The 144,179-nt window shown below is 37.9% G+C and overlaps 7 protein-coding genes, 2 long non-coding RNA genes and 2 other non-coding genes across 25 annotated transcripts; 7 read left to right on the forward strand and 4 right to left on the reverse strand.

Moving 5' to 3' along the window:
- Positions 1–1,107: 1,107 nt before the first annotated feature.
- On the reverse strand, positions 1,108–3,065 carry LOC103708621 (cytochrome P450 76M5-like). Its single transcript, XM_008793637.6, has 2 exons — positions 1,995–3,065; positions 1,108–1,894 (listed from the first exon to the last, which is right to left on the reverse strand). The coding sequence occupies exons 1-2, from the start codon at positions 2,937–2,939 to the stop codon at positions 1,280–1,282; spliced, it is 1,560 nt and encodes a 519-aa protein (XP_008791859.3). The 5' UTR covers positions 2,940–3,065; the 3' UTR covers positions 1,108–1,279.
- Positions 3,066–9,200: 6,135 nt separating this feature from the next.
- On the reverse strand, positions 9,201–15,969 carry LOC103708620 (glutamate decarboxylase 4-like). The gene is made up of 7 exons (XM_008793636.4): positions 15,241–15,969; positions 14,807–15,011; positions 12,456–12,656; positions 12,158–12,372; positions 10,916–11,169; positions 10,744–10,796; positions 9,201–9,856 (listed from the first exon to the last, which is right to left on the reverse strand). Exons 1-7 carry the CDS (start codon positions 15,324–15,326, stop codon positions 9,380–9,382), a joined length of 1,491 nt encoding a protein of 496 aa, XP_008791858.2. The 5' UTR covers positions 15,327–15,969; the 3' UTR covers positions 9,201–9,379.
- Positions 15,970–20,643: 4,674 nt separating this feature from the next.
- DPB2 (DNA polymerase epsilon subunit B2) lies at positions 20,644–27,433 on the forward strand. The gene is made up of 13 exons (XM_008793635.4): positions 20,644–20,850; positions 20,954–21,131; positions 21,382–21,535; positions 21,702–21,833; positions 22,576–22,653; positions 24,698–24,802; positions 24,917–24,997; positions 25,085–25,215; positions 25,360–25,454; positions 25,784–25,883; positions 26,313–26,427; positions 26,515–26,625; positions 26,727–27,433. Exons 1-13 carry the CDS (start codon positions 20,685–20,687, stop codon positions 26,871–26,873), a joined length of 1,593 nt encoding a protein of 530 aa, XP_008791857.3. The 5' UTR covers positions 20,644–20,684; the 3' UTR covers positions 26,874–27,433.
- Positions 27,434–34,577: 7,144 nt separating this feature from the next.
- SYP112 (syntaxin of plants 112) lies at positions 34,578–39,873 on the reverse strand. 2 transcript variants are annotated; one of them, XM_039129422.2, is made up of 3 exons: positions 36,324–39,873; positions 36,115–36,172; positions 34,578–35,717 (listed from the first exon to the last, which is right to left on the reverse strand). In XM_039129422.2, exon 3 carries the CDS (start codon positions 35,689–35,691, stop codon positions 34,786–34,788), a length of 906 nt encoding a protein of 301 aa, XP_038985350.2. In that variant the 5' UTR covers positions 35,692–35,717; positions 36,115–36,172; positions 36,324–39,873; the 3' UTR covers positions 34,578–34,785. The 2 variants fall into 2 exon arrangements, with proteins under 2 accessions (XP_038985350.2, XP_088577573.1); XM_088721447.1 differs by having other exon boundaries at positions 36,115–39,873.
- Positions 39,874–40,005: 132 nt separating this feature from the next.
- LOC103708617 (Adenine nucleotide alpha hydrolases-like superfamily protein) lies at positions 40,006–41,799 on the reverse strand. Its single transcript, XM_008793633.5, has 4 exons — positions 41,473–41,799; positions 41,269–41,378; positions 40,467–40,585; positions 40,006–40,336 (listed from the first exon to the last, which is right to left on the reverse strand). Exons 1-4 carry the CDS (start codon positions 41,645–41,647, stop codon positions 40,246–40,248), a joined length of 495 nt encoding a protein of 164 aa, XP_008791855.1. The 5' UTR covers positions 41,648–41,799; the 3' UTR covers positions 40,006–40,245.
- Positions 41,800–55,655: 13,856 nt separating this feature from the next.
- LOC103708616 (transcription factor MYB52-like) lies at positions 55,656–57,169 on the forward strand. Of its 2 annotated transcripts, none has more exons than XM_008793631.5 (3): positions 55,656–56,178; positions 56,394–56,783; positions 56,872–57,169. In XM_008793631.5, exons 1-3 carry the CDS (start codon positions 56,064–56,066, stop codon positions 57,036–57,038), a joined length of 672 nt encoding a protein of 223 aa, XP_008791853.1. In that variant the 5' UTR covers positions 55,656–56,063; the 3' UTR covers positions 57,039–57,169. The 2 variants fall into 2 exon arrangements, with proteins under 2 accessions (XP_008791853.1, XP_008791854.1); XM_008793632.5 differs by having other exon boundaries at positions 55,766–56,178; positions 56,875–57,169.
- Positions 57,170–62,596: 5,427 nt separating this feature from the next.
- Positions 62,597–78,860, forward strand: LOC148703327 (uncharacterized). 7 transcript variants are annotated; one of them, XR_015986904.1, is made up of 4 exons: positions 62,597–70,091; positions 73,778–73,891; positions 75,844–75,913; positions 78,563–78,860. It is a non-coding gene; the product is annotated as an uncharacterized LOC148703327 (long non-coding RNA). The 7 variants fall into 7 exon arrangements; XR_015986900.1 differs by having other exon boundaries at positions 73,778–75,913; XR_015986901.1 differs by having other exon boundaries at positions 75,844–78,860.
- A 9,422-nt stretch (positions 78,861–88,282) lies between these two features.
- On the forward strand, positions 88,283–97,412 carry LOC148703328 (uncharacterized). 7 transcript variants are annotated; one of them, XR_015986912.1, is made up of 4 exons: positions 88,283–93,802; positions 94,027–94,120; positions 95,179–95,298; positions 96,486–97,409. It is a non-coding gene; the product is annotated as an uncharacterized LOC148703328 (long non-coding RNA). The 7 variants fall into 7 exon arrangements; XR_015986913.1 differs by having other exon boundaries at positions 94,036–94,120; XR_015986908.1 differs by having other exon boundaries at positions 94,027–95,298; positions 96,486–97,412.
- TRNAV-CAC (transfer RNA valine (anticodon CAC)) lies at positions 95,388–95,461 on the forward strand. The gene has a single exon. It is a non-coding gene; the product is annotated as a tRNA-Val (tRNA).
- Positions 97,413–119,520: 22,108 nt separating the features above from the next.
- On the forward strand, positions 119,521–119,623 carry LOC113462826 (U6 spliceosomal RNA). Its single transcript, XR_003385988.1, has one exon. It is a non-coding gene; the product is annotated as a U6 spliceosomal RNA (small nuclear RNA).
- An 11,451-nt stretch (positions 119,624–131,074) lies between these two features.
- On the forward strand, positions 131,075–142,593 carry LOC103708615 (putative potassium transporter 17). The gene is made up of 8 exons (XM_008793628.5): positions 131,075–131,662; positions 132,859–133,081; positions 139,913–140,155; positions 140,251–140,301; positions 140,389–140,649; positions 140,739–140,791; positions 140,865–141,234; positions 141,506–142,593. Exons 1-8 carry the CDS (start codon positions 131,576–131,578, stop codon positions 142,351–142,353), a joined length of 2,136 nt encoding a protein of 711 aa, XP_008791850.3. The 5' UTR covers positions 131,075–131,575; the 3' UTR covers positions 142,354–142,593.
- Positions 142,594–144,179: the final 1,586 nt, after the last annotated feature.

The raw sequence follows: 144,179 nt of genomic DNA on the forward strand, positions 1-144,179 counted from the left end.
CAATAGTATCACATTTCCATCCTGTGACAGGGCAACCAATAGTATCACATTTCCAGCATGTGATGGGGCAACCAATAGTTTCACATTTCTAACCTGTGTGGGACAAATAGTAGTTTCACATTTTTAGCCGTGATGGGGCAAACAGTAGTTTCACTTTTCTAGTCTATGACGAGGCAAACAGTAGTTTCACATTTTTAGTCTATAACGAGGCAAACAGTAGAAAGAAAGAGAGAAGAAGAAAGAAGAGAAAGAAACCTTCTCTATCCTCTCTTCACGATTGGCCATCTCCTTCTCCCTTTCCCCTCACAAGTCCAAGGGGTGGTGGCCATGGTGGCCCGACACCCCCCCCTGCCCACTCAATGGCGGCCACTGTCCCGGCCAAACTAGCAACCGAATCACAGCAAAAGAACACCAAAAGAATGAAAGAAAAAATCAAAATAGAGAAACCTCTCGTGGCTAAATCCGGCAGCCAACGGCTCTCATCAGGCCGTCAATGGTAGTCCGAGGGTCGGAAAAGAAATGGAGCACAAATTTAGCTAATGGTTTTTTTGGGTGAAACTCTCCTTCATTTGAAAAGTGATTGTATTTGATAATAAATAGGAAAACTTACAACAATAGAATAGGAAGAAAAGTAATTACAAAAATTTTAACAACTCAATTAGAATGTTGGAAAGATTTCTTCTTTGTTTCCAACAACTCTGCATCTTCCTTATTAGTTTCCAACGGCTCTATATCTTCCTTATTAATTTTCAAATCTCTACATCTTCAATAGCATTTGATAGATTGGTAGTTTTCTTTCTTGGAAGGAATTGCATGATTGATGATCAGTTTCCAACAACTCTATATTTTCCTTATTGGTATTCAATAATTCTGCATATGACAAATTGGTGGTTTCCTAACAGCCTCCTCGTGGTTTGATTTGTTTGCTTTTTTTTTTTTTTTTAATTCACTCTTTCCTTCTCTTTGTTTGAGTGCATCTTTTTTGTTTTTTGGTCTTATGTGAACATGGTCTTGCTTCTGCAATAATCTAGATCAAGCTTTTCATAGTGCATATTAGAAAAGAATATTTTGTGTACCTCCGCAGCTCTCTTAATCCATTCGTTCATATTTGTCTTTGCTTATACAATTCTTTTATTAAAAATAAAATAACAGCTACATCAGTGTGCCAATGCTAGGAGGATGGTGATACAGGAGCAAGCAAATTCAACGCTCGTGAATTAAAAGCATTTGCCGTGCAATATAGGGCTTCTGATAGGCCAAATATTATAATCGACTGGACTCACACGACTGGGACGGCCACAGCCCGCAGCAGGCGGGCCATGGCAAGCGTAGCTCCAAACATCTCCGAGAGGTCGACGTCGGCTGCTGCCATCCCTTCGGGCAATCTCCACTCGAACGACCGCAGCAGCGAGGCCAGCAGCAGGTGCACCGTCCGCACCGCCAGCGGCAGCCCGGGACACGCCCGCCGCCCGGACCCGAACGGGATCAGCTCGAAGTCCCGCCCCCGGAAGTCCACCTCCCTCCCCAGAAACCTCTCCGGCGCGAACGCCTCCGGCTCCGCCCACACCTCCTCGTCCCGCCCCATGGCCCACACGTTCACCAGCACCTGGGCCTCCTCCGGCACCGCGTAGCCTCCCAGCTCCACCCCGGCCTCCGCCGCCCGGTGCGGCAGCAGCAGCGGCGCCGGCGGGTGCAGCCTCAAGACCTCCTTCACCACTGCTTGGAGGTAAGGCAACCGGGCAATGTCGGACTCCTCGACTTCTTGACCTGGCAATCTGATCGCTTCCTCCAGTTCTTTACGGACTCTTGCCAGTTTGCTCGGGTTCTTCAGCAGTTCAGCCATGGCCCACTCCGTTGCGATCGAGCTCGTATCCGTCCCAGCAGCAAACAAATCCTAATTAATTACTAAACCACTATCAGCTCCTATAATTTTTTTCTATTTTTCCAATCGATTTCATTTCATATGCATATAAGAAGTGTTGAAGAAGTGATACCGCGAGGAGGGATCTTATAGCCTTCCGGTCGAGCTTGGATTGTGAGTGGAGCTGGAGAAGCGCGCCCAGGAAATCACCACCACGCTCCGCTGCCGCCGCTGTAGGATTGGAACTCAATCTTTGGTCTATTATCTCGTCGAACACCCTGAACAATTTCTTGAGATGGACCTCGATTTGGCGCCGCCGGCCTTGCGGGTCGATGATGCGAAGCACCGGAAAGAAGTCGGAGAGGTTCGGCTTGCCAACCTCCGAGGTGAGGGCCGACACCAAGTCCCTGAACTCCTGGGTGGATTCCGAGTGGAGATCAACCATGTCGAAGGAGAACATAGTGTTGGATATGAGATTGAGGACTGTCCCGAAGAGGGCTCGTCCGACGTCAATCGGACGGCCGGCATGTTCGCGGACGTAGGCGACGAGATCGCGGGCCTTCTGCTGGCGGAGTTCTCGGGTGGCGTCGAGGCTTCGGACGGAGAAGAGGTGAGTGCTGCAGATCGCGCGGAGGTGTTTCCAGGATGGGCTGGCAGGGCCAAATATCATGGACACCTGCTCGTGGCCGAAGACCCGGACGGCGTCGGGAACCCACCGGGCGGAGAGGGGCTGGTCTTTCTTCTGGAGGGCCTCGCGGGCGGCGGCGGGGGATGAGACGACGACGGTGGTGGTGAGGCCGAGCTTGAGGGCCATCACGGGGCCGTGGGTCTTGGCCAGGCGGGCGAGCGAGCGGTGGGGCTGGTCGCCCACCTCCAAGAGGCTGCCCAGAACGGGGAGCCCCCCCGGACCGGGCGGCAGTCTGACGTTGCAGGAAGGTGAATTCTTCTTTGCAGCTTTGGTGAGGAAGTAGAGGAGAACGAGGGTGAGGGAGATCCACAGCAAACTTAGGGGGAGCTCCATTCCCATGAGTTCGGATCTTTGCGATGGGATTTGGCCAACGCCACGCCTCTTCCCCATGCTCTATAAAAAAATATTTTTGTGGCCGGATCAGCCTTCAAGTTAGATGCGGAACTGTGATTTAGATCTTTTCCGACCACCTATATCTTCAGAGGGGCCAACGGCATTGCACATGGGACGACATTATACGCGGCCCATTACTCAAGATTTTTTTTGAAAATTCTACAACTTTCTTTTTGTCTCTCTTGTATTCTCTTCTGTTGTCTGGCTTTTTATACTGTGTTCACACAAGGCATGATTGGCCTATCAATGTACCAAAAAATATATATATTCATATTTCTATTGTCCCAAAAAGCTAGGGTGCATTTAGCTGCAGAAGTTGGGCTCTAAACTAAAAATATAAATGACTAATTTCCACTTTTGTATTTGATTAGGAGAGATTATATTTTTATATTTATTCTAAACCAAAATGAAAATACTTTAAACCTTCAAAACCTAATTCCGGCTCTCATTTTAGTACTCAAATCTCATTTTACCAATTTCGATTCCGAAGCAGAACATATCAAAAAATATTATTTTTTTAATTTTTTAAATTAATTTTGATTTTAATTTCAATTTTGATTTTAGTAACAAACCAAACGCACACTTAAATTTTAAAAATACCACCAAATATTAAACAATTGTGATTGGAAAAGAGTTCTGAAATTTTAACTCATGCTTTCGTCTCAACATTGATATTAAATTATGATCACATGACAACCTAAATAGTTGTCGCTCAGCGAGTCAGCGTTCGCCAAAGCCCTCCCGCACCGGATATCGGTTGAATGAAAAAGTTCCACGTCAATTCAAACAAGATAAAGAATTTTCTACATGCATCGAAGCCGACACCAATTCAATTTTCTTTGATAGGTTTTTGTACAAATAGAGAGGAAACAACTGCAAGTGGACGAATACAGCCATTCTCATTTATTCTACGGATACGGTGGAAATGGTTGCACGTAAAATGAGGGCAGCCATTCCCCCAGATGGGTCCCATCATCTAGAATAGATAAGATCAACCATCTTAATCTAACGGCTGCAAGTGCACGAGACTAGCCATTCCCCCGGTGAATCGAACTTATTCACATTATAAAAATATACATATTTCACATATATTATGGTAATTCATACTTTAATAATTATTTCATCCATAAGAAGAGAATTGGGGTGTGATGTTCGGTGGCGCTGTAAATAAAACAAGAATAGTGACGAAATTTAAGTCATCAAAAGTAAAAATATATATTGACCCAAGATATTTTGTTATAAAATTTACTAATTCTTAATAACGATAAATATTTTAACAATATAGCAAAGGGCATCACAAAAAAATTTCCTCTATATACTGGAAATTGGTGCGAGATATAGTTGAAACAAAAGTAATTTTTGTAATAAAAAAATTACTAAGTCTGGTAGGATGACGAAAGTTAATTTTTATCATCAAAGTTCTACTTTTGTTGACGAAATTTCTTTTGTCATCAAATTTTTTGTCACTGATAATCTCTTTTGTTGTAGTATAATAAGATGTAAAACATTCTTTGTATTTTGAAGCTTTTACTGGATTTGGAGAATTGATGTTCATCATAGAGTTGCTTTGTTTATGTGAAAAATAGCATAGATCAGCTGTCATGTTGTGATATTTTACATCAGAATAATTTTCATATCCCAAATCAATATGATTTATGCCTTTGTTGCCACCAAATCCAAACCGAGATGGAAGAGCAGCTCGATTGACCCTGAGGTCGTCTAGAGGCGAGCGGAGCATGCCAATTGATGTATCGGATGCCAAACTTTTCGTAGGTGGCTATAAAAAGTCCAATTGCTAGGGAGTTTTCGAACTCCTTTGGAAGTGGCTATAAAAAGTCCAATTGCTGGAGAGTTTCCGTCGGAAAATCTCCGATGCCTAAGTCAAAATAACGAGACAATAGTATGGAAGAGAGAGGGTTTCAATGGAGGGTGATTCTATGAGTAATGTTGCATATATTATATGTTACATACCTGAGGTCCTTCGGGCCACCCCTTTATATAGGGGCGCTCACTTTGTCATTACCTCACCTTACATAGCGTGAAATAATGGCTAGGTAATGGTCGATAGTACGATCGCGGCGTGGAAACTAGTGTACATGGGCGATAGGTAAGCTGGTGGGGTGTAGGCCGTGGTGCTACCATGACTATGGGCTATTAGAGTTGTTGGTTGTTAGAATTTTCAATCCTTGTTGGCACGTATTGATTGTTCTCCTCGTCCGATGGCTCCTCCTCGATTGGGATCAAAATTTTCACCTCACTTGGTTGGCTGCTTGGCTGGGACCGAAGTTGTTCTCCTCAGTTTATGCCCTAGGTCAATGAAGCAGATCTAGCCCGAAGTTGAGGTGTCAAACATTTTCTCCATTACTTGCTCTCCACTTTTAAGGCTGAACTGTTTTTTGGTTCGGGTGAAGGAAGTCAAGTCGTCACTTCGATCGAAGGTGAGACTTCTGTTACGGGCAATAAATGTGTTGATCATTATTGCTAGAATTTTCTTGAGGCATCATTACTGCAGCAATCCTAACGAATCGCCGCATCATGTCCTGAGCCGTATGTGGCTTGATCTATTTGAGTAGTCGAGTCGGCGCTGTGAAAAGGATCGTCTACGCCTCTATATAAGGATGGTCCCGCCTTTCAACTTACACTTCTTCATCTGTTGTTTCGCCCGGGTGCACCAGCGTCCAGGCCTTCGATTGGTGCTCCGATGAATCTCCGTTTCCCTAGCATCGGCATCCTTTGTGCTCCTCTAATTTTCGGTGGGTTTCTGCTCCTTAGCTGCTCGACCCTTCTCCTTGTCTTCTTCTTCATCTTTTCCTTTATCTTTTTCTTTATTTCTCCCACCATAAGCGGCAGTGAGGTTAACACTTTGGAGGGGGGTCGGTTGCCGAACCATTCTCCCCAGGCTTGGCAGTCGTCACCTTCAGCTGAGTCTGAGGTCAAATCAGGCTCGGGTTGCATGGCATCGATCCTCATTTGTAGATTGCAGTAAGAATAGCATTTCTAATACATTTCACGACTTAGCAATAGTTTTTAATCACTAGCCATGAGTCCATATGCTAGGTTGCAAATTGACCATATCTAGGTTATTGATAAGGGATGTTACACGTCCGAGATAGCTTAGTCTCTTCATGATCAACATGCATTGCTGTTGGTTTGCTCACCCCCCCTTCCTTTGACTAAAAAGATTGGATACTTTAGGAAAACCATCATCTACTGCTTTGTCCATGATTAATATTGAAACATCGAATGCTCCATAAAAACAGAATGGGGCATGCTTGATTACATCGTATTCTTTTGGTGCTTATGGAGCTAGAGAAGGAAAAGAATGTATGAGGATTTTTCATTAGCTGCTAGCTGAACCCAAAACTAGGATAGAAATAAGGGGACAATTGACGTCTCATGACCTGGATGCATTGTAGGTAATATATATAAGAAAAGTCGCATGGGGAACCTAACTGGTCCAAGCATCAAAGAAATATCTAAACCCCAACCTCTTGATTTGAGTACCGTGATAGCTACTTCCAAGGAGAACATAAAGGAAACCATGGATTTTTTTTCTTTTTTTTTTGGTTGGTACATAAAAGAAGACCATAGATCAAAACTATCAAAGATATGGTTGGGCTAGCAATAATTCCTATTTGCTTCCGACGGCAGGCCACCAAGCACTGGCTGTAGGAATGGGTGGATCCCTCACACCGATGGCACTGCGAAATATTAAATTGACCAGCTAAAAAACATACGACTTTTCTTCCACTGGGAAAACTTGCACAATTTGATTAATGCTGCTGGGCGAGGTGAAGCAACAATCAACTTACAAGAGATATAATCAGAGCAAAACGCGTTCGGTTGCATCTCAATGATCAAAAAAGAGTAATACAATTATGCTAAAAAATAAAGAGGGAATAATTCTTTTCCTACTTACTCCAATAACTATTATCATTTGCTTATGATGACAAACCTTGTAATTCAATGACAGTCTTCCCCGCCCTCACGGATCGTGTCTACGTCTGATCCAATTCGAAAGAATAAGAAATTTTCTCAACCGGCTTATTTTGAATCTCTAAATAAAATTTTAAAAAAAGATGGAAAAATTTTGAAAGTAGGGTTTATACCCTTTTTTTTCTTTCATTAATGATCAATATAAAACTAAGGTACATAGCCTCTATTTATAATGGTAACGTCCATCCTTCTACAAATCCGATTGGATTCATCTCCTAATTCTAATAAGACTCACTTTTCTAAAAGAAACATGACTAGTAAAACTAGACTGGAAAAACTAAAATTTTATAGGAGATAAATTTCAACTTCGATATCAACTTTGTCTTTTGTTGATCCACTCGATTCTTCTCAGATTAGAAGATACATCCTATTAAAATCTTTTCCGAAAAAAAAACTTTCGATTTGATCAACATGTTTCGGAGCTTAAACGATGGAATTTGGGCATGATCACTAGGGGTGTAGCCCCTTTAGGGCGCAACACTATATCGTAGATCTCGAAAAGTTATCCGATCTCAAAAAAAAAAAAAAAAAAAAATCATCTCAATCGGATATCGTATGACCAAGTTATGGCATCCGAAAGTTTGATACACGATATGGCTTTCCGATGTGATACATCTCGCTTCCGGAGCCCTATCCGTAGTAGTTAAAATGATCCATATCGAGTCTAATGATCTTCTTGGATCATAGCTCTCTTTATTTAGTAAATTTAGCTTCTACTAAATTAGAAGTGAAGATGGAAAAATATGTGCTTCCCTACCTTATGGGTAAACTACTTGGTTTTGCTTGGAGATAGTCTCCGGCCTTGTTTTTCTTGGCTAGATAATAGAACTTCGTCTCCGAACATAAGAGATAGATTCGCCACAGGAGTTGCTGGTGCTTATGTTGCAGACGTCCTCAATCGAGATACAATCTCGGTGAGTTGGGCAATCTTCTCCTCAATTGTGTGAGACGTCCCTTTATCTGATCATCCATCGAGATAAAATTAGCAATCATACTTGCTTTTGTCCTTCAATGTAGTTCAAGCACGCTCTCCCATTTGCTTATACGACTCGCACATCTAAACTATAAACTAAAGCTCCCATAGATGGAGAAAACCGAAACTTTAATACCAAATTGATACAATCGGGAAGAAAAAAAGAATTCTCTCAACCCATTCAACTCGAATCTCTCAAAAGAAATTAGAAAATGATGAAAAAATTTCAAAGATAAGAGTTTATGTCCCCTATTATTTTATTGATGATCAACATAAAACCAAGATACGTAGCTTTTGTTTATAATGGTAAGATCTACCCTTACATAATTAGGTTTAGATTTCTCTCATAATTCTAATAGCACTCACTTTTCTAAAATAAACATGACTATTAGAAATAAATTCGAAAAGCTAAAATTTTTCTCTATCACTCTACTCGATTTTTCTTGGATTAAGAGAGATGTTCGATAATCTTTCTCGAAAAAAAAACTTTCGGTTTGACCGATCCATTTTCAAGATCCAAATTATGAAATTTGAACCCGATCGCTTGGGGCGCAGCCTCTCTTGAGAGGCGACGTCACATCGTAAATTTTGAAAAGCTATCCAATTTCTTAGAAAAAGATCATCTTAATCAGATATCGTATGACTAAGTTATAACCTTCGAAAGTTTAGCTCGCGACTCGACTTCCTGATGCGACATATCTTACTCTTAGATCCTATCCATTCCTACCCGTAATAACCAAAAAAATCTACATCGAAGCTGGTGATCATTCTAAATCAATATCTAATGACTTATTATTCTTATATATTAATTTCTATACCCAATCTTTTTGAGCCTTTAGTCAATGAAAGTTTTCATGAGTCCTGTCATGTGTAAGCAGAAACCAAGTCCTAGCCAAGTTCTAAGATTTCTTAATCCTGCTGAATAATATGTATATTCTTTGATTTGTAGTGGAAAAGCTCCCATTATATGCTGAAAAACATGAATGCTAATCCAGCAAAAGTGGAAATGGTGAGAAGTGCTGTTCATATACACAGGTGGTCGTATGACAAGGCTGCGCAAATGGCGTCCATGTCAGGGAAGTGGATGCAAGACGGACATGGATGAATCCAGCATTTATCCACCTTCAATCAAAAGTTAATACTTGCCTCCACAACAGCCCCATAAGGCTAACTACCATGGCCTTACTTCACTACTGTGGATACACACAAGGTCTATTTTGTGATTGGTTTGGAACACAAGCCATTGCAACCATGAAAGATAATGAGGCAGATATTCCCAGACAACATGATAACCCAAGCTCCATAGACTATCATTAATATCTCAAACGTTAACAAAGTACTATTACTAGAAAAAAAAAAGGCCATATTAATCAGAAATCGCCACAGATACCTATTTATAGCCAACCCACATATAGCAATAATAAGCATATTTCAGAGACCGATATCACCCTCATGAGTACCTACCGATTTAGCAAACTCCATTAGTCTTCTTACGCTCAACAAGCCGCCTCCAGTATGTAGTGATCTCCTGCTGTGTCTCCAAAATACTCTTCTTAAGAACAGTACCCTCAGCATTCTTTACAGGTGTTACATGGGCAATGGTGATGGGCTGGCTTGGAACAGCGTCAAGCTCTCCCAGGACCTTCTTGATGTCTGAAATGAGGCGTTCGGCAAGGCTCCTGCTGAAGTCCTCCCTGATCACGACACGAAGGACGGCCACGTGCTCGGCATCATGTGGCATTGTGTATGCAGGGATTATCCATCCAAACTTCCTCATGTTCTCTGCTATCTGAAAGACTGTGTGCTTGCTGCTGTCCTTAAGCGAGAATGCAACAAGAGGAACACCAACTTCCTTCGAGACAATATCAAACCTTCCCATCTTCTCGAGGCCTTCCCTTAGCACTCTTGCATTTTCCATGCAATTTTTCATGATATTCTTGTAGCCCTAACATATAACATGGTACAGATTTAGTGGCTTATTTAAGGAAAAAGAACAGTCTATATAAGAAAAAAGTATGATATAAGAACTATCATGAGTTGACACAGCCATAGGTACACGCGTATAGCCTTGTTCTAAACTAAGCACAAGTAGGTGATATTAGTTCCAGCATATCAATGTTCCAGTCTATATACCCATGCACTGATTGTTCATCGCGGCAGAAGAGAGACAATACGTTGATATAGTAAAAAAAATAAATAATTTTCCAAACGATTAGAACAAATCAATAACTACGCAGCAGCACAGCAGAGTATCTTAACCTTCCATACTCTGCTGCAAATGAGGAAATAATTGTATTTGATTTAGGATCAAGTTTGCTTTCATTTGCAGATCGATCGAAATTTGAACTTGAGAAGGAAATTCAATTTTGCTATTGGCTTATTTGTTCCTTAAAGATATATCAAGATCCTTGACCAAAAGATGCCTTGGAGGGTTACCCCGAGGTTGTAACCAATATACATCTCCCTGCTCCATATCTAACCTTCAGTTCTAGGGGAGGCGTCACAATCTCCAAATAAACCTTCACGAAGAGTTTCATGCCAATTAAGAGGGTCAACTTCAGGTGCAGAGCCGGATGTGGTGAACTGTCTGGAACCTTGATGGATTTTTATTATTTTTTTTAACCTTGATGGGGTAAGGTTCATTGGCTGACAGTTTAATAAATTACTTAGGAAAACTGTGCTTATTAGGGAATTTGTATGACCATTTCTACCAAACATATACACATTGAAACAGAATCCAGACCAGACAATTTACTTTTACCATTGAAACGAAATTAATATCCATAATTACCACATAGTTGGTTAGAGAAATAGTTAAAGTTCTCATGTTACCTCAAAGCCCAAGCGCAAGAACTGGTAGTACTGTGCAATAATCTGACTTGAACCTGCAACAATGAAACAGACTCCGTGAAGTATTTCGTTGAGAAACTAATATGACATAATGCAACATTACATGCATATCCAAATAAGATAGGTGAAAATACAAACACATGATAATATTCACCTTTAGAAAAATTGAGGGTAAAAGTAGGTTGATCTGCCCCAAGATAGTTTATATGGAAAATGAGCTCTTCAGGCAAATCTTCCTTGCTCCTCCAAACAACCCAACCAACTCCAGCATAAACAAGACCATATTTGTGGCCACTAACATTTATGCTCTTTACCAGTGGTAGCCGAAAATCCCACTCCAGCTGTGGATAGAGGAAAGGAGCTATGAATCCGCCACTCGCAGCATCAACATGAATAGGTGTATCCCACCTGCAGGGCATGGTAAATATGATTCCATCTCTCACAAACATTAGTCCTATGAATAAATCATCACTAGATGCAAACAACAGGTATGGTTTTGATCTGAAGTTCAGAAAATTAATTTATTGGGCTATATCCATAAATGGGTAAAAAATACTGTAACTTTCACTTCAATGACAAAAACTTATCATCAAGAGCTAGCATCCTAGAGCAATCTCAAGATGCTCAACCACTCTAGAAATGGATATGGCTGAAATGCCACAGGTGTCGCTGTCTTGAGAGGATCAATCAATTCAAACAGCATCCTTGGTTCACCTAGTTGAGCTGTCAACAACCATTGGCTACTAGGAATACTGACTGGTCATTCGATTGACAAGTAGATATACAAATAACTGTTTTAAAATGCATCCTGCAAGACTGTGCATGCATCCAGAATAAGCAAATGAAGGTCTAGTCACAACACCATGTTGGGCTGCTACATAGTGGGTCGTTTGGTACCCAAAAAGGCCCAAGTGGCAAGCATATGCATTCTGGTCCTATGCTGGTAAAAGGCATATCCTCCTCCTCCCTCTCCCTCTCTCAGATTTGTTTACTGGAAATTTGATCATGCATAAAAAGGGTACTATTTTTTTAGTCAGCATATCATTCTATAGTCTCTCAAACAAGAGTGAAAAGTACATACCCTATTTTTCATATTTTTCTTGTCCAAGTATATACTTTGATTTATTTTATTAAATATTTGATCTATGTTCTGCATATAAACTGTGTATTCAGCTTTTTCATACAATGACCGCTCTTAAAACCTTGACATGAATCAATCCACTGCTTTCACTTAACGACTTTTAGGTCATGCACCACTGATCATTCAAACAGCGGTCTATGAATATATAGGTAGGCAAGCATACCCAGTTCACAGCAAATTATTACATGATTAAGCAATTATTATGGTCCCTTTGACAATAGACTGGTTCTCTGGTATACAAGCAAAATCGCTTACCCTGTTTCCTTGTTCTTCTGTGTAAGCAGCTGGTTCAGTAGTTTAACATCTTCAAACTCTCCAGTGAGAGTAGAACCCAAAATGGCAGCAACACAGATGGTATTCTCATCCACCATCTCCACAGCCTTCACAGGATCCATGATATAAAACCCCTCCCTTAACTTCACCTCCTTCAATTCTACTTCAAAATACCTTGCAAATTTCTCCCAGCAAACCTAAATAAGCATATATGAGAATACAAGATCATGAAAATTTTCAGTGCCATGTTACAATTCTAGTGAACAAAGGTGGATAGTACCTGAACATTTGCACCAGTAACAATGTTTGGCTTGTCATAAGGCTTTCCCTCTGCCTTTCTTTTGTTTTGCCACTTCCTCTTAAATGCCAGTCCTGCCAGCATTATTGCTTCTGAGGATCCCACAGTTGCAACCCCTAGTGCTGTTTCATCATCCCCAACTGGGGCATGAAAAAGATGGGCTATCATATTTACACAGCGGTTCTGCATGAGAAACAAACAGATGGTAAGAAAGCAATCAAATAATGAACAAGTGCACCATAGTGGTTCCCAATTCCTAAAATCATGTTAAATAAATAATCACACAGAAACCAACCTCATAAGATGAACCATATAAGATGGATTACAATATTATTGTTTTCTAGCAATGTAATATAAAAGGAGGATTAGCACTTTGAATTTGTCAAATTTGGGATGATATCTTAAAATGTGTATAGCAACTTGGTCCAGAACAACAATCTATCAATAATTCATGTCTGTACAAAGAATCTATGATGGAAAGAAGGATAGATCAAAAGAAAAAAGTTTGAATCAATAGCTAGCCTATAATTCACATTCTTCACGCTAGATGTAATATAAATATCCTTTCTGCAAAGTTTCTCTTTCATCAAAATCTTCTTAAAAATCAAATTGTTTGGATCTTGGATTACAGGGAAACCACAGACTGTATTGCATCTAAATAAGATGCATAGCAAAATTCTAAAAATCGGATACATGTATTTTTCATTAAATGTATTAGATAACATCTAACCATAGAAGTTGATCGTGCCTATGCAAATTCTTTCAATTTTTGCAGTAAAATTAGGAAAAATAACATGTACTCTTTTATTTCTTGAAAAGATAATATTCCATGATTAGTATCTTATTCAATTCACCATATACCTTTTCTATCACATGTCCATGTTATAGTAAACTATAAAGATATGTGACAAGAAGAAGATAAGAAATTTATCTTGACAATCCCCTGCTGAGCCACTCCTCCATGTTTGGTACATAAACAACTAGTTTAAGCATTTAAAGCCACTAGTAAAATTTCATTGCAATCTCCTTTGCACATTCAAAACATTGTTAGTTAGAATAAGAACAAAATGTCTGGATCGCATATTTAGTTTTAAAATCTCGCAGCAATCATTCCTCGTAAAGATACCATCAACAGTGTGCATTACACTTTTTTCATTAAAATCAGTAATTCGAAAATGTCTCTGACAACCATTTATGCTTTTATATATATTCTTACAATTTGATTCATTGTCCTATAAGAAAATATGAGTGATGAAAAATTAATTTGTACAAATAAGCCAAACCTTAGAAAAAAGAGGAAGCTTTTTAAACCTTTTTGTAGCAGTCTATGGGTGTACTTTAGATGCATCTCCTGTAACAGAGATATATATTCAGATGTTAATTTGGCCTGTCATGTTCAAAGTTCCGGTCTAGAATTTTAAAAATTTCAATTGGTGTACCACATGGCAATTTGAGAAAATATGTTGCGCGGTAGGGGGTTATTCATTTCTGGCTATCATACATTCGATCCACGTGGCATCCTATACAAGGGGTGGCAAACATGATGTGAAGCCTTTGATTCAAACTAGGAGAAGAGGCAGGGAAGAGTTTGAGGAGTCAATAAGGGTGCATATCCCAGAATCCCAAACTTTGGATACCACAATGCCAACCACCTTTCAAATTATACAGGGATAAGACATCCCTATACAGGCTATCCTGTTTATATCATCATTAGGATTTCAAAACCCTCTAATTGAGTATATTGGAGTACCAGAGATAGCAAAATTGATGCTCAAGTGATGAACAAGCTATTGAAAACAAAAAATTGGAGAGCTCATGGTAAAAGCAACTTATGTGCACATTACATGCTTCCAATCCTATTAAAAGCAATTGGAAATCGAGATAACGACAACAGGACAAATAGAAGACGACCTCGAAAGGAGAAACATAAACGGGTTGATAAACCCAAGCATAAGAAGTTAGCTACTGTTTCTTGCAAGAACACATGCACAGGAATTCAAATCTCTCTTCTAATGAATCTGATGGATCTCCCATCCATTTCTAAAGCAAATAGCAAACAATACATCCATAAGAATCACAATTTTGCATAATTATGGAATGGATAATTGCTAACACCACAAAAGAGAAAAAGACCCACAAGACAAAAGACTTGGGATATACAGTTCCAAAATCTAACAACCAAAGAGAACAGAAGCAGTGAGTAATAGCATGTCGGCGTTCATTAGAAACGAATGCTGCCATGACCCAACCTACAGCCGACCTCTACACTACTATCGCTGGAAACACCTCTAAGAATCCCAGCTTATAATTTGATGAGGCGATTTCTTGGTTACCTGGAGCTCGGTGGTGACAGGGTACTCATCCATGTCGACGTAATTCTTGTTGGTGGCAGCCATAATGAGCTTATCGCACTCCGGCTCCATCCACGTCGTGACGAACGATGCCAGGTTCAGCCTCGGGTTCCCATCCAGCATCAGCTCGTCGCTGATGATTTGGTACGCCGCGTCCTTCGGTATCGAATTCTCCGGCATCTTAAACCTATTCCATAAATCACGTTAAGAAAATGAACAAAAAAAAAACGAAGAAAAAGAATCGTAATTGAGGAAATATGGCTCAGATCTGGATTAATATAGCTAATATTACGTTAACAAATCCAAACTCGTTACACATCCGACACAGAGCACTGGATATACCAACAAATTTGCAGCCGGAAATTGCGATCTAAAGAAAAATAAATCAAGTACAGGATTAAAGAGGATGGAATCACCGAGGAAGGGCGGCACAAACGTAACGAGAGGCGAAGGTGTAGTCGACCGAAGCGTCGGGCTCGGATCCTGCCGCGGAGATAACCATGGCTATAGCTCAGAGTTTTTTTCTCTCTCCTTGGTTCTTAGCCTTCTATCCTTTGGAGGCAGGTAGGCGGCGTTATATAGCTTTTTGAGGTTCTTTTTTTATTTTTTTTATTGTTGCCGGGTGTTAGTGTTACGGATGAATATGGACTAAGATCAAGTGCAGCTCGACTAACCCTAAAATTGGCAGAAATCGGCTTGAACCAGCTGATCGAGGTTTAAAAAAGCTGATATTTTTTCGACTGTTCTACAAGAAGTTCGTTTGACAGAGAGTTTTCGACAAAAATCTTTGATACCTCAGTCAGAATAAAAGAGCAACAATATGAAACAGAATATATTTCTCAGTGAGTATGATATTACATTGTGTACTTGAGGTTTTTCGGATCGTTTCTTTCTATAAAAGAGTCGATGCTATTGTTACTTGGGTCGGTGTGGTGTGTATCAGTCGCCAGGCAGTAGCTAGTAATGTGGCTTCGACATGGGCGATGTACAGTATTGACCACACGCCGAATGCAGAACTGCCACTATGGCCAGTTACAGTTACAACTGTTGATTACTAGGATTGTCAGTCCATGACAATTGGCTTTTTAGTTGGAGGCGAAGTTGCTCATTTCTGTCGGTTGTACCGAGATTATTAAGGTATGATTGGATTGTCCAATATTTTTTCTAAGGAGCAAGGAAATAGAGACGGTGAAAACAACCGTAGAAGCTATTCCTTTTTCTACCCGTCGATTTTGATTCAGAGGATCGCGAGAGTAAAAGTAAAAAACGAAAGGAAGACCAAGAGAAGGAAAGAGACCTCGGAACGGAGGCGCGCACGCAGCGGGAAGCGAACGTGGAGTGCAGTGACTCGCCGGTATCGTGCTTCGCCGTTTCCACCGCCATTCTTATGGTTTTCTTATGGGATAACGGAAGCTGATATCCTTCTTGATCTGAGGAAGGCGGTGAGGGTAGGAGAAGAGCTTTCTCTATCGTTTACGGGTCTTTTCCCCCCGCCCCACTCTCTCTCTCTCTTCCCTTCGTTTCTTCAGCGTCAGGACAAGTGGCGTGACGCCGGGTCGCGTACCTGTAAGTGGAAAGTTGCGTTTACGCGTTCCCGGGCAGCGTGGCGAAGTGGTTGCCGTTATGCTCATTCGCGGTGAGGGGAATGCCTCGGAGGTGACCATAAAATGCTGCTGCCGAATGGCGTGACTCGAGGAAGTGATTGAAGAAAGGAAAGAAACGTGGAGACGGGACCAGGAAAGAAGTCCGTCAGAAAATAAAGGTGTCGGCAAGGGGCAAAGGACACCGCCATTTCCAAAAAAAAAAAAAGGAGTGGCTGAAGGGGAGTTCATTTCCGGCTCCACTTCCTTATCCAGTTATCCATGATAAATACTGATGAGATTTTTTTTTTTTTTTTTGATGAAATGGAATGTCCAGGAGGGGAAAAAGAACTTTGATTCTGATCAGAAAAAGCAGGAATAGCAACTAGATAGGATTTCTTTTTTTAGATATCCAACCGATCCTGATGAATCCGTTTAATAAAATGTTAAAGGATTTAGAAAAGATTTAGAAACTAAAATTAATACCCATTAGGATTTGGTATGGATTTGAGCATCAATGGATTTTTCTTTTTGATAGGATGGGTTTAATATTTTGGATAATTTTTTATTAAATTTAGCGCATGATAAAATTTTAAATAGATTTGGATAAGAATTGAATATATATGCAGATAGTGATAGAATTTTATCAACCACTAATAATCTAAGGATAATTTTCCTACTTAGCAGTGGGAATGTTTGCAAGCTGTGGGGATGTCGGCGTGGCCTTTATCTTATTGATTTATTTTAAATTTATTTTTTTTTTTTTTTGGTGGTCCTCTACACCACTTCACTTTGTCCAAAATAAATTGCACCCTTGGATTTATTTATTGATGCTTAGATCGTGTGTGTGTTGGGAAAATGTCCAACAGCCAAACTTTCTACATACGAGGACCAAGAACTCGAGCATATGCATTCAATCCTACGTCAATTATGTACTAAAAAGATTTTGAATACTTGTATAAAATTTAGAAATTAAAAATAATATTTTTTAACTATTTTTTTTAGATGAGATTCTGAATTATTATACTATGTGCAATTATGCATCTACTTATATATTGCACTTATTAATTTGTATGATTCAATTATATATTCATCATTAATTATAATACATCATTTGGATTGGATAGGACTATTGACAAACAAGTTGCTCTTGTTTTTGTTATTGGCTTGAGGATCTTCTTTATATGCCCTTTCCTTTTTTCTTTGTTTCTTGTTTTTAATTTAGAAGAGTGTGGCAAGAAACCAACCAATTGCCAAACTATACTACAAAATGACAAACGAATCATCCCAATATTGTATGAAAAGATAGCCAAACCAACAAAGAAGAGATCCAAAGATATAAGGCTGTCTAGGGTACTGTGCTATGGGTAGCTGTTAATCTAGTTGTTAAACCTTTCTCTCGGGTGATGTACCAAAAACTAATAATAAATTAAAGTAAAAAAATATACTATAAGAGGCAGCATTAGTCAAACTAGAAAATACAGCTTAAAATTTAATATTAGACATGGTTAAATACAATACAAAATAAACATTTAAAATATGTGAACCAAAAATCAAAAAAAACTTTAAGAAAAAGGACTATTTGACCAAATGGATGTAGTCTTATAAAAAACTAACAGTTTTGAATTTATTTATTTTCATGAACTTCATATGCATCTTCTTATATGGATTTTTTTTTTATTCTCTCAAAGAAAAGTAAGTAGGAACCAAGATGAGTTTACATGTATGTGTATTAGCAAGAAAAGAGAGTGCATATAGTAGATTCATTTTTTTTAATTCAAATTCAAGGATAGTGATGTACAAAAGTTAGTATTGATGAGAAATAATTGATAATGAGAGAGAGAGAAAAAAAGGGATATATCCATTAGAGAAAATGATTTTAGTTTACATACAAATCAAGGGAGGAAATTAAGATACACTAAGATTGGTGCAAGTCCTTTATAAACATTGTTGCGAGAAAGCTAGTATAGAAAAGAGAGATAGCTAGAGAAGAGAAAATACACAAGATATAGGGTTTGAGTCAAAAAAACAAACCTATTGAGCTACTAAGTTGTTTCCAAAATTCGATTTGAAGCCTTACTAAGTTATGTTTGGAGTTAAGTTGATCATTACAACAAAAAAAAAAAAAAAAACAAATACTCACACATATAACAAGTTTTCCTTTCAGTTGTCGAAGAATGATCAGTTGATAGTACTTAATCTCTAATCCATCTTGCTCCAGCAGATCCCCATCTCTTGTTAATGGTTTGACTACTTGAGACCAAATTTGGTTATATTTAAAAGAGGAGAAAGGTTAGCTTGTGGCTTAGGTATAGTTTTTTATAATTTTCTATACTATCACATTTTCATGATTCATAGTTAATGATGTTGGCTTTTGGGTGCATCAAATAATTTTAAAAAATGCTTCAGAAAAGATAGAAAAATAACTTATTAAATGCTTGCTTAACACCGGTTACCCAACTCATTATCCTTTTTTTTGGAGTCCAATATCGAGTAGAGTGCAGAGTTTTAATTGGGTTTGTGGTTTTATCTGGATTTAATATATAATTTTTGATTTTGGTAAAGATATAGCCAAAGTGGTGAAACTCGCTGACCAATTACTCCTGCATGGGTCCATCTAAGATCATAGATATGATTGGAAAAAATAGAGGAAGGAAAAAATATTGCCTTCAAGATACTAGTTCAACAAAGGAGGATATCGAAAAAAAATCTAATTAGATAAGATATTCTTGAATCTTGAAACTCAATTCTTAGAGTATACTATGTATATAAATAAAGAACAAAAAATGTTAGTAGATGCCAACAATGTAGAAATAGTGTAATACATGGAACTGCAGTGATGACATAGATCCATTTATCATATTGGAATTTTTCTGTGTGCATAGAGTTGATAACTATCTAGTTCTATTACTTTGATAAATTTGGATTGCTTTAGTTTTGATGAAAACTGATTACATTGATCATGTTTACAGATTTGATCGGACTGAGTTGAACATTTCTTGCTAATTAGTTAGGATGACAATATTGTCTATAAAAATATTAGTCTTTATTTTATGTCACTGGGGTCATTATATAAATTCATAATTTTATTTTCTTACTACTTTAGCATATGGAAATTTTGCAGTGAAGATAATTTATGAAGATTCAAATGCACCATTAGCCAATTTAAGTTGAGGAGGGATTGGTGATATATATCCATCACTCTAAGATGGATGGGCTGTATTTTTCATCCTCTAAAGAAAAATAAAAAAAAAAGGTTGCGTTCATAAGAGAAAAATACGGTATTATCTTTTGAGAACCTTTAATACACATTAGACTATATGTCTTGGGTCTGAACCTAACATTCATGTCACAACCTAGTTAGTTCTTTTTTTGGTGCATTGGATGCTAGCTAGTTAACAATGATAGGCAGCTAGTGATGAGCATGCATGCGGGGGACACGATTTGATGGCAAAGAAGTGATGATTCCTCTTTTATCTCCCCCTTTCTTTTCTGAGAATAATAATGGGTAGCCCAATTTGCATATGGTTCCTTGGATTGGTTCATCCGTTCTTATTTTTGGTCGTAGTTCTTATATCTTATTTTTCTCGATAATTTTATCTATATCTATACTAATTCATATAAAAAAATTTAATTCAATTAAAAATATATTATATACGAAGAAAAAAAAAGAGTTTTTTTTTTTTTTTCTGAACCATTCAGTAAGATCATCAAATATTTTGAATAGTCGGACTACAGTACTTATGAGTAGCTACTCAAAGTCCTGACGGGATGTCGTGCGAGCCACGACACTTATGGTAGCTACACAAAGTCCTGACGAGATGCCCTGCGAGACACCTGGATGGAGTAGTGTCCAGGGAACACTAGGATAGGGTATCTTTAGTATATTTCGAGGTGTCGGGATGGGGTGGGACAGCGACACATGATAACTCTGTCTCAAAGAACTTAAAACTACGAGTGTCAAGGTCAGACTAAGTTGAGTGTGGGCCCAAAGTAACAGGCTTTAAGCAAAGGCCCAAAATATGATCCAGCCTGGGGATATCCACTGGTCCATTTGGGCCTAAAATCACCGCTCGAAAGCTCGACACGTACCACATCACATTACAATCGGCCTTCGTGTGGATCCTGCCGTGTATTGGCCCTTCACCGGCGTTGTGTGCAGCATCTCCCGCAGGCGATCCTCCTACTCCACCTGTTTTTGCCGCCCAAAAAACCTAGCCCTATTTTTATAACCCTCCCCCAGTTTCCCGCCATTTACAGAGCGAGCGAGAGATCGGGAGATGGGGGCGGCGGGAACGCGGAAGAAGGTCCAGCGAAAGTTTAAGCTCCGAGGGTTTACCCTCAAAGTGGAGGCCTTGGAGGAGGCCCTCGCCTTCCTCTCCCGCTTCCCCGACGCTGAGGACGACGCCCTCGACCTCCTCATCGACGAGATCGACAAGGAATCCCGTACCGTTCCCCATTTCCCTTTCTTTCCCTTTTTCTTCTCTGTTCATCTATCTCTCGTTTCTGATCTCCAAATAATCCACTTTTGTTGCATGAAAATGCGCAGTTAAATCGTCGATTTTGGACCGGGAGGCGATCCACCGGGTGGTCAGCCTCCTCCTGGACGCGGATGCCGCCGTGGATCCGAGCTCCACGGTTGCCAGCAACGGGGCGGCACTCCGTGTGATCGATGCATTTGTGGTCCCTAGGTTCCGATACGATCCCATTAAGAAAGTCTTCTACGAGTAAGTGCTCTGAAAGATCTCATCTTTCGGTTATTAGCCACTTTCTCTTTCCCAGATTATATGATTATCAGGGTTCTTCCGAGTTACAGTTTTTTTAATAAAAATTCCATGAGAAGTTCGTAATTGGGTCAAATTTGTGAAAAAATGTTCACAATTTTGGGCTGTTTCGGTATAGATTAATCTTTTAAGAATCACGATTCATGCTTTTCTTTTTCTTTGCAATTTTGGTTATTTTCTTCTAATATTTCAGGCACACGGGAAGGCTGCCTATCCATGGGGAAGCTGGGGACAAAGCTGCCCTATATAGGGATAGGTACCAGTTGCTTCTTCAGAGGCTCTCTCGTGATAAGTATTTCTCCAGACCGGCATTTGATACTGAAATGACAGATTCCAAGAGTTGTGAGGTATCTTGGGAGCCTTTTAAAACACGTCCTTTGTTTTGCCATGATCTACTGATTGAGTTCACCTTTTACTCAATGTTTTGAATTGCATTGTTGGTTTCTTGGATACTTTTGAAGAAGATGCCTAGAGAACTAATTTTTTTTTTTCTGCTGGTTCTTTTGGATGCAGATAACTCCAATCCAATCTTTGATTGGATGCAGTGGAAGGAGATGGATCGTGGGGGTGATATCACAGTTAGAAGAAGGCCATTTCTTCTTGGAAGATCTTACTGCAGCAGTACCAATTGACTTAGCCAATGCAATATCCTTGATGCCTTTTGTTTGCTTCATATTATATGCTTGATGGGCTGATTGTGCTTGGAATGTTTGACTAAATTCTCATATTGCAAGTGATGGTTTAATTTGTGGTCGTGATGATTTTTCGTTTTCTTTGATGATGATATTATTTCAGTGTTATGCTATCCAGTGCATGTTTTAGAAGACATATTACACAATAGGAAATCTTCGTAATTACCTGCTGCTGACACCCTTTATTTATTTATTTGTTTTGTTGCGGGGTGATGGAAATTTTTACATTTGGGTATTTGTTCTCCAAGTATTACTACATTTGGCAACTAGTATTCCAGTTGGAGCATTTTATACCACCTTTCTCTCAAATATGTATAACCAGGATTCTCTCAAACTGCATGGATATGTCACAGCAGAAGTTCACATTGATTTTGAAACTGTAATTTTACCATATTTTTATCTGACAATGTTTCACAGTGTTTAACTCTTGCTAAAATGCAAATTTTTGATCCATTAAAGTCTCATCTTATCTTCAATTATATCATTGTAATGTACAACCTAAGTGATTGGCTGAAAAATATGAAAATAGATATTATACTGTCTAAATTCCATATTTTTTGGGACACCCAAGGTTAAATTATTATATTGGTAATTGAAATGAAGCAGCCTCTTCAAAATCTTAGTTGAGATTATTCTAATGTTTTTCCTCAATAGATGAAGCTACATAACAATTATTTTCCTTAATTATTTAACACAAAATCACCTCAGGATTCTTTGTTGAAAACACCATAATTGTAGCAGAAGGAGAGTTGCTTTCAAATGGCATTTTTCAGGTTCATTGGTTAAATTTCTCACATATTTTATTTGCCCCTCTATGAGTTTTCATGATACACACACACACACACACACACACACACTTTTTTTTATATAATCTACTGCTTTTCTATTTAATGAAGCATACTATAACTTGTTTTTGGACACCTTAGATAAATTTTTGTGACATGCATAAGTTTGTTCCCAAAATTTGAGAATTAATTTGCAGGAGCAAGATATTTGTAATGATGAGCAACAACTGTTTTTATTTTCACCTGTCATAAAGATTTCCTGAGGTCAGATTTACAATGAGCAACTTCCCTTTTTGATAATAGCAATAATGCATGGTGATAATGGATTGTACATATTTCTTCCACATGATATATAATGACTGGATGGATGAGAAATCTGGCTAATGAGAATGTTTCAAGCCACAAATAGGATTGGATGGTGAATCGTTCATCGAGCAAGCTACAAGTAGAGTACCTGAAGTTTCTTGTTGTCAAATAATAATATTTCTAGGTCTCTTCTGAGATTGAGCACAGTGCAGTACTGTAACATACTTTGAACTGGAGGGAATATGGAATTGAACTGATTGAACAAGAAAATAGAGGTAAGCAAGGATTATTTTGTAGGTTAGAAATAAAAATTGTGGGAATGAGTGTGCAACAAATCTGATATTTAGGGAAGATGGTGAGATTTGGTGAATATGTCTTTGATCCTAATTCACCGAGTCTTGTTAGGCTGGAAAGTACGATGTTCTGTAGACTTGGTTGAGAGTAGTTCATGCAAGAGCTAGATAGCCAAAATAGTGTAGCTTCTGTTGCTAAATGGAACTCAAGTGGATAAATATTCCAAAGTTACATGCCTATCTTTATGGTTCAAAATATGATCCACGAAAGCTTGTGAATATCTTACAATCATGTTACATTTGATTTTGATGCTCCGGAAATTGGTGTTTTGTTCATTATTAATGCAGCTTTGGGCTGCTTGATGGGGCACAAATCCTAGAAGGCTTGTCAGTTGGTAGGAAGTCCTACCATACTAGTTGTATGGTCTAGCTCATGCAACTTGAGGGGCAGAGCTCTCCAAGGACCTAAACTTGGAAAGAATCTGGAATCTTGATGAAGGATAAAGAAGGAAAAATTTGATATAAGTTCATTCCTTTCTGAAGTGCAGGTTGCATGCCAAAGAATCCAGTTCAAAACTCAAACAAAATTCTCAACTTTTGGATGGTGTATTACATGAAACTAGTGATTATAAGTAATCACAAAATAAGATTCTGGACAGCTAATTATTGGAAGCCTGACACGTTGTATACGGAGTTACTAGACTGATGGAGATCTCAGAGGTTTTTTCATCATAACCTCACTTGTCAGTGTCCTTTTGCAGTCTAACAAAACTTACCAACCACTAGTCACGGCCTGATAAAAAGACAATTATTTGACTTTCAACTTCCATGGCTTGCCTTTGCCTATGAAAGTATTGTTCCGTTCTCCACAACAGTCTATAGCATAATTCAAATTAGTACATAATGATCAAAAGGTATTGCTTCTCATAATCACAAATTTGGCATTTGGGAGCAATTAGAGCTAAAGATTCAAAAATAAAATAAAAAAAAACAAAAGTTCAGAAGGGATTCATATAATTAGAAAAATAAAAATAACAAAAGTGAAGAAGGTGAGATTAACAATACATTTATGCATAGGTTTACTTGAAATAAGCACAGGAGAGATAAGTATAATGAATAATAGCAAAAAACAACACTGACAGCATAGAGCATTTGTTATTTATAAAGGTTTCTCATATTAGTCATGAACAATCATGTATGAATTGTAAAATTTCTGAATAAATCAAAATTAATTGAGTACTTTTTAAACAACATGCTTAATGGAAAAATGTGGATTGATTTAGCCATGAAAATTGAGAGTAACGAGAGAAGTTTTCAGTAATTTGGAGAATATTGCTACTATGCTTCTACTCTTTCCGGTTTATTCATTTTAAATTATATCTTACATACATAGACAATCTCAACTAAGCTAACTAAATCTGATTGATATGTAGGTCAATACATGTGGGTTTCCACCTCTGGAGGACAGAGAAGTTTCACTGTCACTACTCATGGGACTTGACTTCTTTGGTGGTGGTGTACTGTCAACAGAAGAAACTGTATGCTCTAAAAACCCTTGTTATATCTATTAAAATTAAATATTTTCAATTCAACTAACATAATTTCAAAGCCAAAATTTGCTGATTTTATTTTTTTCCTTCAATATGAAATAGCTCAGACTGTCAGGACTGGAAAAGAAGGCAGTGAACGACATGTTTGTCATCCTCTCTGATGTTTGGCTGGACAATGATGAGGTAACTCACTAGCTCATAAATTTATCCATCACTTTATAATTAACACTTCTTCTCAGAACAATCAGCATTCTTATTTTCGTAGAGAAGACTGTGGAAAAGCTAGCTGTGGTCTTGGATGGTTATGACAGTGTGGAGGTGGTTCCTTCTTTATTTGTCTTAATGGGAAATTTCTGCTCTCACCCCTGTAATCTTGCTTTCCATTCTTTCTCAAGTCTCAGGTGAGGGCTCTTTATAATATTTCTACTGCTATTTTAGCACCAAATTTTTACATCTTAGCAAATTTAATATTTATCAGCACAAGTTGTTGATATTTAATTTTCCATTGGAAAAAAAAAGATGTATAACTAGCCAAAGACATGCAGAATGCAGTTTGGAAAGCTTGGGGAAATGATTGAAGCTCGCCCAAGACTGAAAGAACGAAGCCGATTTTTATTTATTCCAGGTCCTGATGATGCAGGTATTATTAGATTATATGTTTCTTAGTTTTCTGCAAGGTTTCTTTATTCATAGATACTATTGAGCTGGTAGCTCATTTGAGTTGGTTATATTGATCTTATTCCTTCTTTGTTCCAAAATATACGTGATGGTCCAGTTGGCTCTGAAGTATACAATAGTATAATAAGTTAATCAAATACTTGGCCCAAGTTGCATTTTGACTTCAAACAATCTCTACCAAATTAAAACAAATACATTTATTTACTGCTTGTTGTTGCTCTAATACTTTTACGTGCATACAAATGATCCTACTGTGATCCCTCAAGTCCGACATAAGATATACCATTACAGGTCCATCAAAAGTTCTTCCAAGATGTTCATTACCAAAGTATCTAACTGAAGACCTTCAGAAGCACATTCCCAACGCAATTTTCTCTAGCAATCCTTGCAGGTCAGAGTCAAAACTGGATATGCTATTTATTGAGTGTAACAATCTACATTTCTTCTTTGTACGCTGTTCGTATCATTTCAAATTTTAATTGCTTTTGCTTGTGGAGAAGATGTATTCACAAAATGAATTGCTCAGATAGTGACTAGCTAGTCATTTACATTCTTAGTTACTGAATGATTATATATTTGTTTGCACTTACAAGATACCAAACTATTATTGTCATAGATAACATGTTTCAGACTTGCTAAGTCGTAATTCTGAAAAGCTGTTTCCTAATTGAATTGGTAATGGATCTTATATTTGATACATTACTGCACTTGTCATTTTTTGCCAGTCAAACTATCCTTTAGAAACCAGATATGGCCTAGACTTACCAATTGCATTAACTCGTAATACCCTGACTCAAAATTCTGTGTGGTGATTTTCTAGAATAAAATTTTACACCCAAGAAATTGTATTCTTCCGGCAAGATCTACTATACAGAATGCGTCGTTCCTCTCTGATTCCTCCCTCAACAGAAGAAACAAGCGATCCCTTTGAGCATGTGGGTTGATTTTTTTCCCTTTTAAATTTTCCTGACAATCAGAAGTTGAAGAATTTTGACTCAGCTAATTGAATCATTTTGTTGCAGCTTGTGGCCACCATTACTCATCAAAGTCATCTCTGTCCCTTGCCTCTAACTGTGCAGCCTATCATCTGGAACTATGACCACTGCCTCCGGTTATATCCAACACCAGATCTGGTATCATCTCTGCGTATCACAATCTAGTCACAGCCATATAACAAACACAAATTTTGAAGGTTTAATATGGAAAAATGCTCACTTTCCTACTTGAATTGCAGATAGTGTTGGGTGACAGGAGTGAACAAAAGGCCTTCAAGTACACAGGAATAACATGTTTCAACCCAGGTTCCTTCTCCAACGACAGCACCTTTGCAGCATACCGGCCTTGCACCAAGGAGGTTGAGCTGTCTGCCCTTGAAAGTTAGTGCCTTCGAGCATTTTAACTTTATTTTTGTTCAGGAGACAAGGTTGTGACAGAGAGATAACACCCAAGTTCGTCATATTCCAGCGATTAACTTGTTCCGTATAATGAGATTCTTGCTTCATGATTGCTACTGAATAACACCATACGTTCAGTTGGTGATGGCTCACTATTGAGGGTGGAGAGTGCAAGCTATGTTTGGGTGTAGCAAGTGCTGACATTTTCTAAGCAGGTCATGCATGAAACTTCATTGAATGATTCCCTGGAAGAGCACACTGCAGCTATTTCTGTGGCAGAATAACTGTATCTTAGATTTGCAATACTACTATTATACTAACCATCAATACTGTTATATTCTTTTGCTGAATTAAATTCTGATTTTTTTTTTTAACTAAGTTCTGTGAAATCTCTCGGTAGGCATATGATGAATGACAAGTTGTCCCAGAGGATTTTGTGAATGTACAGATAATGGTTTATGCTTTCTTATTATTCAACAGAGAGCTTGATATTGGTGTAAATAATCAACACCTCTTTATAATGAAGAATGGACATTATTTGTTTGGACATCTTTTGAAGGAAGAATCATACTCTATTACCGAGTTGGTGCCCGCAGCTCTGATTTGTATTCATGAGTACTCTCCAATGGAAGAAAAGAGTGAAATGATAAAAAAGTCGCCTGAAGTCATCAGAAAAACTCCAAATTCAGAAAGAGCACTTGAAGTGAGAGAAGTGAAAAAAGACCATCGAAGATCAGTGCACTGGGAGTAGCTGTTTAGATTTATCTACCTTAGAGAATCCCTTGAGGCAACACATAGCATGCATGCAACTTTGTGCAATATGGAGTAAATGAAGAACTCGTTGAATGCATAGTGAAATATAAGAAGCAAAGCCAGACACCTGCTTATTCAAGTGGTAAATGAAATTCAGAAAAAGCTCTATTTTCTAACTGAGCAAGCATGGCGGAAACTAAAGTGATCAGTTAAAAAGAGATATCATGCAATAACTTCATTACATTATTGTAGTAAGTTAAGGTAATTTTGCTTCGGTATGCTGAAACTACATTTAGTGATGACTAAAGCTTTATTTTTCACCATGATCATTGTGATACTTACAAGAGGAAAATCTATAAAAATTACTCCAATAGCATATTCAGAAATGTTGGGCATGCTTTCTAGCTTCTTTTACAATGCCATCTACCTATTAAATTTCTTTTGTGGTATTTTTTCCCAAAATCTTTTCAGCTTCTATGCAAAGGCTCATTTTTTATAAAGCTACATTTCCTAACTCTTTTTACAATATTCCATTCAAAAGTTTTGTTTTCTTTGTTTTCCTGTTTAGCACTTTGTAGAGTATCTAAGTTTCCTTTTCTTGGAGAGTCTTTTTATCTCCTAAAAACATAATTTCCTACTGGTTCAATCGTTTGGGAAATGTAAAATGAGATTGAACCATTAATAAGGAAAGAACCCATTCCTTAGCTTGAGCAACAGAAAAGAAGGTAAGACAAAGGAACTGAAAGATTAGGGTTTATATCCCCTTTTTTACTTTCTTTTGATGTCAAAGTTCATGTTTTTGTAAAGCTAAAGGAGATCCTCATTTTACAGCCACATCTATATATATATGTAAGGAAATTATTATTACAAATGGGATAGATAAAGTCAATGCATGGAGGCTTGTAGTTTTATATTAGAAATTCATGCTTATTTTAGGTGGAGGCTTGTATTATATTTCTATCGAGACATTCTAACATTTAATTCCACATTTAATTACCCTAAAAATGTAATTGCTCCATAGATACTAGAGAGTGTAAATTATTGACCATGGAACCAGCTTATTTCATTAAAAATTTATTTGACATTAGAGATATTCACAAAACAAAAATTTACTTTGGTTGCTCATAACTAGGAAATATGATGAACTCAGGTTTGACAATTCAAAATAAGATGCAATAACACCTGTGGGTAAGTCATTCATCCTTTGCATGAGGCAGTATGAGTTAGTTTGACAGTCATCTATGTTACTGAATGACACCAATCGGCTCATGAAACAGAATGTTGAAATGAAAATGGCAAATACAAGAAACTGACATGCTTGCTGATCTCAATGTGCTTCCTGGACAGAGCATGGATGCATGATAAAAATTCTTCAGTTTTGAGTGTTAACAATAGAGCCAATGCCAGTTACAATGACAGAGTCAATGCCAGCAAAGATAATAGAAATAGTTCAAATGTTTTTTGAATTATCTGATCCTTCGGATGAGGAACTAACTGGGAGCACAACAACCTCTCGTAGATAACAACCTTTTGTATTTTGAATTGTAGCTAACAGTCCATAGTCAATGGTAATTATCTTGTCAACAAATTCTGTAGCAGAAACTTGTATAAATATATGCATCCGCCTGCCTTGCTGGGTGTGGTGAGATTTCTCAATTCCATTGTTCTATCATTTTTTTACTTGGTATCAGAGCAATCAACATGTCTTCCGCATCTTCTTTGACTGTTAGCAACTTTGTGACACTTCGTCTCAAACCAGACAACTACCCTTTATGGAGAGAATAAGTTCTGGCTTTGGCAGAAAGCCAAGACTTACTTGGTTTCCTTACTGGAGACACTCTACCACCTCCAACTCATCTCCCAGCTACTGCTGATAACAATGCAGCATCGCTTCCCAATCCAGAATTTAAGAAATGGAAGACCACCGATCGTCTTCTGCGGGGTTGGATCATCGGCACACTAGGAGAAGAGGCGTTGGGTCATGTCATTGGTGTTGACACCTCACAGGGTGTCTGGATTGCCCTCAAGGAAGCATATGCCCAAGCTTCTCAAGAGAGGCAGTTTCAACTCACTCAACAACTGACGTATATGAAAAAAGACTCAGAAATGTCTCTCAATGACTACCTACGCAAGTTTAAAGGCATCTGTGATAGCCTAGCTGGGATTGGACACCCTGTCGATGACAAAACTAAAGTCTTCTCTCTTCTTACAGGTCTTGGCAATCGCTATGAACCATTCACAACATCAATGCTTAAGCCTCCCATGCCTTCATATGGTGAGGTTGTTCCCCTCCTACAAAGCTATGAAACTCGGATTAATCTTCATAGCCCTGATACTACTCAATTCTCGGCCTTCTTCAATCAAAAAAACAATTCCAAAACTCAGACCAAGACTTTCAAGCCCTCTGGCTCAACATCCTTTTCTTCCCGAGGTAAAGGCTTTATCCCCACAGACACCTCAACCAACAAATCCCAGACTCCAAACACCTCATCCTCTCCCTTCTCCAGAGATAACAATCGGAACAACTCATGTCAAATTTGTGGTAAGAGAGGCCACTCTGCTCTGAGATGTTGGCATCGTTTCAACCATTCCATCCAGCCGGATAATCTCCCTCAAGCATTTGCAGTCAACAGCCTTGGTTCTGATCCTCCAATCGAAGAATGGACTTCTGATATTGGTGGGTCTGCACATATGACAGCACATGCAGGTATTCTTACTAATATACGTCCGTATAATGGTGTTGATAATGTCTTGATTGGTAATGGAGAATTCTTAAGCATTACCCACGTTGGTGATGCAAATATTAGCACTGGTTCTTCTCAGCTCACTCTACATAATGTGCTTCTAGTTCCTAACTTAGAAAGGAGTTTATTATCTATTGGCCAACTCACATCTGATTATCCAGTGAATTGTGAATTCTCTAATCATGATTTTGTGATTAAGGATCGGGTGACACAACAGGTGTTGATGAAGGGAATAAAAAGGGGTAATTTATATTCCATCAACACGTCTCCAGCAGCCTTTTTCTCTACCAGATTCAGAAGGGCTTCAGCAGAGACATGGCATAGGCGACTTGGTCATCCTCAGGCTGTTGTGATAGACAAGCTTCGCCAAATGGGTCTTATTCAGTTTCTTGGCAATAACACAGCTCCATTATGTGAGAGTTGTCAACTAGGAAAAAGTTCTAAGCTTCCATTTTTACCTTCATTGCAAAAGACTACTGTTGCTTTTGAAAAGATTTATATAGATCTATGGGGACCGGCTCCTATTTCCTCTGTTCATTCCTTCAAGTATTATGCAGCTATTGTCGATGATTTTACTAAATTTATATGGTTCATTCCGTTGAAATTTAAATCTGATTTCTTTGAACAATATGTGCTCTTCGAAAAATATGTCATTTGGCAATTTAATGGCTCTATTAAAACCATTCAAACCGATGGTGGTGGAGAGTTTATGAACACTCGGTTTATAACTCATATGCATAATCAAGGAATTATCCATCAAGTTTCTTGCCCTTACACTCCGGAGCAAAATGGAACTGTGGAAAGGAGGCATAGAGTCATTCGAGAATTGGGCATTACCATGCTAATCTATGCCAATATACCCAAGCAGTACTGGGTGGAAGCTTTCTCAACTGCTGTGTTTCTCATCAACCGAAATCCTACTTCTACGCTTCAGTGGGATTGTCCCTTCACTCGGTTATATGGTAAATCACCTGATTACTCATCTTTGCGTGTGTTTGGTTCTCGATGCTATCCATATTTATGGGATACTATGCAGAACAAATTTGATAACAAGTCATTGCCTTGTGTTTTTATGGGTTATAGTGATCGGCATAAAGGTTATAGATGTTTTTATCCTCCTACTGGTCGTACTTACATCTCCAGGCATGTTATATTTGATGAAACAGTGCTTCCTTTCAAGGCTTCTGATGAGCATAAACCAGGATCTCCTGAACCACTAGTCACTACCTTCCAAGAGTGGACTACATCCTCACAATCCTTAAGTGTTTCTTCTGCTCCTGTCGCCATCACAGAATTGGAAGATCCACCTGTACCTGATATTTCTTTACCAACTAACTCTAATGACACTTTAGCACAGCCCACCTCAACCACGGTCTCTCCTTCCCTTGAACCTGAGATATATTCATTCCCTGCACTGCCTCCTTCTCTTATGTCCTCAACTACACAGCTTTCTTCAACAGATACACTTCCCCATAATTCTGTTGAACCTGCCACTACAACTATGTTGGAGATTCCTCAAGCTGCAGCCAATTCTCAGTTAGCATCATCTCATTCCATGATTACTCGTGCCAAAGCTGGAATTCGAAAACCAAATCCAAAATATGCTCTCCTTCATTCCTTTGCTGATATTCCAAAAGAGCCACGTAATCTTAAAAGTGCTCTATCGCATCTAGGGTGGAAATCAGCCATGGTAGAAGAGTTAGACGCCATGTCTTATAACAACACTTGGCAGCTGGTCCCTCGAACTCCTTCCATGAATGTTGTAGGCTCTCGATGGGTATTTAAGGTCAAACTAAATGCAGATGGTACATTGAGTAGGTTGAAAGCAAGACTGGTCGCAAAGGGGTACTTACAGGTTGATGGGGTTGATTTTTCAGAGACCTACTCTCTAGTTATTAAACCAGGCACGATCAGATTAGTCCTGTCAATTGCTATTGTTAAAGGCTGGAATATTCGTCAACTTGACGTCAAGAATGCCTTCTTACATGGTTTTCTCTCCGAAGAAGTTTTCATGGAGCAACCTCCTGGGTTTGAACACATAGATTTTCCTGATCACGTTTGCTTATTACAAAAAGCCATTTATGGGTTGAAACAAGCCCCTCGGGCTTGGTTTAATCGCTTCAGTACCTTCTTAATTGCACTTGGTTTCATTTGCAGCACGGCAGATCCCAGTTTATTTATTCATCATTCAGCTGAAGGTATTCTAGTCCTGCTATTATACGTGGACGATATCATACTCACAGGGTCCTCTCCTTCACTTGTTCAGACCTTTACAAATACCTTACATCAGGAATTTGCTATGAAGGACCTTGGCCCTCTGCATTATTTTTTGGGTATTCAAGTCTCGCCAGTTTCGGATGGCATTCTTCTTCATCAAAGTAAATATGCAGTGGATGTTCTAGAGAGGGATTCTATGCATGAGTGTAAGCCTATTGCTACCCCTATGAGTCAAAAATATCAACCAAACTCAGACTCGTCTCCTTACTCTAATCCTCGACATTATCGGTCTTTAGTGGGAGCTTTACAATATCTGACTTTAACACGTCCAGATTTATCTTATAGTGTTAATTATGTTTTCCAGTTTATGCAGGCCCCAACCGATGTTCATTTTTCTTTGGTTAGACGAATTTTAAGATACGTCAAGCATACAGTACATTATGGCATTCACATTCAAGCATCCAGTTCTCTGAATCTTTATGCCTTCTCGGATGCTGACTGGGCTGGATGCCCTATCACTCGTCGTTCTACGACAGGGTACTGCACTTTCTTGGGATCTAACATCATATCTTGGTGTGCAAAGAAACAAAGCACAGTATCTCGGTCAAGTTCAGAAGCCGAGTACCGTGCTATGGCTCATGCTACTGCTGAAATTACTTGGTTGACCTTTCTGCTCAAGGATTTAGGCATTCCACTTCCACAAGCTCCTGCTCTCTATTGTGACAACTTAAGCTCCTTATTTATGACTGTTAACCCAGTTTTTCATGCAAGGAGCAAGCACATAGAACTTGATTATCATTATGTTCGTGAAAGGGTGGCTTTAGGATTACTTATTACTCAACACATTCCCACTCATATGCAGATTGCAGATATCTTTACCAAGGCTCAATCTCGGGCTGCTTTAGACTTGCTACGCCACAAACTTTGCCTGGTTCCCATGCACAGTTTGAGGGGGGATGTTAATAATAGAGCCAATGCCAGTTACAATGACAGAGTCAATGCCAGCAAAGATAATAGAAATAGTTCAAATGTTTTTTGAATTATCTGATCCTTCGGATGAGGAACTAACTGGGAGCACAACAACCTCTCGTAGATAACAACCTTTTGTATTTTGAATTGTAGCTAACAGTCCATAGTCAATGGTAATTATCTTGTCAACAAATTCTGTAATAGAAACTTGTATAAATATATGCATCCGCCTGCCTTGCTGAGTGTGGTGAGATTTCTCAATTCCATCGTTCTATCATTTTTCTACTTTGAGAGCTTTTAAGGAACCAATCTGAATGATCTTGCTCCCTAGGTACTATTGCCCAATATTCAGCTGGTGTTTTTTTTTTGTTTTAATATAGAATAGATGAAAGAAGGACAATAACCGACTACAACATTAATATGGACATTGTACTCTGCAGAAAATATTTGAGACTGTCACAAAACCAGTGTCTTAAATATGACAAAAAGATGAATGAAATCAGTGCCTGGAACAACATTACCACAAAATACAGGCGTGGATGCTATATAAAACATACCAGCAATGTTTATTGCCCAATTTGCGCTGTGGAGTAATTAAATGTTAGTACGAAGAACCAGAAATAACTGATCCCCACAGTAGGCACTACTGCCATGCAAAGTCGAGAACATAGGTTGGTCAAATAAGCCTATATGCAGTTCCAACACCGGATATAGACTTGGTCTCCAACTCTCCATGGACAACTAAGACAAAAACCAAAACCATTAAAACAGTATCATCTAAACAGCATCCTGTAAGAATTAATGCTGGAGACTTCTTAAACTCAGAATGATTTGCAAAAAAATTCAGAACAGAAAAAGAATAACAAATGCTTCAGATCAAGCTGCCACCAGAGAGGCCTCTATAGCCTCACTTTCCCACAGTGCAAACATATTTTGGCTATGAAAACTGTGAGCTGCGTGACAAAAAGCAATCTTTGTAGAACAACATCAAGCCTGCCTCCAATTCAATTTCCACCAATTGTTCCCCCTGTTATTACAGTTCCTCCAAAAAAGGACCATTTAGAACATGACTAAACCAAAGTAACTACAACCAATTCTCAGAAATTTACCAAAACTCAACCAGAAGATTTAGACACGTATATAAACCTTTACAAGCATCAACAGTAGCACTACTCTCAGTTTCACAAAGAAATACTCCAAGTTTGTCAATGAGTATCTAAAAACCAGTCAAGATAGGAATCAGACAAACGATCAACACAAGCAGCACCAAGGCCCAGACGCAATACGTGCACTTCCTATTCCTCTTCCTCAAAGCATTGGCAGAGATGAGGCTATCAGTTCCACCACCAATGTAGTCTTTGGCACGAACCACATTCTCCTCGATGTCATTTAGCTGCTCCCCCTGCACCTCCACCATAATTGCCATGTCGAGAAAGACTTGATGCAGTTGCATCAAGCTCCTCTGCATGTCGCTCACAGCCTTTTGCCTCTCCATGATCTCCAAGTCCACTTCACCTTTCTTGTCCAATAACCCAACCTGGCTGCCACCTGAGAGCATCTTCTCTATCACCTCCTCTGATGCGGCTTCTCCTGTAGCATTGAAGTACTTCCTCTTCAGGGCTTCTTTGTGCTCGGCGAGTATCCGCTCTCTTAATGACTGAAACCCATTCATCATTTCCCTGAGCTTGGTTCTCAGGCCATTGGCGACCGAAATCCTAGTCCGGTCGACGGGGCTTCCTTCGCTGAAGCGAGCCGATAAGCCACGGTTGGCAATGTTGGATTGGTCGAGAGCTTCGAGCCTCGCTTTGATGATCTTGGCCTTGCGGAGGACGGATACCACGTCGGAGTCCATCCGGTCCCTCAGCCCCCGGAGGACCTTGGCGCTGTGCGCCGACTTGGTCTCTTCGTGCAGGAGCTGCAGGTCGAGCAGGAGGCTGGAGATGTCCTCCATCGCGGATTGGATTGCTCCAATCTCTTCGAAGAAGAGGGAGAGGTTCTCTTCTTCGGCACAGCTGAGCCCTCCCGCCTCGAGGTCGAGGACCGGGTCGGCCTCCAAGTCCTTCAGCGCCTGCTTCTTGAGTTCAACATAACTCATGAAAGACTTCGTCATGAGATCATTCATCTTCGAAACAGCTCTTGATACCCGCCCTGGAGGAATAATCATTCAAAACCGCCATGAAAAGCTGAGCATCATCTCTCAAGAAATGGACGAGCATTGATAATCCAAACGGTAAAATGAATCAGATTGTTGAAAACTTCAATAGAATCATACCCCCCAGATGGATAAATGGATTAAATTACAGGAAAAAAAAATCAGTACCGTCGGAACCTCAGACGGCTAGATTGATAAATTTGGTAAAAGAAAATTCGCCACTAAAATCCAACCAAATGGCCAGGTGAATCAAATTGTTGAAACAATTGAATCAAAAGAAGAAAAAAAATTGAAATGATGAATGGCTTTTTACGGAGCATACCCAAAATCTCCAAATGGCTATAGTGTCTGATTTCGATAGAAGGAAAGATCAGAGGAACTCAAATAGAATACCTGAATCTGACTCCAAATTTGGGAAGAATCGTTCCGGGTAGCCCGTGTCAGCGAGAAACTATCAAGAAAAGAAGGAAAGGTTAAAGAAACCCCGAGAACAGGGATCAAAACTCAACAAGAAATAAGAAAGAGCCATGGAAACAAACCTCACTGAGAATCAAATATAAATAAAAATAACAAGAAAAACGAGGGGAATTTGAGATGATTACCTGAAGAGAGAGAAAGAGAGAGAGAGATGTGTCCTCCCAAAGATCCAAGATTTCAAAGAAACGAGTGGTTTAGGGTTCGGGTTGCGAGGAGGAAACAGAGATAAAAAGGGAAACTTTATAATTTTCCATGCTTTAGAGGGAGAGTTCGAATGGAGAGTAGCGTCCTTTGAACAAGACTGAACGAGAGGGATTTCGAAATCTTTCGGTTACGTTCTCGTTTTGGAATATGGGGAACGAAAAATATAGCCGTTGGCCCCTCGAGTATATGCTTCCTATTCGCCGTGCGATGCGCATAGCGGGCAGGGGAGATCAGGGATGGGCGCGAAGGATTTTGGAATTCTAGCCAATTATCGGCGTTTGGCTGCCGAGTTTCGGATAAGATATTCGCTTCCTTAATCAGGACTAGCCTGGTAACTTGAGTGCTGTTTTTTCTCTAGGTTTATGTCGAGCATTCATGATAAAGTATGGTTCCATCATGGTAAACCAAGTGATGAACCAATTGCCCTCCTGGAAATTAGGTACGTGTTTAGGGGTCATTTTTTAGAACATCTTCCTATTTCCACAGTGTCCAGGTATATGAATACCGTTCTAATTATCACATTTTGCATTAATACTCTTCTAAAATTAACATTGCATGCATATACTCGTAAAACATTTATTTTCTATTCTATCTTTTTTTTAATCTATATTTTTGTATATGTATCCGTACCATCTAACGCAGTTAAAAAATTAACGGTTTCAAATTAAAATGACTAAAATATTCTTAATGGATATATGTGCAAAAAGAAACATTTATAAGACGATCACGATGGAGGACAAAAAAATAATTTTAAAATTTTATTTATTTTTAATTAAAATAAATATAGTTTTTATTAATAGTGTTAGAATAACCGTTATATATGGGGTATTTGTGCAAAAATAATTTTTTATGAGGGTACAAAAATAAATATAAATTTTAAAACGGTATTCATACAAATTTTAAATTTTAGAAGAGTATTCATGCAAAAAATCCAGTTGTATAAAACAATTTGTATGTTTAGTTGCAAAGGTCCGCCATTGAAACCCTCATCTAGGGATTACCTGCATGACAAAGTATAGCTTTTGAGTACAATCATGTAAGGCTTCTTCGTAAATTAGCCTTTATAGTCATGCTAATCTTGAGGACGCTAATTAATTGGTAAAGTCATTGGGGGTTAGTTTTGATTGTATGCATAAGAAAAGGAGACTGACTTCTTACAAGTTGTAGTTTGTTGTAATGGGTACTTGAATAGACTTATGCTTAGATTTTTTCTATTGCTTTTAGTCTTTAGGGAGCATTGTGCTTCCCTTTTGTTTCCTCCTTTTTGCACCTGAATACAGCAAAGATGATGGGATTCCCTCTTGGTTAGTCAGAAAAAGAGCCATGTATCAGCAATTAAAGACAATTAAAACACGAGTGCAGTTTACAGAAGGTAGGAATATCAAGTAGCCCCTAAATCTCATCCTATATTAAATTGTTGGAAATTTGTTTGCACATAAAATCACCTTTAAGAGGTTTAGCCCCTACAAATGTTAAAAAAAAAAAAAAAATGAAATAGGCTAAGATATTCTAAGATTTTGGTTGATACAATAGGTATCAAAATATCAGCTAGTAATATAAAAAAAGATAAATATAAATTTTATGCTTTAATTGTAACTTTTAGTAATAAAAATTAATTAAAGAATAGGAAGATTAAAAATTTTAGCCGATATATTTAGAATATATCCATTGATGTTGCAAGATATATTGGTTTATGTTGTCTAAGTAATTGATAAGGACCAACATAATGCATTTCTTATCTATATGCAAAATATTAATATCTAATGATTAAAGGTCTGGCTACTCTGATAACTATTTCTCTACACCTAGAATCACAACTGTAAGAACTCTTCTTGTCATTGCTTTCATTCATAAACTAATTATTCGTCAAATAGATATCAACTATATAAGACAACATAAAAAGAAAAATATAATACCCTTCGAATATGTTAAGTTATAGAAAAACTTGGTAGATAATTTAAACAAGAATTTATTTAGGAGCAGGAATCCTGGAGTCGGTTGATGGGGCTTAAGCCAACCAGTTGGTCACTAACACTGAATACCCAATATTTATAACCAAAAATCATATGAAAGAGGTTCAATATGGTAGAAACAAAGCTGACTGGGGATTTCCGAGCATATCTTTTAGAGAACAATCTCCTCCCATCATTATGGTGGGTGCTCATATTAGAGACAAGATAAACTAAATATTGAGTTATACTCTTAAAGAGTCCAAGGCAAAGTTTGTAGTGTACACTCATGTGAGAACTATTATAAAAGCTGTGATTAGGAGTTTGGACTAGCCTTGATAAATTTTTATGAAAAATAAAGATATTAAACACAAGACCTTTAATATGTGTTTACCATATAAAGAGCCAATTAATTCGTATTGTGTGTGTTATATATAAAATTTTGAGAGAAAAACCTAGTTCAAGATCTAATCCACTACGACTTCTTTTGATGGATATAATTCATAATACTAAGCAGGGTTCAAGTCTATTGTATAGTATAAGTTGTCTTGTGCTTCTATTATATGATTTTAGTAGCTTTAAAAATTTGAACCTTTTATGAAGAATTGTTAGAAAATTTTAGAATAAATTACAAAAATCTCCTTAAAGTTATATTTATTACATTCACACTCAAAAGTTTGTAAAACCTACATTTACACATAGTTAAATAAATGGTATTAGTGATTTCGTTTACCTCATATAAAAAGTCAAAATTGCCCTGGAGTGATGAGTAAATTACAAAAAAAATCATGAGATTAAAGATAAATTATACTTACATTCAATAGTTTGAAAAATCTATGCTTATTCTCCTGAGGTTTATTTTTATCCAATACTTTAACCCATAACTTAATGGAATATTAACCAAATTGTTAACTTAAATAGGATCTAAATATCATATCAAAACAAATTAGAAAATGATCAAATTAGTCTTAAGTAATATAACATCTATCCAAGGACGAGTCATGAGGCACCTTGGGTTTGGAGCTTGATATTGATGAATCATCAGAAAAAAGCTATATACTAAGAAAAAAGTAGTCTAGATCTCTCAAACAAGTGGATTCCTCTAAAATTTTTTGTTGTAGAAAATTAGTATCAAGAGTTTTGTTGTTTGAGCTCGCCTGTTCATGGTCCAAGCCAGGCCATAGAATCGCAAGTGAAGTACACTCTAAGAAAAAGAGTTCTCACGCACGTACTAATTTGGATCCTTTTGATAATATTGATAATAGGCTGCTAGAGTTATCATAATTCTATATGTAGACATAGAAACTTCATCCACAGCGACAATGTTAAGATGTCATGTCTATGGTATTGGACAAGTAGAACTCGAAATTAGTAAACGATAGATCGGCATCCCCAATTTTCATGATGTGGTGGGTAGAAAAGCGTAAAAAAGAATGCTCGTTGTCAAATATTGGTCGAAAAGTTTATTGTATAGTTATGTTGGTCATTTTAAAAGTTTAATTTTTTGGGTGCAATTTTTAGCAAATTAGCATAATTTCTAAAACAATTTCCAACACAGAGTACTTAAGGGAAAAGGTGTTGGGCCACTCCTCATTCACAAGCAAACATATAAACAAAAAGAAAAGAAAACATTATATCCATCATACACAGTTAATTCATCTTCAATAACAGAGCCAGCCACTTCAATAAGGTGATAAAATAGACATAAAAGGATAACCAAAATGGAACTTACCATAAAGTAACAACTAAACATGCCTAATATATATAAGTCTGATAAACACAAAACATGAACAAGTCAATAAAAGTCACCAATCCATAATATAAAGTACTATTGTTTGGATGACCAAGGTAATATGATTATAGTATTATTCAAGTCTTCTGAGCAAATCCCTTCCTAGGCCTTGGGCATGGGTGTTCCCTTCACAACTGTGACAGGGCAAGTGGCATTGGACACCACATAGCTGCTCACACTTCCAAGCAACAGCCTGCATCCAAGTGCCACTATAACCTTTTAGAATAGATGCTTCTTTTTAATACAAGATAGTCAAATAAAAGAAATGAGTGGTTATTACTCAAAAAAAAAGAAGAAAGAATGAATGGCAAATTAAGATAGACCTTTTAAAGCTTCCTAAGCCCCTGCTTCCAACTACAAGTGAGTCTAGTTTTAGATCCTCCACTGCATCACAGAGCTTCTCCCTTGGATCACCCCAATAAATCTTGGAGACCACTTTCACCTGTTTCCAATCAACAAATGGCATCACCAGTTTCTAAATAAATAAATAAATAAATAAAAAGCATAGACCAAACACATGGATTTAGGAACAATAATTGCATTTCAAGTCTATGATTGACACCGTATTTAGCTAGCAATCAGTCTGTTCGATTATCTGTAACTATGAGTTGCTCGAAAATTTTCGAATGTTCTTTAATTTTATACTCAATTTAATGACTCTGAACCAAGTTTTGTGTTTCTTGATTCTAACTAAATTCACATGGTATTAAAGTTCTACTACTTTTGCTATAAAATAAAATAAAAATGTTTGATCAGCCTGAAATTTCTTCTGTCTATAGCGAATGACTGCTAAGTAGGCACATAGCCTCACCCCTCACATTTTCTGATTGTCTATAAAAGTTTTATAAGCAATAATTTCTTCCAGTCTTGCCATAAACTATTATTTTCTATAGGCATATGTTGGATAAGATATCCACCAAAGGACTATGGTCATCCGAGATGAAACCTACAGTGTTCCGATTTCAGCCCTGATCCAATCTGATGAAATTGTTTGGTTTCATCTTACGCAACCTAATTTTTAAGAGAGTCGGAATGGATCTAAAACTTAAAACCCAATCTGATCCAACCTGACCCATTAGCAGCCAATTCTAAGACAGTAAAAGAAGAAGAGATGCAAGCCATTACCTGCTTAGTCTTGGATGCAGTGTCCAGGATATCCAACACCTCCCTATCCGGATTGATCCCATATTGCTTTGATAAGTTCATCTCTCTGAACTCCTCAAGAGGAATCAAGGCTGCAACAGTTTTAAGATATACGTTAGGAACACCCACAAGAGCTTCCAAGCTTAGAAGCTTAGACTTCGAGCAGAAGAAGTTGATGGCACAGACGTGATCCTGTGTCCTCCCACAGCTTCTTCTGCGCATGATCAGACTTGCCGGACTGCACATGGATCAACACGATGCGATCGCCGCCGTCCACCAAGTTATCGACGGCCCACCGGACCGCCACTTTGCTCGATGCCGAGTAGTCCATGCCGATGCCCACCGTCCGATTTCCTCCCATCCCTTCTCAAAGTCTCCCTCCAAGTTTCTTCTACCTTGGAAACAAATGAAGTATAGAGGTAATTAAGAACACCAAAAGGAATATGCTGCTATATTTTGGGCGTCTTGAGTCTGAAGGCACTGAGGGAATAGGAGACCATCTTGGCTCTTATGTCCACTTTTAACTTATTCCATGTTGGCTTTATTCGATAAGGTCGTCGCAATCCTGGTTAACTATTACAGGTGGGATACCATAACCTTACTCTAGAAGGCGCTACATAATACTGGAAACCGCTGGGGATTGTTGATTGATTACTTTGGATTCTGGTTGGACAAAGACAGGAGTTAAGAAAAACCGCTTTTGTAATGGGGACAAATCTATGGGCTGCTCTGGTTTTCTTGGCGGAAAGAGCATAGAATATGTTACAAGTTGAACCATTCAATGGGTCAACTACTGACTTGGAAGAAGGCTTAGAAGGCTTAAGACTTGATCAATTGGAGTTGTCAAACTTTGTGAAGACTAATGACACACAAAATGCTGAAAGTTATCCATCCAGTCACTGTCCAGTGACTGGTCTTATGTACGAGTTGATGATGATCAGTTGAACAGTACCTAATCTATCTTCTATATATTGTATGTGTTTCATGGTTGTGTGAAGAATTTCTCTTTAGAACCAATGGATGAACTAATGTTTCATTAGGAGGAACAGACATTATTATTATTATTGTAATGATTAAAGGATTAAGAAGGCTCCTTTAAAGTTGCTTTAGAAGGCTTCTTTAAGTAATAAAAGCTGGGCTTTATTTGTTTTCTTATGGAGAACCAGAGGAAGGAGACAACCACTTGGCCTCTGAGAGCCTGGCCTGTCCGGTTCGACCTCTGGCTTGACTTTGGACGGGCCTGGACAAACACTTTTAGCCCGCTGGATTAGACTGGGCTCAAATTGTCTTGGTCGATAATGTTGGGGCTGGGTCAGGCTTGGTCAAACTAGGCTTGGAAGTGGCCCAAGTCACACATGATTCAACCAGTTTGCTGCTGCTGCTGCTGCTGCCGCCGCATAGGGAGTATTAACAGGGAGACAATATGTTGCTGATGTTTATTGGTTAAAAGTTGTTTTACGTAGACACACACACGTGTATCCATTTGTGCTTGACATTTGCTTTAAAAAAAAAATTTACAAAGAAGCTATACCAACCAATCAAATCTTTTACACATTGCGAGTTGCAAACTCTATAGACTGGCTCAAGTCCAATCCCTTTGTGCTAAAAGAAAAGTGAAAATTTAATAATATTTTTTTTTAAAAAAAAGGTTGTATGGGTGGATTGAGAGAGATAGAGAAGACGAGTAATTCAACTATATTCCATACATGGAACGAAAAATCCTTTGAATGGAGAAACACAAAATGGATCTGATTTTTCTCTTCTTTTTTTTTTTTTTTTTTTTTTTTTTTAACATGGAGATGAGATGAAGGGTAATTGAGTGGATGATATATATATATATATATATATATATATATATATATATATATATATATATATATATATATATATATATATATATATATATATAAATATTTAGAATTTAATTCTAGGGATAAAAGGTGGATTTTTTTGTCCTATTTCATGTAAGAAAATTTAAAGAATTTATTAATAGTCCAGATGAAGAAAAAAAAATCTCCAGATTGGTTGAAATGATAAAAACAAATAACAAAAATATAGAAATTACAAATTTACTGCTTATAAAAAATAAACAATGAAATATCTATTAATTCAAATATATATCTTATGAATATGCATATGGGACAAAAAATCTGATAAATTATACTGGAAAACTAAGAAATGATTAACATTTGTAGGTGATTTTTTTTTGGATCTATATAGATCTACGAAAATAGATTTAAAAAGATTGAAAAAAAATAAAATAAATAGAGAAGAATATGACAACTGCCTCAATATTCTAAGAGTCAATAGGAGGCTATGTTATCATAGCAAACTATATAAATTACCTTTAGTAATCTCAATTTATTATTTATGGATCTTTCAAAAACACTTGTATTAGAAGGAAAAGAAGAGTACAAATATTGAATCTTTTGATCTAGATAAGATCTGATAATAATATTTTTTATCTTAACTATATCTTAAATTTAAAATTTTAATAGATACATGGTTTAAGAAGTTAGAATACCGGGCAATTAGTTATTTAATTTATCCTTTCCATTGACATCCCGTTGGATCTGTCCATGCTTTGTTTGCATATAATGGAGAGAAGAGAAAAGAAGGGAAAATGGATGAGAGAAAGTAATAGAAGAGAAGAAAATTGAAAATAACTTTCTCTTGTTTGGATGTAAGAGAGGAAAGCTAAGAAATTTATTTGAACCAATTGGTTTAGTGATGAATGAGTGATAAAAATACTTATTATGAGTATCCGGTATTCTTCTTTGAGTTTCTTCCCTTTTGAAGAGAAAAATTGTAACTTTGGAGGGAACTAACTTCTATATGTTTATCTATTTTTCTCTCCACTTCTCTTATTTTTCTAACTAAACGGAGAAATTTGACTTTTTTACTCATTTTCTTTTCTCTTGTCTCTAGTTTTCTCAATCAAAATAGTAGTGTCATGGAGCATTACTTTATAATACTAACATAAAAATAAAATTAACTTTTGAAGAATTTTAATTAGCTAAAAGTTAATCTTGATCTTTTAGGGTTAAAATGTTAGATATCTTAGAGGCTAGAAAGGTATTGAAGTAATATTATAAAATATTCATTCAAATTCAACAATTGAGTAATTTTTTCGAGTACAGTCCTTATTTTCTAGAATAAGAGTGAAGGCATACACACATCCTATAGGCCTCATGGGAGATGCTAGAGTTTACTTTTGCATGTCCTCTAGAAAAGTCACATCCATCCATACTACAGCTTGATGCATGATCCAAGACTTGTCATTACACTATTATGATGTTATTAAAACAAACAATAACGTACTATTTCAATATATATTGGCCATGACCATTATCATTATCACCATCATCATTGCTTATGATTATTATTATCCAAAGCGTATCGTATGAATATGTTCTTCCATATTTTTTCCTAGCATGATAAATATATCACCCTATTTCAAGTCATTGATTGTACTGTAAATGTTTTCCATCTCCTTTTTTCTTTTTTCTTCATTTTGGCTTGTGTAAAATGTAACTTGAGTTAATTTAATAGGCTTAATCAAGTAGCTCGACAAGTAGGCCAAAACCAACTTGTTTATCTACTTACGTTATGAACTTAGTTTTTCCTTTTCAGCAAAATTTCCAACACTAACTTTATTAAAAATAAGATGGGTACGAAAAAAAACAAAAATAGACAAAAAAAAGGAACATAGGAATAAATAAAACAAGTAAAAAAAGAAAAACAAAGGCAGTCCAATCGGTTCAACAATTTCATGCAATATCATAATGCTAAACTCATATAGTAAGTAGGATAGCTAGCCCTCTCTTTTGTTCATAAAGATGTGAAAACTGTGTGGCAACCATATGCATCATGTGATTTGCATTGTCACTTTATTTTCTACTCCTCATCACTACCTTGGTGCCTCCCCATGTTGTAGCCATGGTGCTTCACATGCACCTCCATGCATTTGTACGTAGTTTCTAATCGATATCTTCATTTGTGTCTCCTTACCATATCCTATACTAGCCTCCTCTAATTGCCTTGCTTTTGTACCGGAACTGCCTCGTGTATTCAAAATTTTAAAAATAAAATACGATATCTGATACTCACACTACATTGTCCCCTATGCACCTAGATTCTACATTGCCCATTCCATTTTCACCTTCATAGTGCACCATCCTAGTGCCTCTTGCATCACGCGTCAAATCGCATTACTTAATTACTCAATTACCTCCATGCTTCTGCATGTACCTCCTCGCGGACATCTCCACTAGTTCCTTCTCATGTACCATGCTTTAGCCTTCTTGAATTGCTTTTTTATCACGTCTCAGCATTTTCACAAATGACTCCTTATTGTACTGACTCATCCATCACTTTATTATTGACTCTGGCATCATCTTATTTTTCCTCCTTTGTTGTATTATCTCCATCACCTTCTCACATGTCTTTAGGATCCGCTCAATTGCTATTCGAGTGAGGTTCTTTAGCTTCAACAACATCTCACGAGCTTGCCTCCTATATTGTTCAACAGTGGTTTCTATTCTATGCTCGGCCTATCACTACTGAGCTTTATTGCTCCGACCACCAGGCATTTCTCTTATTGACATCACTACGAGCCTCCTTATCTTCCTATCCACCTTCAAATATGCCAAGTTCACCACAAACACTCTACCGCCATAACTTCTTTGATTTGATTGAAGAGAAGGAAGAATTCCTTCAACTCAATTAATTCGAATCTCCCAAAGAATTTACAAAAAGATGAAAAAATTGGTGAAACTAGGGTTAACGTTCCTTTTCTTTCTTTGATGATTAATAAATTGAGATGGATAGCCTTTATTTGTACTAATGAGGTATGTTCTTACATAATACGGATTGGATTGTCAAATAGGACTAGTTTTTCCAAAATAAACATAACTAGTGGAAATAAATACAAAAAGCTAAAATCTATCTTGATTTCTATATTAATTTTGCCTTCAGTTGCGGTATCTAATTCTTTCTACATTGGAAGATACATTAGATCAAAATCTTTTTAGAAAAAAATGATTTGCAGCAGTCCATTTTGAGGCCCAAAAGGTGAAATTTCGGCTTGTTCTCTAGCTATGCCTTACCTTTTAGGGATGACGTCATGTTATAAATTTCCAAAAGTTACCCCTTTTATTTTTTTTAAAAAAGATTATTTTAGTTCGACATCGTATGGCCAAATTATGGCCTCTGAATTTTAGCTCATGATTCAACTTCTCGATATGGTGGATTTCGATCTTCGACCCTATCTGGCCCTACCCGTAGTAGCCAAAGTGAGTTGTAATATTGAGTTTGGTGGTTCTCCTAGATCATTCTTCTTGACTTTTGCTACTACCAACTATGTTGTAGCCTTATTTGCCTTCACTGCCTTATTATCGTTGCCAATACAAGGACACATGAAAAAATCTCTCGCAAAAAAAGGGACATAATTAAAAAAAAGAGAGAAAGAGCAGAATGAGAGGGGAGAAGTAGAGAGAGATGAATAGAATGGGAGAAGAAAGGGATAAATGAAGGGAGGGGGTTCCCTGACCATAAAAAAGCTGAGGAAGCCAACTAGAGTCCATGGACCCTCTTTCTAGTCAAGGAAATGGTTATGAACTTGGGCTGACTTGATAAAAAGATAAATATCCTGAAAGAAGTAGATGATTTTGTAACTTCGTTCTTTGATGCATTGAGATGAAAATAAGTGCGTTCAGGTGTATTTGAATTGCTAGACTGCCTTTAAAACACCTCCCACTTTTTATACATTTTCCCATGTCTTTTCCTAGTAAAAGTTACTATTTTTTGCTTTAATTAGTTCTAACTATGGTTTGTGTATTTCTTTGATGCACTTTAACTACTTTTCCCTTTAAATAAAAAAAGAGAAACATTACCTGATTCTTTTTCTTCATAATACCAGTTTTAACCTAAGTTCATGAAAATAATTTTTTGGTTGTAAATTGATCTAGGAGGATCCTCAAACTCAACATGGACTACTTTAGCTATTACAAGTATCCAAGAATATCATCAAACTCGATGTGGAACACTTTGCCCACTACGAGCATCCAGGAGGATCATCAGACTCGATGTGAAACATCTTAGCTAGTACGAGCAGGGCTTGATAGGTCTAGAAGAAATATATGCTATATTAAGAAGCCAAGTTGCATGTAAAGTTTTGGAAGATCATAACTTGATCATACGATGTCTGATTGAGACAATCTTCGTTTTTAAATTGGGTGGCTTTTCTAGATCTACAACTAGAAGTTGAATCAGGTCAAAATTTTATCATTTAAACCCTAAAATAAATTGGTTAAATTAAATTATTTTTTTTTGGGTAAGACTTTGACTGGGTGTAGCTCTTTATTCAAGAAGAATCAAGTAGAACGATAGAAGATAGAGTTGATGTAAAAGTCAAGATCTACTTTCTCAAATATTTTTATTTTTTAAGAATATTTTTAAATTTTAGCTTTTTTAGAATATTTCTATTAGTTACATTTATTTTAGCGTACCTACTTTTATTCGAGTTGGAAGAGAAGTCCTATCAAATGATAGTACCTACAGCAGAAATATGATCAATCTATCCAGGACTGCAGTATTGAGTTTCATATCTCCCTCGAAATCTCCATCGACGATCATGCAGTTTTCATGAAGTACATTAGAGGTCTTCTACGAGAGCATCCAAAAGAAGCTAAAGCTCTTCGAAGTTGAAGAAATCAGCGAAGCTAGCTGAAGGCCATGTGGATTGAGGAGAAAAATCATCCTAGAAAAGATAAAAAAGGAGATAAGTTTAAGAAAGGCAGTAAAAAATCAAGCTAGAAGGGGAAGCAGGGCAAGAAGCAAACCAACACGACTTAGAGAAATTACTATGATCATTGTAACCTCTATGGGTACACCAAGAAGAAGTGTTAGAAACTTCATCTCGAGTTGTGCTAGAAGAGGAAGACGCAGAAGGATGATGATTTCAAAAAGGAAGAAAAGGCAACTCTCAATGCTGATGAAGTTGAGGAGCTGTTCGAACTTGAGGAAGCATACTCCAAATTGAGTCTGATGGCGAGAAAATTCAACTAAAGCAGATCTAGTGGTATGAGAGAAACTCTTCCGCCTGAAGATCTAAGTAAAGCAGAGCATCACTAAAGTTATTGTAGATCTTAGAAGTTATAAGAACCTCATCTCTAAAAAGCTAACTTAGAAGCTGGGATTGTAGATGAAGCCTCATCCACATCTCTACCCTCTTGGTTGGATTCAGAAGGACATCAAATTAAAAATCACCAAGCAGTGTACCTTCAAATTTGCCATAACTAAGAGGTATATTGATGAAGTAACTTGCAAAGTAGTTTCTTTGGGTGTTTGCCAAGTTATCCTTGGGAGCCCGTACCTTTAGGATCGAGATGCAATTTTCTACTAGTGTCTGAAGAAGTATCGTGTTGTAAAAGATGAGAAGGAGTTTATGATCAATGCCTCCAGAACACAAGGTAACATTAACCTTACAGCTACTGCCCAAGCAAAGCGACTTGTTAATGCCTCTAACAAATTTGTGATGATGATACGAGAACCCGATACTACTTATGAGAGGCAAAGCCCTAGTTCCTTGGTTTCATTGACTGATCTCCCGAGATCAAGATTGAGAAGTCGTTATTATCATCATTGACAAGGAAGGACAACATGGAGCATTCCTACCATGAAGTACAGATGCAGGAGCAAGCAAGTGGTTCGATGAGACTTGAGAGCAAAGAAGAGCCAGGCTAAAAACCATCTTTGAGCAAATCCAGGTGGTTTATTCGCGAGATGGAGACGCAGGTATCTCTCAACATTCAGTTTTGATTTAGCGAAAGTTAAATCTCCTAAATTGGGAGGGCTCTGATCTAGGAGAATCCTCAGACTCGACATGGACTATTTTGGCCATTACGAGTATTCAAGGGGATCATCAAACTTGATGTGGAATATTTTGGCCATTACGAGTATCCAAGAAGAACATCAAACTCGATATAGAATATTTTAGCCACTACCACTATCTAGAAGAATCACTAAACTTGATGCAGAACACCTTGGCCACTACGAGTAGGGTTGGACATGATCCAGGAGCAAGATCTGCTACATCGGAAAGTCGAGTCGTATGCAAAACTTCTGGATGTCATTACTTGGTCATACGATGCCCGATTAGGATAATTTTTTTTTGAATTTGGCATCTTTTTGAGATCTATAACTAGAAGGTTTAATCGAGCCAAAATTTCATCGTCTAGGCTCCAAAACTGGTTGGTCAAACTGAAAGTTTCTTTTTAGATATATCTTCTTAAAATTTTTTGTTTTGTCTAGAATATTTCTAAATCTTGGTTTTTTAAAAATATTTCTATTAGTTATATTTAATTTTAGATACCTATTCGAACTAAGAGAGGAGTCCAACCCAAATTATGAAAGGGGGGATCTTGCTAGTATTATAAATAGGGGCTATGTACCTTAGTTTAGGAGGTGTAGATGATCAATGAAAGAAAGGAAGAATTAAGGCCTACTTTTGCAATTCCTTCCATCTTTTTCTAGTTATCTTATGAGAGATTCGAGTTGAGTAGGTTGAAGAAAAACTTTATTCTCCCCGATCAGATTATAAATAATAATCAGTCATATTTATATCATTTATAATTTTCTATATGTCTGACTCCTAATGAATTTGATAATATTGTTTCTCAATAAGTTGGTAGTTCTATTCTTGCTGATTTTACTAAATATGCTATTTTTGACATGAAAGTGATCTTTCTCTTTTCAGTGGCTCTTGATAATGAATTATTTTAGAATTATAATAGGCAAACAATTTGCAAACTGTATTCATCAATCCTTAGAAGGAACAAATGACTAATGAAAACCTGAAGAAATTATATTTCAATATGGGATGAGACAAGAACAAGAAATCTCTTGATCTCAGTGGCTGACTTTTCATAATATTTCCTTTATTAATGATAATATTCTTTCATTACATAGATCTGCTACTATATTTGTTAGACGATGAATATGCTAGTGCTTGAAATTAGGATCAAGTTGATTCCACTGCTAGTTTTGAGGGAAATGCTGATGATTTGTGCATATATTGAAGTGTGCGCATAGTTTATTATATGGTTAAGAATATAAAAGAAAGGAAACCAAAATTTTGTATGTACATTTATATTCATTATGCTTTGTAAATCTGAGTTAAAATCTTAAAAACACTGGTTCAATCTACTATGAAGCTTTCATCTGAATGTAATAATTTAATTTCGATTTACTATCCGCTTTGTTCCATCTGTTAAAAGTAACATAACCAATAGAAATAGTGCAGTTTGCACAATTTTGAGTTTTGAGAATGAAAAATTTTATCTATTTAATTTATACTGATTTAATCTTAATGTGATGGACAGCTCACTTATGCATTCATCCGAGATAGTTCCCAAAAAATAATTTAATAAACATTCTTTGCTACGTTTTTTTGAAGGTCATAGAATTTACATTATCTCCTGCACAAGTCCTAATGGCCCATATATATGTACATGTGAAGGGGTATAATGGGTTGGTAGTAGGATATTTATTTAATTAGAGAGATAGAATATAATAGAGGCTAATATTGCAAGGAATATGGAGGCTGGTGGAAAGGAATAGACAACGAGGAGGAATAACTTGGAATGGAGGAAATAAGAGGGAAGAGCTCTCAACGGAACAAAAACTTAGCTTCTCAAACTTATTGGTTCAGTACATGGGGTGGCCTACTATCTCTAGGCCTCAACACCAACCTATTCAACTCCCAATCAATCGACTTATACTACAGCTTTTCTAGAAATTACATTGGCTTAGTTACTGCCTTATTCCACTGCTAATCTCGAATATTTTGGGTCATTACATGATTTGGGGCGGTGAGAAGCAAATACATGAGAACTCTCACGAACACCCTTTCTTGCTTCTTCCGACCTCCAGTTGATTAGATTGACTAGGGCTGTAGAACTCTAAGTTGGAAAAAGGGCCTTGGAGTGCTAAAACCTTATACAGACTTGAACGCCAATACCTTAAACTCCTACAATTCCTTGACCTTGGGGCCATTCTTTTTTCTAGTGTATCGTTGGTGTCATATTCTTTCAACAAGTTGTGTCGGTTGCTGTGTCAATCTTTATATTTATTCTGACCCAAGCTATCAAAAATGCAATATTCATAGACAACATAAATGCTAGCAAATAGAGTAAGGCCAAATGCAAGAAGGAAACAATTGTAACAGTTGATTTGGATAGTGACATAAGGAAGCAAACTAGATTGTTGAAAAGATCATTGCCTCCTAACCTCAGCATTGGAAAAACTGAAAAGAAATCCCTTTGATTAAAGTGTGAAGAAGAATTGAGAGTGTTCAGGGTCAAAAAGAAATGCAGTTTCACCTAGAAAAGTAGGTTGAATGAAATCTGTTGGACTAATTTTCTTTTGGTAGTCAATTAAGTTTAAACAGACAAAAAGTACTGCTGCAAAAGGTGCACCTTGGAGAAATTTTTAGATAAGCTGAGGTTGCGGTTAGAGTGGGTATTAGGATTAGTTAAGTTTTGTTGCAAATAGTAACTAGCACTTGAAGTGAAGAGTCATAATCTGACTACTGTAACTTAAATATGATTATCCTAGTAATCATGACAACATAATGGTCCAAGGCTTGTCATGAAGGTCCAATTGTCATGTTCCTATTTTGTGGAGACAAATTACATCAAGGAATTTAGAGTTGGTGGGCACCTAAATCAAAATTGACTGAACCATGTTTTCCTTGTTGCAAGCAATCAACTATCTCAAAGCAATGAACTAGCCGGCTATTTTCGACCATCTTTGGCATGAAAGATTTGTCATATCAGGATATGGTAAAATGTAGAATATGGATGGTCACATGATTACGTTTATCTAGCATCATTTGCACAATAGTTATGGCATTTCAAGCATGTTTTGCACAACTTTTTAATCCAAGCACCTACTGAGCTTTTTGTCTTCGTCACCCTTGCACCACTGTCTTTTGCCCAAGACTAAGATGTGTGCTCTCTTGATGATTTTTCTTGGATTGCACGCATTACTGCACAAGTAGTATGATTCATGTTTTTCATTTATTATGTTTGTGAATGGGTATAATAATATTCAGCAATCACTAGCCGTTGCTCATATTGCTCCATTGAGTAGTTTTCAAGAATCCTTGCTTTTAAAGTCTGCTATCAGTCTAATCTGTAGAAGTTGTTTTCCATCAATTCTGATAACGACATATTCGTTCACTCACCATTGTTTCTTGACTTTAATTATGTTCATCAGCACTTTCGGCGAAAGAAGTACACTTTTTTTAAAATCGGTCTTGATGCGTATCTTCGAATGTCCTTAAAAACTGCATTGAAAAACAATCTATTTGTATATTTAAATTGATCGTGGAAGTTGCCTTTGATTTCCAATAAATAGAAGCATAAGTGATGGTTCAATTGTATCCTTGTGCACTGATGATGGATTTGAAAACCTATAACAAGAGCTAGCAATGAAATTATATATGCACTTCCCTAGATGCAATGTTTGAACATTTTCATGTCCTTGATGTGATGATCAATTGGGAGATGTTGTGACTGCTCAACCAGCATAATCATTTATTGTCTTTCCTGTCAAAAAGAATCAACATAAACATTTATTTCAGAAAGAGGATTACCATATCTATCAAGGAAAGTATAGTATGCATTCCAAAGCATGTCTCATTTTCAGATGAGATGCTCACCTCCTTTCTTCTTATGAGGAAGGATACTCCTCTCCTTTTCATGTACCTAATACCAAAAACATATTTTGATACCTTTTTTAAAGAAACACTTTTCTTTTAGTTAGTCTTCCATTTAAATTTCCAGAACCTTAAGGTGTGACAACATTAACCATATCAACCATAGATTGTACAAGAGGACATAGAGTTGGTGCTTTAGTCCTATTATAAATATGTTTAAGTTATTCTAGCAGTTCAGATTTTGTATTCTAATCCAATAATTTGTACTGTAAGGTCACTTGAATTGTTTCACAAATCCAGTGGTCATGTTATGTCTGTTTGAGTTGACCTATTCTAGTTGTTGCCTGTACAAGAGATAGAGGACACTTCTATTCAAGAAATAGGTGAAGGCGAAACATGGTATTATGGGTGCTTGTGGTAGGTAAGTTGGGTGTTTTGATGGAACTAGTTAAAAAAATATTTGCTTTCAACAGTACGGCATAATCTTCCTAGTGATTCAGTTAGGAAGTTAATTGAAGATAACAAGTTCCGCATCCAGAAACCCAAATCCTAAACTTGAAATAGAGGAGGAAACCATCTTTCCGAATGGAACATACAGAAATAAGCTTTGCACTAGAGAGATTGCCCAAAATAGGAAGGAAGAGAATCTTATGTCTCTGGCTTTCATCTCGAAGGGAAGCACTTTACTCAGATTTTTGCCACAAGGCATGTCGATGTGGTGTTTATTATTGTAAATAAGAATGGTCGTGTGTAGATTTTAAGATGATGCTTAGTGTATAAACCGTCCCTCACATCTGATAGTTGGGTTTCATATCCAATGATGTTGATGACCCAAGCATCACAATGCACACTATTCCTAGAAGGGTGGACTAATTACTGTTGTAAGTGCAAACACACGGATTTAATGACTCAGACTTTGATATTTATCTGAAGAAAAGTCATTGTCTATGTATATCATCATTTGTGGCTAAGACAAATATTTCCAATTTAGCTGACGTTGCTTTAGATTATCCAGCTATGAAGCAAAAAGAGCACTGCTCACACATATTTGCCATCAGAACAGAAGGAAGGAAGACTTTCTTTGTTGAAGGAATCTTCAATTTATCTATCAAAAAAAAGTGGGAGATTGATTACTAAAAATCTTTTCTCCTAGCAAGTTTTATCATCCTCAATATAATCCTAGAAGCAAAAGAAAGGGACACGTTAAAAAAATGTGCAGCTAGCAAGAAAAATTCCTTTTGTGAGATAGATTAAAAGCAGTTTTTTTTTTTTTTTTTTTTTTGAGGACAAAAATGGTTTTTGATTTAAAAGCACATATCCAACTTTGTGTTTTCTGTTTCTATTGAAGGTCAAATTAGTTTAGTATCTCAGTGAGGTTTACTTTATAGGGTCCCATTTTTTCATTCACATGGTACCTTTACAAGGGGCACCATGTGTCTTTCCACCAACAAGATTATAACCATGTTATGTTGAAAGTTTCTGAACATTCTTCCATTTGCTTAGTTAATTATATATCTTATCTTGAGATACAAATCAAATAGATAATTTGAGATACAAATCAAATAGATTAATTTGAGATACAAATCATTGACCTTTGCTTAGTTATATATCTTAACTGGATCTAGCAAGCATCCCAATATGAGAACAAAACAGTAATACAATAAGCGCTTGGTTAATTTCCCGCCCCCCTATGAAACCTCTCATCTTCAATATCTAAAAGAATTTTATGACTAAAGCATCCACAAAAAAATTTTCTTTTGTACTCAAATACCACAAGATACGAAAGAAATTAAGAGCCAGGTGGAATGAGAGGAAGGACAATCATAACCTCTACCATGTATGGGGGGTTAGTTCAACTATAAGCCTAGACTTTAGTCCCTGCAGCTACCACGTAACTCAAGATACGTTCTAAAATTAATAAGCACAAACTCTAGTCTAGAACGTCTCTTGAACCATATAGACTGATAAAAGTATTAAAAAATCAGGTATTACCCATGCTTTTTATTGTATATATAGACGCAAAAAGCATATTTTTAATATTATAATAAATAAGTACTCTTTAACTATCCATTTAGTAATATTAATCCAGTCCTAATTTCAGACTAGTTACCTGTAGCGAGAAAAAACCATGACCTTAGGTCTCAAGCGCAAAGTATTATTTTAGAATAAGAAACCACCAAAAACATCGTATCCTAACTTTGACTGGGACCATCGTTAATTACCATCTCCCTCGTGCAATCATAGCCACCAGACTTCTAAGTTTCAAGGGCAATTGTTGGTTTGGTTAGGTCAGGAGACCAACAAAACCAGAAACCCTACAAACATCTGTTGCCCTCTCCTTTTCTAACAATTTTAGAGCTGCGAACTCCATCATATTATATATATAAGCCAGATGTTTGTAGATACATCTTAGCCTTCTATTTGGTGGACGCCAACTGATGACTAGATGGCTTTTGCTGCTTTGCATGGGATCTGATTGATTGTTTAGGAGGTGGCTTGCATACGAGTCTTCGTTTGTGTATAATACTAACAGCTATACTTTTCTCCAGTATATATACTTTCATGTTCGTAGAGGGATGGAAGAAAATGTAAGTTGGTTCCAGGTAGAAGTTTTTAGGTTAGAAACATATGCGAGAGATGTTGAAAGCGGAACAACATTCACTCCACCAAGCAACCTCTCTCTCTCTCTCTTTCTCTCTCCCCCCTCATTTTCCTTAAAATATCATTTGTTAGCCTACATGCACCATCAAGCACTAGTGTGACAATCTTTGAATTCTCTTTAACGAGAAAAGCTCTTTCCTCTTCTTTATCTCTTTATGTTTATCTCTTCACTGTATTCACCTTTGTCTTCTCTTTCTCCACCCAAGACATAGATAACAGACAGAGCTCCATCCGGATCCTCTTGTTAGTATAAATTCCTTTCTACTTGGCTTCTCTCTCTCTCTTGGTTTTGGTCTCGGTTGGAGAGAGTCTATCAAAGTTAGAAGAGAAGCCACCATCAAATAGAGTATTTCTCCTTCCCATATTTGTACTCCTCATCTTTTTGTGATCAGATATGTGCACAAAAGGTCATTGGAGGCCAGCTGAGGATGAGAAGCTGAAGGAATTGGTTGCCCGCTATGGCCCTCATAACTGGAACGCCATCGCCGAAAAGCTTCATGGGAGATCGGGTGCAGTACTGACCTATATTTAGTAGTTTCTTTTTTTCCCTTTGTAAGAAAGATGGTGTATCGATTCCTAAGCGTACAATTCCTTCTTCTTTTATTCCATCACAAAACAAACAAAAGAATCTTCTTTTTTGCTTTGTGTAATGATCTTTTGCTTGGGATATATATATTATTATCATGTATTATCTTTGTAACACGTTGCGTAACGATCAAGACAGGAAAGAGCTGTAGGTTGAGATGGTACAATCAATTGGATCCAAGAATCAACCGGAACCCCTTCACAAAGGAAGAGGAAGAACGTCTTATTGCATGTCACCAAATCCACGGAAACCGATGGGCAGTCATTGCCCGTCTATTCCCTGGGCGGACTGATAACGCGGTGAAGAACCATTGGCACGTCGTCATGGCTCGGAGGCGCAGAGAGCGATCTAGGTTTCATGGCAAGCGAGCACGTCGAAACTTAAATAAAGGGGAGTCATCAAAGCAGAACAGTGAGAAAGAACCCGAACTGAGAAATATGGTTTCCTTCATAGAGAAGTGCAGTGGAAGATATCAGAACCACCTTGTTCTTAACAATCATCATGACCACTATTTTGACATGTATGAAGGTAACAAGATAAAGTAGTCTCGTTTGATTAAATTTTGGAATTAGAACAAAATTTTATTAACTTTGTTAGCGCATGATTATATTGACAGCAGATAGAGATAACTCAATTGAGTTCTATGATTTCCTCCAAGTAAACAGTGAATCTATCAACACCGAAGACACTTTGACAAGAAAGGAGGAACAAGAGGAGGGCAAGGAGCGAGAGAGTGAGGCCAACGTTCAGTTCATTGATTTTTTTGCTGTCGGGTGTTCCTAGAAATGGGTTTTAGGACAGCGAAGTTACATGTTTGGTACCAATAGATGCACTGCGTATATACTCTCACATTATGTACCATGTTACAAATTAATGTAAATGGCATAAAAGATGTCAGAATTTATTCATATAAACTGCTTAATGCTATATATATATATATATATATATATATATATATATATATATATATATATATATATATATATATATATATATATATATATATATATATATATAGGCTAGAGTTTCCATAAGTAAATTAGTATTGGCGACGATACATAGTGATCTTAGCAAACTGTACTTGTAGTCTGCTGATGAAACGGATCATGGGCATATGCGGACCAGTGTAATGTTTTCTCCACCAAGTTTTAGTTATAATGATTGTTTATTTGTGCTGTTATTTCTTTAAACATATTAAGTGGTTGAGCCATATAATAATCACATTGTACCTTATTAAGCATGAAATATTTGTCTTGGATTTATCTAGTAATTTAAATCCTGATATATATGATATAGTAAGACCCAAGTTCTTATTGTAGTTACTCTTTCTCTTGCATGAATAATAGATATCTTTTTTGTTTTAAAGAAGATTAAGCTATAAATATTTAACAAGTTGGTCTGGTCCCGCTGTTGCACCATTCCTACATATAGGAGAAGATTCTGTGTTAGAAACTTTTTTTTTTTTTGATGAAATGCGAGGCGAAACAATCAACTGCGTTACAAACATGCGAGGTGTTTTTCTAGTTTTCTTTTCTTCTCTCTTGAGCAAAGAGGAGTTCTAAAGTTTGGCCAGATAATATTCATTGGATCTCACCATTATTTTCACATGTGCATGATATCTAACCTGAAAGTAGCTAGTTTTATTGCCAATTGGCAATGCATATAGGTACTTGTTAACTGCTTTGCAACAGCCACTCTTTTCTCCAAAAAGTTAAACTACAAGTTTTCCTGACTTGATGCCGATTGTGTTACTTCAAATTTTTTTTGATGTATACGTCCCACTAATTTACCAAATGCCAACATTGGTAGGTACTTGCTAATTTTTTTAATTTTCTTCGTTTCTTCATTTCTTTATTTCTTCTCTTTTCTATTCTGTTTTTCCTCCTTTTTTTTTAATGAAAGATATATACTTGCTTTTTTTTTTTGCATGTTTTTTGTTCTTGTTTCTTTTTCCAGAATTTGGAATTCTTAGTTGCCGGTATGTGAATCTCCTGTCGCAGTAATTTTTTGACATTTGACTACCATAGTTTCAGCCATCTTTCCTACAGAACCAAACATATTTTCTACTTTATTCCATGAGTTTGTGCAGCTTGTAGTCTAAAGCAATGACTTCATGATTTAACTTCTAACCACCCCAGCATAATATATATCTTCTTTTTAGTGAACAACAACCTTTTCTAGTGTCCAAATTTTGACCATCCTTTTAGCTTAGTTGTAATCACATCTCATGTTAATTTGCTTATAAGCGTCGGTAAAGATTGTAAAAAGCACCGGACAAGATGAGTTTTCCTGTAGTGGAACAATCACAAGTCTCCACGTATGTGCATATTTCCAATATATGGCTCATTTGTTAGTCTGAAATTTCCATGATATGATCATCTCATAAGAAATTAACTGCATAATAATTCATAATGTATTGTACTTGTTCTGTTGGGACTATGTGCTAGAATATCCTTAAGTATCTTCCGGACTAATTATTTCGAAAAAGAAGTTCATGCATCCAGAGTTCATCTCTATCGATACCATGTTTTCTGTTAACTACTGCATGAACAAGAGCTAGCCGGGCATGTAGCCTTATGAACTCCATCGGCAAAATAGATCATGAAAGCTACAACGTAATCTACATTGTAAGGCTTCGCGTCGTATTGGATTTATAGAGTGGTGATTAGGTAACTCAGCATAAAAACAATCGGTGAGATCGCGAATTCGGTCGGATATGAATTGAATATGATATGAAAGATTGTGTTCTAAACTAGTAGGTACGCCACATACACAATGATTGCCTTATCGTAATCGTGCATGATATACTGATCAACGAGTCAAAAGGAGTACTATCCCCATCTTGGGGGGGGATTAGATTATTAGATAGTTCAGGACAAAACTTTACAACCTGCATTTCTAGGAAAGGTAAGATATGATGCAAAACACTTCTAAGATTATTATTTTTTGAGGAAAAACTACTAAGATTATTATAAGAGCATAACACTTGTACTTCAAAGACTACGGTAAGAGAATAACTAAAACTATAGTTTCATATTATGTTGTGCATACTACTTTAAGAGAATCGTTGCTATAAATAAACTATTGGTGTACTTAGTCTAGAATATAATTATGAGGACCCATGCGGGTGTGTGTTTAGTCCCACATTAGTTATTCCCTAGATAAATCTTGAGTACTTATATACGATTAAGAAATCCAAAAAAAACTTCTAGTTAGTCATTTTGGGTGAGGTTCTGGGTTGTTACAAATAGTATTAGAGCGGACTTAGCCTATAACCTATGTGGACTATATGAGATACTGCTGCATGAATCCATTGAGGCTGACCACAGGCCAATCGTGGTGCTTGTAATTAGATTTGAATAGATTTGAACCCTTTAGTCTGACGAGAACGTCAGGACTTAAATGGAGAGAGTATGTGAGGACTCGTGCGAACGTGTGTTTAGTCCCACATCGGTTATTCGCGGGGTAGATCTTGGCTACTTATATAGGATTAAGAAATCCAAAAAATATCTTTCAGCTAGCTATTTAATTTGGGTGAGGTTCTGGGTTGTTACAATAATATTATATTTGAGGAAGTAGTTTATCCAGTTATCTTTGCCCTATGGAAGCTATAAATTGGAGTTAGATAATCTGCCATGTCATTTCCTCTAATATGTCTACCTAGAGAAATTAATAAACCAACCTGCAAGCATCATTTTAAATTATTTCAAGCTGAGTTATTATTTAAGGCATATAGACATATTGTATTTGATATATAACAATCCAGGACCTTACAAAAAAAAGCTAGCTATGAAGGTATTTAACCAATATAAAACAATCACAAGTCCACATAGATCCTGACATACCCCTATCTTTTAAGCCCTAGCATTCTCGTTAGGCTAGGGTCCAAACCTATTTAAATCTAATCACAGGTATTATAAATCCAATAACAAACATCACAATTAGTCTATGGTCAACCTAAATGAGCTTGTGTCCTCTAGTCACATGGGCTATGGGTTTGGGCTTCTCCAGTGACATTTACAACAATCTAGGACCACACCCAAAGGGCTAGCCAAAAACGTATTATTTGGGTTGTTTGACCCTACATAAGTACCAAAGATTTACTTAGTGTATTGGCCGATATGGGACTAACCACATCCTTGCATGGATCCTCACATGATATGACTAGGCCTAACCCATTGACATTCCTAAATCAATCTTTCCTTGAATATCGGTGGTTTTGAGAGAATTTTTTCCCCATTTGTATAAGTTGATACATCATTGAAGGTTTAGTTTTTTAGAGGGTTAGGCACCAACTTATATAATTGATTGCTATTAAGAGTTACGTACTAGAGACTTGGGTTCAAGTCTTGCCCTTATCCCAATTTTGGCTGGTCTTTCTCCCATCTTAGTTTTCAAAAAATAGGTATTTGGAGGTCTAGTTAATTAGCCATAATGATAGAATTTTAAAGATGATATGGTGAAAGGGAATTGGCTAAGTAGCTTTATTTGTCTTGTGTTTTTGAATCTTAAAACAATTGGCCATCTAGTTGTGCGAGTCTAGAGTACTTTTAGTAGCAAAATTAGATGAAGGGGTCCAATTGGCTTAAATAGGTCAAGATGAAGCCTGATCCAGCTATTTCGATGAGGGCTTTGTTCGATTGTCATCAGGCAACAGTTGATTACTCCGTGACAGAGGAAAACCCCCCTCATCAAATGCCTTTGCCAATTCATGAAGGGGGAAAGGGCCCTTGTGCTCTGTTGAGCTCCTCTTTAGAGGGGTCCAATAAACTCGAGCAATCCAAGATGGAGCTCGATTCAGCTACTCCAGTGAGGGCTTCGTTTGATCATCCTCAGGCTATAGTTGATATCTCGATGAAAGGGGAGAAACCCTCTCACCAAAGATCATCGCTAGTTTGTGAAGGAGGCAAGGACCCAGTGGGGTGTGGTCCTAGTTCTAGATGGTCCACGGTAGTTAATGTGAGATTCAGCCCCGAATGGGCCATTTTGTGCTGAAGCCGGCAGGCCCATCAGCCTATGGCCGAAGGAGGAATCGAAAAAAAAGGATCACAATCGCGATCCTCTGCTCCTTCTTTCTCGCTCGTTGAGATGATAAGGTCGCGGATTCATGGCTGGTGACGACTCCGCAGACCGTTCGAATGGTTGTCGGTCGTTCAGTCGTGTTTATCCGCCACGAGGATCGCGGGTGGTGCAATGACTGTGAGTCTATCCCCTTTGAAAACTCCCTATAAATTTCCCCCTTCTCTCTCTCCATTTTCTCTATGTACTTTGTTCCGAGACACCTTTTCCTTGTTTTGAGCGCTACCGCTTCTAGCTCGCCGGACTGAGCTATCCTTGACTGAGAACCTCCATCTCCGCCGCTCACTGGTGAGCTTCTTTTCCCCTTGTTCTTTTGTTCCTAGCCAATCTGAGCCCGCTCCTCTGTTTCGAGCCAAGTCCTTGGCATCTCTCTTCTCATCGATCACCGCAGCCGCAGCTGGCTGCTGTCAGCTGGCCATCGATCCCCGCCACCAAGGCTCGGCCACCGTCGGTCCTTCTTCTCTCTTCTCTCTTTCTTCTCTTCTCCCTCTCCTCTCTTCCCTTCAGTTCTATCTTTTTCCTCTTCTTCTAATTCTTTTATTCCCTTTCATTTATGTATTCATTTATTTAGCTATGGAATAGTTCATAAATCATCTTCTCTCTCCTAATTCATGGGCCAGGCATGTTGTTCCAAGATACCCTGTGCCATCAACGGACCAAACCCAGAATTCTGGTTGAACTTGAGTGGAGATTCTTTCTCCTCTTTCTCTTTCTCTCTCTAGACAGGCTCAGGAATCCTAATGTAAGCTTTGCTTTTTTTATTGCTTGAATCCAAGTTAACCTAGTTTAGAGATCCCGAACCACCCTGGTATCCGGGCGGTAGACCAACCCACTATTTCAGCTTCAGCTAGATCTTTTAAATTTTGATCACTAATGGTCCTCACCTGACTAGTTGAACTCTTCTTGATCGAACCGACCTAAATAATCGAGCGTCGTCACTTGACCAATCGGATTTAGGGGCATGAGATCGTTTTCCATATTGTTTAATTTTGACTTTGCTTGGCTTCTAAAATAATGATAAAATTAATAATATTTTAATAATATTAAAACAAGTAAGTAACCTAATGCTTCAAAGTATGTTTTTCGAATTTTTGGTAAAATAATAATTATTCATAATTTGAATATGACATATGTGTTATTGCTACGATAGTAATTATTTTAAATTATGTTATATGTTATGCGTTATGAAATCTAAAAAATGTGACTAAGCAAATTATGAAATTTGTTTTATATGTATGTATTCTCAGCACGACTATTATCTGGCCCCGCTAATAGAGATTATTTGTTGGCCTTGTCGACTTGTAATCTAAGAAATTAGTTTCGACACCGCACCATCGGTGATTAGAATAGTAATATTTGGATACCATACCACTGGTGGTTAATAATAGTAGTGTTTGACACTTTGTGCATTCTGTCCATGCCCCTAGATTACGTAACCATAGCCTGTTGTTAGATTTTTGATATCAGTTTATAAAAATAATAGTATACTTCAAAAAGAGATATATGTATTATATGAGAATTGATTTATTTCTTAGCCAATATCTTGCTCTTTAACTTATTATTTGGCATCTTTAGACCCTACTTTGGGATATTATGTTGCTTACTGGGCTAGTGTAGCTCATTATTATATTTATTCTATTTTTCATATTCAGATGTATGATTGCTCGGGACTTGGAAAGTGCGCTAGTTCTTTTAAAGATACTTTCAGTTATTGAAATTTTAATCAGACTAGTTAGAATATTTTATTTAATTTCTGTTAATAGTTAGCAAATGTTGACTATGTCATTTTGGAATTATTGTAAGAATTATTTGGATAAGTTTTGGATTAAATAAATTTTTAGGAATTACTATTGCTTTGATGTGATCAGCAGCCTTGCCTGCTTGTAGCTGCTTTGAATTTGGAGCATGAGTGAGAAACTGTCGGAGATAAGACCGACAATATAGTGGCTTTGAAGCAGCATTTCTTCGAGCGGTCTCCTTCACTAACGAGGAGCTTGATCGTACAACCAAAAGGTGGAAATCAGCCATTATTGGCAAATTTCTTGGAAGGGGCTTCCCAGTAGTTTCTTCTGAAAGCTATGCAAGAATGAAAATTTGGGCCTATGGGTTAGTAAGTCTTTGTGTTTTTTGTTTCGGTTTGATAACAAACAAAGACATCAATCAAATGCAGAGAAAGAAATGCCTATTTTTAATAAATGAATCATGGTTTGAGTAAAGATATATTATTTTGGTTAAATTTTTGCCTTTTTTATTTTCTTGCTTTGGTGCATTCGTAGAAAATAAGAGGATTTAAAATGATGTTTTTTTTTTTAAGTAATAGTTAGAGACTTAGAGCACTGCTAATGAGAATTACTTGAGTCTTAACATTTAATGACAAACACTTCTTAAGGTTCAAATTTAGAATTTGATCCTGAGTAGAGCATGGGTTCAACTGCTAGCAGCATTCTAGGTTATATGTGTTACTAAATTGAAATTCTAGTAAATTGTTAATTGTTGACCTAGCTCTTAGTAATTGCAAACTAGTTATTGGACAAAGATCTACTTGACCGTTTAGTATTTGGTAACTGAAGATGCAAAATCGTAGATAGCTTACATCAATCTTCAAGTAAAATTCAGGTCGAACTCTCTTAATTGCAAGTTAATCATTTCGGATGGGTCTAGCCAAGTTATTGTATTTGAAAAGCTTTTCAAGATGAAATTGTATGGGACTTTCAACAAAAAACTACATGTCACTTTGTAGTTACAATCTTAAAAATGAAAGAAAAACTAAAAAGATCAAAATAACTAAGATTAGTGTAAGGTGTAATTACAGGCAACTAAACATATCCTTAATACAATGGGTCAAAATTAAAATCAGCCCAAGCTCAAAATCTATGAATTGAAATGGTGGATTTATTAGGGTGTGCAATTTTGATTGGCCTAGCTATTTCTTGGTTATACCTTTTTTACATTAAAAGCAAGTTAAAAGGAAGGAGAAAAAAAAAAGGTTTTTTCTTTTTTTTTTGGTAACCCAAGTTTTTTCTTTTTCACTCTCTAAAATTGTAACAGTTTTTTTTTGGTTAAAAAATTGTAAACAGTTTGAAGTAAGTTAACCGCCGCCTTAAAATCACCGCCCTGTCAGCGTTAATTGAATCTCCCTCTCTCCCACCTATCCACCGCTCCTCCCCACCCCTCGCGATGGCTCCTGGCCGTCCTTCATGCCGCCCCTCATCTGCGACCTCCGCCTTACGGCGTCCACGTCCTCATCGTCACCTTCGGCGCCGTCATGGACCGCTTCCTCGCCAACAACCTTATCACCATGTACTCCAGGTGCGGCTCACTCCCATACACCCGCCGCCTGTTCGACCAAACGCCCCGCCGCTACTCAGTCACCTAGAACTCCCTCCTCTCCACCTACGCCCTCCACGACCGCGCCACGGATGCCCTTCTCCTCTTCCGCCTCATGCTCCGCTCTGCCATGCCCCCAACCCACCTCACCTTCTCGCCCATCCTTAGGGCTCGTTTAGTTTGCGGGAAGCATTTTCCTTCCTAAGAATATGATTTCTGAGAAACAAATTTTCAGGAAGAAGATGCCTATGAAAGTACTTTTGGCATTTTTGATTAACCATAGGAAAGTGACAAATTTCCAAAGTGCTTATGTATGATTAGCCATCCATTTTTCTGAAAAAGTTATGTATAATTTCTATTATGCCCTTAATAAAAATTAGATTTTTAATGCCTCTTTAATACTTCTTTAATGTTGAAGGGTCTTTTTGGAAAAAAGTAAAAATAGAGTGATTTCCGCCTCATGGAAAAATAACTTTCCCATGTTTCTCATGGGAAAGACTTTCCTTTTATGGGAATCATATTCCCATGTGAATACAACTTTCCCATCTCTCTCCTTTGAAAACTCCAACCAAACAAGATGCATCTCATTACTTTTCCGTTGACCACAGTTTCCCTCCTTTTTTTCCCGCGAACCAAACGAGCCCTTAAGCTCTGTTCCAGCTCCTCCGACCTCCTTTCTACTTCCCAGGCCGTCCATTTCTGCTCTCAGATGCGATAATTTTTAGTTCTCCGCTCAATGTGTAGCACAAATTTGGATTTTTTTAGAAGACGAACGTTACCTATTTGATGGAATACCTGAAAGAGATGTTATGCTGTACAACATAATGATTAAGGGGTATGCTCAAATTGATTTGGTCAAAGATGCGTTTTTTATGTTCTTTGAGTTGCACAGGAGTGAAACCCTGCATTCTGATGAGGCCAGTGCCTGTGTCATCGTAATGCGTAAAGAAATGGGTGTGAATGTGCAGCAGGTTTGGGCTGTTGGGATCAAACAATACCTTCTTGATGATAGTTCTGATGTGATAAGTTGGATTAAAACTATGTCTGAACACATCAAGGATGGTGAGAATGACTCTGTTCTGGCTTGCTTTGTGGAGATGAAGAGGTTGGATGCGGGTCAAGGAATGTCACATTTGTAATTGTATTTGGTGCAGTCGCAGGTGCAGAGTGTTGAAGTTGGGCAATAGATCCATGAAATGGCTGTAAAGGAAGGGTTTCGTTTGGATGCCTCTGTATTGAGTAATCTTATCAACATGTACGCAAAGATTGGTGGCATTAATTCTGCTAGGCAAGTGTTTAACGAGATGGAAGTATTGGATTTGGTTTCATGTAATTCGATCATATCCAGCTGTACACAAATATTTGGAGGAAGAATCAATTGTCCTTTTCATCGACTTGTTAAAGCATGGGATAGTTCCTGAACAGTTCACATTGGCAAGCATTCTTCAGGCATGCTTAGGGATCACCAGAGGCTCTTCCTTGCATGAACAATTTCATGGTTTTTGCCCTAGCATCGAGCCTATTTATGGATAGCTTTGTATTGATTGCACTGATTGTAGTCTACCCGAAGAAGGGTAGCTCGGAGGAATCAAAGACTCTTTTTCGTGGAATGGATTGGTTTGAGCTGTTTTCTTTAATGCTCTAACATCTGGATATGTAACAAATAATGACACTTATAAGGCATTAGATCTATTTATGTCAACAATAAGAATTGGTGAGATATCTAACCATTTTACGGCGCTTGCAGTGGCATAGTTGCCTTTGAACAAGGTAAACAAATCCGCTCTCATACAATAAATCTTGGTTTTGATTCAGATTTGTGGGTTAGTATTGGGATATTAGGCATGTATATGCAATGTGGTGATATTAAGGATGTAACTGACACCTTCAATGATATCAGTGAACCTCTTATGTTGCTTAGACTGCCATTATCTTTAGCTTCCTTGTTAAAGCTTGTTCTTGTCTGGCTGCATTGGAGCAAGGAAGGCAAATCCATGCAATTCCATAAAGTTGGAATGTGTGTCAAATGCTTTTGTGGGGATTTCAGTTATGGATTTGTATGCAAGATGCAGAAATTTAGAGGATTCATACAATCTATTCAAGAGGACGGATGTAAAAAATATGGCCTCTTGGAATGCCCAGCACAGAAAACAAACAAAAGCTCTAGAGTCTGGACCTTTTCAAAAAGATGATGTTGGAGGGCATACAACCTGTTAAGATCACCTTTATTGGTGATCTTCGGCCTTTAGCCATTCAGGGTTAATTTCTGAAACTTATGGCTATTTTGACTCTATGCGTACAGATTATGACATTGAGCTTGACATAGAGCACCATTATTGCCTGCTTACATTCTTGGCAGGTGCAGGGCTTCTTCCTGAGGAAGAAAAAGTATTGGCACGATCACTTTTAATCCTTCAGCATCCATTTGTCGGGTATTGCTTGGTGCATGTAGAATTCAGGGAAACATAAAAATTGGACAACATATGGCAACTAGGCTTCTGGATATGGAGCCACTTGACTCTTCAGTATTTGTTCTACTCTTGAATATGTATACTGCTGCCAACCAATGGGATGATGTAGCTAATGCTAGGAAAAGTATGAGGAGCAGTTATATAGAAAAGGGTCCTGGTTATAGTTGGATTGAGGTGCAGAACAGGGTGGACTTGTTTGTTGTAGATAAGTCTCACCCTGAAATTGCTGCTATTTATAATGAACTGGAGGATTTAATGAAAAGGCCTTGCAGATGAGGAATCTGTCCCAGGTACAGATTATGTACTTTTAGATGTTGAAGAAGAGGAAAAGAGTGTTTTGTTTCCTATCATAGTGAGAAACTGGCTATTGCTTATGGCCTTATAAGTACCCTGCCACCAGCTAGAATTCAAGTTGTTAGTAACCTGCGTGTACGTGGATATTGCCATAATGCAATCAAATACATATCTAAGGTTGTTGGACATGAGTCGTTTCCACTTCTTTAAGGATGGAGTGGGTATTTTGGTGATAAGCTATTCTTTCTTGTACAATTCCTTGGACTTTGTTCCATTAGTTCCAAGGTAAATTATTCAATGATAAAGCAGACTGCATATAATATAAACTTGCAATGTTTTGACACGTAGAGTAAAAATTCCTTGTTATTCTCTCTCTCTCTTGGCCTTTCCAATGTGTACAGGTCAGGTAGCAAGTCTATTTGAGAAGTTAGTTGCTTATTCAGGAGGGAAAATGTGATTTCAATCTAGAATGGGACTTTTTATCTGCCTTTCTGTATATATATTGTTTTAAGGTGCACTTTCTAAATTTGGTCGGCAGGATATTCTTTTTACTTCTGATGAGCCATAATAGTCCATGTCATTTGCATTACGAAGTGTAGCTTCTTCTCAGTGGTGTGATTGTATTTTTTCGACTATGGGCTTCCTTTTAGAAAATTTGATCTGTATTGGCAGGGATGGGAGAAATGGTTGTCATGTCAGACATAAGGTTAGCAACTACAACGAGGGAGGACACAGCCAATAGATGAACAACTCTTCCAACACTGGCAAAACAAAAATAAGCATTGGAAATGCTAGAAGCAGGCAGTTAGACCAAGGATTCTGAAAATGATCCAGAATGAGGAAAGGTACAAGGGAATCTAGCAGGCTATCTTGATGAAAGGCAAAATCACATTCTTCTACCCTGCTTAAAAATATCCTAAGCATTTTTCTACTGATGATCTACATGTCAGAAATTGGTAACATATATGTTTGGAAGCATCTATTGGCAGCTAAGTGTTCAAACAGCCACCTGTTTTGGCAATAGATACGCCGGAGAAGCATCTAAGTCCAAAGTCGAAACAGTTGTGCTATGAGAAATATTGGTTCTCTGTTTAAAAAACTTTTAGAATTGCCTCTTAAAGGACTTTTCAGTTAAGGAAAGGTCTCAGATTTTCAAGATTGGCTATATAGTCCAAGTGTACATATGTACAAATCTCATATCTATGCAAACCTTCCTGATGGAGAATTGGAAGAGAGATCATAGTGGTAACATCTTCCAGGATTCAGAACAAAAGCAAGCTGACAACAGTGTTGTATGGTAGGAATCTTGTGTTGTTGTCAAGGATTGCCAAACCAGTACCAGGTGTCGTACTAGTTGACGCCCGGTTTGGTTCGGTACCGATTCGGATTGGACCGCACCAGTCCAAACCGGTCGCCAAAAATGCCACAACGCGCCGCACTGTGATCCGGTTCCGTCCGGTTCGCTCTTGTTCCGGCCAGTTCCTACCCCTATGGGGTTGGAACCATTTGATATGCCTGAACCGATCCAGTCAAAAACCGAGTCGGCTCGGTTCGGCCTGAATCGGACGGTACGGCCCGGTTCGGCATTCCTTGGTTGCTGTTGCTCTGAGAAAATTACCGATAACTGTTGTTTGGATTTGGTTTCAAACAAGTTGGCAGCATAAACACAAGTTAAAAACAGAGCAGTTTGTTTGCTACAGTTGTGCAACCATTGATGACAAGGATCAGGAATATCTCCACTCCTCAAAAGAGAGAATTTTAAATCAGAGGCTCCTACATGTGGACCTCAGCCTGGTCCGAAGCTCACAAGTTATTGCTTCAGGGACAGAAGTCAAAAGAATACCAACAGAGAGGAGCTTATCAAGGATGATACTACAAATATTATTGAGGAAAAGGACCACTTGAATCAGCTTGAATTTAACCAAAATGTTATTGTCATTTATAAGTGGGTGTGGCATCAAATTCTTGCAAGTCATGTTCTAATCCAAAGTTATTGCAGAAAACCTTTAAAAGATATGGTCAAGTTATTAAAATCTCTTCAACCTAACTCTTCTAAAATGTTTAAGAAAGCCCTAAAGAAATAGCGCTTCAGCCTTAACATTTACTGCAGGTGGTGATGTTTTGCTGAATGCATTTGTTTTCCCATTGATTTAATCTATCAATCAATAATCTTGATAATTTGGCTTCTCAAGTCTCTCTATGCTGCAGGAAGGTCATCACTAATTTGTTGGCTGGATGAGCTTTACTAGCTCATTTGGCAATCTTTTTAGATTTAGAACTTGATTATGCAGATATATTAGAATTCCTCATTTCATGTCTCTAAATTTGACTTTTACTTCGTCAAATCTTACAGCATATAGTGCAGCATCTATATATCTTAGCTTCATTCATTTATTCAGTCTTGTGTGCTTTTGGGGAACAATAAATCACTAGAATATGAATGTGCTTCATGTCCTTTTCAAGTAATGGTTTTTTATAATTCTGAAGCATAATATTTGATATTTCCAAAATAAGCAATGGATTGTCAGGGCCTTTTTTAATTTTAAAAAGAATTTTCAGAAATGGTGCAGATAGAAGATTTCTGTTGTCTCCTTATTGCGCAGACAAAAAAAAAGATTGATGAGCCTTCATTTGCCTCTATGATGTCTTCACTAAAGCATTTACTGTAAGTCTCTTGTCTCTTTAGTTCTTTATGTCAAATTACTCTTCTCATAATGTCTTTATTTGGATACTATGAAACTTATTTTGCCTACCTATTAGCACAGGAAACACTTGAATTTTTATGCATGACAAGGTGGTTGTTTACTTCCTAAATTTTTGAATGTTTTGGAAAAGTTTTGACATTTTATCAGTGGAGTTATTCTGCCAACATGAAATTGTCATTCATGCAACAATCAAAATGAGTTTATATCATCACCTTTTGATTTGATTTCAAGATGACATCAGTTGATGTACATGCCTCAAGTTATGAGCTTGATGTTATGTTCTTTCAAGTTGGCCATCAGCTTTGGTGGCCGACTTGCTTTTGGATGTATTGTTTCAAGTGGACAATGTGACCATCTACTTGTGTAAGCAATATCATTTCTTGAGAAAAATCAGTCATTTGGCCCCAAGTATATTTTTCACTCGACATTGAGAATTTAGTGTACTGAAATCATCACAGATTCAGGACCTTATGTTTCCTTTATATTTTCCAAATCGACTTTTTGTCTCTCGGCAATGTGCATCCAATTAAATATTTATTAATTTGCACTCTCCTATTGGACACCGGGAGTTCTATCATCAATTTCTAGTACCCATACCGGTCAGGCACCGATACATTATGGTATCGGTTCAGTACTGTACCAACAGTTGGTATGATTAGACATGCCAGTTTCGAATCGGCACACATTTTTTAAAAAAAATTTGATGTTTAATAATATTTTATGAAACTTTTGATTGATTTAAACATTAATTTGGTGTTTTTTGAGGTGTTTTGATGTTCTTTAATGTGTCATTTCTTTTTTCATGCTTTTTGTTTATAAAATGACCATAATTTCAATGGTGAATGCAATAAAAGTACATAAATCATTATATTCATAAATAAAATCAATACAATATAGAATATAAAGTCAATTTAAATATATACCGACATCTAAAATCTCGTGGAGTGGCAATATCTTTCATAGATGTTGGGATCATCTTCATATGTACGGAGCTCAACCCAATGCCTATCCACATGGCCCCCGCTTCTGTAAGCTTGTCGGGTTGCCCTAAGGTACGCAGGTCAGATAGTTTCTATCCATGCTGTGGGTGACCATGTTGCTCTAGGAGGAATTATTTGTCCAATACTGCACTGTGGAGTGGCTCATCCAATATGTCGGCAGCAAATGACCTGTAAGGTGCTTAGCCCATGAGCATGTATGGAAAGCTACTTATTTTTCAATTTTATTCAAATTTGTGCCTGTCACTATTCATATGATCATACACAAACTTGAATAAAATAGCATGAAATTTTCATGGATAGTAACATTCATACCCCTAAACATACTTCTAATTTTATAGTGATTTTTTGAATTTTATTTTCTTTTTAATTTTTAAATCCAAAAAATATTTTTAATTTAGAAAATTACAGATGAATGAAAATCTAAAATCTTGGTGTCATCATGTAAATCTTCTCTAGATCTACAACATATCATGAAATGACACCAAAATATGAAAATTTAACATGAATTTTTCTTATCTTTTCAAGTTACAGCCAATTTTTGATCTCAAAATAAAAAAAATGCAGAAATGAAGAGAGGGAGAGCCGCATTACCTGATTTTAGCAAAAATCTGGGCTGAAATCTGTGAAAACAGCTAAGATTTGGCTGATTTTTCAGTTTTTCAAAGAAAAAAAAGGGGTTTGGAAGGTGCTAAGCACCCCCAATTATTGAGCGGACGGGCAGGCAGGCGGCGGGGGGCAATTTCCAAGCCCAATTCTCCTCCGATTTGGTACGGTATGGGCCAAAGCGCCCAGTTCAGGATGATTCGGCTGACCATAGTTGACACTTAACCAAAGGAACTTCTAATGTTGTTTTGAAGGGTCGAACTCATGATACATATATGACACATATATATCAAAGATGCAATGGATGAATCCGATAAAAATTTTAGTGTTTTACTCATGTGACTCATTGAATCATATCTGACATAGATTCTTGAAGCTGGACATGAATGTCTAGATAACAATGCTTGCCACACATCCCAAGTGTCTAGGCAGCATTTCCTTCCAATCATTCAGCAAGATCATAAGGGGAATTAAATTCTTCTCTTGTAATTTCTTGTTCATTTCTTTATTTATTGCCATTGGTTGGATAGGATCAGTTAGACAAGCAATTAGATTTTAGTAGAATAACAAGCCTTTCAATTATTTCTGAGACCTCAAAACATAGTGCACCATGTTGTAAACATAGGGGGTCATCAGTCATGTTGGCACCGCACATGCCTAAGTTGTTATTATCCCCTTCCAATCTTCCAGCATGATTGTTAAAGGATTTAAATATTTCTCTTGTAGTTACATATTCATTTCTGCTTTACATTGCTGTTGGTGGGACAAAATTGGTTAGTGCAACAGATGGTAGTCAGACATTGGTGGATTAACTAGCCTTTCAATTATTTTAAAACCTAAAAAGAAGGATAACAATGTCATGGATTATTAATGTTTGTTCTGAAAACTTATTCTTAATTTTCTCGGACATCAAATATTGCTGGCTGGAAGATGCCAGCTTATCAAGCTGGTAAAGCCCTTGGCAGTTGGACCAAGTGGCCTAGGATTGAATCTCGTTATTACTAGGGGGCTAGGGTATTTGGGGGAGGGCTACCCCACATTGTATAGCTTATTATTTATGGGCTCTTCTACCCTTAAAAAAGGGAAAGAATATTGATTTCTTGAATTGATGCTAATGCTTCCTCCAAAAAGCTTCAAAAATAGGGTCGGCGGAATCGTCCCAAATCGGGTGGTTCCGGCCGTTCTGAGCCGTCCCGACTGCTGACCAGCATGGTTCCGGCAACGGAAACGAAATCTATTGCCGAAGGGGGAGAAGGAGAAGGAAATAGAGAACAAGAGAGAGCGAGCAGGGGAGGGAGGGAGAGGGAGAGAAAGGAAGAGAGAGGGAGGTGGAGGCCGGCCAGTGAAGGGCTAGCGGAGGTTGGCGAGTCACGCGGAGGATGCGCTCTGCGGGGGGGAAATAGGGGGCTCCTTTTTTATTTTGCGATTTTTAAATAAATTCGACAAGCGATTTGCTGACTTCACTTAAAAATCACAAAATAAAAAAAGGGCCATACACCTATTTCAAACGAAATAGGGGACCTGCCTTGTTTTCTGGCCGTAGAGGTTTCCTCCACCTCCTGCCCCTTCTCTCTCTCTCTCTCTCTCTCTCTCTTTCTCTCTCTCCCACCTTCTCTATTGTGTTGGTACGAGCCCAACATGGCACGATGCGGGCTCGTACTGACTGATCCCGCTGGGCAACTGGTACGGTGCCCGGTACCGGTTCCACCAACATTGTTCAAAATTTATTCTGTTTTAAGAATTTCTTGTGCTTTTAAATTTCGGATGCTGCCTTTTGCATTCATGTCCCAGCTCATGAAATGAATCCATAGGGAGAACCTTCTCAAAAAGTATTCTAAAACCTTGTTCTTTAAGTTGCAAAGACAAAATGGTATCTTTTGGATTGCCTACAATCATCAGCTAAGAATATGAAAATGTCTTGGAATTAAATCAGTTATTTATCCATGTTTTGAATTCTAAATATGATGAAATTGTTTTTCATTTACTGGAGATAGCATATCAGTGAAATGGAGAGTTAGTCATGATTTCTTTTGGTAATGTAGGTTTGTAGAAGTTTTAGTTAATTGGTGAATTATCTGCTGTAAAATGCAAATTTAGGTCTCCAGCAACACAGGTGTCAAAACAGTCATCAACTTGGTTGACATCCTTTTGTTTTGGTAAGGCTTTTGATTGTTGCATCTATATTGAGCAATTTTTATTTTCTTATCAGCATAATTTTTGTCTATGAAAGTTGTCAGATGTCTTTTCCCTCTTTCTGTAGTTGTCATTTTATGCATCTCAAAGATAAGATTCAAAACTAATTTGGCATTTTGTGCAGAGTTTAAGTTACAGGATACAAATAAGTTTGCACTACTATACTGTTGTTACAGATTTGCAAATTGAAGATAAAATTGTCTTAATTCCTAATTTTTCTCCTTTCAGTAAATTATAACATTGTAGCTGTAGCAGTAACCCTGAGCTATTACCCAAAAAAACAGTAATTATGTGCTAGTAGTTCATGTGCTCAACTTGTGCAATGGTGGCTTTATGGAGTATGGACATCGGTTTGTCAGTAATTTCTTTACAATAAGAAACCACTGTGAAATAAATAGCAATGTTGATGACACGTAGTGACAGATATTTCTATCTAGTACATGACTTTTTTAGTCCTTTAGTGAAAGAAGATGGGAAGATCCCATTAGTTGATTTCATAGAGATGAGGAATGTGAAGGGAGGGCTATCATATGAGGTTGACATGGGAACAAAAGAAGAATCCACAATGAAGAAGAACTTGCATAATAAGGATCATCCCAGAATAAGAGAACAATATGCGAGATAGCAGAAGACACATCAGCAGCAACTAATTGCTCTCTGGAATATATGTAAAAGCCAGAAACTGTTTTGATGTGTTCATAGTGCTCTACTATTGAGTTCCCACTATTTCCATGAACATGTACAGGACAATGGCAATAGTTTCTATCAGTTGTGATGGTGTTCATGATCATGTAATCTTAATGCAACTTTGGGCATTATGTGGGAGATTCAAATGAAGAGAACTTAGAACTGGCATTTGTGGCTAAGTGGCGTAAGAAAGCTAAAATTTTATTTTAACCAAACTAGATGATACTTTTAGGAGAATTGCCAAGTACTGGCCAGTAAATCTATGTTGTGCCAGAGATTCACTATTAAAGCACCCAACTGGCTTGGGTTGGTAATAAATTTTCTTTATTGTTTTGCAGTTGCAATCAACAAAAGAGAGGATTGTGTTTCACTGGGAACTATTAGCTTATAAATTGTGCCTCAGTGATGAACTCTAGTCATGAACCTTCCATTGTGCCTTCTTGATTAGAGTTTTCTTCCATAGCCAACCAAATTTTGAAGGCAAAAATATTGGATGATGGTGATGATGATTGGAAATCAGTTGATGGTATATTTCATTATTTGACCCAAACTGATTAATTTCATTCACTGTCTGGGCCTTTAGAAAGTTGGAGGCCGAAACTTACTAATCTTGGAGTAGGGAAGATGTTGAAGAAAGTCCTGGGAAGGTTTTGGAAGGAATTTGACCATGGATAGAAGCCACTAGTGAGCAAGTCCATATCATCTGCTGTTTCTTCAATGTTAGTGCATAGAGATGCAGAAACTTCTGCCCAAGGGCTTGCCTGCTACTCAAAAGTTTGAGGACATGAATTTTCTCTGCTAACTGGTAAAATAATACATCTCAGATGATATTGGGAATTTTTTGGTGAAGGAACATATTAAGAAAATTATTTAGTATTGCATGAATTCACCATATAAATTTTATATGGAATGGATTCAGTTATTTTGAGTTTTGTTGAATGCTGGATAAACTAAATGTCAGAAATTTCCTACTGTTCATGTGATAATGGTGCAGACAGACTTCTAGTCGCATGAGGCATTGATTCCACTATGTTTTCAACTCATTACCACTTAATTTTGCAGACAAATGATCATTGCTTGACAACTTATGAAAGTTTTGAAGCAATAATTTGGACTGGGATATTCTTATTTTGTATGTTTAAGACATTTCTTCTGTGCTCTATAATTTTTATAACTGTTATTACGTCATGTTAACACAGTTTTTGGGTGTGATGCTTGCATCTGGTAGAACTAGATAAATTGTATACAGGTGAAGCTGCTTGTTTGGACCTCATTGCTTGATCTTGTGTTATATGCTGGTAAGCACATGCAGAGCTTTTAATACTGTTTATAAATATAAATGCTAATTACTGGATATCTTTCCTGGTAAATTTGTAGTGTGCTCTGAATAGTTTGGTCATTTAGGTCGGAAGAAAGGGCTAAGTCCAAACTCTAGCGCCCACTAGTGTCATTAGCCTTTTATTGCATTCTGTGTGGCTCTCCCAGGAGCTGCCTAGTGGTTAATTGATCTTTGTTGAATTTCTTGCATCTTAGACATCTTTGATGTGCAAAGGATATTCTTATTTCTGCAGCATGCTGTTCTTTTCTTTATTATTTCCATCTCTACTGTGCTGTCTTTTCCAATCTTTGATCTGCTGGTTCTGTTATACTCATAATTTTGAGTAGAGGTTTTTGAAAGGAACCAACTTATATTTTGTGGAAAGACATGCGACAGGTTCTAGGGTTGTAGTCGAGGATTTGATTAGGGGACTTTGCACCCAAACCCACTATGAATTTATATACTGAGGTTGCAAAATGCACATCTAAACCATTCTGGTGTGGTTATTAACTTGGAGCTATTAGTTCAATAAGCTGTGGGGTTAGGATCCCATCTTTAAAAGATTTCTTCACTGCAGGTGTACAAAATTCTTGTAGTTTTTCTTCCACTGTGTTCTGAAACCAAGATGATCATTCAGTTTTCATCTTTTCCCTGCATCAATCGTCAAAAGGAAAGCATCTAAAGTGTTTGATATTGATATCACTTGATATTTCTCAAAGAAAAACAAACTATGATCTACAGGTATCCTTGTCCCTTACCCAGACTGTGATCTCACCACGTAGAGCTATGATGGAGCTGATTCATCTTCCTTGCAGCGGATCCCTTAACCAATCGGGACTATCAAGATCAAAGACAATTTTTCTACTTTTGATTTTTCTATCCTAAAATTGGTTTTTTGTCTTCGCACTTAGGTCATCATTAGCTAATTATCTAGGTTTCAACAAGTGCAGTAGGTAAAGTCATCGAAGGTTGGTACCAATGACCTGGGTTCAAGTCCCACCCTCATCCAATTTCATCTGAGTTTCTTCCATCCTAGTTTAACTAATAATAATAAGTAAAAAATAAAAATTATGTGGCTAATTACTCTACTACAAGTCGCCAGAGTCTTTTTTTGGGGAGTTCAAAGAGGTTGCTTTGCAAGGGATTCTCTTATTCATGGACCAGCTTTCATCATATTTCATTGCATCAACTTCCAACACTTTGCGGAACCCAAGTTTGTTTACGTCCAGAAATGAGATTTATCTCCTCTTTTTATCACATCTTAGCAAAGTTATCATATGCCTTTCTATCAAAGAATTGGAAACTAATTTTGGAGCTTGGAGTCCCTAATACAATGTAGTTGTACGAGAGACGTATGTTCCTTTAAGCACCAGGCCGCTATTTGAGCCTGCTTGTGAGGCTGTGGCCCCTATTTGGTTGCAGTGCCTCTAAATTTTCAAACCTCGAGAACAATAATTTGAACCAACCCTGTATTGTTTGGTGTAGCTTTTGGGATAAATAAAAAACTTATTATCATATTTTGGTGATGAATTTTATGCTGTGTAGGATTGGTCTAAGGGTTATTGTAGGTTTTGTTAGATCCTAATTACGGGATTGCAGTAGATCCTTTGTAGCTTCTAAGATCTCCTAGAGTCTTAAAATAAATTAGTAAAAGTAAAATGGAGTTTTTAAGAATTTTTAGAAATTTACCTGGAATATTGGTATAGCACTATTTGATATAGCTATGATTTTGGACTATAAGATTTTGGAAGGATTTCTGTGGAGTAGTTAATCTATTTAACTGTTGATATATAAGGTAAATAACTTTCTACATTTTAAAGTATTTTCTGTTAATTTTCTTAGAGAAAAATATCTTATGCCAAAGAAGTGCAAATAATTAAAATTATAAATTTATTCGCATTTTTCAACTATATGAATTCTATTCTTGAATTTATTTTTGTATATTAAGTATTTGCAAATATCTCAATTCATGATTAGTGCATATTATTTTTTAAATTATCTGCATCGTTTCTATATATTCTTTTGCAGATCCTTTTTGTCTTTATATAAATTGATTCAAGTAGGTAAAATTCTATTTGTTGAAAATCCTTTTGCATATAAGGTGACATGTTTGGAGTGTCATTGTAAATTATGCATATTTTGGAAATATGAATTTGTGGAAGAATTATGTTTCAAAAATGCTTGGAAATATACTAAAAAATGTAAAAAATTGAAAATTAGTGTCCGAAAAAATGATAAATAGTTTGAATTGAATATATGCGTTTCTCATATATTTTGAACCCTACCGGTAGGGGTTATATAGTAGCATTTATGATCGTTCCGGAAACCTATATTATTTTAGCATATTATGTAGGATAAAAATGCAGTATTATGGCCATGTTGTAGGATATGCACAAGGCCCTAGTCTTATAAGCTGTAGAGTTGGGATGAATTCAGATTTGACATCTGTGATCTAATATATGAATGTAACTACAGTTTTGACTATGAAATTTGGATTGCAGACTTTATTATGATAAAATTGTATTATTTGACTATATGGATTTGTTGAGTTAAATTTTCTTGGTACTTGTAATTTGAGTAGATAGTTACTGGGCCATTAAGCTTATTATCCTTGCTTTCCTCTTTTCAGATTCGGGGACTTAAAAGATTAGTAGGATGTTATCTTTTGGGAGTGCAAATAGAGGCAAGGCTACAGCTCAGGTATGGATTAGGTTTAGCTTTGTTAGCTTGTTTATTATATTTACTTCAGACTATGTATAAATATATTAAGTAGTTGAAGTTTAGAGTTGTAAATTTGGTGAATTACTTTGTTTACGGTTTTTGGTAATTTGTATAAATGTATCAAATATTTTATTTTGAGAGTTTAGTTGCTTTAACATTTATCTGTATTAGTTGCTTTAATAAGTTGAAAGCCTTGTATACTTGTAGAGCCAATCCCTGTAAGTATGCGGTGGTTGTCATGTCCTCGAATCCTGGTTTTGGATTCGACGCGTGACACTACTATACAATGGATTGGGGGTGTGACACTAATGATAGGAGATTTTGTCCTTTTTTTCTTGATAAACAAGACACTGATTACATGTAACTATTTATGTTGTTATTTGTAACTATTGATGTGATATGCCAGAGTACAGATTGACCTTTCCTAAAGACTGAACTGACTTGCACAAATTTAATAGGAAAACAGTAAACAAGAGCAAACTAATGTTGTTGTTTGTTCACTATTGATAAATTTGGTGGTGGTTGTTGAGTCTGAATCGTGGAGGACTTATTGCGGTTGTTGTTAAACCGAAAGAAGACAAACATCATCATCATACTGATGTCAACTTTTAAAATGAAGTAGCATCTTATGGCCATCTTGAAGACAGATAATTCCCAGTCAATTTACTAGACCACTTTATAAATTTAAGCATCAAGCTATCATCTAATCTATCCCCTTAAACGAACAAAAGAGTAGATGAATGATTGAATGGATGAACAAATGGATAAGCTGTCCTCTATTGGGGTTTGTTTTTGATAGTTTCAGCCTTTCACAATCCCCATTCAAATCTACTCTTTGTAAAGTGAATTGCTTTTTAGGGTATCTTTAAGTGCACATAGCAAGCTGCTGAGGCCCACCAGCGCTGGCTTGGCAACCAAGTTTCTAACCACATTTGTATGTCATCAGATTTCCATGTCACACAAATTCGTTCTCACCATGCTCCAGAAGAATTTCTCGTATGCATGAAACAAGCATCCCTTAGCATTCTTCCTCCTTAAGTGAACTACTAATTATATCCGATTCACTATCATCATACAAATACAAATGGTTTGGAAGAGCTTTTTTCTTGAGTTCGGTTTGCATGTAGGTTTAGTATTCCTGTTCCAGCAGCAACACTTTGATGCCAAGACCCTGTCCAAATGCTCTTTGTTATAGTTTTCTTTATCTGTGTCTACAAATCGATCCTAAGATGGTCCCCCAAATCCTAAGTTTTTATACTCACCTTAGCCAAGTTAAGCAAAATAGATAGATGTAGTGAAATCTTAGATTATGAGCTAAAAATCCAACTTGGCTCGAAGTCAATGAGAGACTCCATCAGTAGCAGTTGATCTATTCAAAATCAACCTTTGGTTCCTACAGCGTGCGGTGGGTAATTCGCGCCAAAACGCGGGAAGGGCTGCCATTTCCCCCAAACCGTGTTCCGTTTTGAAGCACCCCGCGTACCCCACAAGAAACCTTTCGGTCGAAGAAGGCGTCTTCTCCGGTTCTCGTCCCTGCCATCACCTATTTAAAGCTGGCCCTGGCTCGGCACGAGACCACCAACCACCTCCAGTCGTCGCTCCCTTCGAACCTAGCGCCACCGCCGCTGCCGTCGCCGCCGCCGCCGTAGTCCATACGAAGATAATAAAGCTATGCCGGTGAACCTCAGCTGCCGCAGTCCGGAGCTCCGGCGGGGGACGCACCCCCGGTACGTCCCGAAGCGGGGGAAGATATTGAAGGGAATTCTTACACGTCTCGTGTCCTTACTGTTCGGCCACCGCACCGGCGGTAGGGTTCGGCCCCAAGCTGACAACCGCCGGAGATAAGCTCCGGGGCCGGCGGTGCTGCTCCTCCTACCGCCCGCGTAGATATTTCTATGCGGATGCTCGGGTTCAAGCTACGATGGAGCCAACCGGATACGTCCACGTTGACGGAGTTGATGGAGTACCCGTATAGAAATTATTCTGCGTGTCTTCAGAGAGCAGTTTTGTAAGATAGCATTGGAATTATCGTGCGGGCGTTTGTAGGGTAGAATAATTCGCGTTGTTTCAGTTGTATAACATGCTAGGTGGCGGTGCGCCGTAAGCTGTAATAGTATCAAAAAAAAAAAATTGTGTTTACATAATGTTCATAAATTATTCATAACCAAGAGCAATATGCCATTATATGCACATGAAAAGTTTATCAATTTCATAATAATTTATTTGATATCTTCCTAATCAACGAATCTTAAGTTACTAAACTGAGTGATCAATCCAATTAACAAAATTAGATTAACTCATCGGTGCTATCAAACCACATAGTTTAAATAAAGGATTAAAAAGAAAAAATAGATATGCTGATCTGAGTAAATTTTAAATCAGTTATCAGCTAGAAAAAGATCAGCTTCTTAGAACCGAAGTTATACCAGCATGATATTAAGATATAGCTGACAGTGTACATAAAATATATATAAAACCAAAAAGGAGAAGAAGTGATGATAAGAGAGGGCCAGAAAAGTGCGAAAGGGTTGCCATGCTTGCATCACTTGAGGGACCAGGATTTTGGAGCAAGAAGGTTGACTGCATTTCATGGAAGGTTGGAATATAGTTTAAAAGCATCAAATCCTTTGAGAGACATGGCTTCAGGAATACTCTGAGGAGGTCTAGGTCTTGTAGAAAAAGAAGCTGCTTTTTGGCCCTTCGATTGAGCTTTCCGGCATTTATACAAGGAATAAATAAAAATTCTTGGTACCAAAAGTGTCAAGGACTTGCATCGCCGGAAATTGCACTACCCTCATGAGCCATACCAATTCCTTTTTAACACATGATGCACTACGTATGAAAGGCTTTCTCTTAATGCTAGATTTGAGCTTCGTAGCATTACTCAAAAGGATTGAAAGTGCCAAGGTATCTAGCTAGTAAAATGAGATGGAATCTAGTCTTGGATTTTGATAGATAGGGATTTTTAGGAGAGGTTTGCCGGCTAGGGATTGGTATGAATCCCTTCTATCAAGAAAAAATTACTAGTGAAAAAGTAATGCTATGAATCCAAATCATGATTATATCCAAAAAGAAGAAGAAAAGACCTCTATTATATATGGCAAAAAGGGATTGGTATAAGTCCCAACATGAGTGCCAAATACAAAAGGGTTTGCAATATAATATATCAGCCATCTAAAGGTACTTGGCGGCGAACCTTCATTTTGGTACTAGAGCTGGTTTTCGAAGCATTTCTATGACACCTTTTCATCCAACGAAAGTTCAATTTGGGAGAAAGTTTTTTTCTTAAAACATTCAATATTGGGAATCTCAATTAAATTAGTATAAATTAGCATCATCTTTTATACATCAGTGCAATTAATTACACACAGCACCATCCGATTTAGGTGGTGCAACAATACAAGATAGTTCAATGCCTTCTGTCTAAATACAATTCATCGCAACTAAACCTACAAAAACTGAAGGTGCCATGAGATTTAGATTAAAATCCTGCCTTAATCAACTTCAAGTGGACTACCTTTTATTATGACCCTTTGCCTATGAATCACTTTTATTTATTTTTTTCAAAAGTAAAATCAAAATCAATTATGACCTACTAATTTAAGAGGGCTCTTGCAATTAGACCTAGAAAGTTAGGATCCTCATCAATCCTGCTTAAATTGAAGAAATCCAGTACATAGATCACAGCCATCAATGCACAATCTACGATTCTATATGCTTTCTAGAAAAAACCAGAGTAGCCCCCACAGCTGCCGCCCAATAGAAACTGGAATCCCAGAGAGGCTGGGTTTCCTGCAATTAGCCCTCGTTGCTTGACTTGGGTCGTTGCGGAAACGATCCTCTCGTATAATAATCTCGCTGGCGATGCACGCAAGCGGGTATAAATGATCCCGCCGACTTCTTGAACACCGCCCAAATCCGAAACCACATCAATCTTTTCTTTTTTATTAAATACATGGGTGGCGGACAAATTGAAGCTTTTCTTTAAAATACAGTATCAGACCCACTTCCACTGACCCAAGTGATCGTGCCAAGGGCCCATTTAAACCAAGCCTTCTATGCCTCCTGTTTCTCAGGAGTCTCAGCTAGGGTCTCTCAAACTAGCTGCTAACTCCATGGCTGGAGCTCCGGCTGCCGGATTCGAGACAGTGAGGCCCCCATCGAAACCTTATTCATACCGCATTCCGAAGAGAGGGGGAGTCCTGATTCGCATTCTGAAGGACTTCTTCTCTTGCTGCACCCGGAAGGGTTCGACATCCGGCGAGGAAGGATGAGGTATAGCCATGCTCAATTTTGACAAACCATGTATTAGTGAAGCTAGGTATCGTTAGTTATTTATGATGCAATAGTACTATGTTCCTTCAAAACAGGGGACTGCCTGCTAGTGCTAGTGTTCCCCCCTGCAGCAGGAGGATTAGTGATGTGCACACCAAAGTTTAGTTGACATGCAGTGATGTTTTGTTACAATTAGTGCATGTTGACATTTCTATCTTGCAATGTCATAATAGCGTACATATATTCGCTCTTGGCTTTGAGTACATCTGGATTTCTGAGCATCTATTAATATTATGTAGCAACTGTGCAAAGTTGCATGGTGCTATTAGCAAAGTTCGCAGATTTGTACACATTCGGAGATGGTAGATTCAACCCATGCACCCAAACCCATGACTTGGTTTCAGGTCTGTGCATGCAATTAGCTATTAGCTAGCAGGAGAGAAGGCCTGATTTCAACTTAATTTCTTCTGATTTTTTAAAGTTTATCTGCTTGTGATGAGTTGGTGGACCTGGTTCATGGGTTAATGATCTACACTTTTGGGCATGATCCTATTTATAGCGGATTTCCTTTAAGTTCTACTTAATTCCAGTGGCTCTAGTAGCTTGCTTTGTTCCTGGACTTGTCGGAGAAGAAAACCCTCCACTTCTCCAGCACGTGCAACATGCATGTCGTGCCAATGGGCCATCTTATCTTGTGCAGGCCGGCTAATGGGCCAAAGCGGGCCAATACGAGTCTGAGCCTCACAGAAATTATTATGTAGGCAAAGATGCCGTTTCTTACAAAGATCCGGATCCTTTCTTTAAGAGAACGTTGAAAAGGTCGTCCAACCTAGGGGGTGCAAACGAACCAGTCCTGACCAACAAAACAACAGGGGAATACTATTCAACTGGGCTTGTTTTGTTGTAATTAAAAGTTAAAAAACCAATGGATTTTTTCTTGGAAACGGAACTCCATGTTACGAACAAGTAACCATGGAGTGCCGGAATCTCTTTTTGTTCTTGTGAACTGAGGTGCCACGTAAGTGCCAAGACGGCCTCCACCAACCATCTGTGGGTTAATAAACGTTGCATGACTCGCGTGGCCTCCTCCTCGCGACCATCTTACTACACCAGATTCCATACGTGGCAGCACGCTATTCGCCTCCTACAAAGTCTCATGCAGTTACTACTCACTGTTCTTTCTTACGGTTCGTAAATCTCCCGCTGGAGGTCGAAAGGTCTACATCTTCTGGAAAACCATGGTAGAGAAAAGGTCTTCCAAACAAGTTAAACCTGGCTTCCGTAGAAGTTCATCGAAGTCATATGGAAGCCCCCTTAATCCAACCAAAGGAAGGCAAGCTTTGTCTATTTAAGCCAATTGCATTCCCTTCTCTCAATTCTCAAACCATAGACTGAGAAAGGAAGAGAAGAGTAACCGCACCCCCACCTTATTGCCTCTTGCCTCTCAAGCTTATTGGTAATCTTGATGGACTCGTCCAAATCCAGTAGCTCGGCCCCCAAAAGAGGCGGGGTAATGAAGAGTATATTGAAGCTCCTCTGTTGCTGCGAATCACCAACCAGCTGATGCACTCCTTTTGGTGGGATCATGAACCTCGAAGGCCTTCATGTGTTATAGTACTCACGGACATCAGCAAGCAAAAAATATAGAGTTAGTCTTTAAGTGTATTCATGTCATGTTGTTTGCTTAGTAATTCATGTATTCCATAACGTAGGGTAGATGGCCTTTCTTCTCGGAGGACCACGTCTTTAGGTGTATGCGTCCACACTTGTTAGAGGGCGCGCGAGTGATATGTGGATTCAATAACATTGTGTATCTGTGACTTTGTTCATCAAAGTATTTGCGTGTGCTGCCTCATGATCATTTGGAAGTGGAATTGTTCCCTTTTTTATTTTTAAATTTTTTTGGTGCATTTGATATTGTTTCTTCTGGTGTGTGATGTGACTTCATTCGATGGGATGCCTGCTGATATTTTTATAGTTAGGATTAGTTGTAAGGATGTAGCTTGCGAAAACAAAGACTGTGTGTGGCGGGCGTCTTCCGTGCTTAAGTTTGATGGGCTTGGAGACCTTGAATGGGACCATAAACAAACAAGAAGGCAAGTTACATGGAAGAATTAGATGGCAATCTGAGTGGGCACGAAAGCTGGGGTCCTTTGTCGAGTTTGAAGCACGATGGATTCCCGTAATGATGTGACCTTTAACTTCTAGTATCATACCAAATTTTACCCATAGTTGTTTTTTTTTTTTTTTGGAGCAATCCATGAAGTCAGGTCCATTTCAAATCCATAAATACAAACCAGCCGTACACCTTACCTTGGACATCAATAAGTTGTGACAGTCATGGAATCCGGTTAAAGTCCAAGATAAACGAAAGAAAAAAGGAAAAAAAAAAAAAGAAAAGAAAAAAGGTTTTGGACTCTCCCATTCATTCACACACTTCTTCTCATCACTCGCTTTCCTCGAGCTTTAGATGAAGCTTCCCTCTCTCCCCCTCCCTTACACGGGCAAAACGGCGGCAGTTTGATTACTGTTGAAGTCAACCCTCGTGGTCATTAAAAGGAATAAAAGTTCGTAGGCTATTGTTACATATTTGTATGCAACAAATGGTCTAAGAGCGACACTACACCTAATCCGACCATGATCTTGACATTAATGTCCACATCAAACTTGCTAATTGCAATGCCATATCCGACATGTTTCTTTGAAAATTGTTGATTGTCTTATGCCATTATGGAAGCTTTTGTTTACATTGTTTTTTTTATGTCCCTGGCTGATTGTTAGAACTCTTGTTATTCTTTTCAAGTCCTGATCTTGTCTGAAGAAGAAAGAGACCTATGATTGCATAAACCCGACCAGTTATGACAACATTGTCTCCAGCCACATACATAAGAGTTGGCAAGTCTAGTCCAAGTCTCAATTTTTCCAACCTTGAATAATATAAGCCCATACCAACAAGGTCGAAGCATGCCAGTGTTAAACGATGGCCATGGCGATCGCTTATATGTGGACTCACTGAGTCGACCATCCCAAAAGAGAGATTTTTGCAATAAGTTAGATAAAATGTTTGTTGTGAATAGATAAAACTCAACTTAGAAAATGAATAAAAAAGACATGAATTCTCTTCATTGTTTTTTAGATAAACACTTTGGCAATAGCTTATGATAGTCTCTTTGGTCTAATAAGGTAACAATATAGCAAGTGGATTCAATAAATTACCACAAGGCCCAAGTGGATTCAATAACTCATGTTAATTTCTTCTAGGAAACCATGTCTATTCTTGATTTTTAACCTAAAGAAGGTAAAAGTGAAACTTTTGCCATCAAAGCTACTGTTGCTGCGATGAAACCAGGGCCGGCCCGTATTTAGTCTAATCAATATAGCTCATACGCAAAGGTTATATAGCTAAGTCATAACAGCTATACAACTAACGCCAATAAAAGTGCTTTCCAAACTGAGCATGTTCTTGCACAGCTTAGGATGGGAAGTAGGACAAATTCATCTACAAGATGCTGCCACAATGAAGAGCACAAAATCTGAAATCAGATCATCTCATGAGATCTTGGTGTTTTCTTCGAACTCGTACAAATCTGGAGCCCTGAAAAGAATATTTGGCTCACTTTGGTGGACTGAATCTTTCTTCTAGCAGCCGCAGAAATGGATGATGCAGCTCAGTTTCACCCCACACTTACCTCGAAAGTTCTACCCAATCTTGTTAGTATATACTTAACCAATGCTTCATAATTAAATTTAAATGTTGCAACACAACACATAACTAAATTTTCACAACTAAAATAAATTACAATCGCAACACATAAAATCTACTAGCAGTAGCTTTTTTTTCTTTTTTGTAATCAACTACCAATAGCTCTATTCACAAATTGTATTGTGTCCTGTTGTACATACCCCCAACTAGATGAAATCCTTTCCTTCTAATGGTGAAATTTAAGTTAATTCTATCAAATGCTCTCATCTTTAGCAATGCAAAACGCCGTCGGTCAAAATCCTATGATATTTTTTAAAAAAATAATAACTTAAAACGGTAAGATAAGCTATTAATATTTAAAGTACCTAAATTTTATTTATTAAAATTTTATTTTAATAGAGTCGCTATTTTGCTGGAAGGTGACTCAGTTACAATAGTTGGTTAGATTCAGAAGGCGGAGAAATCATAAATTTTTTTATAATATTTTTAAAAATAATAATAACTTAAAATAGTAAGATAAGTTATTAATATTTAAAATATTTAAATTTTATTTATTAAAATTTTATTTTAATAAGGTCGCTATCTTGTTGGATGGTGACTCGACTGCAGTAGTTAATTCAGGGGAGGTTCAGACCCAACCTACCTCTTTCCCTGTCTCCACACCAAAACGGAACCCGGACGGGTAGTTCTAAATACACCCCCCCTATTGCTCAGGACACCCCCCAAAAATTAAAAAAAAAATACCCAAACTAACCTTTAGTGTAATTACCATATTACCCTTGAAATTTTCTCAGTACACCCCCTTCCTCCTCCGTTTCGTGCTCCGTTCGGCACTGGATCGCCGAACAAAATGCTTCTGTTCGGCTGAACGGTGCCGAACAGAAGGCTTCTGTTCGGCGATCCAGTGCCGAACAGAAGGCTTCTGTTCGGCAACCCTCAACCGAACAGAATCCTTCTGTTCGGCGGAGGGGAGGGGAGGAGGGGTAGGAGGGTGGGAAGGAGGCGGCGGAGGGGGGAGGGGTAGGAGGGGTAGTTGGAGGAGGGGGAGGTGGAGGAGGAGGAGGAGGAGGGGGAGGTGGAGGAGAAGGGGGAGGAGGGGTAGGAGGAGGAGGAGGAATGGGAGCAGGGAGGAATAGGGGGTGGAGGAGGAGGCAAAGAAGGGGGAGAAGGCGGAGGGGGATGCAGAGTAAGAGGGGATGGGGATGGAGATGGGGGGCGGAGGTAGAGGGGTAGAGGAGTAGGAGGAGGGAGGAGGGAGGAGGAGGAGGGTGAATAGGCGGAGGAGGAGGGGAGAGGGATGAGGGGGAGGCAGAGGTGGGCGAGAAGAGGGGGAGGGGGAGGAGGAGGATGAGGAGGGGGGAGGAGGAGGAGGCAGAGGCGGGGCGGAGGAGGAGGGGAGAGGGATGAGGGGGAGGCAGAGGTGGGCGGGAAGAGGGGGAGGGGGAGGAGGAGGAGGCAGAGGCGGGGGGTGGGGAGGGTGGGGGTAATTTAGGAATTTTTAATTTTTTAGGGGTGTCCTTAGCAAATGGGGGGGTGTAGAGAGTATTTAATTTTTTTTTAATTTTTGGGGGGTGTCCTGAGCAATAGGGGGGGTGTATTTAGAACTACCCAACCCGGACGGAGGCGGAGAAATCATAAGTTTCCCTCCTTCCGTCCCTCCGTCCCTCTTTCCCCCATCTCCAACCGAAAACGGAACCCGGACGAGGCATATAACCCCAAATTCCCCTCCACCCCCCTCCTCTCCGAGCCTAAGTGCGTAGAAATTCCGCGTCGGTCGACTCTTCGCTCTCATTTCGTCGAAGTTTGGAAGAAGCCTCCCCTCTCTCTCCTGCGTTCGCGCGCGCGCGAGCGCGGACGTCACCTCCTCCGCCCTCCGGCTCCCGCCTTCCCCAAAACTTCTCCTTGAAGGAATCTGAGACGAGGCTTCGATTTCTCTCTATATATATGCAAGTGAAGCAGAACCAGCTGAGCTTCCATACCTACCTCTTTTGATTCTAGCGCTTTGGTGTCTCGTCCTCCGCCGCCGCCGCCGCCTTTGAGCTCCGTAGCGATCTCTCCATGGTGTCAAGTGGAGCCAAAGGGGGTCAGGTGACCTCGCCGGGGACTCACCCCCGCTACATCCCCAAACGGGGCGAGGTCCTGAAGCGAATTCTGAGAGCCCTCTGCGGACTCGCGCCGCCCAGCCGGGCCGCCACCGCCGCCACCGGCGGCGGCGGCGGGAAGGTCCGCCCCTTTCCGTCAAAGGGGAGGAAGAAGGGTCGCTGAATCCCCCTGCCATCTCTGCTGGTCGTCCGAGTCCTCCGGCCAAGTTTTTAGTTGTGATCCGGCGGTCTGCTGTATACCCTCACCGATCGGACGTCAGAGATGGCTTCGAAAAAGAAATTTGTGTTTAGTTCTCTTTCTAGATTAAATTTTCTTCTGTTGTACAGTGCTCACAGTGCACACCGAGAGAGTGATTGGTGTGTGAGTGCTATCTATAATCTGCAGTTAGCTTACGCCCTCCACCCCTTTAATTTACCCTTCGTGTATTCCCATGTGGTTCATGCAGGCTTAGGATTGCTCGAGAGGAAGAAAAGTTGGAATTTTTAGTCAGAAATTGGTTAGTGCCTTCATGAATCTTCGGGAATTGGGATAGGAATTGGCAGGTGTATGGTATATGATTGGATCTTTTCTGAAACATGAGATTTTTTTTGTCTTTGCAAAGTTCATCCTTTTCTTTCTTAGTCTTTGCATCTGATAGTTATAATTGTTTGGTATGATTTGGTGGACTTTATTTATTATCTCAATTATTGTATCTTGAATGGGATTGGATGCATTATTGTTTGTTTTATTTACTTTGTGTACTTGTATGAAGATTATTAGGTTGAATTTATCTAATAATTTAAGCGTTGATATGATGAGAATAGGATTCTAAGGAGATCCAGCAGTTGGATCTGCTTTTTTTTAATATTATCTTATCATAGAAAATACATTAATTTCTTTTTATCATCATAAGAGTGGGTATTATGAGAGCATGGCCTTCATGATTATTTATTTTTTATCTTCTTACCTTTAATATTTAGATGTAGATTGACGGCCTTCTGAGTTGGTCAAAGTAGAAGAGCATATTATGAGAATATGTCCTGATCCAGTCCCTCAGCAATGTGATTCCTTCATTGGGCAGATATTTTGATATCTCATGATTTTACATGTTTAAAAGAGAGCCCTTGGTTGTGCATCCAAGCATGTAAAATCATGAGATATAACTGAATTTCTATTTGTTGTGGTCGCTTTTCCCACCATTGTGCTCAAAAGAAAGAGAAAAAAAAGAAGGGCCCATTTGGTATTGCTTTTTTTTTCTTCTGTTTTTTGTTTTCAAAAATTGAAGAAAATTGTACTAGACTGAAGAAACATGTACGTGAAACACATTTGTTTTTCAAATCATTTTGAAAACCTTTGGAGCTTTTGGCAGCAAAGATATACCACTTTCAAGGAATTTGCAGATAAAAGAAAGGAATAACATGAGTTCTATGCATATGCCATCTCCAACATCAATCTCCATGCTGTTTTTCTCCAGGGAAATGAATATACAAAAACAACAACAACACCAAATAGGCCCTCAGGTTCTATTTACATCTGCAACTAAATTGTGATATTTTCATGATTCTACATGTTTGTTAAAACTACAAGTCATGAATTATATACCAGGTGTTCCATTGTGCAATAAAATGTCATATAAGGAATAGAATCATGAAATTGAGAGTCCCTATGTTATGTAAAATTTTTCAAATTAACATTTTCTCTCTTTGCCATCTTACATTTTTCTTCTTTTGAACATTCTCTTTTAACACCCAAACCAAGGTTTCAAGTCTTAATTAGTGTCAGGGCCAGTATGATACCGTATGGCACCATAAGCCCTTGTACCAACACAAGGTGCATTGCTGGAGTTGGCACAACACTGATACCATGTATTTGTATAGGGGTGTACCAAGCCCTGATGGTATATTATTGGGTCACCTGCTCCTGTTTGGTACTTAAAGCTTGATTCAAAAATTCTGAAAAATGTCAAATTTTTTGGTTAAAAAAACTAACTCTTAGAATTGAAAAAGCAAATCTAAAGTTAGAAAAGTAACATCATATTTTGATATTTGAAAACTCTAAATGCAGTATTTATATGATTCTAATATTCCTTTGTTCATCTTTGGTTGCTCTAGTTTGGTTGTTTTAGGTCTGATAATAGAGTAGCGCTTTCTAGTGTTTCTTTCAGCTATCAGATTTCTGTGTTGGATACATATATTCTGACACTGACCTCCTTTTTCCTTTTTAGGTTTGAATGTGGTTAAAAATTGCTATTATGAGAGAAGAGATTGAATTCTTAGTTATTGTAATTAATGACTTGGTTGCCACACTCCGGATTTCCCATAATGGGCATAATTATATATTACTTGCGCATAATGAATTCTCATTTTGTTATGTTCATCTTACTTTGTTTGATTTTCAACATTGTGATCAAGCCTTTTCAGATCGGGTTTTCTGGGGAGTTGCTTGATCATAACTTTTCTTAATTGGCTCTAAGTGGTTGCTAAAAGATTGGTATGCTATTGTGAATTCCTTCCAGAGCTGAATATGGAAGGCTAGGTGGGAATTGAAGTAGTCTGACATATAAACAATGTCGCAGTCTCTGATAAAAATCTCTAGATATTCATTTCTCTTTGAGTTTCTGTTTTCTAAAGTCAGACACTGTGCATAAATCCTGAATATGATATTCAGGTATTATCTAAAACATCTTTGCATGACAGGGATTGAGTAACCAACGAGTATTATTTTGCTGCTTATAGAATCAGTGGAATTATGGTAGCTTCATGCAAGTTCAACTTTATTTGTTTCTCATGTATAATGCACTATATATTTGTAAAGTTTCTTTCCCTCAATATATTTAGAAGTTTCACTTAAGGTTGAACTCCCTTTGCATAAAATTGTGAATATACTATGTACTGTATAGCTAATATAACTTGGCATGGCAAGGATTGATTAAACAAGAAACACTACTGTTCTAACTTTCAATTGCACCATAACATGCATAATCAATGGAATTATGATAGCCCCAGATATAAGTCTAATCTTCTTCTTCTTCTTTTTTTTTAAGGAAAAGTTTATACTGCAGAATATATTTTGAAAATTTTCTTTTCCTTAATATGTTTAGTTTAAAATTGTCCCACCTTAATTACTTCTGCTAATAAGTTGGCAATGACTGTAAGCCTAGGAGGTACAGTAGGAGGTATGCCTTTTGATGGTATGCAAAAAGTCCTTGTAAAAAAACATGAGCCTGTTTTTCATGTGAAACTTACCTTGTCTTACTTCGTCATGGTTCATATCACTTGATAATGTCTGCTACACTTGCTGATATTCATACACAACAGCTATATCATATATAGGCCTAATATCTTATTTTATGTCACTCCAGTTGTGTGTCAAGATGGCATGGTTTTGTGATTTAGAAATTCCTTTTTCTCTCTAGTAACATTTGTGGAATTACATATTCTGGAAACAACGAAAAATGAAAAAAAAAAGTTTAGAGCATAATGATTAGAAATTTCTGATTATATAGGTGGGAGAGGGGAAAGTGAAGGACAGCAGGATAGTTTGAAAAGGTATAGAAAAGGAAGAACATAATCAAATAAAATGTACAAAAAGATGGCGTTCTTTAGAGAACTGGTGCTTCTATCAGGCTATCAGCAGTTTCCTAGTGAAATTTACATTAAATTCTTCTTTCTCAGCTAGTGGATATTAACTGTTCAAAACTAAGCGCTGCTTGATTTGACAATTTTCATTATTAACATAGTTAGAGAAATCACATTCAACGAACCTTAAATGCATAGTATCAAATGGGGAGAGTACCACTACCACTTCAAAGCGCAAGAAGCAATTCAAGTGTTACTGCTGTGTTATGCAGCTAAAATCCGTTCTTCGTTCTTAACTTATGTTATGCATTATGCATTACACCAGCTGAAACTAACATGCGAAGCAGTGCATTTCAATTTCTAACTCTTTGTTGTATGTTATTCCAATATTGTTTGTAAATGCCAGTAGATTTTTTTTTTGAGAAGATTGTCAGTGACAGTATATCAATATATCCAAAAGCTCTCTCACAAAACTGTATTACTTTTCTAGAAAAAAAAAAAGAAATAGAATGTAAAAAGAAAGGGAGCAAAAAGGAAGATGTGTTTAAAGAAGAAAGAAAAGAAATGGTTTTCTCGAATAAAATGAAAGAAAAGAGGAGGAAAAAGGAGCATGTGGTAAAAGGAAGAAAGAGTAAAAAGGGTTTTCTCAGAGAAAAAAAAAAGAAAGGAAAAAATGGAGGATGAGGAATACTATTAGCAGTACCAGTACCACTAAATGCTTAAGAAGCAGTTCGAGCATGCCGTCATTAGGTAAGTGGAACTTCCCTGTATACTCGTGTGTTACTGGATCTATTATGCAGCTACACCGAGTTTTCTTTATTCTTAGTTTATGTTAACCATTATGCATTTCACCTGCTGAAACTAACTTGTGAAGCAGCACATCTCAACTTCTAACTCTTTGTTGTATGTGCTTCCAATATTGTTTGTAACTACCAGTAAATCTTTTTGAGAAGATTGTAAGTGCCAGTAAAAGGAGGGGGAACACAACAACAACAACAAGTTCTAGCAAAAAGACTGCATTACTTATCTAGCAAAAAGATAGGGAGCAAAAGAGGATCCTGTGGTAAAACGAGGGGGAACAGAACAACAAAAAGAAATTCTAACATATATTTTTGATCTTGGTTTATTTTTTGAACCAGGACAGTTGTTTTTCGAGAACTGGGTTAGGTGAAAGTTCTGCCTTATCTTAGTTGAGGATCTTTGCCAGATTTGTTTATAGTAGTCAATGATCTGTGAGCTGGTGCTTATAGTTTCTTTTTTTCTTGTAAATCTCCAGTTTGGCACCATGAGAGTGCTATCTGGTATAGGATGCTACGACCAAAGGTCTTCAGACAAAATAGGAGGAAGCATATGAGGACACTTTTGGCAATATCCAAATCTATATCTGGTCACTGCAGAACAACCTGCAGATTCAAAGCCAAAGCAAGCACATCATACTTGAGTAAGGAGATCGGGAGTTGGGACCTTGATACTCTAGCAGAGAGCAACCTGGAGATTTTATGCAGCTGCAGTTAAGTAGACCTTATTCTGTCTCAAAAACATCTAATCTCAATCATTACAATGTTATTTAACATTTTAACTTATTTTGCAAAAAAATATTCAACAATAACAGATAAATAAAAAAAAGGAGTTAACCATGAACCTTTCTATTCTCTTTTGATTTAGTAGAAAGAATCTTTTTTTTCCCTTTCTTTATAGATTCATTAAATTGGTAGATATGACTTCAAGCTCCAGTTTTTGCAGGTCAAAATGGAATCCATGTGAGTAATGAAATTCAGATAGAAATGGTTACTTAAAAAAAGAAAAGAAATTCAGATGGAAAAGGAAGGTCAGTCCTAAATTGATTCTAATACCTCCTTATACTCTTATAAAAATCCAATGATCATCATCACCAATTGGTTTTGCCCCTTTGATTCAGATCCTTCTATAAGTTGGACCCGGACTTTAAAATGATATGTTGTTGAAACTTCTGCCATGTGGTCTCCTGTTACTTGGCTGAATGTGATCTAACTATCATATGAGACTTGAAATGTTGACTGAACAAGTGAGCTGGATGCTGCCCCAGTGGCTGTAGCCCTCCTCTCTTTGGAGGAGGTACTAGGTTCTAGTTCTGGGTCATGCATCCCTAAGTAATTGAACCTGGGTATCTCATCTTGGGTGGGTAATCTCTCCCTTTCTCTCAGAAAAAGAAATGGTGAATGAACAAGAGATACTTGATATAGATATGGTTACTGACCTTACCATAATTAGCTAACCAGAATGAGCTAATGCTTTTATTGGTATCAGATATTCTTGATACTGAATATGTGCATCATATGTATGTAAACCAGATTTTGGACCTTAGTCATCAAAGCCATGCGAGTGGATGGAGATTAGATATTTCAAAGTAGTAAATGAATCGATCAACAATTGAGTATGTCAAATAAGACTAGTGTCACAATGATGGAATCCCACTGGGCTATAGGCCTGTCTGCACCAATCAGCTTTGACAGGATAGTCATAGTTTTGTGTTTTAGCTTGTTGAGAATCAAATTCTGTTGAAGGATGCATAATTTTTCATTGCACTAAAATAGGGCATGCTCTTGTTCATGTTTCCAGTTCTAGTATGAGTCAACTTTTAGAACTTGGCTTTTTGGCTTCTGTTGTAGGACTGCTTACGCTTCAGAAAATAATATCATATTCTCTATGTTTAAAACAAACAGGGTATGGCCATGCTGGTGATGATCTCTCTATGCTTAGAAGTTGGAGTACTTTGTCAACTTCATCCATTATTATTTTCGTTTCTTTCCTTTTAGACGTCACGTAACTATTTTCTTACTTGATAATTCTTGGAGATAAACAAAGTCTTATATCCTTCTTTATATGCGCGGTTTTCCTTTTAACAAGGAGTCATCAAGTCTTCTTGAAGTGGAAGGAGAAGAAATTCCTACAAAGTGAGGAGAAATAAAATGGCCGTTTTGGTTTTAGGGAGGCTGCCTGAAAGAAAGAAACAAAAGTTTTTTCGAGGTAAGTAAAACTCTATGATTATATTGGCCGGTGGCTTTCTTTTGACAAAAGAATCAGCTATCCATCCTTTGTATAAAATTTGATCCCAAGTCTGGGTGGTGTAGTTGGTTATCACGCTAGTCTCACACACTAGAGGTCCCCGGTTCGAACCCGGGCTCAGACAATAATTTCGAAGAAACAAGAAAAATAAAACAATCATTTTTCTATTTTGACCTTTAATGTATATCAACATTTCATGGGCTCAGAGTTTGCAGTCGCTGTCTTTGTTTGGATTTGCATGACATTATACCGAAGCCCAAAAAGAATGATGAGAATTTTTGCTGATTATTGCATGTACATTTTGATCTATTATCAATTTTATTGAACTAAGTTTGAAAATTTGCTTATATTTTTCTTTTTTTTTCTTTGGAAGGGGGGGGGGGGGGGGGGGAGAAAATGTCTTCCTAGCAATTTAGTAGCCTAAGCATTGCTAATGCTCACTTTAAGATTTTCCAGGTTTAATGAACCTGGATTGGAAGAACAATTATGAATCAACCAGTGGTTAAGATTGATTGTGTTTGCGAAATAAAAAAAAAATGTTTAAGAGATTGTGACTAAAGCTTATGTCATAGTAGTTGAACTTTATATGTACTTTCATTTCTTACACATTCTGTGGATTTTGTTTGGTTTTTCGAGATCTTGACCACTTTTTCTTAACTAATTTAGTTATATTCAGGTCGGTTTCAAATTTGTATAATCTTGACCTGATATTTCTGATTGTCAATTTGCTGGATTTTTCTCGCTTACTTCCAGAACCATACTTTATCGCCCTCGCAACTAGCATTTACAAGTCGACCAATTCCGCATGCTAGGATGCAAGTAGTCTTATGACCAACATAATTAGACACAACAAGTAAGAAGAAATCAATCTATTTGCATGATACCATAACCTCTACTAATTCAATTTTCAGACAATAAGCATGTAGACAAGTTTTCTTTTTCTTTTATTGGTCGGTTGTCTCCTTATCCTTGCTTTGATATATCATGATATCATGTGGTGTTCTGTATTTTGTCAAACAACTGATGCCAATAGATCCACATGCCTCTCCTAAAGGGCAAGTGGAGATCCTTGGAAACTAGCCACCATCCTGATGCAGACACATATTGCAGTATTTTAATTTCTATGGGGTCTTATCCAACTCTTTCAGATGTATCACTGATTGGCTGAGAAAAGGAAAAGTTTGGGGAGGATGACATGCATCTTTGGACCTGGGAAAGTGAAGGTTGAGGAAACGGACTTTTGTGGTGATTATTGCAACTTGCCGTCATGGTTGGATTCGGTTGGTGGATGGTTTAACTCTCTGGGTGACACCCCTCTATCTGACGACTATCTGATGACTCCACTCCCTTTGCATCAGCCTACTGAAATGGCTGCTTTCTTTTATTTGGCGCCTCCCGATGCATGTATCTGATTGAAGATGGATCTCAAAAGTTCAGGGTAGTTCAGGTGATTGGAGGATGACTCTGAAAGAGGAATCAGGAAAGATGGATCCTGATGTAGAGCAATACCACACTGTTGACAAGCTAATAAATGTTTCAAATTAAACATGGTACTTGTAAGAATTTTATGTATGTAATTGTGTAGATGCAACTTTATTTTTTGGTTGATGTATTTTTGTTGTTAACTTAATATGTACTAACTTCATGGAGTGAGTGGAAGGAGAAGAATAGCCCTCTATAGCTTTTGGCAATTAGTGAAGTGGTTGTTTCGGCTTTGGCCTCTGGATAGGCTATTTTGATAGAAACGCTGGGATTTGTGAAGGCAAATCAAAGTCAATGATATCATGTTTTTTTTTTTTAAATGTTATTTGGTGGCAGGTCCCATCAAAGGCACCATGGCCTGGAAGACAGGGACAATTGAGCACTATTATAATCCAAACAGATGTCTTGGGATAAGACGGGTATTGAATGTGTTTTACTATGGCAAAGGAATATAAATTTTTCTATAGTTTTACTTGAATATTTATTAACTTTTTCTTTGCTATAAATCAGCATCATTGTCTTTCCTGCAGATAGATTTGAATGTTCGAGGATTGTTTGCAATTATAAAACATAGAAAGATAGCTATGTGAGCAAGCATTAAAAAAGTAAAGATAGGTAGAAATTTCAGTTTTTGAAAATTTACTAAAATACCGTCCATCAACATTTCTTGTATGTTTCATGCATACATATGCGGGTATGTAATGCATAGGTAGGTAGGGGATAACCCATTACAGTTTGCTCATTTAAATATGTAGGTATATACATTGATTATAGGATGAAAGGTTTTCTTTTTAATGTTCCATTTTTTTTTTGCTTTATTATATTAAGTTGATTTTTTAATATTTTTATCATGAAAAATATATAAAGAGAGAGAGCAAAAAAGAAGACCAGCAATAATGTATTTTTTTTTATTTTAACTTTTGTTATTTTTCCCTGTCCTTTTTTGCTTACATATTTTATTAAATTGTTTTCATGTTGTTTAATATAGTACTGTATTGTATAAAATCTGTGTAGAAAATAACAGACAGTAAAAGTCCATCTGATTTTCCGTTGATTTTCAATTATCCTATTAAACGATATTATTTTTATAGTTTATGGAGAGTGTTTTGTCGTTTAAATCTGAGTTTCATGTGTCTCTTTTTATGACACTATGGAATCCTTTCCGGGCTTTACCAGATTAATGTTTATTATGATCTAATTTACCCAGTGCAAAATCAGTTGTCTTCATGTTGGATTCAATTTCCAACAATTCCAAGCATGGTGATGCAACTAGCATCAATCATTGAGATGGCTAGAAACGACGATAGAAAATCAAGTTCAATACACAATACTAGAGAAAATCCAATTCCGAGCACAAGCACCCTTCGCCTTTTACCTCTTTTTTAGTCTATAAAAATTGCAAATCCTTGAAGCCAAAACACCTCATTTGCATCAATCACAGCAATCACCAAATTTTCTAAGATGAAGAAATCTAAATACAAGCAGCAGCATCTGAGGTTGGCAATTTATAATCTGAGTTATCAACTTGATTCGCAGATGATCTACTTTAAATAGATTTGGATTCAATATAGATAGATTTAGGATCAAAGATGGTTTATTAAATGTAATATATTCTCTCTATTTTTTTCTCTCTCTATTTATTTATTTATTTTTTTGCTAAAACGGAAGATTTATACGGTTCTAGTATGAAAACAAGTCCCCAACCTATATACAAAGTATCTCCAAAGTGACTGGGCACATAGAAGGCCATCCAATCTACGGCCCCATTAGTCTCTCTGAATACGCATTTGGCCTGAAAGATCACACCGCTACTGATCATAGTCCGAATGTCTCGAACCAAGAGGTGGCACCTTCCACCGTCATTGGTGCCATCCTAAATCCAGCCAATCTCCGTTGCCGAGTCACCCTCATGCATGACTGAGCTAGCCTACAACATTCGACGAGCATGATCCAGGCCAGCCTATACCGTCCTTCGCTCCACTCCGAAAACTGAAGTGTCGAAAATTTGGTAACCTTCAGCAACTACCATTCTAGAGTCCGAGTCTTTGATGATGAAGCAAATACCTTCTCTCCTACCACCATCAAGCACGCATAGTCTAAGTTGGCTTTAAGAAATATTCTTTTGTATTGTAAAATATTCTTTAAATTTTTTAAAAAAAATTTACTCCGCAGCTAAACACCATCTTTGATCAGAAGCAGGCGATACCCGGTCGGCATGGTTTGTTGGCTTTTGGTTAACAGGATAACCATGAATAAATTGTACCTGAACCCCCCTCGTTCTAGAAGATTCCAAGGAGTCAGTACTCCCGTTTCGTTGCTTCTGTTTCTTTGCAAAGAAGCTACTGAGTTGGGCTTATTGCATCCTCCCCCGGTCCAAAGTTCCAAAATCAAAACAACCCCTCCCTCTTCCCCCTTTCTTTCTCTCTCTCTCTCTTATCCATCTATATAAGAGCAGTGACATTGAAGCCAGCAGCGGCACCTGGCTCTTAGCCATTAAGCTATCCCCCCCTCGGAGTCCGAACCCTCGCCGCCCCACCACTATGACCGGAGCTCCGACCGACGGGCGCAACCCCAGGCCGGGGAGCCACCCACGCTACATTCCCAAGCGGGGCCAGGTCCTGAAGCGCATCCTGAAGAGCCTCCTCTTATGCTTCACCCCTCGGTCACCGCCCCCCCGGCGGATCCGCCCGTCGCCCGGAAGAGCACGCCTCGTGCGAAGCTGCAAGCCGACAGGCGAATCGCTCGATGCCGAGCGTTGATTCAAGATCGGACCGTGCTGGTTCCACTGCTGTCTTTAAGTTGTATTTAATCTTTTCCATCTTCGTCTTTCTTCTTTTTGGCGGATTATTTCCCTCTTCTAGAGATGCATTGCCTGCACCACTAACTGCTCCATAAGAAATTTCACAATTTTGTTTCTTTTTTCTTTTTTCAAAATATATGGTTGTTACTTGCTCTAGATGTTAATTTGTTCTATGGCATCTTTTCTTTTCTTTCTTTCTTTTTTTTTTTTAAATATGATTGTCTATTTTTGGGCTACTGTAATCCCAGTATCTTTGGATTTGATATTTTGAGAACACCCGGGTATGATTTTCTCTTTTTTTTTTTAATCTGAATTGCATCCTTTATGTAATTGGAACGTTGGGTTACTCTGTTTTGATTCATCCCGTTGCATATTATCATGAGAAACAGGGCCTTCAGTATGATCTCCGTTTTCTTTTTCTTTTCTTTTTACAAAGAAGAGCATATTTTGGTTGATGCAGTTGTGAATATAGCGAGAACAGGGCCTGTGTTAAATCTTGCATCAATTCTTGATGCGGGAGAAATATGATTGAATGAACAGAGAGTACTTCTTTGTTCCCTTCTTCACTCTTATACTTGCATTGGGATTGTTGGGTTGCTTTGGTTTGATTTCTTGAGATTGGCCGCCTCAACAATTTGATCCTCTAGAAAGCTTCCAGCTACATCAGCTTCTAAACTGGGCACAAGAATTTGTACATGCCTGCTCTGTTCTTTTAAATGGGCATTGGAATTGTTTAGTTTTATGAGAGCAGAGCCTTGTGTAGCTTTCTCAGTTTTACAATTTCTAAGTAGAGCGCAATACTGTGGGGGATTTGGTTATTTATTTTGGGGTGAATGGAATAAGCTCATCTGATGCACTCACCTACACTGGGTGAAACAGTTAACATAATAAGACATTATTCAGATCCAAAGAATGCTTGCAAGCTTTTGAAGATGACATTGTTGGGGAATTATTCAGTCTGTTGGATGTCTTGAACTTGCACTCATGGCTACAGAGTTAGCCAGGAGAACTTAATATGACTCCCAATGGAACTGAACATAAAGTTTTTAAGTGGAAATGGGTGTCAGGTCCTCCATTGGATCTGATGGCACTTCTTTCTTGTTGATATAAAACATCAATTTATTTTAACTGTTGAGCTCTACATAGGTTGGGTATCCTTTGATTGCCTAATATATGCTCTTCATATGCAAAATCAAAACTATACTGGTTTTTTTTGCTCTTCACCAATTTGATAGCTATAGTATGTGAGCCTCTTGCCAGCAACCACACATGCTGCAATATTCGGAACTTCATACTTTAGTTTACTCTAAGAGGATCCTGCTTTTTTGTACGAAATCATAAAATGGTAGCAAGTGTTTTTGTATGTGAGTGCCTATAAACATATGCTTGCGCGGGTTTTCACATACTTTTTCATTTAAGCTCTGACGTCCTCATCAGGTTAAAGATTCAAATCCATTCAAGTTTAATCACAAGTACCATAATTGGCTCATAGTCAACCCCAATGGATTCATGTTGCAGTGTTCTGTAGTCCACATAGGTTATGGGCTGGATCCGCTCTAATACTATTTTGTAACAATCCAGGGTCTCATCCAAAATAGCTAGCCAGAAGGTATTATTTGGGTTTCGTGGTTCTGCATAAGTACTCAAGATCTACCTAGCGAAAAATCAATGTTGGATTAAACACATGCCTGCACACGGGTCCTCACAAGCCAACCTCCAAAGAGAGAAGTACGACATTCTCTAGAGGCCCAATCCTTTATTTTTAGCAAAATGTTAGCAAGACATCTCATAGATGAAATGAAACAAGAGTATCATGCAAGGGAAGAAACAGAAAGGAAGCTAAAAGGAAGAGAGAAGAGGAAAAAAGATAGAAAAGAAGAGGAAAAAAATGGAATCATGTGGATCTGCAAGCTTGATACCTGTGGAACTACGTATTCAAAAAATGGAAAACAGAATAAAAGAATAGTTAATAACAAGAACGGAAAAAATCTGATAATGCATTTGTTGGAAAACAAACTAAAGGGAAGATGAGAAGCATGCGCATGAGAAGAGAGAGAGAAACAAGTACACCAAAATGAAAGCAAATGAACGAAAGTTGCTTCAAAGGATCGATGCTCATGTTATCAGTCTCTTTGTGCTTTTCTGAAGTAGTATATGAGACAATGCTTATCCTGAAAGAGACGGAAAAGAAGGTAAACAGTGTTAACTAACGACTTTTCCAGCTTATCTATTATATATTATACCATCTAGACTTTACTGCAGTCAAACTATGTTCTAATTTTGTTTCCTAATTTATGTGACATCACTTAGTTGAGGAATATGCTGTTGCTTTTGTTCTCTCAAAAGAAAATAAGGAATATGCTCTCCTTTTTGATTTATTGAAGCATTTCTTTCTTATATACAATTATATATGGCAATAATTTGAAAAGCAAAGAAGTCTTTAGAACTAAGAGAGCAAATGCTCTCATAATGTGGTGGAAGGGAGGAAGGAATAAGGGAACTGTAGAAGCACAACAAAAGAAAGTAGAAACAGAACACCAACATTGGAAAAATAAAGAATGACGTGCTTCTAATTTGATGTTAATTTCTTCAGTTATGTGCAGCTACCTGATCAATTAAATATTTATACTTAATGAATACATATATATTGAGAAACTTCTTTATGATGGAATATAAAAAAACAGATTTTGGCATATGATTCTAAGCCATCAGCTACCAACTTGGTTGACTTGTCGGCATCAAGTGTTCATTGAATCCCTAGATTGTTGTGGCGAGACACTTGGATCATTTAAACATGGGACTGAATTATTTTAGTGTCATTATGTACGTGCTATCCATGATATCACCATATATGCTGCTGTGTACACTGACTTCATGTGATTCCATAAGTTATGATAATGATATTGACCATCTTGCAAATTTTTAAAGTTGGTTATGGTGACAGTAGAACAAGTCAATATGATCTGAATTAATATGAGTAGGCAGATACTGCCCAGCTTACACTGGAAAAGTTTCTTGTGGTCACGGCAATAACTAAGCCACGGTTCTTGGACTTTAATCATATTTCGATGTATCTTCACTGAGAAATTTTTTGTAAACATGTTGGTTTTAGGTAAAAGTTGATGGTCAATTACCAAATTTTTTGCTGAAATCTGAGAAAAGTGTAAAGGAAAACACCTTTTATCAATTTCTGTCATCTCCTTTGCAATTCACGTTCTAGCTCTAGAGTGGTGGATGTATTGTTTATGAGTCATTTCTTGCTATCATTGACATTTCAGTTATGAAATTCAGTCAGTTTAACTAATATGAATCATGAATTTTCCATGTATAGAGTCAAATCCAAATGGACAAGGAAGGGAAGGCAGCATGTTATCAAAATTGGCATCTCTTTGTATTTCAGAAAGATCTCAAATCATGTTATCAATATTAGATTCAGTTCCATCATTTCAAAGAGCATTATACATGTTTTACAAACCTGCTCAAGTCTGATAGTATGAAATTTTTTGTTATGTCATGGCTGGTTGGGTTGATGAACTATCTATTGTAAATATGCTCATCATAGGAGGCGCACCATATGGTTCATGCTACAATAATGTGAACATTAGCATATTCGAACACACAAAAAACTTATTTCATTAGAGACATGAAAGAATGGGTGAATGCAAGGACGAGTTTTAGTTGATATTCAAAACTTTCATATACTTTGGATAAAGTTCCCTTATATACAGAATTTTATAGGTTACTACGAGGAAAAATCATGGGAGTACATAACCTAGAATAAAAATGAAGCCCCATTGCTTAAGGAGAGAATTATTTACATTCGGAAAAAAAAAAAGAACCTACATTTCTTATGGCTTTGATTATGACTTAAAAGTAAGGGGTTAAGTGGCACTTTTCTATGACTTCCCAACACAAACATAAAAATAAAGAAATGGTAAGCACTTATAAAATATGGAGGAGCCCCATAAATCCCCATTAATAGAGTCAACTGGACTTTGTCAAATCTTAATTCTTAAAACTTCCCTCACCAAACATATATCTAAGATAGGACTCTTGGAAACACCAGCCATCTCAAATAGATATACATATGTATGTATATGTATGTATGTATGTATGTATGTATGTATTTACTCCTTTGTCTCTAGAGTGGGATGTTTTTTTTTTCTAATATTTGTGTTTGGGTAATTATTTGGTTCCATCTGTAGTTATCGTTCTGGTTGTGTTGTGGGTCTCTAATCCAGAAGGATCATCGGACTCGAGGTGAACCACTTTGGCCACTACGAGTATTTAGGAGGATCACCAAACTCGAAACAAATCACTTTGGCCATTACGAGTACTCAAGGGATCACCAAACTCGATGTAGATCACTATGGTTATCACAAGCATTCCAGAGAATCACCAAACTCGATATGAAACACTTTGGCCACTACGAGTATTCAAAAAGATCCCCAAACTTGATGTACACCACTTTGGCCACTATGGATATCCAGGAGGATCACCAGACTCGATGTGGATCATTTTGGCCACTACGAATATTCAAGAGGATCACTAGACTCAATGTGGAATACTTTGACCCCTGCGAGCGGGGCAAGACAGGGTTCAAGAGTGATATTCACCACATCAGAAAGCCGAATTGTAAGCCTAACTTCGGAAGTCATAATTTGGTCATACAATGCCCGATTGAGATGATCTTTTGTTTTGAAATTCGGTATCTTTTTGAGATCTGCAATTTTGCGCCAACTTCCTAGGAAGCTAAATCGGACTGAAATTCCATCATTTAGACTCCAAAATAGGCCAGTCAAACTAAAAATTTTCTTTTCAGCTAAGACTTTGACTGGGTAGAGCTCTCTATCTTGAAGAATCAGGCAAAACAACAGAAGGCAGAGTTGATGTAGAAGTCGAGATTTACCTTATCAAGAAATTTAGCTTTTTCTAGAATATTTCTAAATTTTAGTTTTTTCTAGAAGATTACTATTAATTATATTTATTTTAGGATATCTAGTCCTATTCGAACTAGAAGAAAAATTTAACTCGAATTGTGAAAGGGGAAACCTTGCTAGTATTATAAAGAGAGGCTATGTACCTCAGTTTAAGAGGGTTAATCAATGAAAGAAAAGGAGACATAAGCCCTAATTTCACAATTCTTCCATCTTCTTCAAGTTTTCTTTTGAAATTTCTTTTTTCTCTCCGATCGGATCAAGTTGGTATCAGAGCTTTGGTCCTCTATATCTATGAAAGCCTGAGTGTTTGGTCTAAATGCGCGAGCAGTACAAGCAGTAAGAAGAAGTGCTATCCATGCTTGAAGTACATTAAAGGCTAAAGATAAGTATGTTTGCTAGTTCTAGCTCGATAAATGATGAGATGATGAAATGTCTCACACAACTTAAGAAGAAGATAGGCCAACTTAGCGAGATCATATCTCGATTAGCAATGCCTTCAACACGAGCACTAAAAACTCTATCTTCGAGCAAAACCAAATAGTTCAGTCACGAGGCAGGGAAGGAAGTATTTTTCCATCTTTGGTTCTGATTTAGCAGGAGCTAAATCCTCTAAAGAAGAGGAGATCTAATCCAAGAGAATCGCCAGACTCATTGTGGACCACTTGGCCACTACGAGTATTCAGGAGGATTACCAAATTCGATGTGAATCACCTTGGCTACTACAAATATCCAAGAGGATCGTCAAACTCGATGTAGATCACTTTGGCTATTACGAGTATCCAAGAAGATCACCAAACTCGATGTGGAACATTTTCGCCACTACGAGTATTTAGGAAGATCACTAAACTCAATGTGAATCACTTTGGCTATTACAAATGTCTAGAAAGATCATCAAATTCGATGTAGATCATATTTGCCACTACAAGTATTTAGGAGGATCTAGATTCCATGTGGAATACTTTGACCACTACGAGCGGGCTAGACAGGGTTCGGAGAAAGATCCGCCACATCAGAAAGCTGTATCACAACCCAAACTTCAAGAGGCCATAATTTGGTCATATGATGCCCGATTAACATGATCTTCTTTTTAAAATTGGGTATCTTTCCGAGATCTACAACTTTAGGCCAAGGAGGTTAATCGGGCCAAAATTCCATTGTTTAGGCTCTAAAACGGACCAGTCAAATCAAAAAAAAAATTCGAGTAAAATTTTGACCGAGCATAGCTCTCTATCTAAGAAGAATCAGGTAAGGCAACAAAAGACAGAGTTGATGTAGTAGTCGAGATCTACCTTCTCAAAAATTTTAACTTTTTTCTAGAGTTTTTTTATTTTTTAATTTGTTTTCTAGAAAATTTCTATTGGTTATATTTATTTTAGGATACTTAGTTCTATTCGAACTAGGAGAGGAATCTAACCCAAATTGTGAAAGAAGAAATCTCACTAGTATTATAAATAGGGGCTATATACCTCAGTTTAGGAGGGATAATCAATGAAAGAAAAGAGACTTAAGCCTTGCTTTCGCAATTCTTCCATCTTCTTTTAGTTTTCGTTTGAGAGATTCGAGTTGAATGGGTTGAAGAAAATCTTCTTTCTTTCTGATCGGATTAGTCTCTGACCATTACACCATTAATAAATATGGGTGTAACTGTTGCAGTTCTCTGTTTAGATAGGTCATGTTCCACTTCCTCTGACATTGCCCAACCTACCTATTTTATTGAATGCAGTGATGCTGTCCATCTTTATACAAGAATTCTAAGCTTAATCTCTGTATTTTCTTGCTTAGATCAAGTGCCTATTTTTTCAACTGTAGTTTTTTATTTCTTTATTAACTTGGACTTCAACTGATCTCAATGATTTTTGGTCAAAAGAATTAAGATTTGGGTGATTTTATAACATCTTCCCTTTGTTTCAGTAAATATTGGAAAATGTCCAAGTGGTTGCAAGAGTTGCTTCACTCCTTATTGTTAAGGTCCAAAAAATTTTCTGTATCCTGCACACTGCAAGTTGGAGCAAAATTCCATATATATTTGCAAGTCGGCTTAAAATCTCATTATTCAATGCCAAGCCATAATTAACCTTTGAAATGGAAAGAAATCTAACTGGTTTTAGCTGAGTATATTGTGAGGACCCATGTGGGGGTATGTTTAGTCCTTTATCAGTTATTCGACGAGGAGATTTTGGATACTTATATAAGACCGAGGAACCCAAAATATACTTTCTAGCTAGTCTTTTTGGTAGGATCCTAGGTTGTTATAAATGATATTAGAACAGATCCAGCCCATGACCTATATGGACTAGGAGACACTGCAACATTGGCTCATTGAGGCTAACCACGGGCCGGTTATGGTGCTTATTGTCACGCCCCAAACACGGGACATAACACGGTTGTGCTATCGAGGGGTATAACCTAATATAACACGAAGCCAACATTACATTTAGCTCTCAAATGTAAGGGCGGAAAGAGACTTCCAGTCGGAGTCCTCCTCTCATTTTTCTCACATGCAGCGCACGTGAGGAGTTGGGCGGGCCTCTTAGGGTTGGCCCACAGGCCCAAATCATGTGCGAACAGGTCAATAGATCGAGCCCTGATACTTATAATTAGATTTGAATGGATTTGAACCTTTAGCCTGACGAGAACATCTGAGCTTAAATAAGGAGGAGTATGCGAGGACCCTTGCGAGTATATATTTAGTCCCACATCGGTTATTTGTCGGAGAGAAATTTTAAATATTTATAAAGAACTAAAGAACCGAAAAGATATTTTTCAGCTAGCCATTTTGAATGAGGTCCTAGATTGTTACCGTCATGCTCGAAAGTTTCAAGTGCTATGGCTCTATGTTGTGTTGCTTTTAGTTGGCACATTGACAAATTTTGTTATTGCATTTGCAATCAATTGCTTAGTAAGTGCAATTGCTCTATGTTGTGTTGCTTTTAGTTGGCACATGCACAGTTGTGTCATTGCATTTGCAATCAATTGCTTATCAAAAATATGGTCGGCCACAGAAACATAACAGTATCACTGACCAAACCCATTAAGCTTTCGGGTTCGGCTTGCTTTTGGCAATCCCATTAAGCTTTATTATGTGGCTGTCCTTGTCACCTGGCCCTTTCGTTTTTCGGTACCTATTCTCTGGCCCTTTATTCTTCCTTTCGGCAGCCGTGGAGGTCGCGTGGAGAGTAAGGCGAGCCAATTTTGCGGCGTTGAGTCGTGATGCGAGCAAAGTGACGCTGTGCCTCTGATGTCATGCAATCCACAGCCCAAAGCTTAGATGGCGTAAAAACCCCCGCCCCCTGCCGTCCATAAGCACTTTCTAAAAGTAAGAATCAAATCAAAATTGGCACGCCTACTAAAAGCCCAGCAAGGGTGATCTGATACTAAACAGTGAAAAAAAAGGAAAAAAAAAAAAAAAATCAAGAGAGGATGACTCAATATTATGTATGCTCAGATATGCAAATAATATTTTTAATTACTATAGTAATGAATTTATATGAATAATCCAAAACTCTAATAAAAATTCGCAGAGAAATAAAATATTGAAGTTCCCATAAAATTTTATTTCTAAAGTCCACATAAAAATATAATTTTTTAATTTTAAAATAAAATAAAAATTTTTAGTCTCTATATTGGTGCCTAGTAGAAGTACACCTACATTTCTTAGTAGACAGTTTTGTTGGAATAATTTATTTGCTAGAATATTATAAATCTCTTTTATGTGATTTTATTTTTTTATCTTTAATATTTAATTAATAGTTTTCTTCAATAAGTAAATTAGGTGGTCCAAGGGACATTATGAAAGGCATTTTTTTAGAGTAGAATTTGTTGTGCCTAGGTGCAAATAGTTGATGGCAGTCACTTCCAAAATATGACGAACCGCTTCGTGTTTTTCTTGAAGTACACTTTAACAAAGAAGAATTATGGTAAACCCGAACTAGCCAGATCCAAATATGTTGAAAATCAGCAAATTTAATTGAGGAAATTTCTCTCAATCTTTTTATATGTGGACACAATCCTTTTCTTGAATGCTTAATACGTATGCTTAAGTTCACTCGCTATCAATTCTCTTTTCTAATTTTGGTATTATTTAAATGAAAAAAGATATTATTCCGATGGATGGGAAGTACGATCTAGTTTCTATTATAGATGTGAAAAAGTGAGTATGATGAGATACTTAAACATCCTTTCATTGAATCTATCCCTCCAAATAATCCATCCATTCATCAAGCGTTGTACCCTTTGTGATCACTATTAGATCATATGCATCTTTTTGTGAGAATATATCTTTTCATCACAAAAGTCTTCCGAAGAGTCCGTTTGTAAAGCATCCCTTCGAAATGTCTTGTGAGAAGAGAAAGCGTCTCTATGCTTATTTTTAAAGTACTGTGCCAGGAACAATTGGAGATATGTTCATAGAATTTTTGTAGAATTTTAAAAGAGAAAAGAGAAATAAAATAAAAACTAAATCTTATCTATTTAGAAAATCAAGTTATTTGGAAGTCTAAGATAAGTTTTTATATTTAACTAGGTTTATGTTTAGATGAATATCCAATATGGAATTCTAAAATTCTCAAAATTTTGAACTAAATATTTATTAATAAACCAATATCCCCTACATAATTCAAAATTTTGAAAATCATATAACATGTACAAAACACATCTGAATTAAGAACACTATGCAGTAGATAAAGGCACCTTGCGGGTTTTAACCTTTACTCAGTGTTGACATATTTCATTTGTAGAGTTCATAGTGAACAAAATCTTGAACTAGGCTTTTTGATATAAATTCCACATGCCACATACATAGTTCTGGCTATTGTCGGGTCCATTCAAGTTAACGCTTTTCAACCTTGTGTTAGTATCTTAGTTTTATGTGTGCTCTAGAGATAACTCAATCATATAGGTTGCGGCCCCACAACCACACTCACATAGGTGAGTCCTTTAAGGGTTTCTGTAACAAATGAACAATCAACATAATTAGCTACAGACATATTAAGAATAATTATTCTTCCTCTTACCATTGCTTAAAAAAGCACTTTTACCCAAATGGGACTATGGAGTAATTATATCTGAATTACATACTGCTTCTCCTATCATCTTGAAACAACTTGTTAGTACTCATTGAACCTTCTTTTTGGGATCTCCAATTAGCAAGGTTGGGTTGCCGTTGTTGGATGATCAATTATTGGGCTTCAGTCCCATCCTTTCATTAATTCTATAACTTGCCTTCTTACAAGTTCTTTAGTTAGTGGATCTACTATATTCTTAGCAAACCGTATATACTCTAATGCTATTATTCCATGTTTTGAAAGTACCTTAATGTCTTTTGTCTCAGATGTATATGCCTCTTAGGTTCATTAGAGTATTTTTGCTTAATTCTAGGTATAGTCGCTTGATTGTCATAAAATATGGACATAGTAGGAATTGGCTTCTGCATAAGAGGTATATCTGTTAACAGACTTTTAAGCCATTATGCATGTTGACCAGTACTGTCAAGCGCAATCATCTCATCTTCCATAGAGAATCTTGAGATCCAAATCTGCTTGACTGATTTCTAAGCTATAAAGGCTCCACTGAGTGTAAATACATATCCAATAGTGGACTTTGAGTCCTCTAAATCAGCAATCCAATTTGCATCACTATATTCTAATATAGTGGGATATCCAGTATAATAAATACCATAAACATAGTGCTTTTTAAATATCTAAGTACTCTATCAAGTGATTTCCAATGATGTGCATTAGGAAAACTAGTATATCTACTAAGTTTTCCTACAACATGAGCAATATCTAGTCTACTTCAATTCATAACATGCATCAATAAACCAATAATTTGTGAGTACTTTAATTGTGCCACTAGTTTACCCCTTCTTTTACTCAAATTTACACTATGGTCATAGGGCGTGCTCAAAGTTTTACGATCAAACTCATCAAATTTCTTTAATATTTTTTCTATATAGTATGATTGTGTAATAGTAATCAAACAGGTCAAAATCACACCTGAATGCAATTGTGCTTACCCCTATTCCATCTCCATATACTACTCTAGCTAAGCAGCATCTAGAATTGCTTGAACAACACAAGCCCTTCTACAAGTGACTAGTGCTTTTGTGTGGCACTTCATTTTACCTTCAACTTTAGGTTATGGAGGCTAAAATCCTTCTCCTAATCAACATGAAATCATCAATATCATTAAAACTAGCTTATTTCTCCCACCAATTAGATGCATCTCGATGGAGACACTCTAAACAACTAGCCAACATAACATCTACTACAAACAAGTAAGATTGATTGCCATATAAGAGAAATTATTGCCTACATTGTATGCACCAACATAGCCATTCAAGCAGCTCATCACAACCGTTGGTTTCCATAATAATACATCAAGATGTGTACTTGATGAATGGAGTCTATAAAACAGGCGGCTATTTTTGGCTGCATGCACGGTCACCGGGTTGGGCAATGATAGCTAAAATCATAGCCCAACCACATGTCAAACCCCAACCGTTAGACCTACATGCTCCAAAAAAATAAAAAAAAAAAACCCTCCAAAAGGTTTCGACGGTTGACTCGATGCATTGAATGGAGGTCTAAAAGTGTGGCCCTTTACTACTAACGGAGTCGGCGGTAATCGTACACGCGGTGACAATACTCCAGCCCCCTTCTATATGTAGCTAGAGATAGCAGCAGAGAGAGTCCCAATCTTTTTAGCAAAAAAAAAGAGAGTCCCAATCTCACGCCTGTATCTTCCTCAACGGCGCCGTGGTACGGTTTCCCGATCCCGATGGCCACGGTAGCCGACAAGTCTCATCTCAAGCCAAAACCCAAGGCACCGGCGCCGGGCTCCCACCCCCGTTATATCCCGAAGCGAGGCCTGGTCCTGAGGCGAGTCCTCCGCGCCGTCTTCTCCTCAGCTCTCATCCCCGTCAATGGCCGGAGCAAAAAGATCCGACCATCTTCCGCCGTCTCCACTGCCAACAAGTCCAGCGTGCCATCGTCATGATTCCATTTCAACTAAGATGATTAGAGGACGAATCTTAGCTTGCTGTTTTTTTTTTTTTTTATAAACATTCAAATGTCAATTTTGCTTCCATAGTAAATTTGGTACAAGACCATCTTATATATGTTGTCTATTTGACTTTCCGTCTCTTGTTTTGGGGATCAAAGCTGCCAAAACAACTCCAAAACATGTATATTGATCTGATTCGGATGTATTGGATGTAAGTAGAGCAGGTTTGATTTGTAGCATCCTGTGTAATTAATTTTCTTGATTGATGGCTCGAATGAGTTGAGTGTGTCCAGGCAGCACCCATTTCACTTCAGTCATTGAATGATTCTATGAAGTTAAAGGTCAGTTTATATCTGGCAAATATATTCTTTATATTTGCCTTGGATTCATTCTTTTCTTTTTTTATTTTTTTAAGATAATGCCTTAAATTCACCCTTATTATCTCTTTCTAAAACTCATAGGGATAAATATGCTGAGATCCATCACCATTTATAAAATTAGTAACTGGATTTATTAGTTCCCAATATTAATTTAGATCTCCTGCTGTCTCCATCTGTCTAGCTTTAGAAATAATGGAAGGCCGTTCCCATCGTGATCTCTTCTGACAATTAGATGTCTCTGATGGTCCTAGATAGCGTGGTCGCACATTATGTCAATGTGACTGTGACTTAGCGGTCAAAGTAGGCGGCTGACTATAACTCAATCTGCTTCTCAACCCCAAACACGCAACAGAATTATCAGACCCTTAAGTGCCTTTTGACTATCTTGATGATTAGTTTGATTGCCACTGCTTGGAAGACTCAGATTGGTAACCCTACCCATGTAGCAGCCTTCACTGGGACCCATTTTCACCAGAAAATGTTCGATGCGCAGACTAGAAGCGCTCCCACCAAGCATGTCCAGAAGGGAAGCATTCGGTCCCCATATTTATCGGCATCCGTGCGTTTCGAATCTAGACCACATCGGTAGAAACAAAGTCTCGTTTTATCTATGCTACCACCTCGGTGATGCCCATCTTGGACTTAACTTTAGAGAATGGGGAAGAAAGAAGAATTGGTTTTATACTGAGGAAACCTTCATGTGTGGCACATCTCACGATGGAAGTGGGAGAGTTCAGATCCTCTTCTTGCAATCGACAAACTAAAACATGTCATACAAATTATTAAATACTAATCCAGGTCATGAAAGGGGAAGTGAAAATGCCCTAAAGGCTGGCCAAATCAAGTTGGCCTGACCTAACAAGAAAGTGGAGGCAAGTGAAAACATTAGGGAGGTTGGAGAACGAACAGGTGATAGATTTTGAGAGAGAAGGATTACATATGTGATACCATATTTATGATAAGCCCTTGGTTTATTTTTTAAGTCATTTGTTTTCGAATCTTGCGTAATCCAAGATGTGGGACCCAGACAAATAGAAAATGGTATAAGGTACACAATGATTTTATTCCTCAACTTGTCATGCTACTTGAGGCCTCAACTAATAAATTAAAAATTTGTTTTAAATAACAATAAAGCTTCTACAAACTTTCTCTAGCCTATATTAAATAACCTACCAATATACAAATATTAATAATTAAGTTCAGGGGTATTCATAGGTAACCATTAGAAGTATAGAAATTTGATGGAGTGATACTCGTTGTCCATATTCTTCTATCTACTCAAAACTATTTTTTTAAATTTACCTTTTCAATATGCATTGTGCATCAAAAGATTTTCTTTATTTGAGTTGTGTTATTGTCTCAAGTAAGACTTTGATACTTAAATTCTATACGACCTCAACCCAAAAAAAAAAAAGGACATGACTATTATGTTGCTCAAAGGAAAAAAAAAGAAGTAAAGAAGTAACTTAGTCATCCATAAATAAATTAAACTTGGTCATATATTATTATACATAACACAAAACAATAACTCGTACTGATACTTGTCAACTTCAAAGCAATATAACTTTGAAATAAGATTTAACATACATTATCTTCTTATTGACCATCTTTCTATATCCTTTATTTAGTTATTATTAAATCTTTGAAGTAAATTAATATGAGTTGATGTGTTGGAAGTTTTCTTTATAGAAATGTCGGAAGTAGTTAGAATTACAAGTCATCTAAATATATATTAAGCTTCTTTTATTTTTTTGAAATAGAAAGATAATTATTTTATTGCAAGCACACCACTAAGTCTCCTCCTCTGTTTGGGGTTGGCTTTGTGATTTGGAGTTGTCATTAGCTAGGTTTTGTATACACTTTATAATGATACTCATGTCCATGCATAAGTTGTCCCATTTATCAACATTTAAAAAAACAAATAAAATAGAAGGGCAAACCCATCCATTCATCAATATGTTTTTCATCATAATGCACTTAAGGAGATACTAGCATCTATGCCATATCATAGCTGTAAGAAAAATAATAGATGAAAGAAGGAAGAACTTATCAGTTGAGGCGTGATTTCACTGTCCTTAAGAATAGATCGCGCCCCTCGGAGATTGAATCTCGGTGTAGCAGGTAATGGCGGCCTATCCTCCAGGATACAACAACTGGATCACTCCAAGCGTACACTCGCAGATGAAGTGACGGTCGAACAGCCCAGAACCGCGCTCTTGGAATGACAACAGAGAAGAAAACAGGGAGACTCTTCTCGGGAACAAGAAACAGAGAGGCTTTAGGAAACAGAGAGAGGATAGGTTAGATTAGATTACTCTATCGGATCAAGAAATGAAGAGGCGTATTTAAAAGACACGTCGTTTTATGAAAGAGGTGTTTTTAAAGACGCGACGTTTTATCAAGAGATAACCAAAGAGCTGTTTTAAGGACGCGACGTTTTATTCAAAACAATTCAAAAAATAAAACGGCAAAAAGAAACCTGGCTCAAGCCCACACCCGCGGGGGGGGGGGGGGGGGTCCCCCTGCGCGTGATAATCGCAACGCGCCCGGATCGGATTCGCCAATTTTGGCTTGGACCTCCATTGGGCTCATGCGCGCGTGGGCTACTTTCTTTCTTTGCTTCACCAAGTTAAAATGTTGAATACTATATAAAGATCTTTTGAGTTTTGTTCCTTTCCAATGTGGGACTAAAGAAAGTACACTAGACAAAAAGACAAAAGAGAGAGAAGGGCAGACTCGGAATTTTGAAATATTCCAACAATAGCCTGGTAGAGTTCCATAAGCTTCTATTTTCTGAGCTTATGAGTTATTGGTGGGATAAAAGAATGTATCAGGCAAACAAAAGGACTCTAAGGAGACATTAGAACACCAATATTTCTAGTAGCATTAAGTTGCTTCAACCAAAAGCACCCTCATTTTTACCTAAAACAGAAAAGATCAGCATCTTTAGATGTATATTTCGCTTTTCTTCCTCTTTCTTTTCCATTGTAGTGAACAAGATTTTTCACAAATTAGTCATTTTAGGTTATAACTTATTTAACTAAATTTATTATACAAACAACTATAATACGTATACATGGTTCGCTCTTAAATCAACGATCGATGATCAACTTCATCTCCATCAATATCATACAGTAGAATCCTAAAATTCGCCCACAATCTGAAAATTCCAAAAAAATAAAAATAAAAAATAAAAAACACCTAGCACCTATTTCTTCCGCATTTCCAATCAATATGGTGACATTCATTCCATTGCTCACGTGGGAACCACATAGGTCGCGTGTAAAAGCTAGTGGAAATGTGCAATTCTAGGTATGAAATTTCCACCAAACTTCAGAAAGGAGGGAGGCTAACGGTGCTGAGGACTGGATGGCCGCTTATGCAGCCAACTATGCAAGTGGTAGTATTTTGTAAACTCGGGATGCAAATTTGCCTAGGATATTCTGTGATATTTTATTTTTTAATTTTATTCGGCGTATTCGAACTCGTGTAGTTTGGCATGTCTGCCTTAGCAAGTAAAAATAAAACAACTCCGGTTTAAACTTTCACCATCCATACGAAAGTATGAAAGCTTCATCATAGGATTTTGACGGGCCGAGAGATTTCAAAGCAAATGACTTGCCACCGTCCAAATGAGCCTGGACCACAAATATATTCCCTGCGCACCGCGTACAACTCGTACGCGTTCTAAACCGGGAAGCCGGCCTCTCTATGTACAAGCCATTCCCCATCAACCCAACACCCCCAAGTTTCCAGCTGCTCCCTCCACTGCCTGCCGCCACTCAAAGGCTCAAAGCTCCACCTCTTCGGGTGGCCGACGAGCGGCGGAGACCGGTGATGGAGAGCCCTCGGCCCCAGAGTCCCAGCCGGCGGCAGCCGCCCGCCCGCCCGCGCTACGTTCCGAAACGAGGGCAGGTGCTGAAGGGAATCCTGAGGTCACTCTTCTGTTCTTGTCTTCCTTCTTCGGGCATGCAGGATGGAGGCTAAAATCCGACCCACCAGCGGAAATCGATGTAACTTTTAGCATCTTCGAATTTTTATCCAAGTCTAGCTTTATATTTTTTTGTATACATGGCTTCTACTGAATCCATTTCACTTAGTTGGTACTCCGTACTTGCATGTACCCCGAAGAACTGGTGATCATTGGATCTTGTACAAGCATTTTAAATCAAGCTTATTTTAATAATGCACCCAGCTGGACAAGTGGATTTAGAGAAGAACTGAATGCACAGTGGCGTTATCAATGTCACATATCTTTAGATTGGAAGATATATTAATTATATATGCCAAAGTGAAGCTTTGCTCATTCATGGAAATATATATAATTCGGTTTTTATTAAAAAATAGAAATTTCTGGGAGGATGGGATGGGGAAGCTCCATGGTGTTTCTTGTTCACGTGCATATTTTATACACCAACATTCCATATTAGAAATTGATGAGGAGGGAGGCAAAGCCACCCGAGGTTTATTAGAAAATGAGGGTTTACAAAAACTATTTATAAAAAATTTGCAAGAAATAAAAATACAAACGGGCAATAAAAATATTTTATAAAAAATAGTGGTATGTAAGTAGATCTGTTAAACTATTCAACAAGCTGAATAATCCCATAACTAATTTGAAGGATCTCTATATTTTTAGTATGATAAGCTATGTTTTCTAATGTGAGTCAGTTTTTTTCTAAAAAAATAGATCAATCTCTCTCAACATACGGCGCCAATATTGTGAGGTTATTTCAAATTTTGAGATGAGGATCAAGCAGCTTCTCTAAACACAGATGCTTCCAGCAATATTAATTTCTGTTTGGATGGAAGAAAAAAACATACTATTTTTGACAATGCGAGACTTTGAATGAGAAGGCATCAGCAATAGGCAACGTAAGAGTTTAGCAATCGGGCTTTCATGCAGCCTGCAGCCTTTTCATACGTTTCGTGGACCACTTGGATTTTTTTTACCCTGAGATTATGGGCTCCTGAGGTTTCGATCGCAAAAATTCTCCCCCAATCTTGAACCGTTTCGTACTTTAAATTTAATTGGTCCCCTAGCTAATGAATAAACTATCTGATCACACATACTGGTTCTTGGGATCTGGAACACATGGGTGCAAGAGGGATGCACATCGGGCTATGGCTCAATCTGTTGGAATTTTCTCGTAAAGATAGGCTTCCATTGTTTATGGATTGATTATTACATAATACGAGCTAAGTTGTCTGAATGAATATTTAAGAAGCTCATAATTAATTTATGATCATAGGATTATTTTGGGTCCGATTGTCTTAGTTATATAGTGTGACGAGTATTGGTTAACAGGCTCTATAATGGTAGACTCATTAGCATTACTAATTGGACTAGGTCCCTATCCTACTCCTATATATTTCAACCTGTAAAGAAACTCTAGGGCATGAAGGTTTTTGCGTTCCTAGGAGGCACCTATCTCATTGAGGAGACAGACATCAAGGAAGAGGAGAAAAAAATCTATCCCATCCTTGCACTTCTTTCTTCCACAGGATATCGCTGCAGTGATTATCAATGGCTGCTCGGGGCTCTCAAGTAGGCTTCAATCTTGTCTAATTAGATTTATGATTTTTTTGTGTTCTAATCTTCTGCATGGTATCCATAAAAAAGTCTCATGTCTAGTATTAGAACCTGGATTTTGTAGGAGATTAGAATCAAAATAGTGGATCAAATGTGGAAGATATATATAAAAAAAAATCAAAAAAAATGAAGAGGAAAGAAAGGGACCGCCGGTTCACCTCTTGATTGCCAGGAGAGAGTGGCGGCCATCAATCAAGGGATTTTGGGGCTGCCGGTAGTAATTTGGGTGAGGACAGGTTGCCGGATTCGAAGCTCTTCTCTGCCCAATCATGAGGAATAAAAAAAGGGCTTTTGGATTTTGGGTTTTAGGTTTCAACCCAAAATCTAAATCCAGTTAGCTAAAAGAAAAATAGATTGCAGTTTAGCCCATGAAATGGTACTCTGATAGTTTATATATATATATATATATATATATATATATATATATATATATATATATATATATATATATATATATATATATATATATATATATATATATATATATATATATATATATATATATATATATATATATATATATATATATATATCGAAAATTGAAAGATCTCAAATGTTTTAGATTATAGCAAAGCATGGTATCTATCTTTTATCACTCCATTTTTGCTTCTGTTTGATGCATTGTTAGAGAGTGCCAAAGCACACGTGATTTTTGCTTTCTAAATATTTTATTAGTATGGAACACATAGACACCCTCTCTTTTTGATATGAGCAAAGTCTATCTCTCTTCCCATCTATGTGTGTGTACATGTATGTATGTATATATGTATATATATGTATATATGTGTGTATATATATATTATACATATGTACACACACATACATGTTTACAATCATATATATATATAAGACAAAGGAAGACTAGTCTCCAGTTAGATGTTGAAGAAAGTAGTTCCTAAATCATTTTGCAAAATATATAATAGCACAATCTAAAATCTCATTGCCCTGGATCCAAATGGTCTATAATTAATCTCATTTTCTAACCAACTGATAGCTCGATTTCTTTCTTTTCTTTTGTGAAAAGCGGCCAAGTCCACTGTATTATTTATAGTATAGAGTGCACAAAAGATAGCCCCCCAAAATAGTAAGACCACCTAGGGCTCGTTTGGTTCGCGGGAAAAGAAGGGGGGAAAGTGTGGTCAACGGAAAAGTAATGAGATGCCTCTTGTTTGGTTGGAGTTTTCAAAGGAGAGAGAAGGGAAAGTTATATTCCCATGGGAATGTGATTCCCACATTTCATGGGAAAGTCTTTCCCATGAGAAACATGGGAAAGTTACTTTCCCATGAGGCGGGAATCACTCCATTTTTACTTTTTCCCAAAAAGTCCCTTCAGCATTAAAGAAGCATTAAAGAGGCATTAAAAACCTAATTTTTATTAAGGGCATAATAGGAATTATATATAACTTTCCTAGGAAAGTGGATGGCCAACCAAACATAAGCACCTTGGAAATTTGTCACTTTTCCATGGTCAACCAAACATGCCAAAAATACTTTCCTAGGCATTCTCTTCCTAGGAATTTGTTTCCCAGGAATCATATTCCTAGGAAGGAAAATGCTTCCCGCGAACCAAACGAGCCCCTAGATCTATAATGTTGAGCAGAATATAAGTAACAACGAAAAAAATAGATGATCACGGGGATTACCAACCAATTGGAGCAAAATAGAACCCTATGAGGCCTATTATTAACCCATGCTTGAGTAGGCACAAGAATAACAAACAAGCCGACCTAGATGATTCGGCGGCTGGGGCTAGGCAGGACAAGAAGATTAAAGAAAGTGCCCCAGAGGGAAGCCTACCTCAAGAGATCATAGTGATGGGGACCAGCTATTTGGCCAATAACACTAGGGAAGCCTATTACCAGAAGTGAAAATGTAAAAAGGGAAGTGAAAAAAGGGTCTAGGATGGATGTACTTCCATGGACATTAAGCTAGTACGGCTGCAGAACAAGGGAGGGTATCCTCCGGCTTCCCAACTTATGCTACCGAGCAGCATTCGGAGACATCCGATAAAATTGGAATGATACATAGTAGATTAGCATGGCCCTGTGCAAGGATGACACGCATAAATCGAGAAATGGTCCAAATTTTTAGGACCAGCATCAGGAGGGGCAACCTCTCCTCTATCTCCGGTGGCAGTATAGCCTAGGCCAGATTGCACCTCGATCTGGCACTTAGAACTCCATCTGAGGGGAGCCCTGTTTCTATAGAAGGTGGTCTCGGACTATCTTCCGACGAGAGCAGTACTTAGTGGATAAAGACTGAGAATTCTCCCAGTATGTGGGGATTGTGGTGTGGACGAGACGGTGGACTATGCCTTGTTTCAGTGCATATGGGCTAGGGCGACTTGGTAACTGGTAGGGATCCCGCAGGAGGTTCAGAGCTAGAGGGACCAGTTTTTACGGGCCATACGCCGATGTTCAGAGTCTTCACTTCTTTGCTAGGAGCTGCTCGAGCGATTTGCACGTCTTACCAAATTTGGCTGGCTAGGAACGCTCGTACCTTTGGCGAACGCAGTATATCGCTGAAACTTGTGGTGGAGAGTGCTTGTATACAGGTGGTAGAGCTCAGTCACATCATACCGACCTTGACAGCTTGGGACATCTGGGGTTTCCATTTTGCTTCGGCAGCATCCCGTACGGTGTTTTTCACCTGGGAGCCCCCACCTCTCGAGTTTCCTCAAGGTCAACTTCGATGGGTCCATCTTGGACAGAGGCACGCAGGGCGGTACAGGTTTCGTTATTCGGAACCCGTCTGCCAGGGTCGTGGCTACAGAGGGTAGTCAACTCTTCGACATATCGGTTTCGAATGCAGAGCTGAAGGCCGCTTGGGCGGATCTTCGCCACGCCCGGTATGTTTTATGCTCCAGTTCCATTATTCTAGAGGGGGACTCAGCCACGGTCATCAGCTGGATCCGGGGGGGCCCAAGGGATATTGGTTACGTCTACCCTTTGGTCCCAGATATTTAGGCATTGGTGAGGGACGGAGAGGCCTTCTAGGCTAAGCATATTTTTTATGAAGCTAATTGGGTTGCGGACTAAGTGGCTAATTATGTAGCCAGTCACTCTGGCAGTACTCTGCGGGCTGGAGATGGGAAGCTGCCCTTGGCACTCCAAGATATTTTATTTTTTTTATTTTATTGAGTGTATCCGTACTCATCGGGTATGATCCATCCGCTTTAGAAAAAAAAAAAAATCACTTTCTATACCATTCCAGGGGATATCTCTCCCGCTCTTTATCATGAGCCAATTCGGGTGTTGGGCTTAGATATACTAATTCCATGGAACTGGACAAAAATTTACTCGACCTAATTACCATTTTACCATTCAATTATTCTTTTACCCCACCTATTCTCTGAATACGGAAAAAAGTGGGAGATCAGATTTGTCCTTTTTTTATCTTTTTTGGTAAAATGATCAGATTTGTCCTTTGATAATCCAAATGAACAAACAATGATCAGATTTGTCCTTTGATAATCCAAATGAACAAACAATGTAATTCTTTTTTTATCCCCTGCATTTGTCCCTCCAACTAAAGGCTAAAAAGCTCCCATTCAACAACCAAATGTGGCCCAAGGTCCACACAACAACCACCATTGAGGGTCTAGTTATTGGGCCGCCTAACAATGCTTGAATAGTCCACTAAGGTTAAGGGGTTACCCAATGCCATATCATCCAATTGAACACAACCCATTGATTTGCTTGCTCTCCAAGTCACCAAATTCCTTATATTTTTTAACAGATTCAATTTGGAAAACCATTTTTTTTTTAATTTTGTGGAGCTTTAGCATGACATATTGGATCATATAAATCTTCAATGAATTCATGGCTCCAATTTCTTACCCTTCGATTTAATACGCCTACCGGGATTGTGATCATACTCAATGTTAGGGTTGAGATGTTGATAGAGTTCATGCTCCTACCTCAAGGTCAATCACGCTTAGCTTAAATATTAAATTTTATAGGGTCCACCAATAAATCAATTGTGAATGATATAGAGAGAGTACTTAAATCTCACATGGCCCCTTTTGGAAAGACCCCAAAAGAATAAAGTGCATGCCATGCCCAGAGTGCCTAAAATCTCATACTTCAAATTGGCATGCAAACCATAGAATTGGAGAGCCCCACCAAATCTTTCATCACCATTGTTGTGGGGAGGGGAGGGGGCCTTGAATTTAGTCCCACATCGGCTAGTAGCGGAAAGGTTCCGTGCCTTAAATGGGGGGTGGAAACCCTTTCCTCTCAAGGCGCCTTTTGTGGGACAAAACCGTGAGGAGGGCTCCGGGTACGCTCGACCTCCAAAGCGGACAATACCTCGGGAGGAACGCGGTTCTCTTTCTCTGCTAGCTTAATGTGGGCTATGCTGTTGCGCGAGGCTCCGGCCGAAGGTCGTCCCCGCAACAGATGGCGCGCCAGGAAGGGGCGCCTCCTCCCTCCATTGACTACCCTTCAGGACTGTGGGGGCCCGGTGGGCAAAAACCTGCCCGGAACCTTCCCGCTGGGGGGGCTATGTTGTGGGGAGGGGAGGGGGCCTTGAATTTAGTCCCACATCGGCTAGTAGCGGAAAGGTTCCGTGCCTTAAATGGGGGGTGGAAACCCTTTCCTTTTGAGGCGCCTTTTGTGGGACAAAACCGTGAGGAGGGCTCCGGGTACGCTCGACCCCCAAAGCGGACAATACCTCGGGAGGAACGCGGTTCTCTTTCTCTGCTAGCTTAATGTGGGCTATGCTGTTGCGCGAGGCTCCGGCCGAAGGTCGTCCCCGCAACAGATGGCGCGCCAGGAAGGGGTGCCTCCTCCCTCCATTGACTACCCTTCAGGACTGTGGGGGCTCGGTGGGCAAAAACCTGCCCGGAACCTTTCCGCTGGGGGGGCTATGTTGTGGGGATGGGAGGGGGCCTTGAATTTAGTCCCACATCGGCTAGTAGCGGAAAGGTTCCGTGCCTTAAATGGGGGGTGGAAACCCTTTCCTCTCGAGGCGCCTTTTGTGGGACAAAACCGTGAGGAGGGCTCCAGGTACGCTCGACCCCCAAAGCGGATAATACCTCGGGAGGAACGCGGTTCTCTTTCTCTGCTAGCTTAATGTGGGCTATGCTGTTGCGCGAGGCTCCGGCCGAAGGTCGTCCCCGCAACAACCATCTATTTGATTTTAGGCACCAACCAACCACCATCCCTTCCAATTTAATCCCTACTAAAAATTGACCCCATGATTTTGAACAAGGGTGTAATATAATAGAATAGGATTCGACCATCCAGCAGGGACCACAAAGCCAAAAGAGACTATCATGTGGGCTAAAGTTCTCTAGAGGGCTTTAGTTAGCCCATATCAGAATGCCTACCTCAATATACACATAGACAAATATAACTTATATATATGCTTTGTTCTTCTTGATAGAAGAGGGTATGTACTGGATTCCAAAGTTAATAATGTGACAAACAAATTGAAGATTCACGCCACTGATTATGATATATACAACTAAAAATGCCTAGAAATCAAAAATCATATATTTCAAAAGAAAATGTGAAAAATGAAAAGATTAATAATGTGGCAAACAAATTTAAGATTCACGCCACTGTCCAATTAATTTTTCTTCTTGGCTTTTGAAAATGAAAAGTGAAACAAAAGCAATATCAAATGGGTCCTTGATAATTATGACATCATTCTTAGTTTAGCCTAAATAATATCTCCATTCCAATTGGACCTTAGAAGGAACTAGCATTCATGGTTTAAAGCAAAGATTTAATAGCATTTTCTTATTAATCTAAATATTTTTAATTTTCTCACAGAATGATCGGTGTATATAACTATTGTTTTTTTTGGCCATGGCAAAAATTTTTGGCTCTACCACTATTTGGGTTGTGGTTGATGCATGCTTACGCAAGTTGCCCTTCTTCCCTATAGTATGATGAGAACCATATGTTGTTATGCTCCTACTTTGCATGACCAATATGGTGTTCCTTGTTCAAGCTTCACAAGTCGAGCCTATCTCTAAGTACTATCACGACACTCTATTTAGCCTTCAAAAAGTAGCATATGATCAGCAACTTTTGATCAGTCTGGACTAGATAATTTTTGCTACCTGCTAATCATTTGAATAGAATGGAAAAAAGCCATATCTTCATTTAAGTAACTGAAAACCACTATCCTTCTCTTAGGTCCATGGTGCAAATCTGCTCTAAGAAAGCATTGATCACTCCCTCAACCCCTGTGACATAGCCCTGCATCACTCCTCTCTCATTGTGCTACCATCCCCTATTATGATATAATTCTTTTGTTACTTCACCTCTCTCCCTTCTTCCCCCACCTTTCCTCTCTTTCTTACTTTATTTTTATTCATTATCATAATAAGTAGCTAGTGAGGCAACATATGCCTTTCCATTTACTTTAGGAAAAAAAATAAACTGCTCTTTGGGGGGTTTAACTTAGAATTCCATTTTTTTTTCTTCATTTTGGGTGTTTGGCCTTTTGTACCAAAAAAAGAAGGTCTAGTTTTGATTGAATCTGGCAAGAAGTTACCTCCTTTATTTTTATTCTTTTATTTTAATATTTTTATTTTTATCTAATAAATAATGTGATCGTCTCTAAGTCCAAACCATGGTGTGGATGGGTTCCAATTGGAGCTAAGAACCATAATCAAATCAAAAAAGAAATTTATAGCCGCAAAAACATGCAAATATTTCCATCTTCACTTGTCTAAATTAGATTACATATGAAACATTGCATTTTATTCATCTCAAACAACTCAAATATCTAACCGGAAACATCTCACACACAACTTACCATAGAGAACAAATGCTATCACATATTTGCTTGGTAAGCCCTTAACACACTTTGTACGTCTAAGTAGGAATAGATCTCTGTAGTAGGCTCTTGGTTTTCTGACCCGTATCTTGGAAGCAGTAGTGGCTTGGCACCCTCCTGTGGCTGAGTGGAGCGTACAGTGTTCGAAGGGGCCTGAGAAGATGGTGTAGGGATCGTGGCTCCACCGTGGGATTTGGTCTTCCTACGGATTAAACTCTCAAAATACTTCATGCGACAATAGTCTTTTTGTGCAATACGCGTCCAGTAGTCGGAGGTGATGAAGTGGTCACAAGGGTATGATGGTATAGGCCGAGTTTCGAGTGTAGAAAAGTTTGAGAGCATGGAGAGGAGGAAGAGGAGGATGAAGGGCTTGTAGATGGATGCCATGGTTGGGGATTTGGGGTGGGAATGACGACGGGGAGGAGTACTCTATTTGTAAAGAGGGCAAGGATGTTTTGCATGCAAAGTTTGTTTGTTCCGAAAAAGATGCCAGCTGTAAGGTGCATTTGTCTCTCGAGTTAGAAAAAAGCGATCCACTTTAGGTTTCTGAAAATGCTACCAGCTGTAGCGTGTCTGTTACTTAAGTTGGAGGCTATCTAGCTTATGGTTGAGTCCAGTTCTGCAATGAGGCCTTCAGTGTATTAATTTGGAAGCTCGTGATTGCATGGTGCTCATTGTATCATACAAGATCCATGCAATGATGGACCGTCGCATGACACATGGATGACCAAAATTATAGGGCAATTGCATTTGCATTAAGGGTGCAAATAGGTCGGATCGAGTCGGGTCACTAGTGAACCCAATACATTTACGGCCTTAATTTGCATGTTGAACGCGAAAATAGTTTAATTTTAAACATTATATAAAAATAATTAAAACAAAAGTTATGCGAGTTATCAACAAAGAATTAACATGGTATGGTTTTAAATTCTAACATTATTTGGTTCTAGTAAGCGATTGAATCATTAGACTTCCATACTGGATGATTTATTAGCCACTAATTGAACTAAATTAAAGAAAGCATGACTTTGTCAACAATCATAAGCCGTCATAACTAAATGTGGCAACTTTTGAGCCTAAAATTGTTTTAATGAATGGATAGGAGAAATTAGTATCTAGTTTTCTACTACATAAATAAAAATATAACAAAAGCAATCCACATGTAAAATCAAGTGCCTTTTTATCCATATTCGTCACTTGAAATAGTTGTTTATATTAAACATGATGTCACCACGCCATTTTTCATTGGCTATTCATTTTCCTGATGAAGCAATGCATGACATCACTCAGACATTTGGTCATAGGGTTTGTCTCTAGCAAATCTATGCCTCACTATAGCTCAGTCTAGATGAATATTGTTCAGATGTAAGCCCAAGATTTTTTTTCTAATTTCCTAGTATGGTTAGACTAGGTGTTTACCCGACTTAGTTCTAAACTAAGATAGTTATATATTATATTGTTATGATATGGGCTTGGCCTTGTTTTTCTGAATCCAACCTGACCTGGATATAGCTAGAGTTGATGGTCTGTTTGATAAATAATATATGCTTTTATCATTTGTCCCTCTCCAACCCACCTCTCTCAAAACATGCCAAAGAAAAGATCATCCGAATCCAAGATTGAACTCCTACGGGAAAAAAAGTTGACAGCAGAAAGTTATCCTTTTTCCTTCAAATTTATAGAAAGGAAATCAGCAAGATTTATTTCCATATTAATCAACGGTTAAGACTTTATATCTTGCCATATTTACCTATTACCACTAGTTATGACAAAATAGGTACTCTACCTTTTTTATAACTCACCAAAAGAGAGGGTCATATCAATGCTGTCTTTAAGCTCTCCTCTAGCAGCTTTATAAAATAAGCCTCAATCTAACATCTTTGGAAAAAGTTATGACAAAATAGTTATAGCTCACTAGGAGTGTTTTAGATTATATCTTATAGATTTTGTTTCCTTTGAAGCAGCTGTTTAATTATTGTCCAGTATTTATATCCAACTTTCTGAATCAACTATTACCCAATGTTTATCCAACCCTCTAATTAATAATTGCCCATTTTTTTAATCGAACAGTATCCTCAGTGATGAATGCGAGAAGTTTCTCTTGAGGAAGTAATTTCATAGCATATATACAAACAGTCATGAAGCTTGAATTACAATATTGAATGAAGTCCAGAAAGGAGCAGCCTAGAAGAACGTTACTAAAATTAATATTTACCTGTTATACGTTACAAAATCAAATTGGATTCGACTAAGAACACTTGAGAAGCATAACGTCGCAAAATTAAAATGGGCTGCCTATAAAAGCCTCTGTATATATATGACTTATAATCCCCATCTCCCCTTTGTACATGCCCTCTATCTCCCCCAGTCATCCCTCTCTTAACTCCCTTCATCATGATGGTGGTTGATCTCTTTGTTCCAACACCCATTCAATGCCTTAATTTCTTCCTGAACTTTTGAGTTAGTCATGCATCGTTTCCTTTGCTCCCTTTTTCCATGACTTGGCCACCCTTTTTTCATTCTCTCCTTCTGCCAATTAGGAGGCATGTCGAAGTTAGAGTAAACCCTGAGGCAGAGAGACAGAGAGATGAGAAGATGAAAGCTCTCTTTTCGTCCCATATCATCCAAACCTAAGAAATAAGTTATGAAACCTCGACAGCCAGTGAGCCCAACCCCAAGTTGTGGAAGTTCACCAGATCGCTGTCGAAAAAGATTGCCTTACTAGGAGGCAACGCTATGTTCAGAGAAGAACCCAAGGCTCGCACACAGTACTGCTGGTGCGAGCTTGAACCTCCATTTCCCAGCTCAGTTCAACACAAGAGATGCATTAGAACCTTCTCCTGGAAGAGGCAGTGGCTAAAGAGGTGATGGCAAAGACTCCATCTCAGAGACTACAGTTGGGGAAGATTGTCTAGCCGAGAACTGGATGGTTGATACGGAGGCCCAGACAAGCAGCATGAGGGATCAAGCTACTGACCATGAGAAGCGAGAGGGATGGGTAGGGCAAATCGATCGTTAAATGCTCTAAAGGAAAAGTGGGTGTAAATACTTAACCAATAAATTCAGAGGGAGAAGCTTCAGAATAAGATGACATGACTCTTCTTTTTCTTTTACGGATGTTCTAAATTTGTGTAGCTGTAGCTTGGTATTTGATGTAATATTAGTCGTGGTCTTTATAAGGTTCAGTGTATTCTGTTGCATTGTGTGGTGGCTGGTTTCCTGGGAAAGAAAAGCGGTTGGAGATCAGGTTATTCACTCCTCAAAATATGATGTTAATAAATGGGAGATTCTCAGCATTAGTGTCACGCCTCGGATCAAAAGCATAATAGACCGCAAGTCTACATGACGAACCATTATACAAACATGCAAGTCTACCAAAATAACAAGTCTATGCATTTCATAACAAATTTTAAAGTAATAACAAGACAACTTCAATCCGCAATCAATCATGGATCAAAATCTATATATAGTAAATGAAAAATAATAAGCTGCGCCAACAAGTAAGAACAAAATACTTCAAAGTGGGTTGGAGCATATCAACAGAAAACAATCATCAGATGCAAATTATAACATATCACTGACTGAAAAAAAAATTATTCTTATCAAATATCAGAAAATAATACTCCTTTTTTTCTTTTCAAAAGTATGTTTTTTTTTTTACAAACTAATATTATTCTCATCATTTGGCTATGGTCAAGTAACCTAGTGGCATGAGTCAGAAATAGATATAACAAATACAGAGTACACTAAGCATCGGATAATAGATAATAGATACCACCATGCTAATCATCAATAGTGTGGTGTTGAAACTAATTTCTTATATTACAAGTTGATAGGGTTATAATTAAGTGCTAGATAACACATATCATTATTTTAGTCACTGGCGGTGTGATGTCGAAACTAATTTTTCAAATTATAAATTGACATATCAATCAATTCAATTTTACCAAAAAAAAAAAAAAAAGAAGCTGAAGATCTTCCTAGTCTATATGACCTCCTTCTTGCAACGAGCCCCAGACATGTGAGGATAAGCCCCCACAGATACTCTTAGCAGATTAATCTTTCTTAGGCAAACCTTGCGTCAGTTCATTAATGTTGGGGTTGTCCTTTGCCCATACTATATATGGATCTCCTTAAAAACAGCTATGTCTAATAAACAGCTGTGGAAAAAAGGCTTGGTGGTTTCTGCCTTTTGTTCTCTATGCGGAGCTGCTGATGAAACATGCGCTCATCATTTCTATTTGGTGGTGTAAATAGGTCGGAATGACTCATAATCCTACCTAACCCAATTCAATTAAATCTAATTTAACTTATTTAGAAGATATGTGGGGTCGGATTGGATTCTAAAATTTTGAATTTTAAATCAATCCGCGATCTGATCTATTTAAAATTTAAATAATTTTAAATTTTATCTAAATTTATAAAATTATTTGGATTTGCAGCTAAAGAAGTCAGCTGGAGGCTGGTGCTTAAAGGCCAGCCCAAAGCTCTGTGGTCTGTGATTAATCTTATAAAATATCTCGGTCAGAGCCAGAGGGTCATCTTCTCTTTAAGCGGTAGAGAGGATTTCGAGGTGGAGGCGAGGGAGAGGGACGGGCGAAGAAAGCGCGAGGGATAAGGGAAGGCCACCCTGCTTACGGCCCTGGCTGCTCGCCTCGCCCGCCCCGGCGGCCGCCTCTCCAGTAGCATTACCTACAAAGGTCGGCCCTTCTCCAACCCGATCCGGCACAATATGGGCTTCGTCGCCCAGGACGACATCCTCTACACCCCCCTCCTCTGCCTCCTCGGCTGCCGCAACAGCATGATTGGCAGGCTCCTCGTGCGCGGGATCTCCGGCGGGGAGCTCAAGTCGGTCAGCATTGGCCAGGAGCTGCTCATCAACCCCAGCCTGCTGCTCCTCGACGAGCCTTCGTCCGTCCTCGACTCCACCATTGCCGGCCGGATCGTCACCACCATCGCCGACCTCACCGGATAGGCAGACGAAGGCCCGTCAACCGCCAGCGGCCGCCCCGCCTGGGCACCGCCACCACCTCCGCCATCGTCCCACGGGCGACCACATCTTTGGCCACCCAATCGGCCGGCACCCGACGGCCAAGCCTGCGGACCACCACCGACAGCCCTTCCCACTCCCGACGCGCGGCCTCGATCGGCTACTCCGGCAGTTCCAGCACTGTCGGGAAGCGACGGCACAACCGCTCCACCTCTGCGTTCGTGGGCCGATGGGTCACCAAGGGCCCTAGCCTCGCACAAGCCCCAGAGCTCTCCCCACGCCCCGCGTGCGGCGTACCATCTCCTTTTGCTGCCCCCTCCACTGACTTCCCCGACGGCTGCTTCCCCGTCGAGCCAGTCTTCCGTTCCATGCAGTTGAGGTAGCCACCGGAGCCACACTAGCCGATGGAAGCGGCCACCTCAGCCTCTCCCGACCCAAACCTGCAAGGACAAGCTTGGAGATCGTCCCCTGCTTAAGAAAAGAAGAAGGTTAGCGAATGATGCAGAAACTTCCCTTAGCTAACGACGAGCCCGTGGAGCGCCCGCTAGCAAGCCGATCTTCCTCTCCTGCGTTCGCCGGCAGGCCCTTCGGCTCTTGGAGACTCCGCCATGGACGGCGACGAACATGCCAAGCGCCCACGAGCCAAGTCCCACCCCTCTTGTTGGAATCGCCACTTGTCCTAAAAGTACCATAGGAGATTGAATTATGTCTCCGCACCTTTTAACTTCATTATTAAAATTTTTACATATGTTTGACCCGCCCGTCTATATATATAAAAATATATATATATATATATAAATAAATATATTTCACCTAATAAACTTAAATTTTTAAAATAAGTGGTGATTGCAACAACTCTGTTTCTAAGTAGCTAGCGGTCTTACCTTCTCGAAGACCTTTGTATGGAGTGACGACCACTGTGCCTGAGTACCCACCAGCGATGACTAGTCGTTGGAGCACGGCACAGAACTTTCTCTCTCCTCATAGCTTCTCTCTCTAAATTCAATCATTATTGGTTAGGTTGATGAAAGCATTCAATTTTTTGACCAGTCATTTAAATAAGTCGACATCGCAATACGCTAGCCTTTGATTCGCAAAAGAGCAATAACTTCCCTAGGACAAACAGGTTTAATGCACTACTTTAAAGGAGAAAAGGTATGCTCTATGTAATCATTCATGTTGCCAGTTTAATATGGGCCTATAGTCATAATTGGATGTGTACAAGAAACCAAAGTCTACTGAGAAAATCATTTTGTTGTAATGAATTTGATTGTCGATTATTATCTCAAATTTCTTTGTGTAGGATTTTATTTACATAGTAATTTTCATATAAATTTTTAATCAGGATTTGATTTAGCAATAAGAAATTCTTATTTTTATTTAATATTAAGTAAATTTTAGGAACCCTATAAATGTGTCTAGCCTATAGTGGATGCTTTCGATGAATACATAAAAGTCATACGAGGATTTCACAATTTTAGAAACTCTATAAATATGTCTAGTTTCTATTTTGCCATCCTGCATCTTTTGAACATTTTATTTAGATACCTGCTTTGAGAGCGAAATATTTTCTCTCACTTATTTTTTTTTTTTTTTTTAGCAGCAGCTTTCCCATGGTAACCGGCCCTCAATATCTATTTAAAGGCAAGATGCACTATTGGTAGACGAAGAAGAGCATTTTTTTGTTCTTTTTTTATTTCTCCTCATGTTCTTTGTTTGTGCTAGTTAAAAAAGACTAACTTTCTCTAGCTGACCACCATTCAAGCTGAGCATACCATTTTTTTATGGACTAGAGCAAGAGGAAAAACAGATAAGATTGGTCTTAAAATATTATTTATCTTTCACACTTTGGTCGTGGAAGATCTTTTGGTCTTGTGGATGAAATCCAGAACCATAATCTTTTCTAGATTCTCATGGACTCCGCAATAATCTATAAATGGATTGGGCAATTTTTCTTCTTCTTTTTAGCAGATTCAAACCGATCCACTCTAAAATCACTTACAAATATTTATAAATATAGGTTCAGTTAGACTTACAATCTTATAATTTTATTACTCATAAGTTTTATAAAATTCCAGCCTAATCATTCTAGCGCTAAAGGCCAAAACCTCTCCCGCCTCTGGTCAATAGTTGTGAGGAGACTCAAAACAGTGCCGTGCCGCGGCGAAGTCCCCCTCCCTTCTTCTCCCCACGCAACAATTGCCCGCTCCCCCCGCCTTCTGTCTCTCCCTTCACCTCTCCTCTTCTTCTAGTCCCATGGATTTGGAGCTCCAGAACGGCGCGGCTCTCGAGGTCGCCGTCAACGACCGCCACAATGGATTCAGCCACGGGGAGGAGAGCGATGTGAGTTACGTTGGTGGTTTTTCCTCCCTTAAATTTATGCTGTTTAGAGCTCGAATTTCGTGGTTATTGCCCCCTTTTTTCTTGGTTGGTTAATGGAAGAAAGAGATGTTTTATGCGTTCTAAATTCTGTTACACTGTAAATGTTTCCATCTGTTGTAATTTCTGACATGCGGTTGTGATGTATTTACCCTTTTTCTGACATACAGTTATGGATGGGTTTGGATCATGTCCTACTGGTTTTAGTTTTATTGGTTTTTCTCATGAACTAAGATAGATAGGGATGTTTCTTTGTCCGATTTGTTAGTATTTTAGTTAACATTATGATGTTTATGTTAAATAATATTAAATTGTTCAGATGATTCCTTGATGCTCCTTGTGTTGGGGCCAAAATAGGAATATTACGAAATAAATTAAGCCAAAACCAAAACCAACTAAAAGTAATATTTACACAGGCAATATATCAAACACCTGAAGAGCAGAAAGAAACACACCAAATTTATATGGAAAAACCCTCTAGTGTAGGGGAAAAAAAACCACGGGGCAAATCCAATCAATCCACTATAATAAATATAGAGTTTACAGTACTCAAGTTTATGCTCAAAACTTGAGTTCTCAATAAATTAGGAAAACTCCAATATGACCTTCTTAAGAGTAACAATGATCTCACCCAAACCACCACAATATGATGAATTCAAGAATATAATGAGATCCCTAACAATGAATACTACAACTCTTTACAGCATCTATACAACTCTTAGATAGAAACTCAATTTGTTAAATCTCTATACGAAAACCACACCCAAAAAAAGAACAAGAAAAAAAAAAACTTGTTTTTTTTCGTACGGCATGCAAAGGATTTTCTGCTCTCCCCGCGCGCTGGGTCTTCTCCTGTCACGCACTCTGTTTCTCTTTTTTTTTTTTGTTTCTGCCGCACGCTGCTTTTCCTTCTTTTTTTTTTTTTTTTATTCCGCGGCTCACAATGTGCCGCAGCGCCTCTGTTCACGCACCTCCCTTTTTTTCTTCTTCCACACGCACCCTGTGGTTCTGCAAAGGAAACAAAAAAAAAGGTAGATGCCCTAGTGGGCTATCTGGGCCTCCCAAAGTGAGCTGGACCCACTTACACTTTGTTTTGGGATGTTTCTTAGTCTTTTATTTAGTATATTTTCTTGGTAATTTGATCTCTTGTACCTGGGCAGAAACGTAGCACATGGAGGGACATAGTTCTTGCTTACAAGACGCTTGGAGTTGTCTTTGGTGGCCTGGTTACTTCTCCTCTCTATGTTTACCCATCCATGAACTTGAATTCTCCGACCGAAGAGGACTACTTGGGAATTTACAGCATCATATTTTGGACTCTTACTCTAATTGGGGTTGTTAAGTATGTTTGCATTGCTCTAAATGCTGATGACCAAGGTGAAGGTATGTGCATTATATGCTCTCTTTGCTGAAATGGGAACTCACTTCTTTGATTGTGCTTCCCTTGTCTTTTTCTGTAATATGCTTCCAAGAAAGGGTAATCTGGACATCGTGTTCGGTTTTCCTGCTGTTGATATTTTGTGAAGAATTCACATGCTTGAACTGAAATCGCAGGCATATGTTGATTTGTTCCTGGTTTAGAGTGGTAAAAATAATCAGCAAAGTAGGTATTGGAGTAATGTAGAGGAAATTTTATGCTTTCTTTGCCTTACAGAGTAGAGGTGTTATTAAGTAGGTGGAACCTTGCATCAGTATGAGTTATTGGCAACAATCTTTAGGTGCATGATATTTAACTGCGACATGACCTATTTGGAGGCAACAAGATGGTTCTTAGAGCGCATGGTACATTAAATTATCTTGAAAGAGAATTCGGAAGTAGTCTCATTTTGCATCTGTTTTTCCTGGAGAGAAGAATTAATTTCTTCTTATGATTTACGTTAAGACATAGAGACATTTTGCATCCCTATGTTGTACATAAGATTACTCATCAGAAGCAATCTGTCAATTGGAGCTGGAATTTGAAGCTTGGAGAGCAACCATATATGAGGCAAATTTGGTTACCCTGGAATTGTAGAGTGAAATAGAACGTTTAAATCTGAAGGCTGATATAGAGTAAATCACATAATAGAGGAGGATGAAAATATGGAATATTTTATTTAATGTTGCAATTAAGGAAAAAATAAAGAATGCGATGTCGTAAGTTACCTAAGAAACTATAATGAATAAGATTTGCCGTACCGGTCACGGTACACAGTCTTGTAGTGTATCGTATCAGTACCGAACCAGTACGCGGTCTCGTATCATACCAACATTCGATACACCTCGCCTTCTCGTACTATATCTACCCTCGGTACGCTTCGCTGTCATGTATGGTACTACATACCGATACTGTAATAGGATAAACCAGTATGAGGTCCGGTACCGAGACAACAAACCTTGATTGTAAATATTGGCAGCAGAAATTCCACATCCTATAGATTAGTCAACCTATATTTTATTTATGTGATCATAACTATTGCCCGAATGATGAAACATGATAGCCTATGGTTGTCTATTTTATGCATGCAAATTTACAAGGTAATCTTAAGCATGTCTTGAATTGACCACACTATGATGAGGATATTTGAATGAATAGTTTTGGGTCATCATATAGTTTGTCACCATATTTCTTTATAGTTTTGCCTAGCCTCCTGATAACAAGATCTGCTCTTCACCTCATCTGATAATCAGTTGTAAATGCTATTCATTGACACCCTTTCAGATGTTACTTTTCCTAGATCTATGATACATCCTCTTGATAGTATAATGCCTGTACTGGATAACTGAAACAAAAACATTATGAAAAATACTAACATGGGCAGGGAGCCTGTGGAGGTACTATGTTAAATCAGGATTATCTGAAAAGTGGTTGTCTAAAAGACTCAATTATTTTAACTTCTCAGCAAATATAAAAGCTCCAATACTTTTATTACACTGGAGATTAAACACCACTCCAACTTTATTAGTTGATAGATCAGTATTCTTTACTTCAACAAACATACGTAGTTGAAATTTCGAGAAGGTCAGAACTTTGGGAGGAGGCTAAGATAAATTTGGTACATAATAGTATGACTTGGTTGTAGGTGTGACAATTCTCTACTTTGAGCATTAAATTGATCTCATTAAAAATGACAGACTCAAAAGTAAGAACTTCTAAAATGTAGGCTGCATGTTGGGAATGTCATAATATCTTAGCACTAACATGACCAGTTTGGATTGTGGTTCAATTACCTATGTGGCTCAAAAGGAGTCTTTATCTTATATAAATCATGTATTCCTGTATGGTATCTAATTGTGTGATGGAACTATTCCATCATAAACATACAATATTCAAGGTTCAGGTTTGAAATTTTGAGTAAGGGTTGAAGCATTCATTTGATCAACACAAGAAGTCATCTCCTGGCATCCAATGCACATAATCACATATCTCATACATCTCAAAATCTGGAGGTTCGCTACAGGCAGTGAGTGGAGATTTATTGAGCATTGTATCCTTGCTCATATGTCTAGTAGGATCTGCTCGTATGGCCTTTTGCCATAAAACAGTGCTAGCCAAAATTTAAGTAAACAACCTTCCAAAAGTAGTCAATGTAAGATTGTTGTCCCATATTTGCCAAATGGACCAGCAATACATTTCTTTTTTCTATGACTTCTTTGGGAAGGTCAAGAAATGCCATATATTGTCAGGACTTGGGAGCATCTTGGTCACTATCTCTGCTCATTTATAGAACAGACAAACATTTATATGTAATTATGCTTCCACCTACAGAATCCCTCAAAAAATCATATACATTGTCTTTTGTAACTTCTTGATGGTTGTATATGCTTGTACAAGTCTTGTGAGATGAATTTTATACATTACTAGTATGAATAATAAGATGCTAATGCAAGGTTCGCCGTTTCGGTACCGGACCCTATACCGGTACCATACTAGCACTGTCGATACGGTACGGTATATGATCTTTTCAGCATACTGAATGTTGATACACCATCCATACTGGATACTGTACCGAACCGGTATGGTGTGGTACGTTTCGTACTGTCTGATTCGGCCGGTACAGTGAATGGCAAGTCCAAAATAAAATCGCAGCAATAGGGGTAAAATTATGTGTGCAGCTATAATGAAGTTGTTGAGGTGTATGTCTTGTAAAATTATGTTACTATTATATTATTATATAACATAATAATAGGAGGGAAAAATTATTAGTGGCACCAATAGGGGTAAACATCAAGAAATTACAAGATATTTTTTGGATATGTGCAAAGAAGACCTTACCAGTTTCCCCTAGCAAGCGGTTCCTTGTAGGCTGAAACATCAGAATGAGGGGAATGCCAAAGAACACTTGGTAAGATAATAAATAACTCAGAGCTGACAGAACATACCTTGGCTACGATGAGCTTGCATGCTAAGATCCATAGAAGCTACCTAGAATTATGGGTGTAGCTTGTAGTCTATGTTATAAAAATTGTTTAGATTGCATATTTGAATAGCTGAATCCATTTTAAAGCCCTCTGCTGGAATGCCATAATTAGTACTTATATAAGTCATTTATGTGCATTTCACTGGATAACATAATTCTGAAGCTTTTCTTCTAGGGTTCTCCATTAAGCATATTCCAGATTATTTGGCTGGTGAGATTTTGATTGTTGAAATTCTTATTTGATGAAGTGCCTTCAACTTTAAGACTGAAGGGCATGTTATGATCTTGATCTAGTTTAGGAGAAAGGAGTTTTCTAGGTACTCTATAGGGCATCTCTAATTGGCTCCAGTTTATCTAAGAAGATATAGTTGAAATTTTTATTGCTTATTTTGTGTATATTCCAATGATAAATAAACATTTAGCATTTGAGCCTAAATATTAATAAACATGTTCACCATTTAATTTCCAGGACATCTAAATTGAAGACATCTCTATATTTTACATAATTGTATGACATCTATGGGAATAGCTGGTCAAGCTCTGTGCATGTTAAACATGGTGGGTTGCCCAAATTGATGATCCACACCATTCATTGGATTTTGAATATCCTTAAACTTGTTCAAAGTGAAACTAATGTGGTTTGAATATTTCCCAACCATAATATAGAACAAGTCTTATGTTATTGGTGAACTATCATTTAATAATCAATTAAGAGAAAGGTATGCCTTACCAACTTGAACTGCTTGATTCAAGGCACACTAACACAAACCGGCATGATATTAGATTTGTAAGGATGTTCGGGACAGTAAAGGGCCCATATTGGCCCAACAATAGATGGGGAGTAGTAGAAGGCCATCCCATAGCCTTGTCCTCCCTTTTCCTCTGAAGGAAAGCAATTTTTTGGATGAAAAAATTCAAGAGGGTTTCCTTCCGATTTTAAGCCAAAATTGAAGCAAAATCAGGTCAATCCTATTCCTTCTCTTCACTCCTCTATTTTTTGCCTATTTTGATGCCTATAATAGACCAAAAATTTGATAAAAATGGCAAATCATCCAAAATTTTGTCTTTTAGCATGACTTCATGATACTGTAGATTTAGGAATGATTTATTTATTGATGAGAAAGTAAATATTTTTCATTGATGGTGCAATGTTTAGATTAAAAATTATTTTAAAATTTAAAATAATATAAATAAAACAATATTCAAAAATTTTAAAAAGATTGTAGTATGCATGCTACTTGCTCTCTTATTTTAATAGCAATTTATTTAAATTTGAGCATAGTTATGGCTATCCAAACTTAGGCACAAATTAAAATAATTTCAAAAATAATTGGTAATTAAGACATACCCATGATAGGGTTCTACATTAATCTGAATCAAAATTAAATTTTAAGATATTTCATAATCAAATATTAATTTATTATTTATAAATTAGCTAAAATATATAAAAATTGTAAAATATAAAAAATTAGTATTCTTTAGAGATAATGTAGACACTTTTTTTTTTGAAGTAATTCAACCTTTTTCTCATTACAATATAAATTATCTAATTGTAAGAATTTAATTACTCAAATAATTATTAATTCAACTAAAATTATGAAAAATATGGTAATTTTTTGTTGGTAACTAGGGCATATTTCTAGGACAACATGCATTTAGCAACATGTTTTTGAGTGGCTACTACCCTCCATAGTCTCAACTAGATTTCACTATTGCAATCTTTCCTTGGATGGGAATGAGATGGCTAACCGAGTATCAGATAGAAGATCAGTATCAGAAGGTATAGTACTTGGGTAAGGGCCATATCCAAGGTTGCGACTATGAGAAAGATCTTGATCTCTGCAAGCGATGTAGGCGCTCAATGAGGAAGTAGATGTCGGTATATATTTTATAATTCAAATCAATATGATATAAGTATTTTTAAGATCAAAATATGTATTGTCTATTTTAATTATTACAATTGCATCCATTAAGCAATCTTACAATCTCTTGGAATTAATATGATATAAACTAATATTAAACATAATTTAAACATCTATTGACTTAAAATAATCTTAAAAATAAAAATTAAAAATATCAAAAAGCTATATTAGTACTGAACTGATACGTATTTGCATGACGAGTATTGATACTATATGATTTAGTATTGTACTGTTCCAGTCCCTGACTAGTATGGTAGCCAGTACTGAAAAAGTGGGCCTTGATAAAGAGTCTCTCTTTATAGATGTATAATGTGTGTGTATGTATATGTATATATTATATGTATATAATATATCTATATCTATATATATACTAATATAGTGGCGCTTACACAACAGTCTAAACAAGGTTGGTTTTGATGGAACGACTAGGGGTTTGTGATGATCCAAACTTTTGGATGTGATCTAATATCTCTAAACTATTTACTATCGAAATCAATAACATAATACTGATCTTATTTTTGTGCTATTGTGTGGGAACCCATATATATTTGCACTATTCATAATATATAAACACGTATGTAGAGAGAGGAGAGAAATGGACTTTGCTTCTCTCGAGAGGAAATGGTATCTAGTCCTCTCAACTCCAAAATCAGTAGTAGGTCCTGCACATCAAAGATCTGCACCGTTGATCATGATGTCCACATGTTAAAATATATTGACTAAATGGCAATGCTAAGTTGGTTGTGCCTTGGGAATACTTACTCAAGCCTAAACTATGTTACCCAGCCAATGGCCTTTAAATTGAGAAGCTTGTGTTTTGTGTCTTGATCTTGTCTGGCACTTGGGATGGATGAGATTTTTAAGTGTCATTGATTCTATTGGAGTGTACTCTAACATCTGAAATTCTGTGCCTATTGTTGTCTATTGCTGGTTGATGTAAATGGGATGCCTTTTTCAGAATGCATGGGATTTTCTGCATTATAAGTTTTTGTACTTCTCATGGAATTCTATGTTCTCATGCCCAATGCCCTGTCTGGCACAGGGATAGTACATAACAAACCAAAATAAGCTCCTATATCATGCCTAACAACCACTTTTGCAGTTTTGCTTCAGAAGATTGGTGGAGGGCTATTTTTTTTTGATAAACATTTCACACACCCTTTCCACTAGACCTGGACAAAACTATTTTCTTAAAATGGTAGAATAATTTTATACCAGATTGTGTCTCCATATTCCCAAGTTACCATATATTATACCTAACCTGGATAGAACTACTTTTGAACTTGATAGGGCTTAAATGTACAGCTTCTAAAAATTGATGTGCCTAAGATCAGTAAGAAAATAGACATATTTGGCTTTATCCTGATTAAGTAGCAAGCTGATCTCACAAAATAAAGATGTAATTAAATTGTAGTCTTAAATTATTTATCTGCATGTGAATGTACTTTTAAAACTGCTCAATTGATGCACGAAACATTTTTGACAGCTTTGGCCTCCTTTTCAGGTGGATGGACCCACTTGTTCTGGTTTCTAAGTCATACTATTGTAACTTGTGATTTTGTCTCATTGTTGAGCACTTGAACTTCTTATTTTCATTAGATAGAGGATTTTATTCTTCTATCAATGTCATCTAATCTGAATCTTGTTCTATTCAAAAATCATATGCCTCTGATCTACCACTAACTACAAAAATATTTATGATTTGAAGGGATTAATGTCGCCGGTTCATACCTTGATTTAAATTGTTGTTATATATCAGCACCATAGTATACAATGCATATTCTTTTTTTTTAAATAAGGAAAAACTGATTTATTGATCCTGTAACTTGAGATTTTCTACTTGCTAATCCTTTTCCTCACAGATGCTGAGTTGCTTGAAATGATAATTGCAGGAGGTACTTTCGCTCTATATTCTTTGCTCTGTAGGCACACCAATATTGGCATCCTTCCATCGAAAAGAGCAAATTCAATGGCTGGTCCTTTACATCCTAACCAGTCAATGAGTGATGAAAAGCAAAGTAGGCTGGGAAAGTTTCTTGAGCAAAGCATCACAGCACGAAGGATAGTGCTATTCATTGCAATGCTAGGGATGTGCATGCTCATTGGAGATGGCATACTTACACCTGCTATATCAGGTATGTGGTGCAAACTCTTTGTATATCGTGTATGCTTAATGCTGGCAATGCCCAACGGACAGATTTTTAGTTTTACATATTGTTCATCGTACCAGTGTTATCAGCAATGGATGGACTAAGAGGACCTTTCCCTTCTGTTCACAAATGTAAGTTCTTGAGCAAATACAGTACACTCTTTGGTCAATGCAGCTTCCTTCTCATTTTGTTTTTCTGTAACTTTCCAATTCTTGCAGCTGCTGTGGAAGCCATGTCTGCTGTGGTCTTGATTGTTTTATTCCTATTGCAAAGGTTTGGCACTTCTCGAGTTAGCTTCCTCTTTTCCCCTATCATGGGTGCTTGGACTTTCACCACTCCAATTATAGGCATATACAGCTTCTTGCGATACTACCCTGGCATATTTAAAACCTTATCACCACATTATATAGTCTCTTTCTTTCTGAGGAAAGGTAAGGTAGGCTGGCAACTGCTTGGAGGCACTGTTCTATGCATTACAGGTGCTTTCTTCTACAATCTTTTTTCCTCCACATGTCAAGTGTGTGAAATATATTGACATATTTCACTCTTTTTTCTGCTCTTGCGTCAGGTGCAGAAGCTATGTTTGCTGATCTCGGTCATTTCAACAAAAGGTCTATTCAGGTATTTAACTAAGCATAAAATAGAATATCATGCATAATTTGGAGATTATTATGCAGTCCCCTTTTGTGTGCAGATAACCTTCCTTTTTAGCATATACCCTTCATTGGTCCTCACGTATGCTGGACAAACAGCATATCTCATCAAAAATCTTGATGATCACAGCGATGGGTTCTACAAGTTCGTGCCAGGTCGAGTCTATTGGCCCATGTTTATCATTGCAACACTAGCAGCAATTGTTGCTAGCCAATCCTTAATATCTGCAACATTTTCTGTTATTAAGCAGTCAGTTGTCCTTGATTATTTTCCACGTGTTAAAGTGGTTCACACTTCGCAACACAAAGAAGGCGAAGTTTACTCTCCAGAAACCAATTACGTTCTCATGGTTCTGTGTGTTGCTGTCATACTTGGTTTTGGTGATGGAAACAACATTGGAAATGCCTTCGGTATGCAAAACTAATATTTTGTTCTACTTTCAGTTTACCTTTTAATTTGTGCATTGTCTTATTGTTATAGTAAGTGTTTCCCTTTCTTGCTTCTGTTTTTACTGGGGAGGGGGCTGGTGAAAATCGCACTCGAGATTGCCACCTTCTGGTTTGAGCCTGGAATCTCCCAGCACCTGCTGAGGATAGGTCTACCAACCAACAGGCCTACATTGCTTTGGCAAGTTTTATATCAATGTTTTTTTTCATATTAATCCACACTATGTTGCTGCAGGTGTTGTAGTTATACTTGTCATGCTCATAACTACAATTCTGTTGACTCTTGTCATGATCATTATTTGGCGAACACCACTTATTCTTGCTGGCTTGTACTTTGTACCCTTTTCCATTCTAGAAGGGGCATATGTGAGTGCTGTTTTCACTAAGCTTGTGGAAGGAGGATGGTTTCCTTTCGCCGTTTCCATTATCCTTGCGTCTATAATGTTTGGGTGGTATTATGGGAGGCAAAGAAAACTAGAGTATGAAATGACCAACAAAATAACTCTGGAATGCCTCGGCGAGCTTTTGGAAAGGTCAGATATCCAAAGAGTTCCAGGTTTATGCTTCTTTTACAGCAACATACAGGATGGATTAACTCCAATACTTGGACACTACATGCAGAACATGCGCTCTCTCCATAAAGTTACAATTTTTACCACTCTCAGGTATCTGTTAGTGGCCAAAGTTCCTCCACAAGAGAGAATCATCATCAGGAGATTTGGGCTTGATGGGATATATGGGTGCATGGTTCAATATGGATATGCCGACTCCCTTAGTCCCGAGGAAGATGACTTTGTGAGCCAAGTTACTAATAGCCTGCGAGCACATATTGAGATAAGCTCAGATGGGCTGTCACCTGTTTCTATTGAAGAGGAGATTTCGCAACTGGAAGAAGCAAAATCAGTTGGAGTGGTGCACGTTCGGGGTAAGACAAGATTTTACATTGGTAATGAAACTAGCCGGTTTGACAGGATATTGCTTGGATTCTATGAATTTCTGCACAGCAACTGTAGATCTGCCCTTCCCACTCTGGCAATACCCCTTCAACAGCGAATGGAGATTGGCATGCTCTACAAGGCTTGAATGGTTGTGCAAATGTGAACATTGTACGGGATATTATCTAAGCCGGTTGTTTACTGCAACAACCTCCTCTCTCTTCCTTCTTCTGTTGTAATCGCTGTTCGCTGAGCATTGTTATTTCAGTTGTAACAGTCGAGCTTATCCTCTCTTTCCTACAGCTCATAAGCTTATCTCTTCCTCTATTTAATGTGTCTCTATAATCACTCTATTGTTGAGAATAAAAGCATCACCTTTTTCATCTTCTATATGGTATCAGAGCCTCCTTAGTTCTCACGAACAACAAGGATCTTCTGACGTTCTCCCATGGCAGACTTCAGCTCCTCTATTCATCCTGTTTTGCATACTCCTCCAGCTAATACCACCACGCCTCTAGTGGCTGTGAATGCATCCTCACAGCTTTCTCTTAAGCTCACACCAACGAATTTTCTATCTTGGCGAGCTCAGTTTGTCTCTCTTCTCATTGGCTATGATTTAATGGGGTATATTGATGGAACAGTCCGACGACCTACTACCGTCTCCTTCTCTCAAGACGATGCTTATATGCCTCTGTTCACTCCATGCGAAACCTCTCATGAAGCGTGGATGACTTTAACTCGCTTATATGCTAATAGATCTCGCTCCTGAGTGATGCAACTCAAAGAATCCCTATCTTTGGCTCAGCGAGAAACAACATCTGTCACTGAATTCCTATAAACAGTTAAAGGGTTCACTGATGAACTTGCTGTTATTGACACTCCGTTATCTTCAGATGATCTCACTATTTACATCCTAAATGGACTGGGTCCTGAATTTCGAGATATTGTGGCACCTATCCGTGCCAGGGAGAAACCTTTCTCCTTCGAAGAACTTCATGATCTCTTGGTATCTCATGAGGCATATCTTCGACGACTGGACAGTGCTGTGGATCCTCCGGTGGTTACAACGAATGCCACAAACTGAAATCCGGCTTACAACAGCGAATGACTGATCTTATCACACCATTGACAGATGATTTGGCAATCTGACTGAACAATGATGCTTCACATGACCTGTGCACCCGAGCATTGATCTAAACTGCATACAGATGTCATAACCTTTTGGATGTTTTATCATTTGTGATAGTTTACAACCAAGTTGAATTCATACATATACTTACATTACAAGTTTGGTTTGGATGCTATACCAGATAGAAGTATATGGGTTGAATTCATATATTCAGTTACCTGCAAAATATGGACATCTTGGGTTACAGTTGTCAGCGACTCAAGAAGTATATACTGAGTTTTCTCCGAAGTTAGTTACAGGGAAGCTCGTACAGAGGCTTCTAGCTACATTCATTCCTAACTAGCCATTGTTGAGGAGACTAAAGCAAATGTTTGTACCTCGCTGATCATGTAGGAGAGGTTTAGTTTCTTCTGTCTTGGTTCCTAGGTTCAGGTTAATTTAAATGGTTGGCTCTGAACCTTACATATCGAAACCTGGAAATAAAGTAAAATTTGATTTCTCTTGTTCATTTTTAAATATTATTGGCATCGTTTCCTCAAAACTTTCAGCTTTCAGTTCTACTGCATTATTTTCGCATCATCATAAGAGCATTGAAGGATTTTTTTTTTCACCCTTTCAACTAAGGTGCCCCTTTGGCACATCTGCTACCATTTTCATTGGATGTAACGGTACTTTATTGATCCTTTGAACTTGATGTGCTGAAGTTTTCTTGTCCATACAAGCTAGCCTCTGTAACCACTTTCATTTGTCTCTTATTTTCCTTTTTTAACTTATGCAAGATCGACTATATTGAATTTTTAAACTCAACGGAACACTTCTTGTCCCTCGTTTCGAAGTTCCTTTGT

The sequence above is a fragment of the Phoenix dactylifera genome, chromosome 5 (genome assembly GCF_051530095.1).
Source record: "Phoenix dactylifera cultivar Ajwa chromosome 5, Ajwa_hap1_PhDact_Kaust_v1.1, whole genome shotgun sequence".
In the NCBI taxonomy this organism is placed as follows: domain Eukaryota; kingdom Viridiplantae; phylum Streptophyta; class Magnoliopsida; order Arecales; family Arecaceae; genus Phoenix; species Phoenix dactylifera.

What these genes read in the sequence shown, in the direction of transcription:
- SYP112 (XM_039129422.2), bottom strand. Translation starts at nt 35,691, where the DNA reads ATGAATGATCTCATGACGAAGTCTTTCATGAGTTATGTTGAACTCAAG.
- LOC103708617 (XM_008793633.5), bottom strand. Translation starts at nt 41,647, where the DNA reads ATGGGAGGAAATCGGACGGTGGGCATCGGCATGGACTACTCGGCATCG. An exon ending in CTGCATCCAAGACTAAGCAG is followed by an intron (nt 40,586 to 41,268) that starts GTAATGGCTTGC and finishes GATTGGAAACAG; the next exon opens with GTGAAAGTGGTCTCCAAGAT. An exon ending in GGCTTAGGAAGCTTTAAAAG is followed by an intron (nt 40,337 to 40,466) that starts GTCTATCTTAAT and finishes ACTTGGATGCAG; the next exon opens with GCTGTTGCTTGGAAGTGTGA.
- LOC103708615 (XM_008793628.5), top strand. Translation starts at nt 131,576, where the DNA reads ATGGATTTGGAGCTCCAGAACGGCGCGGCTCTCGAGGTCGCCGTCAAC. An exon ending in ACTTACACCTGCTATATCAG is followed by an intron (nt 140,156 to 140,250) that starts GTATGTGGTGCA and finishes TCATCGTACCAG; the next exon opens with TGTTATCAGCAATGGATGGA. An exon ending in CACTGTTCTATGCATTACAG is followed by an intron (nt 140,650 to 140,738) that starts GTGCTTTCTTCT and finishes CTCTTGCGTCAG; the next exon opens with GTGCAGAAGCTATGTTTGCT.
- DPB2 (XM_008793635.4), top strand. Translation starts at nt 20,685, where the DNA reads ATGGGGGCGGCGGGAACGCGGAAGAAGGTCCAGCGAAAGTTTAAGCTC. An exon ending in CAATTGACTTAGCCAATGCA is followed by an intron (nt 21,834 to 22,575) that starts ATATCCTTGATG and finishes ATTATTTAACAC; the next exon opens with AAAATCACCTCAGGATTCTT. An exon ending in TTTCAAATGGCATTTTTCAG is followed by an intron (nt 22,654 to 24,697) that starts GTTCATTGGTTA and finishes ATTGATATGTAG; the next exon opens with GTCAATACATGTGGGTTTCC.
- LOC103708616 (XM_008793631.5), top strand. Translation starts at nt 56,064, where the DNA reads ATGTGCACAAAAGGTCATTGGAGGCCAGCTGAGGATGAGAAGCTGAAG. An exon ending in AAAGCTTCATGGGAGATCGG is followed by an intron (nt 56,179 to 56,393) that starts GTGCAGTACTGA and finishes CGATCAAGACAG; the next exon opens with GAAAGAGCTGTAGGTTGAGA. An exon ending in CTATTTTGACATGTATGAAG is followed by an intron (nt 56,784 to 56,871) that starts GTAACAAGATAA and finishes TTATATTGACAG; the next exon opens with CAGATAGAGATAACTCAATT.
- LOC103708620 (XM_008793636.4), bottom strand. Translation starts at nt 15,326, where the DNA reads ATGGTTATCTCCGCGGCAGGATCCGAGCCCGACGCTTCGGTCGACTAC. An exon ending in CTGTCACCACCGAGCTCCAG is followed by an intron (nt 12,657 to 14,806) that starts GTAACCAAGAAA and finishes TTTCTCATGCAG; the next exon opens with AACCGCTGTGTAAATATGAT. An exon ending in TTACTGGTGCAAATGTTCAG is followed by an intron (nt 12,373 to 12,455) that starts GTACTATCCACC and finishes ATGCTTATTTAG; the next exon opens with GTTTGCTGGGAGAAATTTGC.
- LOC103708621 (XM_008793637.6), bottom strand. Translation starts at nt 2,939, where the DNA reads ATGGGGAAGAGGCGTGGCGTTGGCCAAATCCCATCGCAAAGATCCGAA. An exon ending in CTATAAGATCCCTCCTCGCG is followed by an intron (nt 1,895 to 1,994) that starts GTATCACTTCTT and finishes GTAATTAATTAG; the next exon opens with GATTTGTTTGCTGCTGGGAC.